At 45.6% G+C, this 143,698-nt stretch overlaps 1 protein-coding gene across 3 annotated transcripts; it reads left to right on the forward strand.

The window, feature by feature from the left end:
- The first annotated feature begins 44,658 nt into the window (after positions 1 to 44,658).
- On the forward strand, positions 44,659 to 119,179 carry NSF (N-ethylmaleimide sensitive factor, vesicle fusing ATPase). Of its 3 annotated transcripts, XR_010981452.2 has the most exons (22): positions 44,659 to 44,723; positions 47,998 to 48,080; positions 51,050 to 51,149; positions 51,247 to 51,286; positions 54,223 to 54,389; positions 57,963 to 58,073; positions 58,175 to 58,250; positions 61,803 to 61,958; positions 67,489 to 67,688; positions 67,776 to 67,941; positions 76,552 to 76,626; positions 76,733 to 76,920; positions 77,994 to 78,089; positions 78,211 to 78,367; positions 101,916 to 102,049; positions 105,107 to 105,173; positions 113,441 to 113,520; positions 115,195 to 115,329; positions 115,887 to 116,000; positions 116,821 to 116,930; positions 117,545 to 117,600; positions 117,724 to 119,179. XR_010981452.2 is itself a non-coding variant. In XM_068097474.2 (21 exons), the coding sequence occupies exons 1-21, from the start codon at positions 44,712 to 44,714 to the stop codon at positions 117,731 to 117,733; spliced, it is 2,223 nt and encodes a 740-aa protein (XP_067953575.1). In that variant the 5' UTR covers positions 44,659 to 44,711; the 3' UTR covers positions 117,734 to 119,179. The 3 variants fall into 3 exon arrangements, 1 of the variants encoding a protein (XP_067953575.1); XM_068097474.2 differs by lacking the exon at positions 116,821 to 116,930; XR_013624316.1 differs by lacking the exon at positions 116,821 to 116,930 and having other exon boundaries at positions 44,664 to 44,723; positions 113,441 to 113,578.
- Positions 119,180 to 143,698: the final 24,519 nt, after the last annotated feature.

The following is a 143,698-nucleotide window of genomic DNA, read 5'->3' on the forward strand; positions in this document are numbered from 1 at the left end:
AAGTAATTAAAAATGAAACACAGAAATATCTAATTTACATCAGCATTCAACCCCTGAGTCAATACTTAATGGAAGCGCCTTTCGCAGTGATTACAGCGTTGAGTCTTCTTGGATATTTTTTTTTTTTTTTTTTTTTTTTTTTGTATACAAGATCGAGGCTCGTGAAAGAGCGAACATTTATCACACAGAAAGACAAACCGACAAACCGACACATAACCGACAAACCGACACATACAACAGAATAACATCAGGAGCGGTAGACAAGATGGGGAGAGAGGGGGAAGGACACAAACACAACATTTTAGAGCAGGAACCGAGAGACATGGAGACATCGAGAGATCTGTGGGAGGGAGAAGGCTTTGGGGGGGAGGCATGGGAAAGGGGGTGGGAGAGGCATAAAACATATGGGCACTGCCAGGACTACCAGGAAAGAAGTTGGAATTACAAACAAGGTGGATCTGGGGTGAATTAGTGGGGGTAGAAAAGATCAAGGTTTTGGATGGGGGAAGATAAGAGATGGTGGTGAACAGCTGTTTTAAAGACCTGGAGGGAGGAGTGGGATTGAAGGGAGTGTGGGAGTTTGTTCCAGAGGCGGGAGAAAAGAGGAATGAAGGAGTGAAGGTGAGCAGAGAGCCGAGATTTCGGCAGTTTAACCATCAGAGGCTTGCTGGCAGATCTTGTGCGACCTGTAGGAATATTTGGGGGACAGAGCACAGAGAGAGCTGGGGGAGCAAGGCCGGAGAGGAGTCGGTAGAAGACGGAAAGACCACCAACCTGCCTGCGGTGAGTGAGTGAGAGGCCCTTGGAGTTAGCTTCATCACGGGAGATTCCAATGATTCTGAATGCTTTGCTTTCAACAGCGTGAAGACGAGCTAGGTGTGAGGCAGGAGCACCAGCCCAGAGGGGAGAGCAGTATTCCATTGAGCTGCGGATGAAAGCCTTGTATGTGGTGAGGAGCTCAGGTGTGCCAAGGAAGGACTTCGCACGACGGAGGATGCCCAGTCGGCGACTGGCTTTGCAGGCCAGCTTGGAAATGTGGTTTTCCCAAGAAAGATCATGGCAGATAGTGAGACCCAAAAGCTTCAGCGACAGAACTTCTTGGAGAGGATTGTTGAGAAAGTAGATGGGAGGGTTGTCCAGTCGATCTTTTCGGAGAGACATAGTAAGAGTGTGAGATTTGTCAGGATTGAAAGACATGTTCCACTTGTTTGCCCAGTCTGTGATTTTGTCCAGGTCTTCAGAGAGTGAGGAGGCTGCAGACTGCCGATCTGAGGGAAGAGGAATGGAGCGGCAGAGAGTGGAGTCATCAGCAAAGAGATAGAGAGGATTTTCCAGAGAGTCGGAGAGATCATTGATAAAGACCAGAAAAAGCACAGGGCCTAGCACACTGCCTTGGGGAACTCCAGCCTGAACAGGAAGGGGAGATGAGAGAAATCCATTCAGGGCCACACATTGACTACGACCAGAGAGGAAGTCCGCAAGCCATGCATGGAGATTTCCATGGATACCATAGGAGTAGAGTTTGGTGAGCAGAGCTGGGTGCCAGACCGTATCGAAGGCACGTGATATGTCGAGGGAGACAGCTCTGATTTCCTGTTTGGCATTGAGGACCTCCATCCATTGTTGAGACAGGAGAAGCAGCATGTCCAGAGTAGAGTGACCTGGTCTGAATCCAAATTGATGATCAGAGATCAAGCCATTGGAGAAGAGGAAAGATTTCATATCCGAAGCAATGATGGATTCCATGACTTTGCTGATAATTGGGAGCAGGCTGATTGGTCTGTAGTTAAAAGGATCTGTTTTTGCACCTTTTTTGTGTAAAGCGGTAATGTTTGCTGATTTCCAGGATGCTGGCAGATGACCTTGAGCAAAAGATAGGGTGAAAAGAACAGAGAGAGGGTGAGATAGAGCGGCAGAGCAGGATTTTAGGCCCCGTGGGCTGATGCCATCTGGTCCAGTTGCAGAATCAGAGTCGAGGTTAGACAAAAACTCCTCCACCTTGTCAGGAGAGAAGGACACAGAGTCCAGGAGCAGTTGGGTTCGACTGGGAAAGGTGGGAACAGAGAGAGATGGGTTTGGGACTAAGGATTTTGAGGCAAACACAGAGTTGAGGCATTCGGCTTTGTCACGTGCGATGTCAACTGTGTGGCCATTTGAGGTAAGGGAGGGGATGGAGGGGGAACAAACACCAGAAACGGATTTGACGAGACGCCACCATGATTTGGAGGAAGGAGACAGGTTTGAGAGTTCGTTCTTGAGTGAGGAGAGATAGTGCTTCCTGGCACTCCTGAGGGTAGACACACACTTGTTCCAAGCTTGGTGGAAGGAACTGAGATTGCCTTCAGTTGGATTAGCCTTCCAAGAGGCAAAGGCAAGTTGTTTCAGGGCAACTGCCTCACCACAAGATTCGGTGTACCATGGACGGGAGGAAGGGTAAGACAACTGAAGACGAGATGGGATAAATCTGTGCATGAGAGAGATCAGTTTGCTTTGGAAGAATTCCCAGGAAGAATTGATGTCAGAGGCAGTGGAGATGGGAGACCAATCCAGACGATTGATGGCTGCTTGAAGCCCGTCCCAGTCGGCCTGAGTGAAATGCCAGACTCTTCGACGCTGAGGAGGCTCTCTGAGAATGGCCAGAGAGATGTCCACTTTGACAAGCACATGATCAGAAGAACCGATTGGAGCAGAAGAAGAGCAGCAGACATTAGCAGGGAAGTTTGTCATAACCAAATCTAGAAGAGAAGAAGCTCCATTGGCTGAGATCCGGGTCGGAAAATTGACAGATTGTGTCAATCCCAGTGAGTCACAGAAGTCCTTTGCTGAGGTTCCATGACTGGTGAGAGAGGAACCCACACCCAACCAGGTGGCATGATGACAGTTGAAGTCACCACATATGAGGAAGAGAGAGTTGGGATGAGTGGATAGAAGTTGGTCCATGTTGTCAGAGAGTGAAATGTAAATTGAGTCATCACTGTTTGGGGGACGGTACAGAACACATATGAACAAAAGGTGGGAGCGGAGAGGAACCCGTAGCCAGAGGTACTCCTGGGGGTGAGGAGGAGAGAGGGCAGTGCAAGGAGAATGAGGAAGAGAGTTTTTGATAAAGATAGCCACCCCACCACCAGGACGAGGCTCAGGTCTATCATACCGGAAGAGGGAGTAACCAGGAAGAGATATTGAGGAATCAGAGACATCTTGAAGGAGGAAAGTCTCTGTTGAGCAGATCAAGTCTGGATTGTCAGAAGCAACCTGTATGGAGAGATCAGTCAGGTTTGAGCGAAGGCCCCGGATGTTTGAGGTCCATACCGTTAAAGAAGAGAGAGGGGGAGCATCGGGTACAGGACAGGGGAGGGGAGGAGTAGGGTAAGATGAAGGATGAGAGGGGGATGTAGAGAGAGCAGTTGATAGTGTGTCAGAGATTACAGAAGAGTTCCAAAAAAGGGAAGGATGAGGAGGATGAAAGGTTTGGTGGTGAAGGGATGAGGCAGAGTGAGGGGTTGTTTGAGGGGGGGCATGGGACAGTAGAAGGTTGGGGGGGGTGGAGGCATGAGATAGAAGGGAGACGAGGTGAGGAGGAGGCAACTTTGAGGAGGGGGGAGGAGGGAGAATTTGAGAGGAATGGTATGGGGGGAGATTTGAATCGGAGGAGTTGGGGGGGAGTTTTGAAGGGGAGGAGTGAGGCGGGAGTTTAGGAGGGGAGGGGCAAGGGGGGAGTTTAAGAGGGGAGGGGCAAGGGGGGAGTCTAGTAGTGGAGGGGCAAGGGGGGAGTTTAGGAGTGTAGGGGCAAGGGGGGGGATTTGGAGGGGAGGGGCAAGGGAGGAGTTTATGAGGGGAAGGGCAAGGGGGGAGTTCAGGAGTGGAGGGGCAAGGGGGGGGATTTGGAGGGGAGGGGCAAGGGGGGAGTTCAGGAGTGGAGGGGCAAGGGGGGAGTTTAAGAGTGGAGGGGAAAGGGGGTAGTTTAGGAGTGTAGGTGCAAGGGGGGGGATTTGGAGGGGAGGGGCAAGAGGGGAGTTTATAAAGTGGATGATTAATGAAAGACGAACATTGATAACAAATTGGGTTTGTTGTGATTTTCAAGTTAGCAATCCGATTCAGAACGATGGAGGAGGGATGGAATGAATGTGAATTTAGACCATGTAGTGAGGGAGACGTATAAGATATTGAATTTCTTTTTTTTGACGTGGAATGAGTTGGAGAGGAAATTGAGAAAAGCCTTTTAAATAGGAAGAAAAACAGCGTGTTGTAATATACCACTGAATAAACCACTGAAGGGGAAAGGGTAAACATATTTAAAATAATATTTAAACAGAACCGTGAACAATCTTATATGCACAAAATACCAACGGGGGGAGGGCCGAGAGGGACCACCACGAGTCACGTGAACAGGGCAAAAGGTGGATGGCAAGGATATAATGGGGGCGGGGCGAAAAGCACCGCGATACACCTGGACAGAAAGTACAGGATGAGACAACGGCACACGTGGAGAAAGGAAAAATAAATGTTTTTTTTTGTTGTTTTTTTTGGGGGGGGGTGGTGGGGTGGGGTGGGGTGGGGATTTAAAACGTTAGACAGAGAGTATTACGTTCGGTGTAGAAGGGAAAAACTGAGAGCCAAGCAAAACACGATGTAGGGGACTTAAGTTAACAAACACCGACAGGGGTACAAGGCCGCACACGAGGCGCAGAACAGGATTAATTAATTACGAGTTACAGGAAATTCAAACCAAAACTAACTATAAACAAACAATAAAGCATGGACGATAAAGTAACGAGTTGAAATTTGACAAACACACGAATGAAAAAATAACCACTTTGGATGCCCGGAGAGAAACCAAGCCTCCAGGTCGGAAGCTTCAACAACTAGGCCGCGTGGCCGCGCGCGGCACGAGATACTCGACTATTTTTTACAGGTATGAAAGATTAACCCCGATAAAATTTCCGAGGGACACTTAAAATGTACACACACGTAAGATAAACAGTTTAGACAAGAATACAAATGTGACAATGACTTAGCTTCGAGCGTGCGCGAAGATCATGGAACAGCTTCGAAAATCCGTGACCGCCCCGATCAAGATCTCGCGAGTTCTGATATGTCTGGATTTAGGGAATTTCTCCCATTCTTCTTTGCAGATTTGTCTAAGAAAGTGGATTTGAGGGGAGTGGGGGGCAGAGGAGCGGCGTCGCTGAACAGCAATCTTCAGGTCTTTCCACAGTTTCTCAATGGGATTCAAGTCTGGGATTTGGCTGGGCCAATCAGGGCTTTCACGTTCTTGTTCTGAAGCCATTCCAGCATCGCTTTGGCTGTATGCTTGTGGTCGTTGCCCTGTTGGAACGTACATCTTCAGCACAGTCTAATGTTTTTTGCACTCTGAAGCAGGTTCTCCTCAAGGATTTGCCTGAATTTGACTCCATTCATTGTTCCCTCTATCCTTACATGTCTCCCAGTCCCTACCGCTGATAAGCATCTCCATAGCATGTTGCTGCCACCACTATGCTTCACTGTAGGGATGGTAGTAGAGGATAAATTGTGGTTCTGATTCACATACAATTTAACATTGAAGTCAATGGGGAAAATTAAGGAAACTTCAAGCACTCTGGCTCACCAAAAATTTCATCATCTTTTGGGACAACCTATTTACAAATATTAAATCCTCAATAGACTTAACTACTACTCACTCACTATGGAGGAAAAGAGATTGATTGTTAGAGATATACTCATATAAAGACCCAAAGAATACTTGTTTTATTTTAGGAAAGTAACTTAATTTTCTTCAGGCACTCATCACCATCCAAAATATTAACAAATATTACATTAGGATTTGACTCTCGGTTTAGGTATCTTTCTTGAGCCAATGTGAAATGATAAACCTCTCTTAATGATCTCATCTGAGCTCCTCCTGAGCCACATATCATTTTAAGATTGTAGTAAATTATTTTACCATTGATTTCTTGGCAAACATCCAAAGTTTTCTGTCCATTCAAGGATACTAGCTCCTAGTCTCTAACTTACTAGTATTTAAATGTATCCGCTTATTTGGTATATCCACTCTCCTCCTGAGCCACGTATCATTTTAAGATTACACTAAATTATTTTACCATTGATTTCTTGGCAACCATCCAAAGTTTTATGTCCATTCAAGGATATTAACTCCTGGAGTCTCTAACTTACTCGTATTTAAATTTATCCGCATATTTGGTTTATCTACTCTTACCCCTGTTATTCCTTCAATAATACTTATTTGGTATTTTTCACATATGTTATTGTGCCCTACAAGATAATAACGATTATTATAAATTTTAGATATTTTATTGATAACTGAATGTATATTATTGGTATCTAACCACCCAGCACCCAGCGAGGCCTTCATCGGGGCCAAGCTAGCAAGGGCGTGTCGGGACCTGGTTCGCGCCATTGACCGAGTGGTTCGCACCAACCGGAGCTGTTTTCGGATGACGTGCTGATGTCCTTGGACTTCGCGTCAGGCTCTGGGCCGACCGGGCCGACGTGCATCGAAGTCCTTTCCAAGGGTGTGGTGCTGACCGGGCCGCCGTGGTGCTGACTGGGCAAACGTGGCGTGGTGCTGACGGGGCCCCCGCAGTCGTGATGCCTCCCCCCGCCCCCCCGAATTTCCATGTTTTAAACGTTTCCCAGTGTCTACCCTGGATTAGAATAGGTACACCGTATCCCTGCATGTCGTAAGAGACGACTAAGAGGGTTGGCGTCAGGAAGGGCATCCGGCCATAAAAACATTGCCTCAAAAAGAGAACCATGACAATTACAACTACATATGGGCAGGGTACAGCCCGAAGTGGAGATCGGTTTCTGAGGTTTGGGACATGGAATGTAGGGACAATGACAGGGAGATCAGGAAAAGTGGTGGAAGTATTGGTCAGAAGAAGAGTGGACATACGTTGTGTGCAAGAGACGAGATGGAAAGGGAAGTGGTGTGAGAATGGTGAAGGGTAGGCAGGGACAGAAATACAAGTTTGTGTGGCAAGGTTGCCTGGAGGGCGTGAATGGTGTTGGTGTCCTGTTTTCTGAGGAGTTTGTAGACAGTGTGGTGAGTGTGACGAGAGTGAGTGATAGGTTGATTGGAAAGCTCTTGGTGAACGTCATCTCGGGATATGTTCCGCAGGTTGGTTGGAGCGATGAAGAGAAGGACAAGTTCTGGTGTGCGATAGAGAAACTGATGGAAAACGTGAAAGATGAGGAAGTTGTTGTGGTAGGAGGAGACCTAAATGGACATGTGGGAAGAAGTATGGATGGTTTTGAGGGAGTTCATGGGGGTTACGGATATGGTGTGAGAAATGGATAAGGTGAAAGGATTTTGGAGTTTGCTGATGGAGCTGATTTGTTGATTTGTAATACTCAGTTCCAGAAAGAGGATAATAAGCTTGTTACATACACGTCAGGTGGGTCGACGACAACCGTTGACTACCTGATGGTGCGTAGGCGAGATAGGGGGCACCTCCGGGACACAAAGGTGATCCCAGGGGAGGAGGCTGTTTCACAGCACCACTTGGTTGTCTGCGACATAAGGGTGAAAGGTGCGAGGAGAGCTCGGCGGGTGAAGTACCAACCGAGAATGAAGGTGTGGAGGTTGAAAGAGGTGACAATAAGGGAGGCATTAAAAGAGAGGCTGAGTAGGGTAGAGGATGATGTGGTTGAGCTTGAAAGTGGTTGGATGTCAATGAAAGCTAGTCTGTTGGGAGCCGTTGGTGAGGTATGTGGATGGACTAAAGGACCACCGAGGCACTCGGACACATGGTGGTGGGATGATGAAGTTGGAAAGAGGATTGACGAGAAGAGGAAGAAGTTCAAGGAGTGGCAGAAGGCGAAGGGTACGGGAGCAGAAACAGCAGAGCATGAAAGTTATAAGGCAGCCAAGAAGGCTGCAAAGAAAGAGGTAGCAAAGGCGCAGGAGGCATGTAGGAAAATGTTCGGAGAACACTTGGATTCGGAAGAGGGTCATAGAGCAGTATTCAGGATTGCAAAGCAGATATCGAAAGAGAGGTGTGATGTGATGGGGGTGAGTTGCTTGAAGGATGAAGTGGGACAAATCGTTGTGGACCCAGATGGAATTAAAGGAAGATGGAAAAGATATATGGAAATGCTGTTGAATACAGAGAATGAATGGGATGGCAACATAGAGAGTAACCCAGTTTTAGGACCGGCAGAGAAGATAACTGAGAAGGAAGTTGAGGAAGCGATAAAAGCAATGAAGAGTAGAAAAGCGGGAGGGCCGACGGGAGTTGTGGGAGATATGTTGAAGGCAGCAGGAAGTTGGGGTGTGAAGTGAATGACCGAGATCTGTAATCTGGCGGTGAAAGAAGGCCGCATTCCAGTGGATTGGGAACTGAGTACCTTCGTCCCTCTATACAAGGGGAAAGGTGACCCTCTAGAGTGTGGCTCGAACCGAGCGATAAAGTTATTGGAGCATGGAATGAAGGGATTGGAAAGGGTGTTGGAGAGGAGGATGAGGAAGAAAGTGAAGATCGATGGAATGCAGTTTGGATTTATGCCAGGAAGAGGAACGACAGACGCGCTTTTTATTGTGAGGCAGTTGCAGGAGAAGTACATGGAGAAGAGGAAGAAGTTGTTTCTTGGGTTTGTTGATCTGGAGAAAGCATTCGATAGGGTTCCACGCAAAGTATTGACATGGGCAATGAGGAAGTTAGGAGTGGAGGAATGGTTGATCAGAGTAGTGATAGCAATGTACAAAAGAGCATGCACAGCTGTAAGGACGAAGGACGGGAACAGTGGTGAGTTTGAGGTGAAGGTGGGAGTGCATCAGGGGTCGGTACTAAGTCCACTACTATTTGTAGTTGTGATGGAGGTGCTGGCTCAGAACGTAAAGAAGGGTTTACCGTGGGAGTTGTTGTATGCAGATGATCTGGTGTTGATTGCGGAAAGTATGGATGGACTGAAGGAAAAGATGAACAAGTGGAAGGAATGTATGGAGACAAAAGGTCTGAAGGTGAATATCGGAAAGACGAAGGTGATGGCAAATGGTAAAGCATGTGGTGAGGTGGAAAGAACTGGGAAGTGGCCCTGTGCTGTGTTCAGGAAGGGTGTCGGAGTGAACTCCATTCAATGTACAATGTGCACTGAGTGGGTTCATCAAAAATGTAGTGGTCTGAGAGGGTCATTAACCAGTGTGGCAGCTGCATTCAAATGTAAGGTGTGCACAGAGGGAGCTGCAGATGGAGGAAATGTTGAGTTGGATCTTGGAGACGGCGTGAAGCTGGAAGGTGTGAAAACATTTTGCTACCTCGGAGACATGCTGAATCGAGAAGGTGGATCAGACTCGGCAACGGTTGCTGGAGTGAGATGTGCATGGAAGAAGTTTCGGGAACTGAGTGGCGTGCTGATGAGGAGGGGAGTGTCGTTGAAGCTGAAGGGAAAGGTGTATGCTGCTTATGTGAGAAGTGTTATGATTTATGGGAGCGAGACATGGGTAATGAACGTAGAGCAGCAACGAAGGCTGGAAAGGGTGGAAATGCGAATGGTTCGATGGATGTGCGGAGTATCGTTGAGAGAGAGGAAGACAAATGATGAATTGCGAAAAATGATGGGAATAGAGCCTATGATTGATGTTGTGAAGAGGAACAGGTTGAGATGGTTTGGTCATGTGTTGAGAAAGGATGAAAGTGAATGGTTGAGAAGAGTGATAGAAATGAATGTAGAAGGAAGTAGAGGACTGGGAAGACCGAGAAAGACTTGGCCAAAGATGGTGGAAGAAGAAATGCGGGCAAGGGGTTAACAAGGAGAGATGCAGAAAATAGGGCAAGGTGGAGAAGATTGTCATGGGGACCACAAGGCTAACCCCCGCTCTAGCAGGGAAAATGGCTTTAAAATGCATGTTGTTGTTGTTGTTGTTGTTGGTATCCAACCAATATTAACCCAATTTCAGATCTGTTATTGTGTTTATAAATCTTACTATAATTCACCAAATGTCCATCCGTTTGTCTGTCTGTCGGTCTGTCTGTTCGAAGGTACCGTAAAAACTGCTGAACCGATCGCAACGATATTTTGGGTGGATAATCCTGGGATCTCCAGGAGTAAAATAGGCTATTTAGTTTTCCCAATTTCAGCTTTAGTCTCCAGCATCCTCAGGTTTGGACTCCCGCATAACATTCGCGTTCGCATAACGTTCATTGTGACGATGTTTTCATTGTGACGATGTTGTTTTCCCGGGTGCCGCACAAACGGCTGCACCGATCGCTGCACAGCTGCACCGATCGGACTCGGTGACCTCGGACAAAGACCTTTTATAAGGACACGGGTTGAATCCCTGCTTGAGAGAATTCTAACCCATTTCAACTGAAGGAAACACGTATAGCGATTACGACATAGCGATTGTGAACACAATTATCGATCACGATTCATGATCACGATCATCACGATCATAGTGTATCGATCACTGTGAGACATTTGGTGAATTATAGTAAGATAGTTTAGATTTTGATGATTTGCGTGTGATATGATTTAACGGATGTATATATGAATCGTTTAAAATAAAAAAAGCCTTCAATTTCTGATATTTTGCCTTTTCATTTGGGTCTCCCAATTGAAGCCCCACCCGTAGGGCGGGTACTGTTGCTAGTATTTAATAATACTAGGGCATGCCCGTACTATATATATGCCCGTACTATATATCTATCTAAAATTATATCCCCCCCCTCTATTTACATGAAATGTTTTGGTCCATTCGCAACGCCAAAGCGAACGGCGAACGGCTTGCGAGTACAGTGACAATCCCCCCCCTCTATTTACATGAATGGTTTGGTCCATTCGCAACGACCACAGAACCCCCCCCCCCCTCTATTTACATGCAATGGTTTGGTCCATTCGCAACGCCAAAGCGAACGGCGAACGGCTAAATCGCCATAGCTCGGTAAGTACTTGTCCGATTAATTTCAAACCTTGAAAAGGCACATCCTCGGGTCCCCAGCAATATACCTGGCAAGTTTCAAGTATATCGGACCGGTAGTTGTCGAGAAATCGTTGTCGCATACATACACACACACATACACACAGAGATTGCTGGAATTATAGATAGATTAATTCAAGATAATAATGATACTTATAAATTTTAAATATTTTATTGATAACTGAGTGTATATAATTATTGGTATCTAACTAATATTAAGCCAATTTCAGATCTGTTATTGTGTTTAAAAATATTTAATTTTATTAATACAAGATAATAATGATACAAATAAATTTTAGCATGAAACTACAGTCATTTGTGAAGATTGTGATATTATTTACGGTAAGTTATACCTGGGTGGAGTAATTCATTGGAAGACAACATTAGGAAGTCACAAGATGTACAGGTGTGGCAGGAAAGAAAAAATGTAAAGAGGGATAGCAATCTGGATAAAAGACAGTACCGTATTCACTATTGCATCAATAGAAAGGGATGATATTAGACAAGGAAGTGAGGTGGACGATTCTGTGTGGATAAAGTTTAGGAACAGTAGGAATGGTAAGGTACCCCGATGGGATTCTGTTGCAGGGATCCTGGAGTGACGAAAGAGCAGGACAGCTCCGAGAGGAAATGAGAAAGCTCTATCTCATGCACCTGTTTATGCCATCCTGGCTATATCATATCATCATTCCTCTCGGCCTCGGTGCACTGAAAGTTATGGTGAGGCCAAAGAAATGAAGCATCTTGCGTCTGCTTGAATTTTTTTTGGGGATACAATGTTGAGGCTCATGAAGGAGCTCGGACATAGAACAGTTTCAAAAGAAAGATGAAGAAAACACAACAACATCAGGAATGAGGGACAAAATGGAAGGAGACTTCGAGAAATAATGCATGTGGGAAGGATGAAGGCGAGGGGAAGACACACGTGGTGAACAAGATAAGGGTGTTAATACAGTCAAAAACTGTCAGGAAGGAAAAGCTGTAAACATGGAAAGAGGTGCGTTTGTGGGGGTGTGGGGTTACTGTGGGTTGAAAATATCATAGTTTCGGATGTGGGATGATCTGATATGGTTGTGAACACCAATCATGAAGCTCTGGAGGGAAGAATGAGATTGAAATTGAAGGGACTAAGCAAGTTGGTTCAACACGTGGGAAAAGGAGGATCAAATGAGTGGAGGTGAGCTGTATTTTGGGAGTTTCACCAGAAGGGGGTTGCTGGCAAGCACCTTGCATAAACCTGAGGAAGATGTAGCAATGCATGCAAAGCAGAAAGGATGGACCAATGATGTTGATGGCTTTGGTTTCAATGGTGTCAAGCTGAGCAAGTTGTGAGGCAGGGGTGCCGGCTCAGAAGGGAGAGCAGTACTCCATCAAACTGCATATGAAGACCTTGTAGATGGATTGGAGTTACGATGTACCAAGGAAGGACTTTGCTTGATGGAGGATGCCCATTCAGCTGACAGAACTAGCTTTGGAAGCACATTTTAAAATGTAGATGGCCCAAAAAACATAATGGCTGATAACGAAACCCAAAAGGTTTTATTATGTATACATAGTCGAGCCTCATGGAAGAGCGAGTACTAGTACACTGAATGGGTCAGGACGCAACAGGACAAAAGGAACATCACAGCGAGCGGGAAACACCAACAACAGAGCCAAAGGCCAAGACAGAGTGAGGCAGACAAACAATGGCTGTGCAGAAAAATTGGGGCAGGAGAGGATGCATGGGGTGGGCAAGCTGGATTCAGAAGGGAACTCTCAGGATTGAAAACTGGAAAGTTGGAAATAGGACGGATTGAGATGGGATGGGGTGTGTTAACAAGTGTAGAGAATATCATGGTTTTAGATTGGAGACGATCTGAGATGGTGTGGAACAGCTGTCTTGAAGACTTGGCTGGAAAAAAGGGATTAAAGAGGACATGGAAGTGGGTTCCACAGGCAGGAAAAAAAAGAGGAACAAATGAGTGGAGGTGAGCAGTGATCCTGGATTTGGGTAGTTTCACCATAAGGGGATTGATTGGTTGACCATGTGAGCCCTGCAGAAACCTGGGGGAGGGGGGGGTGGGCATGGGGTTGGAGGGGACAAAGCACGGAAATAACAGAGGGGACAATACCAGAAAGGAGGCAGGTGGCTTTGCTTTGAAGGCTCCATTTTGTTTTCTGTAAACATAGAGATGATGTGCTTTACCAAAATGCTCTAATTTGGTCTCATCTGTCCACAGGACATTCTCCCAGGATTTTGGCTTGTTCAGGTGTGTTTTGGAAAACTCCAGTGGGGCTTTCTTATGTCTCCCTCTCAGCAATGGGATCCTCCTGGGTCTCCTACCACAGAACCCCCTTTCATTGAGTTGGTGACGGATGGTGCGAGTTCAAACTGTCGTACCTTGTGCCTGAAGGTCAGCTTGAATCTGTTTGGCAGTTGATCAAGGTGCTTTCTCCACCATTCAAACAATCCTTCGCTGCAATCTTCGATCAAGGTTTCTCCTGCGGCCACGCCCAGGTCGCTTGGCTACTGTGCCATGGGCCTTCCTGATAACATTGCGTATGGTGGATACAGGGACACCAAGATCTCTGGATATGGACTTGCAGCCTTGACATTGTCCATGCTTGGCTACAATCTTGTCTTTTTTTTTATTTTTTTATTTTTTTTTTGTATACAAGATCGAGGCTCATGAAAGAGCAAACATTAATCACACAAAAAGACAAACCGACACACAAAACACAAAAAACTAGGGGAGCGGCAGACAAGATGGGGAGAGAGGGGGAAGGACACAAAAGAGAGGGGGAAGAGGGGGAAGGACACAAACACAACATTTGAGAGCAGGGACATCGGGAGGACTTGGGGGGAGGTGGGAGAGGATTAAAACATATGAACACTGCAAGGACTCTGGGGTGAATTACCGGGGGTAGAAAAGATCAAGGTTTTCGATGGGGGAAGATAAGAGATGGTGGTGAACAGCTGTTTTAAAGACCTGGAGGGAGGAGTGGGATTGAAGGGAGTGGGGGTGTTTGTTCCAGAGGCGGGAGAAAAGGGGAATGAAAGAGTGAAGGTGAGCAGAGAGCCTAGACTTTGGCAGTTTAACCATAAGAGGGTTGCAGGCAGATCTTGTGCGACCTGAAGGAATATTGGGGGGACAGAGCACAGAGAGAGCTGGGGGAGCAAGGCCGGAGAGGAGTCGGTAGAAGACAGAAAGACCACCAACCTGCCTGCGGTGAGTGAGTGAAAGGCCCTCGGCGTTGACTACATCGCAGGAGATTCCAATGATTCTGAAAGCTTTGGCCTCAACAGCGTGAAGCCGAGCAAGGTGTGAGGCAGGAGCACCAGCCCAGAGGGGGGAACAGTATTCCATTGAGCTGCGGATGAAAGCCTTGTATGTGGTGAGGAGCTCAGGTGTGCCAAGGAAGGACTTCGCACGACGGAGGATGCCCAGTCGGCGACTGGCTTTGGAGGCCAGCTTGGAAATGTGGTTTTCCCAAGAAAGATCATGGCAGATAGTGAGACCCAAAAGCTTGAGCGACAGAACTTCTTGGAGAGGATTGTTGAGAAAGTAGATGGGAGGGTTGTCCAGTCGGTCCTTTCGGAGAGACATTGTAAGAGTGTGAGATTTGTCAGGATTGAAAGACATGTTCCACTTGTTTGACCAGTCTGTGATTTTGTCCAGGTCTGCAGAGATTGAGGAGGCTGCAGACTGCCGATCTGAGGGATGAGGAATGGAGCGACAGAGAGTACAGTCGTCAGCAAAGAGATAGAGAGGATTTTCAAGAGAGTCAGAGAGATCATTGATGAAGACCAGAAAAAGCACAGGGCCCAGAACACTACCTTGGGGAACTCCAGCCTGAACAGGAAGAGGAGATGAGAGAAACCCATTCAGGGCCACACGTTGACTACGACCAGAGAGGAAGTCCGCCAGCCATGCGTGGAGATTTCCATGGATACCAAAGGAGGAGAGTTTGGAGAGCAGAGCAGGGTGCCAGACCGTATCGAAGGCACGTGAAATGTCAATGTCTGACCTCCTCAGACAATTCTCTGGTTTTCTTTCTTTTCTCCATGCTCATTGCGGTACACACAGTGACACAAAACAGCAGAATGACTCCTTTTCTCTATTCAAACTGGCTGAATGAGTTCAATTCAATTAGGTGAGTTCAATTCCAAAGTAAGGGAGAATCACCTTTTGAAGATTTAGTGATTTAGTGATTTTTTCAGCTTTTTATCTTGCCAAAACGAAGTTTTTGCAAGATGTATCAGTCAGCTTGTATGTTTGTTTTTTTGTTTGTTTGTGGTTAATCATTTTTTTTCACGTTTAGATCACTCTGTAGACCACAGTTATTATTGGAAACTCCTGTAACTTCGCATATCAGAGTCCTATAGAGATACCCTTCAGCACACAAAATTTTGAAGGTCAAGGTCAAAGGTCAAGGTCACTTTGTGGTCAATCATGGAGGTCGACGAAACACTAATTTTTTGAGTAACTTTGATCGGATCGTCTCCAAACTTCATGGGAATCTAGTATATGGTCCGGCGCTCAGCTGATTAGTTTTTGGTGGCGATCGGCCTTGACCTTCATGGTTAGCGCTGGAGGTCGGAAATTATTGACCCCAAGGTCAAATTACGAAACCCTTATTTTTTGAGTAACTTTGATCTTATGATCTCCAAACTTGGTGGGTATATAGGGTGTGGTATGGCGCTCAGTTGATTAGTTTTTGGTGTCGATCGGCCTTGACCTTCAAGGTCATTTTGAAGGTCATTCAATTTTGACCAAAAGGTAAAATTTTCAAGTTTCAGTTACCATATCGAGTAGTACCTCAAATTGAAGCCCTTGTTGAGTGCTTTCCAAACATATAACTAGTTTGACAATGTGACGTCATTTGACGGCGTTATGACGAAAAAACTGCACTTTTCATGTATATTGTATTGCTTTAGTTCGCATTGTTTAGGTCACTCTGTAGAGCACAGTTCCCTTTGGAAACTCTTGTAAGTTCGCATATCAGAGTCTTTTAGAGATACCCTTTAGCACACAAAATTATGAAGGTCAAGGTCAAAGGTCAAGGTCACTTTGCGGCCAATCATGGAGGTGTTCACCTCAGTGTGACCTGAAGCAAGTCACTCATGTTCACATTTTGGCAAGATACGGTTCACCCTGTGGGTGACATATGTTCATTTTTGTTTTGTTCTACAGCAAAGAAATACGTATGTGGATACCAAAATATTTTTTAATTTCAACAATTTTCTGGAAGAAATGGTGCATTGTTTGAAAAAAGTGCAAGGGTGCCAATATTTTTGGCCACGACTGTATATATATATATGTGTATATTTATATATTTAAATATATAAAAGAAAGTTTTCGTTTGTTTGTTTGTCTGCTCGCGCTAATCTCCTGAACGGTGAAAGATAGGAGGAAGCCTCTGAAATAAAAAATGTCGGGACGGGCCACGGGAAGGTTATAGGCTAGGTGGTGAGGCTGGTCGAGGTCGCTTCGGCCGGGCTGGGCCCATTTCACAATTAAAAGCTGAGCTGAATTATAGTGATCAATCTTCTACGGCCACGAGTAAAAGCTGAATTATCGCAGTAAATTCATTCAAAAAGAACCCGGGCAACGCCGGGTGCTTTCCGCTCGTATATATATAAAAGAAAGTTTTTGTTTGTTTGTCTGCACAAAGGACAAATTCCTTTGCAGGAAGGATTTGTAGGAAGGAAGGATTCAGGATTCCTGAGCTAATCTCCTGAACGGTGAATGATAGGAGGGAACCTCTAAAACAAAAAATGCCGGGACGGGCCCCGGTAAGGTTATAGGCTAGGTGGCGAGGCCGGTCGAGGCCGCTTCGGCCAGACTGGGCCCATTACGCAATTAAAAGCTGAGCTGAATTAATTATAGTAGTCAATCTTCTACGGCCGTGAGTAAAAGCTGAATTATAGTAGTAAATTCATTCAAAAAGAACTAAAAATGTCGGGACGGGCCCCAGGAAGATTATAGGCTAGGTGGCTATGCCGGTTGAGGCCACTTCCGCTGGGCTGGGCCCATTTCACAATTAAAAACTGAGCTGAATTGTCGTAGTCAATCTTCTCCGGCCGCGAGTAAAAGCTAAATTTATAGTAGTAAATTCATTCAAAAAGAACTTTAAAATGTCGGGACGGGCCCCGGGAAGGTTACAGGCGAGGTGGCGAGGTGGCGAGGCCGGTCGTGGCCACTTCGACCAGGCTGGGCCCATTTCGCAATTAAAAGCTGAGCTGAATTATCGGAGTCAATCTTCTACTGCCACGAGTAAAAGCTGAATTATAGTAGTAAATTCATTCAAAAAGAACCCGGGCAACGCCAGGTGCTTTCGGCTAGTGTGTATATATATATATATATATATATATATATATATATATATATATATATATATATATTATTGAAGGAGCTATGTATGCTCCAACTCGAATCGAAAGAATGGACGCGACAAAAAGCTGGAATTCGTCCGAGTTTCTTTATTGCATCAAATCAACTCGGGTACTCTGAAAAGCCCGTTTATCGGGCAGCATTATATACAAGCACTCGAATATCTCATGCCGGAGCGTTTGCCCTTAAAAGGCGCGACTGGGCATGTCCGGGAGACCTGGGCGAGTCTAGACATGCCCGGGAACGGCGAGACTGGGTGTCGCCGGACGGGCCGGGCGTGCCTGGACATGCCCGGGAAGGGCGAGACTGGGTGTCGCCGGACGGGCCGGCGAGCCCGGGAAAGGCGAGTCCGGGCATGCCCGGGAAAGGCGAGACTGAGCGTCTCCGGGCGGTCTGGGCGAGCCCGGCACAGCGATCGCTCTGTGGTTGCGTCCTCGGCAGGTGTAAGGTGATTGTGTATGTTCAGCGGCAACCGCTACATTATTATATATATTATATATATATATATATATATATATATATATATATATATATATATGTATATATATATATATATATATATATATACATATATATATATATACATATATATATATATATATATATATATATACATATATATATATATACATATATATATATATATACATATATATATATATATATATATATATATATATATATATATATATATATATATATATATACATATATATATATATACATATATATATATATATATATATATATATATATATATATATATATATATATCCAGTATATATATATATATATACATATATATTATTATATAAAAGAAAGTTTTTGTTTGTTTGTCTGCACGTGCTAATCTCCTGAACGGTGAAAGATAGGAAACCTCTGAAACAAAAAATGTCGGGACGGGCCTCGGGAGGGTTATAGGCGAGGTGGCGAGGCCGGTTGAGGCCCCCTCGGCCGGGCTGGGTCCATTTCACAATAAATCTTCTTCTTCTTTCAAAATTCTCTTGAAGTACAACTTATGCACTTAATAGGAATATCTGACTGATTGCAACACATGCTTTCAAAATTCTCTCTCGTGGGGCCCGGCGGAAGAAAGAACAAGGAATCGTTGAGCACTGACTGATACTGGGCTCGCGTCAGACCTATGTACAGAAGATTAAATTCATTCAAAAAGAACCCGGGCAACGCCGGGTGCATTCAGCTAGTATATTATAAAAGGAGCTGTGTCTGTCTGTTTGTCGTGTTGTAACTTGACAATGGATTCACGGATTTCAATGAATCCAACTGCGGTGAATTCGGGTAACTCCCGGGAGTGTTTGTGATCCCCAAAAAAATAATGAATTTTTTTTTTACGGGTACAGGGACACGCGTGTCAAAACTGCAATTGCCAACACGTGAAGTTGGTTATCCCTGCAGGGAGAACAGGATCTCCCAGGAATCCTTCCCCCCCCCCCCCCCACAGATTGGCCATTGCAGCAAAGATTGGTATTTCCTTCAGCGAATCGACGGGTCTTATATTCTAGTATGTATGTATGTGTGTGTGTGTGTATGTATGTATATATATATATATATATATATATATATATATATATATATATATATATATATATATATATTGTTGCGGTTTTTAGAACCCTCCACTTTGTAAATATTTGTAATAATCCCTTATAAATAATCCCCTGTAAATATTCCCATTTTTGGTGTAAAGGTCAAAGGTTGCACCCTAGTTAGGTCATATTGCAACACGTAGGACACCATAGGCTCTTCTTTAGTTATTTCATTAGTATGTGTTTCAGGTAAGGATCTGTTTCCAATAGTTGAATCTGCGTTTTGTTAATTAAATAAGAGTAGGCCCCAAAGTTCCTTTCAACATCAGTGCGAGTGGTCTTTTATCCCGCAAGCCGCTATAAGCCACGTGGCAGAGTTGGAGAAGGGAGGAGCGCCAGGAATGAGGCGTGGCCCACCAACGCACCATCAAGGGACGGACCGGTGAGCCCTCACGACCAATCAGGGCCAAGGCAGCTCACCGATGGGCGTATCCAAAAAGGCAAGCGGCTTAATCCCAGTCATTCACAGTAGACAACTGCATCTCCTTCCTCTCTTTCTTCCAACGCAAAATTGACAACATCTACAACAGCTTGACCACCGCCGCACCCGCTCCCCCTCCAACCACCTGCCCCCCCCTTGTCCTGCCATCCCCTGTCTCGGTTCTCCCCAATCTCTCCTACTGACCTCTCTGAACTCCTCATAGGAATGAAAACTGCCACCTGCACTCTTGACCCCATCCCCTCCAGCTTTGTCAAAGCCTCCCTCCCTGCTCTCTCTCCACTTATCATTGCAACAATAAACTCCTCCCTGTCTACAGGCATCGTCCCACCTTCCCTCAAAATTGCTGCTGTTACCCCCATTCTAAAAAAACCTGGTCTAAACCCTGACACCCTAAACAACTTCAGACCCATCTCCAACCTACCCTTTCTGTCAAAAGTTTTGGAACGCGCTGTAGCCACTCAACTCAAACATCATCTCTCTGCCAATAACTTGTATGAAACATTCCAATCCGGATTCCGCTCCAACCACAGTACTGAAACTGCTCTCCTCAAAATCACCAACGACCTTCTCCTCTCCTCTGACGCTGGCAACCTCAACATTCTCGTCCTCCTCGACCTCAGCGCTGCCTTTGACACCATCGATCACACTATCCTCCTCACCCGACTTGAATCCACCTTTAACGTCACCGGCACTGCCCTCTCTTGGATTAAATCATACCTCTCTGACAGATGCCAGTTCATCTCCATCAATAACTGCAAATCCCCCACTGCTCCCCTCCCCCAAGGTGTCCCCCAAGGTTCAGTTCTTGGCCCCCTCCTCTTCATCCTTTACCTGTCCCCGCTCGGTCACTTAATCCGCCGTCATGGTCTCCAATTCCACTGCTTCGCCGATGACATCCAGCTTTTCATCTCCACCAAGTCCGTCTCCACCGACACCCACTCTATCCTGACAAACTGCATCACTGAAATAAAATCCTGGCTTCAAATCAACTTCCTCAAGCTTAACTGTGATAAATCTGAAATAATCATCATTGGCCCAAAAACGCTCACAAAATCCACCCATAACTTTGCCCTCAACATCGACGGTATCCCAGTATCCACCTCCCCTCACATCCGGAATCTTGGCGTCATCTTTGACCAAACCCTTTCCTTCGACAAATACACTAAACAGATCACAAAGTCAGCCTTCTTTCACCTGAAAAACATTGCCCGTCTCCGCTCATCCCTCTCCTCCACGGCTGCAGAAACCCTCATCCACGCCTTCACCTCCCGTCTGGACTACTGCAATAGCCTCCTCTATGGTTCACCCTCAAAAATCACCAATAAACTCCAATACATTCAGAACTCCGCTGCCCGTCTACTCACTCATTCCCGGACCCGTGACCACATCACCCCCGTCCTTTACAAGCTTCACTGGCTCCCCATCCCCCAGAGAATCCAGTACAAAATCCTCCTCTTGACATACAAAGCCCTCCATAACCTGGCCCCATCCTACCTGGCTGACCTCCTCTCCAGACACACTCCCACCCGCAACCTCCGCTCTGCTGGTACCAACCTCCTGACCCCCTCCATCCGGACCAAATTCAGATCCTGGGGGGACAGGGCCTTCTCCATCGCTGCTCCCACCCTCTGGAACTCACTACCTCACACCATCAGAGACTCCTCCTCACTCACCACATTCAAAACATCACTAAAGACCCACCTGTTCAACGCTGCATTCAACATTCAACCCACAGCATTTAACCCCTGACTATCTCTTCTCCTTCTCCCTCCTTTTGCTTTAAATATTTCCCTATTGATTCTTGTCTTGTCTTTTTGATTCTTGTCTTATATATATGCCGTATATCGCTGCTGTTTGTTTTCTTGATTCTTGTCTTTTTGCAATTGTTGTTTTCATGTATTGTTATGCATTATGTTTTCCACTCTGTCAAAGCGCCTTTGGGCTTCTGGAAAAGCGCTATACAAAATAAATGAATTATTATTATTATTATTAATACCCGATCGGCCAATATAAGCGGCCGCGTGGGACTACTTAGGGAGATGAGCCAGGGAGAGAGAAGGAGCCAAACATAGATGAGTGATACGGGAGAGGACGGCAGATGCGGAAGACCCGAGAGTGGTGAAGGAGTCCCTGCTTGCCGTTGTCGCGGACCATTGGAGGCGCACAACTGGCCGAAGGCTAAGGGTCAATTTATTACGTACGCCGCATCCCAGTCTTCCCCCCCCCCCCCCCCCCCCCCGCGATATAATTGTCCGCTCACGTTAAACGCCACGTGAAGCTGCCGGCCGCTCGTTGCCGCGGTACGAGTGAACACCCGGAGCGTGGACCGGAGCGCGAGGTCGGAGCCGGACCTCACCGCCTACCATCGACGCCTACCTACCACCTGCCCGGACCCTTCTCTTCCTTCCCACCAGCCCTGCCATTCCATCATTTCGTGTGTGATTGTTCTGTCTTGGGAGTGAAATATAAGAGTGTATAACTATAAGGTTGCCCTATGTCCTTTTATTTCCTTCTTTTGTATATTCTTGCCCTTTCGTTTCCTCTTTCATTATTGTATAATAAATTCTGTGTTCCTTCTTATTTTTTGGGTTTTCCTCTCATCTTCGCTTCGCTTTAGTCTTTTCCCAATTGAATACCGGTGGCACGATATAGGAACCGCTATAATCGGGTCTAGTCTTTGTTAACGGCCTGAGTCATGGCTCGCTTCGCTCGGCGTGTCCATTACAGCCGCGGCTCGGGCGGGGCTCATTTCCTCGCTTACCGGAAGGCGCTGGTAATTAGGTAATAGGAGCAATTGGCCTACCACCCTATTCAGCGCTGACCGGAAGTGACGTCATAGCTCCAGGACTCGGACGGCCCGCTTAATAGACGAGGGGATTGACCCCCCCTTCGGTAAAGGGAGTGCCGTAACTCGAGATCCGCAACAATATATTACCAAGATTGGGGTGATTGGGATTACATGTTTTTCAAAAGAAGGCGCATCCAATCAAAAGGTAGCTAGATCTAACTCTGCTAAAGTAATAAATACTCAAGAGCAGACCAAGTCTCAGGCAACGTTTCACCCGCTTCCCAGCAAGCTTTCCCAGGCCAATATACCCTGAGGCTCGGCACATGTCTGCTTTTATTTCTGAGGTGACCATTCATTGTTGGTCATGTGTGGGTGGGCAATGTCAACGGAGGAGTGTTTTTGTTTTGCCAAACCTTAAGCAATAAACGTTAAATTGCATCATTGATGGTCTGCTCTTTTTTATTACTTACCTATGATCCGGTATTGTATGCATGGCAATGAGTAGGTGTGTGTGCTAGTTGTTGTTTTTGTGTTTCTGGGGCACAAACATGGCTGGATCCATGTCCAGGTTGGATGTGATGATGTGTTGGTTGTGTGGTTGGTGGAGTTTCCATTGGGTGTTGTTTAGGTGTGGGTGTGGTGTTCCGTGTTTGGGATTGAGCTTTGTTTTTTTGCTCAACTTGTCAAATTGCTTGCACCATCCAGTTTTTGCCACTTTTATCAGAGGTGTGTATTCAGCCGAAAAGTCCAGCGTTTCTCCAGTTAGACCACCCTCTCGGCTCTTGATGTGCCATGCTTCCAGTATCAATCTGTAATGTTTGTTGGATGTCGTGTCTAAGACGCGGCTCCCATCCAAGTCAAATTTGTTGCCAGCTTGCAAACAATGACGTGTTATGGCTGATTGTGTCACCTTTCCAAGCCTAGTTACTCCATCATGTTCATCTGGCATGACGTGACATAGCTTGCTGGCTGAATGGGGGGGGGGGGGGGGGGGGGGAGTGTGATGTCGCTTAATGCAGCATTTCCTTGAGCAGTTTTGAGTCCAAGGCATCTGCTGCTTTCATGCTTTTAAAGTCTCTGGCCCCCACCTCATGTCGTAATGCAGCACTCCCCTCCCTTCTCACTCATCATTGGCCTGAAGGTCCATTTGATTGGTGGAGGACTGTCCATCTCATACTTGCCACCTTGGGGCAGCCCTCCCCTTCTCCAACTGCTGGAGCGTTGGTTTCCCACATAAACTATGGGCTGATGGCCTACCCAGACGCTAAAAAAAGAGAGACATTTCAGACAGATTCCAAAGGGTAGAACATAAAATAAAAGGTTCACAGGGTTGAGGAGTCTGGACGACGTTCAGACACATATACAAGGGGAGGTTGGACGTCGTTTGTTTAGACGATAAAAGCGACGCATACCTAATATCACGACAAAATTACCTTAGGCTTACGCTATTACATTACTACAGAGATAACTAAACGATACGAAGCAATGTTACCCCTTATCGGAGTCATTTACACAATATAATTCAATAAGGTGCAAAGCTCGAGGCAGAGACTGTGTTGGTCAAGCACAGAGGTTAGGAATAGTATTGAGGATAAGCAGAAGGCATTCAAGTGGTTCTTACAACCAACGCCATGCATTTTGATTAATCATTGTCCACTCTATGATGTTATACAACCTGAGACGTTTTTGATGTTGGTCGTGATAAGTACATGGTTGGCTCCATTGGTGCAGACATGTTTTCTGCCATTACTGTTCAGAATCCTAGATGTGAAATCAAAAGGTTTAGATAATAAGCCTTACAACAGACAATGTTGCAGAAATAAAACAACCATCGACTCGAGAATACATGGAAGAAAAACCAAAAGATGGAAAATTGAAGAGTGCTTGTTGTGGAAGGAAATTAATATGAACAATGAACATGAAATGAAATTTCTGCCTTATCATCATCATACTAAAATACACAATTTGCTGTCTGTCTGTCTAACCATGATACATACGGTCGTTACTTATCCAATCTCAACCAAACTTGTAAAGGAGGATTAAAGATCACATGATGGAGGTTGGAGCGAATTAATTTGCACCCTTCCCCAAAGGGGTTTTCCATCTTTGGTGAACTCCATGTAAAGGTATATATCCATGTTAAGATAGCTTATCGTGGCATTTTTCCACAAGGACATTTCTAATAACAAAAGTAACTAGAACGGCACTCAGTAGAGAGCATACCTCCGCCTGGTTGGCAATATCACTCAACAGTGAAGAATCACTTAAAAATTCTACTAGCTGGATCCGAATCCGGATTTTCACCAAAATTGAATCGATTAGTTCTTGTCACACACACAACCTGTCCAACATCTTTCGTCCAAATCTATCCATAACTTTTTGAGATATCCTGCTATATGTTGGTTTTGGCCCGATCTCCCAATGGTGAAGAATCGCTTAAAGAATTAAATAATCCTCATATCCGAATCCATATTCAGATCTTCACCAAAATCGAATCGATCCTTCCTTGTGACACACACACGACTTCCCACAACTAGGGAAGGTGTTCTTTTCTTTGAAGGCTTCATTTTGTTTTCTGTAAACATAGAGATTATGTGCTTTACCAAAGAGCTCTAATTTGGTCTCATCTGTCCACAGGACGTTCTCCAAGAAGGATTATGGCTTGTTCAGGTGTGTTTTGGAAAACTCCAGTCAGGCTTTGGTATGTCTCTCTCTCAGCAGCAGTGGGGTCCTCCCGGGTCTCCTTTCATTGAGGTGGTGATGGATGGTGCGAGTTGAAACTGTCGTACCTTGTGTCTGAAGGTCAGTTTTAATCTGTTTGGTAGTTGATCGACGTGCTTTCTCCACCATTCGAACATTCCTTCGCTGCAATCTTTGATCAAGTATTCTCTTGCAGCAACATTCAGGGAGGCTGGCTACAGTGCCATGGGCCTTAAACTTCCTGATAACATTGCGTACGGTGGACACAGGAACATCAAGGTCTCTGGATATGGACTTGTAGCTTTGAGATTGTCCATGATTGGCTACAATATTGTGTCTGACCTCCTCTGACAATTCTCTAGTTTTCTTTCTTTTCTCCATGCTCATTGCAGTACACCCAGACACAAAACAGCAGAATGACACCTTTTCTCTATTCAAACTGGTTGAATGAGTGATTTTTATATTCCAGGCACCTGCAACTCACCACAGGTGAGTTCAATTACAATGTAAAGGAGAATCACCTGCTTGAAATCCAATTATTTCTAACAACTTCGAAAAGGTACCAATAATATTGTCTGGGCTATTTTCGGATTTCTGTGTGGAATAAGCTAAGATTTTGTTATTTTTTCAGGTTTTTTTGTTTTGTTCCATTGCAAACTGGAACAAATGGAGTGCTTGCGTAAATGTTTAAACCACTTGGCGAGCGTTCTACAAGAAACTTGGTAAATGAACACGAGGTTATTGAGGCATGAGCCTAGATCTACAGTGCGTGTCAAAAAAAAGGTAATCCGAATTCAAGGGGTTAATATGCAAAGGTTATTAATTTTAACAATTTACATGTGGTTTACTAATTAAGAGGAGATCCTCAGCTTTCCATTGATACCTTCCATGCATCATTGCTGTCACACATGCCCAAGTACATGTTCATTGAAAATGACAAGTTCAAATCACATTTTTACAAGTTTGGCTAATCGATGCAAGTCAGGATAATTGGTGCAAAATGAACGTCAGATGTGAACTTTTCTCAGGAATGATTGGCCTTTATGCACACACACCTTCAACATGTCCACCTCCCCTTTCAACACAAAGCTCACAGCGGCGGAGCATGCCCTGAACTGCTCGTTTCACCATAGCCGGGTCATTGCGCAAAGCATCCACTTCATGTCGAATACGGCCCTGCAATTCGTCAAGATCACGGGGAGGAGTTACGAGCACCTTGTTCTTTAAATGTCCCCAAAGGAAATAATCACATGGTGTGAGGTCAGGTGATCTTGGCGGCCATTCCACTGCATGGTTGAGGGCGATGACTCTGTCTCCAAAGAGTTCCCTAAGTCGATATCGTACAGCGATAAGACGATGTGCTGGGGCGCCGTCTTGGGCCCACCAGAGATATCTGAAGACATCACGAACCTGTCGCTCAAGGTTCTTCTCCAGCGGTGGTAAAACTTCATCATTGATCATCTGCTGATACCTCTTACCATTGACGTTCCTTTGAAAGGAAAATGGTCCGATCACCTGACCACTTCCACAAACTCCCAACCAAACAGTCCACTTTTGTCGATTCATGTTGGTGTCAAAATTTAATTCCGGGGGTTGTCCTGTCGGTGCATATTCAAGAACATTATGGGTATTGACCTTGCCGTCCATGGCGAAAGCAGCTTCGTCACCGATAACGAGATACCGCAGGAAATTGACATCTGCTTCGCAACGTGCTATCAACCATCTGGCAAGCACCAGCTTCCTGGCAAAATCCCCTGGCGTAAGTTGATGCCGGATGTGAATCCGATATGGATGTTGGTGGAGGTCCAGTCTTGTGATTCAGTTGAATGTTGCCGAAGGCAATCCCGTCCCATTTCGTCTTGTGCTGGTATCCCTAGGATGCTCCAAAACTTGCTGCCTTACTGCTGCAATGTTCATTTCCGATCGCCCAGTGCGCCTCCTACCAGAATTCTCCTTGTTGCGGTTGAGGCTAGTGCCATGCTCTTGGTATTTTCTAACATTCGCCCAGATGGTTTTGGCTGCTGGAGGTTCCCGTTCTGGGAAACGTTCCCTGAACGCATCACGAGTTCGCTGCAAACTTCCAGTTTGGTGAAAGGTTGTAACCACGAAGGTCCGCTGTTCAGTCGTAAGTTGAACCATCTTTTCAATGACTCAGACTGTCTCTAAACCCATACACTGTAGGCCCATCTTAAATACCCATCTTAAACAAAGGATGACGCAACTGACGATTACCAGACCAGCTTAACAATTTTACATAATCAACTTGGCAGTCGACAAGTAATGCGTCCATTTCAAACTGTCTTGCACCGATTAGCCAAACTTGTAAAAATGTGATTTGAACTTGTCATTTTCAATGAACATGTACTCGGTCATGTGTGACAGCATCAATCATGCATGAAAGGCATCAATGAAAAGCTGAGGATCTCCTCTTAATTAGTAAACCACATGTAAATTGTCAAACTAAATAACCTTTGCATATTAACCCCTTGAATTCGGATTACCTTTTTTTTGATACGCACTGTACTGTAATCTATATACCCCAAAGAGGATAGCAACATAATCCTTCTTGCCGCTCCGGTACGGTGGATGTACTAGTAAATAAAATCTACCAAATGGCAAATGTGTGCCAGGTTCATTTGTTTCATGTTAAATGTAACTTGGCCGTTTATTTATATTTTAGGAGTCGCGGAAGGCGAGAGAACGAGGCCATTCGTAGGGTTCGAAGATGGTTTATTGTAACAGCAAGATCCAGCACACTAAACTCGAACGGAAGTCGGCATGCTTATATAAAGCCAAAAGCCCTCTTCGGAGGGCGTGGCTCCGGCAACCGCGCGTGCGTCACGTCCGCACAACCACAAGTCCAACAGGCCCGTGCACGTGTATTATGCCCAAATAAGGTAATCACATAAGGTAACCGCCACATGCGGTTACCTGCACATAAGGTAACCGCCACATACGTCCCCCCAGAATGCACTCCACGGGCCTATGCGTAGGCCGAGGCGACCGAGGGGCTGGGCAAGTCCTCGGGGGAGGCTGCCGAGGTTCCTCGCGGGCCTCCCGAGGATGCAGGGTCGGAGAAGTAGTTGCGGTTGTAGTTGTAGTTGCGCGAGGGTGACGAAGCGGCCGTGCCGCTAACGTCAGCGCGCGCGAAGGTGACTAAACAGCCGTTCCGCCAACGTCAGTGCGCGCGAAGGTGACGAAGCAGCCGCGCCTTCGGAGGGTCTTGGAATAGGTTCGCCCCTCCGGCCGTAGAGGAGCCGAGTGCGATGCGCGAACCTCATAGTCATGGCCGTTGTCGTTACCGAAACTCCGGCATTTCAAAACCGCGTTCGAAACTGCGCCCGAAGCCGTGCGGGAGAAGCCGGGGTCACCAGCTTTGGTGGCTTCCCTGGCTAGGGCGCGCTTGCCGTGTTCGTTCGCAGCCCCCGAATCCGTTCGGGGGCAGTCGGAGGTCACCAGTTTAGGAGTCGCGGAAGGCGAGAGAACGAGGCCATTCGTAGGGTTCGAAGATGGTTTATTGTAACAGCATCCAGCACACTAAACTCGAACGGAAGTCGGCATGCTTATATAAAGCCAAAAGCCCTCTTCGGAGCGTGCGTCACGTCCGCACAACCACAAGTCCAACAGGCCCGTGCACGTGTATTATGCCCAAATAAGGTAATCACATAAGGTAACCGCCACATGCGGTTACCTGCACATAAGGTAACCGCCACAATATATCTTTAGAAAATTACACTATTTTCCAAATACCAATAGTAACTGCAAATATTACCTGGTTGTTTCATTCACATAAATCTTTCACATATTTCCTCATTACTCTGTATATAAATTGAGGGCGAATGCTGACATCGACAAACATTTAATATTAAAAACACGTAATAAAATTTCTAACCCTGAAAAGATTGCATTGTATAATAAAATTCCACATTCCCGATTATAGACGTGAAAGCAAAAATGTCCAGCGCTTAATGCGCCTGGCTTTGTTGTGAAAACCGCACAAAATCATGTCGTAATAAACACGCACGAATGACGCACAGTTATCGTTTGGTTCTCACACGAACATGGAAACAATCGAAGAACGTCGAATGAACTAAAAAAAATTGCCTGCTTCCAATATACATTGAAGGAAGGCCGAAATGAATGACGATTGAACCTGTCTGTGGAAACGGCGATCCTGACGTAATGACGTACAGAATGACGTGCTTGTTGTTGTTTTACGGTTTTTCGATTTCAGTGGATGACTTCAACCGACACCTAATTATGCGTAATTACAAGCCACGTCCAGAATCAAACAAAAAGACAGGAAATAATGTTGCACACACATCTGTGCAGAACTGTTGTGATTAAAAGTGTGATAATGTTGTCCAAAGTTGATGATGCTTCTGTCAGGCCTCAAGTATCATCCTCCTGCAACTGGATATCCCTGAGGGCCGTGGGCCCATATATCTATTACGTTGTGGGAGCTGTGCTCGCACGATAAAATCGGACAAAATGGACGACGCCAGGAATTAGGTTTCTCTGAGCTATTTATTCCCAGCTCACTCAAACGAACTCCAAAGCACTGAATCAGCCCATCGAACGGGCGGCAATATATATCAGAAACTCAACACACAAAAGCCACGTCTCTCAGGCGGGGCGTGGTATGCAAATAGATAAGCCACGCCTCTCAACGGGGCGTGGTATGCAAGGCAAGCGTTCGCCCGGTAAAGGCAAGTCTCAACACGCCCGGGCGAGTCCGGACACGTGACCGCTCGCCGGTTGCGTCGTCGGCCGGTGCAGGGAAATTGTGTCATGCTACCGGTAACCGCTACATGCCCCCCCCCCCCCCCCCCAGCATTAACATGCACCGGGAGAGTCAGTTTGAGGGGGGTCTTGATGACCCGGCCGAAACGACCCCTGACGATTCGTGTGGGGGTGGTAGGTGTCGGGCCGGTGGATGGTCGGTCGGGGGGCCTGGTTGACGGGGGACGGCCCCGACGTGGAGGAAGGGCCAACCGTGGAGGTTGGTCGAGGTCCAAATGGGCTGGCTTGAGGCGGTCCATGGAGATGCGGTCTGCCTTGCCGCCGATGTCGATGGTGAACGACTTGTCGTCCCTCTTCAGGACCCGGAAAGGTCCATCGTACGGTGGCCGGAGCGGTCCCCGGTGTGCGTCGTGCCGGATAAAAATGTACTCCGCAGTGCAAAGTGCTGGGGGGACGTGGGGTTGGGGGCAGCCGTGGTGGGACGTGGGCACGGGGGAAAATCTCCTGGCGGCCTCCTGGAGGACCGAGCGTTGGTGAGCCGCGGACCAGGGGCCGGTGGCGTCAGGGATGAATTCGCCCAGCACGCGCAGTGGCTGGCCGTAGACCAGCTCGGCGGTGGAAGCCTGGAGGTCCTCTTTAGGGGCCGTTCGGAGGCCCAATAGAACCCACGGGAGCCTGTCGGCCCAACCGTCGTCCTGGAGGCTGGCCCTGAGAGCGGCCTTCATCGAGCGGTAGAACCGCTCGCACAAGCCGTTGGCTTGGGGGTGGTAGGCCGTGGTGCGGTGAAGCTTGACCCCCAAGGCCTGGGCGACTGCGCCCCAAAGCTCCGAGGTGAATTGCGGGCCTCTATCGGAGGAGATGTCCGAGGGGGCGCCGAAACGGGCAATCCAGGTGCCAATGAAGGCCTGCGCCACATCGGCAGATGTTATTGATGCCAGCGGGACGGCCTCCGGCCACCTGGTGATCTTGTCCACCATTGTGAGGAGGTGGGTGAAGCCCCGTGAGGAGGGAAGGGGTCCCACCATGTCCACATTGACGTGGTCAAAGCGCCGCGCGGGCACGTCGAATGGTGCCAACGGGGCCTGGGTGTGCCGGTGGACCTTCACGCGCTGGCAGGCGACACAGGCATTGGCCCAGTCGCGGACGTCTTTACGGAGCCCGTGCCAGAGGAATTTCGCTGCCACGAGCTTCTGTGATGCTTTCCAGCCCGGGTGGGAAAGGCCGTGGAGGGCGTCAAAAATGTGCCGCCGCCATCCGGTGGGCACGATGGGGCGAGGTTGGCCCAGGGAGACATCGCAAAGGAGAACTGTGCCTGGGTCCTCAAAGGGGACGTCGGCCAACCGCAGGCCTGTGTCCGCTGTCCGGAGGGCTTGCACCGTGGGGTCGGCGGTCTGGTCGGCCGCCATGCGGGCGAAGTCCACACCCAGGTGGACGGCGTTCGCGCCGGACCGGGAGAGGCAATCGGCCACAGCTTTGTCCTTGCCCGCGACGTGCCGGATGTCCGTCGTAAATTCGGACACGGCGGAGAGGTGGCGCTGCTGGCGGGCCGACCACGGCTCCGTGATCTTGGCCATGGCGAAGACCAGGGGTTTGTGGTCCACAAACGCCGTGAACGGGCGGCCCTCCAAAAGATGGCGAAAGTGGCGAACAGCCAGGTAAAGGCCGAGGAGCTCGCGCTCGAAGGCGCTCTACTTGCGCTCGTTGGGGTGAAGCTGCCGGCTGTAGAAGGCCAGCGGTTGCCAAGCTCCGTTCACCCACTGTTCATGCACGGCGCCCACCGCGTAGTCGGAAGCGTCCGTGGTGAGGGCGATGGGTGCGTCGAGCGCCGGGTGCGCCAGCATGGTCGCGTTGGCGAGGGCCAGCTTAGCGCCCGTGAATGCCGTGTCCATCTCTGTGGTCCAGGCGACGACGTGCTTGGCCGGCTTGCCCCGGAGGGCTTCGTACAGGGGGCGCATGAGTTGGGCGGCGCGAGGCACGAACCGGTGGTAGAAATTTACCATCCCCAAAAATTCCTGTAGGGCCTTGATGGAGCGAGGGCGCAGGAAACTTGTGACTGCCTCCACCTTGGTAGGCAGTGGGACGGCCCCGTGCTTCGTGATGCGGTGCCCCAGGAAGTCGACGGCCGTTACGCCAAACTGGCATTTCACCGGGTTGATGATGAGGCCGTGCTGGCCGAGGCGCTCAAAAAGCGTGCGCAGGTGGACGAGGTGCTCCGCCCGGGAAGTGCTGGCGATGAGAATGTCATCCAGGTAGACGAACAGAAAGGTGAGATCACGCAGCACACTGTCCATCAGCCGCTGGAAGGCCTGGACCGCGTTCTTAAGGCCGAACGGCATTCGGAGGAACTCGAAGAGGCCAAAAGGTGTAATTACAGCCGTCTTCGGAACGTCGGCCGGCCGGACAGGTACCTGGTGGTAGCCCCGAATGAAGTCGACCTTGGAGAAGATCACCCACCCCGCCAAATGGGCGGAAACGTCCTGTATGTGTGGTATCGGGTACCAGTCAGGGGTGGTGGCGTCGTTGAGGCGGCGGTAATCGCCGCATGGTCGCCAACCGCCACCCGGTTTGGGCACGGTGTGCAGGGGCGAGGCCCACGCGCTATTCGAGCACCGCACAATTCCCAATCGCTCCAGCGCATCGAATTCCGCCTTCGCTATGGCGAGTTTGGCCGGGTTGACGCGGCGAGCCCTGGCGTAGACCGGTGGACCTGTGGTCGGGATGTGGTGTTCGACGCCGTGCTTGACGGCGACGGCCGAAAACGTCGGCTGCGTGAGGGCAGGAAACTCCGCGAGTAGGCGGGTGAAATCGTCCACGGCCGGGAGCGCGCAGGCTAGCTTGGTCGGAGCGGAGCCGCTCAATGAGCAAGCGAGCGAGCTGAAGGTCTCCGCGTTGATGAGCCGACGCCGTTTGACGTCGACCAAAAGGCCATGCGCGCAAAGAAAATCTGCACCCAGCAAGGCCATGGGCACGTTCGCCGTGATGAAGTCCCACCTGAAGCGCTGGCCGCCGAAGCAGAATGCAACGCTGCGCGAACCGAAAGTGCGGATGGAGGAACCGTTTGCGGCGAACAAAGCGGGGCCGCAAAGTGTGGCCTGTTTGTCCTCCACCGAGGCGGGTATCACGCTCAGCTGAGCGCCGGTGTCACACAAAAAACGCCGCCTGGACTCCGTGTCCGTGATAAACAGAAGGCTGCCTGAATGGCCGACGCTCATGGCAGGCAGCGAGCGCTGGCCTTGTCGTTTCCCGACCCGCCGAAAGTGCACGGTGGGCGGCACGTTCTGGCCTTCTGCCCGAACCTGGCGTGGTAATAGCACATGGTCCGCTCTGGTGGAGGCTCCGGCGGTCGCGTCGGGTTCGGTCGACGGGGCGTCACGGCGGCCGCTGCCGCCAGTGGCGCTGACTCGGCCGGGGGAGGCGCCGGTCATGGCGCTGGCATTGCCTCGGTCAGCCCAGGGTCCCAGGTGGCCGCTCCGACGTGTCGCCTGGCCGAGCAAAATTTATCGGCCTCCTTGGCCAGGGCGCGAGGGTCCGTGATGGGCGAATTAGCCAAAGCTAACCGTACCTGCCCGGGTAGCCGCTGGAGGAACAGCTCGCGGAAGAGGAAGTCCAGGCTGTGGTCACCGAGAAGAGCAAGCATGTGGTCCATGCTTTCGGAAGGACGGGCCTCGCCCAGCTCCGGGAGGTGTAGTAGTTGTCGTGCGCGTTCGGTCTCCGTGAGTCCAAACGCACCGAGGAGTAGGCCTTTGAGCGCGCCGTATTTGTCGGCGTCCAGCGGGTGCTGTAGGAAGCTCAGAACCCGGGAAGCGGAGGAGGCGTTGAGCGCGGAGACCATGTGGTGGTAGCGCGTCGTGTCCTCCGTAATGTCCCGCAGGGCGAATTGAGAAGCCGCTTGAGCAAACCAAACGGCCGCGTGAGATTCCCAAAAGCCCGGGAGCTTCAAAGCTACAGCTGACTCCATCGCCGTGTTCGTAGAAAGGGGTCACCAATTGTGGGAGCTGTGCTCGCACGATAAAATCGGACAAAATGGACGACGCCAGGAATTAGGTTTCTCTGAGCTATTTATTCCCAGCTCACTCAAACGAACTCCAAAGCACTGAATCAGCCCATCGAACGGGCGGCAATATATATCAGAAACTCAACACACAAAAGCCACGTCTCTCAGGCGGGGCGTGGTATGCAAATAGATAAGCCACGCCTCTCAACGGGGCGTGGTATGCAAGGCAAGCATTCGCCCGGTAAAGGCAAGTCTCAACACGCCCGGGCGAGTCCGGACACGTGACCGCTCGCCGGTTGCGTCGTCGGCCGGTGCAGGGAAATTGTGTCATGCTACCGGTAACCGCTACAACGTATGGTCAGAAATGAGAGGGAACGTTTCAGCGCCTGAGGAGTGTCGAGTGAAGGTTTGTGGGGGTTGTTGATTAATTCGAGCTATTTTTTGCAGGGCATAAAACGCTTCTCTATGCCCAATAAGGAATGGGGTGAGGGATCATTTAATATACCTTTCACATACCCTACATGCCCAAAAGTATGCGGACACCCCCTTCTAATTCATGGATTCGGCTGTTTCAGTCACACCCATTGCTGGCAGGTATATATAATCAAGCACAGCCAGGCAGCAGAACGGGCCGTACTGAAGAGCTCAGTGATGTTCAACGTGGCACCGTCATAGGATGCCACCTTTCCAACAAGTCAGTTCATCAAATTTCTGCCCTGCTAGAGCTGCCCCAGTCATCTGTAAGTGTGGTTATTGTGAAGTGGAAACGTCTAGGAGCAAAAACAGCTCAGCCACGAAGTTGTAGGCCACACAAACTCACAAAACGGGACCGCCGAGTGCTGAAACACGTAGCGTGTAAAAATCGTCTGTCCTCGGTTGCAACACTCACGACCGAGTTCCAAACTGCCTCTGGAAGCAGCGTCAGCTCAATAACTGTTCGTCTGGAGCTTCATGAAATAGGTTTCCATGGCCGAGCAGCCGCACACAAGCCTAAGATCACCATGCGCAATGCCAAGCATCGGCTGGAGTGGTGTAAAGCTCGCCGCCATTGGACTCTGGAGCAGTGGAAACGCGTTCTCTGGAGTGATGAATCACGCCTCACCATCTGGCAGTCCGACGGACAAATCTAGGTTTGGCGGATGCCAGGAGAACGCTACGTGCCCAAATGCATAGTGCCAACTTTAAAGTTTAGTGGAGGAGGAATAATGGTCTGGGGCTGTTTTTCATGGTTTGGGCTGGGCCCCTTAGTTCCAGTGAAGGGAAATCTTAATGCTGCAGCATACAATGCCATTCTAGACGATTGTGTGCTTCTAACTTTGTGGCAACAGTTTGGGGAAGGCCCTTTTCAGTTTCAGTATGACAATGCCCCCGTGCACAAAGCGAGGTCCATAGATAAATGGTTTGTCGAGATCGGTGTGGAAGAACTTGACTGACATGCACAGAGCCCTGACCTCAACCCCATCGAACACCTTTGGGATGAACTGCGACGCCGACTGCAAGCCAGGCCTAATCGCCCACCATCAGTGCCCGACCTCACCAATGCTTCTTGTAGCTGAATGAAGCAAATCCCCGCAGAAATGTCCCAACATCTAGTGGAAAGCCTTCCCAGGGAGTGGAGGCTGTTATAGCAGCAAAGGGGCGGGGGGGGGGACCAACTCCATACTAATGCCCATAATTTTGGAATGAGATGTGTAATGTTTGGGTGTTCACATGCTTTTGGTCATGTAGTGTATATGCAAAGCCTCAGGCACGATATAGTCAGGTTCACTATGTTTTTTTGTTCAAAATCATGGTAGATTAGCAAACCTATACATTTTTGGAAACGTTATTACATGGAAAATCTGAAAATCAATGTTTACATTTGCCAATTCCGACCAATTCGATTCGACCAATTCGACCAATTCGACCAATTCGACCAATCGACCAATTCCATTCGACCAATTCGACCATTCGACCATTCGACCAATCGCTTCGATCGACCATTCGACCATTCGACCAATTCGATCGATTCGATTCGATTCGATTCATCGAATTCGATTCGATCGACCATTCGACCAATTCGATTTGCCAATCAATTTGACCGACCTTTGCTTGTGTGGAACGGACTGTGAAAACGATGCGGACTATATTGTCGGATACGACACACAGGACAGTGATGACGAACTCTAAATGGCATATTCTGTAATCGTGTATGTTTGATGCCATTGACTGCCTGTGTATATTTTGTCATTGACTGCCTGTGTAGATGTGAAGTTATACTGACTGCATGTGTATATATGATTTTGCTGACTGTCTGTGTATGTTTGGTGATATGAATTATTGTGACACATTTTGATGTTATTAACTGCCTGTACAAAATGATAACATGTATTTGATTATGCAACTTATCGCGAATATAAAGACAGTATTTTGCAATTCAAAACCTTTGATTCGTGTCTTACCATTCCCCATAGCACTAATTTGATACTTTCATTGGATTCCTTGTCCCTGAAAATATAGGTTTAGTATATATTTTAAAGTTTTTAGGGTAATTAGAGGCAGAAATAGAACAAAATATGTATTTTACAGTGGCCATTTTGAAAATCCAAAATGGCCGCCATACAGGTATCTCTCCAAATGTAAACATAGATTTTTAGTTTCCTTATGCTATAACCTTTCCAAAAATGTATAGGTTTGCTAATCTACCATGATTTTGAACGAAATATAATTTATTGACATAGTGAACCTGACTAATAGAGTGATTTTTAAAATCCCCCAAAAAATCAAACTTTTATTTTTCAAAATTTTCAAATTTTTTCCTTAAAACCCTCCCCAGAACTCACTGATGAGTGATGAACCTCTGAAAGTTTGATGAAGATATGTATGGTATGAAGATACGTTCAGCCATCTCTGAGGAAAAATGGTGACACCGACACACACAAACAAATGGTTCTCTCATGGTAACTACTAGGGGCCCCGTTGGTCCATTAGACCAAATTTTCATTGGTTTTCATCACCTTGTTGCATACCTGCCTACCGGACTCGGCTCGAGGTGTCTTTTGGATCCTCTGAAGCTCTTGGGTCCTCAGTAACTTTTGGGTCCTTGGGGACTTTTGAGTCATCGGGGACTTTTGGGTCCTCGGGGACTTTTGGGTCTTTTGTGTCCTGGGGAACTTTTGGGTCTTCAGGGTCTAATGGGTCCTCGGAGACTTTTGGATCTTTTGGGTCTCTAGGGGTCTTAAGGATCTTAGGGGTCTTTAAAGGGTCTTCAAAGACTGAAGGGGTCTTAGCAGTCTAAAGAGTTAAAAGGTACGTTTTCAATAGTACGTAATAAATTAATATACGTACATAATTAATAACTAGAAAGAGCAATCTGAGATTGCAGACCCTCATCAGGATGTGTTTTCAGTGGTTTTTAAGGCTTTTTTGTTAAAATTAATAAGGCGGCCGAACTACGTGACCGATGACGTCACCATTTTGTTTTCTCCACCAATTTATCTCGAGATGATGCTCAATAAATTTCGTCTTGATCCATGAAGATTTGTACTTGTCAATTTATGACGTCATAATGGAGAGTTTATGGAGAGTGGAGAGTTAATAAACCTATGACATCATCATTAAAATATGTTATTCCACATGGAGAGTTCTTTACAATGAGCCATGTCTCAATTTTTTTCTATTCAGTGCTTTCGGAGATATAGAGGTGCAAAGTTTTTCGGTTTTTCCAAGATGGCGCCATATCACGTGACCCATGACGTCATAATTATCATTAAAAAAAAATCTACAGGTGGAGGTGCACCTATGGTGAAAATTTCCTTTCAATTGGACAGAGAAAATCAGAGAGGTTCAAGGGTTGCAGAGAAAATCATATTTATTCTGTGTGGACAAACAAACAGACAGACAACAACAACACACAACAACATGCATTTTAAGGCCATTTTCCCTGCGAGAGCAGGGGTTAGCCTTGCGGTCCCCATGACAATCTTCTCCATTTTGCCCTATTTTCTGCATCATTCCTTGTTAACCCCCTTGCCCGCATTTTTTCTTCCACCATCTTTAGCCAGGTCTTTCTCGGTCTTCCCCGTCCGTCCTCCACTTCCATCTGCATTCATTTCCATCACTCTTCTCAACCAGTCACTTTCATCCTTCCTCAACACATGACCAAACCATCTCAACCTGTTCCTCTTCACAGCATCAATCACAGGCTCTATTCCCATCATCTTTCACAATTCCTCATTTGTTTTCCTCTCTCTCAACGATACTCCACACATCCACAGAACCATTCGCATTTCCACCCTTTCCAGCCTTCGTTGCTGCTCTACGTTCATTACCCATGTCTCGCTCCCATAAATCATAACACTTCTCACACATGCAGCATCCACCTTTCCCTTCAGCTTCAACGACACTCGCCTCCTCATCAGCACGCCACTCAGTTCCCGAAACTTCTTCCATGCACATTTCACTCCAGCAACCGTTGCCGAGTCTGATCCACCTTCTCCATTCAGCATGTCTCCGAGGTAGCAAAATGTTTTCACACCTTCCAGCTTCACGCCGTCTCCAAGATCCAACTCAACATTTCCTCCATCTGCAGCTCCCTCTGTGCACACCTTACATTTGAATGTAGCTGCCACACTGGTTAATGACCCTCTCAGACCACTGCATTTTTGATGAACCCACTCAACGCACATTGTACATTGAATGGAGTTCACTCCGACACCCTTCCTGCACACAGCACATGGCCACTTCCCAGTTCTTTCCACCTCACCACATGCTTTACCACTTGCCATCACCTTCGTCTTTCCGATATACACCTTCAGACCTTTTGTGTCCATACATTCCTTCCACTTGTTCATCTTTTCCTTCAGTCCATCCATACTTTCCGCAATGAACACCAGATCATCTGCATACAACAACTCCCACGGTAAACCCTCCTTTACGTTCTGAGCCAGCACCTCCATCACAGCTACAAATAGTAGTGGACTTAGTACCGACCCCTGATGCACTCCCACCTTCACTTCCAACTCACCACTGTTCCCGTCCTTCGTCCTTACAGCTGTACGTGCACTTTTGTACATTGCCAGCAATACTCAGATCAACCATTCCTCCACTCCTAACTTCCTCAATGCCTATGTCAATACTTCACGTGGAACCCTATCGAATGCTTTCTCCAGATCAACAAACCCAAGAAACAACTTCTTCCTCTTCTCCATGTACTTCTCCTGCAACTGCCTCATAATAAAGAGCACGTCTGTCGTTCCTCTTCCTGGCATAAATCCAAACTGCATTTCGTTGATCTTCACCTTCTCCCTTATCCTCCTCTCCAACACCCTTTCCAATACCTTCATTCCATGCTCCAATAACATTATGGCTCGGTACGAGCCACACTCCAAAGGGTCACCTTTCCCGTTGTATAGAGGGACGAGGGTACTCAGTTCCCAAGCCACTGGAATGCGGCCTTCTTTCACCACCAGATTACAGATCTCTGTCATTCTCTTCACACCCCAACTTCCTGCTGCCTTCAACATATCTCCCACAACTCCCGTCGGCCCTCCCACTTTTCTACTCTTCATTGCTTTTATCGCTTCCTCAACTTCCTTCTCAGTTATCTTCTCTGCCGGTCCTAAAACTGGGTTACTCTCTATGTTGCCATCCCATTCATTCTCTGTATTCAACAGCATTTCCATATATCTTTTCCATCTTCCTTTAATTCCATCTGGGTCCACAACGATTTGTCCCACTTCATCCTTCAAGCAACTCACCCCCATCACATCACACCTCTCTTTTGCTATCTGCTTCGCAATCCTGAATACTGCTTTCTGACCCTCTTCCGAATCCAAGCGTTCTCCGAACATTTTCCTCATGCCTCCTGCGCCTTTGCTACCTCTTTCTTTGCAGCCTTCTTGGCTGCCTTATAACTTTCATGCTCTGCTTTTCTGTTCCCGTACCCTTTGCCTTCTGCCACTCCTTGAACTTCTTTCTCTTCTCGTCAATCCTCTTTCCAACTTCATCATCCCACCACCATGTTTCCGAGTGCCTCGGTGAAACTTTTGTCCATCCAGATACCTCACCAACGGCTCCCAACAGACTATCTTTCATTGACATCCAACCACTTTCAAGCTCACCCACATCATCCTCTACCCGACTCAGCCTCTCTTTTAATGCCTCCCTTACTGTCACCTCTTTCAACCTCCACACCTTCATTCTCGGTTGGTACTTCACCCGCCGAGCTCTCCTCGCACCTTTCACCCTTATGTCGCAGACAACCAAGTGGTGCTGTGAAACAGCCTCCTCCCCTGGGATCACCTTTGTGTCCCGGAGGTGCCCCCTATCTCGCCTACGCACCATCAGGTAGTCAACGGTTGTCGTCGACCCACCTGACGTGTATGTAACAAGCTTATTATCCTCTTTCTGGAACTGAGTATTACAAATCAACAAATCAGCTCCATCAGCAAACTCCAAAATCCTTTCACCTTCTCCATTTCTCACACCATGTCCGTAACCCCCATGAACTCTCTCAAAACCGTCCATACTCCTTCCCACATGTCCATTTAGGTCTCCTCCTACCACAACAACGTCCTCATCTTTCACGTTTTCCATCAGCTTCTCTATCGCACACCAGAACTTGTCCTTCTCTTCATCGGTCCGACCAACCTGCGGAGCATAACCCGAGATGACGTTCACCAAGAGCTTTCCAATCATAATTTTCACCATCATCAACCTATCACTCACTCTAGTCACACTCACCACACTGTCTACAAACTCCTCAGAAAACAGGACACCAATACAATTCACGCCCTCCGGGCACCCTTGCCACAGAAACTTGTATTTCTGTCCCTGCCTACCCTTCACCATTCTCACACCACTTCCCTTCCATCTCGTCTCTTGCACACAACATATGTCCACTCTTCTTCTGATCAATATTTCCACCACTTCTCCTGATCTCCCTGTCATTGTCCCTACATTCCATGTCCCAAACCTCAGAAACCGATCTCCACTTCGGGCTGTACACTGCCCATATGTAGTTGTAATCATTGTCATGGTTCTCTTTTTGAGGCAATGTTTTATGGCCGGATGCCCTTCCTGACGCCAACCCTCTTAGTCGCCTCTTACGACCCGCAGGGATACGGTGTACCTATTCTAAACCAGGGTACACACCGGGAAAACAAACAGACAGACAGACAAATGAAAAATCACTCATCGAGCAACACTTGGCAAAAGAGAACAAAGTAGACTGGCACTCAGTAGAGCATCCATTTCACTCCAAAGATAATTGGTGGTTGAATTCAGTGACCTGATATGCAAATCGTCTTCAAATTTTATGTTAATCGGATGAAAATTAACAATTTTAGAAATTTGGCCTATGCTGACCTTTTGACCTATCCTGATCTCCAAAATAGTTGGTGGTTGAATTCAGTTAGCTGATATGTAAATCATATTCAAATTTGAAGTCAATCGGATTAAAATTTAGGATTTTAGAAATTCAAAAAAAAGTGGTTGACCTTTGGCCTATGTTGACCTTTTGACCTTTTCACCTCAAAGATATATAGTATTTTGTCGGACTACGAACTCTACCATTTGGTGAAGTTTCGTGACGATCGGTTTAAAATTGTGACCTGTAGGCAAGTATAAGTGAGCGGACAGACAAACACACAAACACACACACACAAACAAACACACACACAAACCTGTGATCAACATACTGTATTTGCAAAAAAAAATTGTTTTTTTTTGCCAAGTAACAAACACACACACAACCCGGAGTGATCAACATACTTGCAAAATATATATATATTTTGCCAAGTAAAACACACAAACCGTGTAAACTCTGGTGTCGAAGCAAATAGATCAATATAGTTGCAAAAAATATATTTTTTCCTCGCCAAGTAATGAAAAATCACTCATCGAGCGACACTTTTCAAAAGAGAACAAAGTAGAAAGATGCTCAGTGGAGCATCCTTTTGAACTCACAAATAATTGGTGGTTGAATTATGTGACCTGATACGCAAATCGTCTTCAAATTATCTTAATCGGATGAAAATTTTAGAAATTTGGCCTCTGTTGACCTTTTGGCCTATGGACACTCCCAGAATCCACAGCCCCTCATCCACTCATTCCAACACCAAAAAAAAAACACATTCTTACAAAACCACACCCACTCCTGCATTACACACACACACACACACACACACACACACACACACACACACACACACACACACACACACACACACACACACACACACACACACACACACCTCCATTATATACACAAGCGTGACTCGGCACGCACCTCGCGCCTCACCACACTTCGTTTCAGAGGGATATATATATATATATTTTTGTATACAGAATCGAGGCTCGTGAAAGAGCTAACATTTATCACACAAACAAATCAAACAGACAAACAAAATATATAAAAAGAGGGAGCGGTAGACAAGATGGGGAGAGAAGGCGAAGCACACAAACACAACATTTGAGAGCAGGGACATCGGGAGACGTGTGGGAGGGAGAGGGCTTGGAGGGGGGAGGCGTGGGAAGGGGGGGGGGGGGGGTGGGAGAAGTATAAAACACAAGGACACCAGGGACTTCCAGGAAAGAAGTTGATATTTCAAAAAAGTGGATTTGGGGTGAAATTAGCGGGGGTAGAAAAGATCAAGGTTTTGGATGGGGGAAGATAAGAGATGGTGGTGAACAGCTGTTTTAAAGACCTGGAGGGAGGAGTGGGATTGAAGAGAGTGAGGGAGTTTGTTCCAGAGGCAGGAGAAAAGAGGAATGAAGGAGTGAAGGTGAGCAGAGAGTCTTGATTTTGGCAGTTTAACCATAAGAGTCTGAGGACCCTGAGAGCATGCTCTTAACCATAAGAGCATGCAGATCTTGTGCGACCTGTAGGAATATTTGGGGGACAGAGCCCAGAGAGAGCTGGGGGAGCAAGGCCGGAGAGGAGTCGTTAGAAGACGGAAAGACCACCAACCAGCCTGCGGTGAGTGAGTGAAAGGCCCTTGGAGTTAGCTTCATCGCGGGAGATGCCAATCTGTTTAAGCATCTTTGATGGGCATCTTTGACCATTTCGGTGTCTTTTGGGTCTTTTGTGTCTTCATGGTATTTTGGGCCTTCAGAACCATTTGGGTCTTCAGTGTATTTTGAATTCTCTGGGCATTTAAGGGTATTTTGGGTCGTTGGGGTGTTTTGGGTCTTCAGGGTCTTTTGGGTCTTCAGTGTCTTCAGGGGCTTTTGAGTCTTCAGGGTCTTTTGTTTCCTCTGGGTCTTTCAGAGTCTTTGGGGGTATTTTGGTTCTTTGGGATATTTAAGGGTATTTTGGGTCGAAAGGGTCTTTAAGAGTCTTTGGTGGCTTCAGGGTGTTTTGGGTCTTCGGGGTCTTTTGGGTCTGCGGGGTCTTTTGGGCCTTTGGGGTATTTTGGGTCTTCGGGTTCTTTTGGGTCTTCCGGGTCTTTTGGGTCTTTGGGGTGTTTTGGGTCTTTGTAGTCTTTTTGGGTCTTTGGAGTGTTTTGAGTCTTCAAGGTGCTTTGGGTCTTTGGGCTATTTTGGGCCTTCGAGTCTTTGGGGGTCTTCGTGTCTTTTTGGTCTTCAGGGTCTTTGGGGTTTTTGGGGTTTTTGGGGTCTTTTGGGTCTTTGGTGTCTTCATGGGATTTTGGGTCTTAAGGGTCTTTTGGTTCCTCTTGGTCTTTAAGGGTATTTGGGTCTTTTTGGATATTCGGGGTCTTTTGGGTCTTCTGGGTCTTTGGCGCCATTTGGGTCTTCATGGTCTTTTGGATCCTCTGGGCCTTTCAGTGTATTTTGGGTCATTGTGGTGTTTTGGGCTTTTTGGGGGTCTTCGGGGTATTTTTGGTCTTCAGGGTGTTTTGGGTCTTCAGGGTGTTTTGGGTCTTTGGTTTGTTTTGGGTTTTCAGGGTCTTTTGGGTCTTCGGGGTGTTTTGGGTCTTCTGGGTGTATTGGGTCTTTGGGGTGTTTTGGGTCTTCGGGGTGTTTTGGGTATTCGGGGTGGTTTGGGTCTTCTGGGTATTTTGGGGCTTTTTGGTCTTTGGTGTCTTTTGAGTCTTTGGGGTGTTTTGGGTCTTCGGGGCCATTTGGGTCCTCAGGGTATTCTGAGCCTCAGTGCCTTCAAGGGTATTTTGGGTCTTCAGTGTCTTTTTGAGCCTCTGGGCCTTAAAGGGTATTTTGGGACTTTGGGGTGTTTTGGGTCTTTGGGATATTTGGGGTCTTCAGGGTATTTTGGGTTGAAAGGGTCTTTAAGGGTCTTTGGTGGCTCCAGGGTGTTTTGGGTCTTCAGGGTGTTTTGGGGTCTCTTGGGTCTTCAGGGTATTTTGGGTCTTCTGGGTCTTTTGGGTCTCTGGGTTGTTTTGGGTCTTGGTGGTCTTAAGGGTCTTGGGGAAATTAAAGGGTCATCAAAGGTCTGAGGGTCTCAGCAGTCTAAACATAATTAAGACGTTAATTAAGAGGTCAATGCATATATATATATATATATATATATATATATATATATATATATATATATATATATATATATATATATATATATATATATATATATATATATATATATATATATATACAGTATGTACATATATACAGTATATATACAGTATATATATATATATATTGGTGGTCTTAAGGGTTTTGGTGGTCTTAATATATATATATATATATATATATATATATATATATATATATATATATATATATATATATATATATATATATACTGTATATATATATATATATATATATATATATATCCCTGGCATTACGCTTGACACGACGACTGTCGCCATGTTTATTTGCGTAGGACGAAGTGAACATCAAGCAAAGATGCACACATTTCCTCTATTCGGGCTTGGTAAGATGGCGAGTTGCAGCGTCATTGTTTTCTTCCAATGAGCGCTGCATTGCACAGAGTTCGGTGGTTGAGACAGATGTCGATTGCGAATCCAACTCGACTTGAATAGTTTTAAAATGAAGATATAATTTTAATACAATATAGCGGTACGGCGTTTGCAGTCTTGTGGCTGAGAGAAACCGTATATTAATATAAGGAAGTACAGGATATTATTGCAGTGGAATCTCGGTCACGTGATCGCTGTGACGTTGACATCACACTGGATTGCGGCTGCAGTGCGGCACAGGAAAATGGCGGCGCGGGTAAGGAAGCATCATTGATATTTTGATTGCGGGTGTCGAAGCGAATCGTCATTGTCCCAGTTAAACCCTCCGCATACCAAATATATACTTATAGTCACGACACTTGTGATGTATTTCTGGTTTTAATTCGTTGCGCAATGAGAAGCCTTAATATTATTTCAATTTCCGATGTTCAGTTCATCGTGAGTTGATTGGTAAACCGTACTCGTTGAAGTAACACCTGTTGGAGGTGAAAGGTGGATTTGGTGCTCGAAGGCTGGAAGAGTTCGTTTAGCCTTGGCCGTTCATTTAGTATGGTTGAGCGGGTGATGCCTTGTGACTATTCGCCGTAATTGGTGACTGGTGGGGTTCGATTCCCGCTGTCATCTTCGCCATCGTCTCAGCAAATGGAATACACTTCCGGTGTAGAGGGGTTTCAGTACCCATGATGCAGTGTGCGGACGGCAAGGTAAACAGGTGAGAAAAGGTAATGCAGAAGGGTACTCGGTGGAGAGCATACCTCCGTCAGGCTGAACATTTTACGGTTTGTATCCCACTGATGGACCTGATCTGGATCCGGGCTTGCACCAACGTCTAATAGCTTGTTCTTGTCACTCACCCAACTCATCCACCAAGTTTTGGTCCACAACGTTTTTGAAATATCATGCTATTGCTATATAATATATCTTATTTGGTTTGGCCCCGTCTCTCAATGGCGAAGAATAATTTGAAAATTTAAAAAATTCTTGGATCCGGATTCGGATCTCCGAAATCGAATCGATTCGTCCTTGTCACAAACCCAACCTGTCCGCCAAGTTTTGGCCGAATCCGTCCACGACTTTTTGAGATATCGTACTATATATAGTTTTTTTTAGCCCTCTCTCTCAATAGTAAAGATTCACTTAAAAAATTGTCAGATCAGGATCATCACCAAAATCTAATCATTTCGCCCTTGCCACATCCCCAACTTCTCCACCAAATTTCGTTCGGATCCTGATATCCCGTTCATAAACAGATGGACAGACAGTGGTGAAAACATAACCTCCATCCACCTGAAATTAATATTAATACAATATTTTATCTTATTGATTGATATTATTGAAATTAATACAATATTTTATCCGACGATTGTGAGCTTTGTTTGGCAATGCAATTTTTCCATTTTTTTATGGACAAATAATAAACTTCAATTTCATTTGTCATTTCAAAAGTCACCATTTACCCAGAATGCTTTGGCTGCAGCATCAATGTCTTCGTTACTCCTTTAGGTTAGCAATTCCACTGAATTATTTGATGTTGAATGAAGCACAATGTAACTAATACAGTGCGTATCAAAAAAAAGGTGATCCGAATTCAAGGGGTTAATTTGCAAAGGTTATTTAGTTTGACAATTTACATGTGGTTTACCAATTATGAGGAAATCCTCAGCTTTCCATTGATGCCTTTCATGCATCATTGCTGTCACACATGACCGAGTACATGTTCATTGAAAATGACAAGTTCAAATCACATTTTTACAAGTTTGGCTAATCGGTGCAAGACAGTTTGAAATGGACGCATTACTTGTCGACTGCCAAGTTGATCATGTAAAATTGTTAAGCTGGTCTGGTAATCGTCGTTTGCATCATCCTTTGTTTAAGATGGGCCTACAGTGTATGGGTTTAGAGACAGTCTGAATCATTGAAAAGATGGTTCAACTTACGACTGAACAGCGGACCTTCATGGTTACAACCTTTCACCAAACTGGAAGTTTGCAGCGAACTCGTGATGCGTTCAGGGAACGTTTCCCAGAACGGGAGCCTCCAGCAGCCAAAACCATCTGGGCGAATGTTAGAAAATACCAAGAGTATGGCGCAAGCCTCAACCGCAACAAGGAGAATTCTGGTAGGAGGTGCACTGGTCGATCAGAAATGAACATTGTAGCAGTAAGGCAGCAAGTTTTGCAGCATGCTTGGGATACCAGCGCAAGACGAAATGGGATGGGATTGCCTTCGGCAACATTCAACCGAATCACAAGACTGGACTGGACAAGACTGGAATAATAAAATAATCCACCAACATCCATATCGGATTCACATCCGGCATCAACTTACGCCAGGGGATTTTGCCAGAAGGCTGGTGCTTGCCAGATGGTTGATAGCACGTTGCGAAGCAGATGTCAATTTCCTGCGGTATCTCGTTATCGGCGACGAAGCTGCTTTCGCCATGGACGGCAAGGTCAATACCCATAATGGTCTTGAATATGCACCGACAGGACAACCCCCGGAATTTAATTTGGACACCAACATGAATCGATAAAAGTGGACTGTTTGGTTGGGACTTTGTGGAAGTGGTCAGGTGATCGGACCATTTTTCTTTCAAAGGAATGTCAATGGTAACAGGTATCTGCAGATGATCAATGATTAAGTTTTACCGCAGCTGGAGGAGAACTTTGAGCGACAGGTTCATGATGTCTTCAGATATCTCTGTTGGGCCCAAGACGGTGCCCCAGCACATCATCTTATCGCTGTCCGAGATTGACTGAGGGAACTCTTTAGAGACAGAGTCATCGCCCTCAACTATGCAGTGGAATGGCCGCCAAGATCACTTGACCTCACACCATGTGATTATTTACTTTGGGGACATTTAAAGAACAAGGTTTTCGTAACTCCTCCCCGTGATCTTGACGAATTGCAGGGCCGTATTCGACATGAAGTGGATGCTTTGCGCAATGACCCGGCTATGGTGAGACGAGCAGTTCAGGGCATGCTCCGCCGCTGTGAGCTTTGTGTTGAAAGGGGAGGTGGACATGTTGAAGGTGTGGGTGCATAAAGGCCAATCATTCCTGAGAAAAGTTCACATCTGACGTTAATTTTGCACCAATTATCCTGACTTGCATCGATTAACCAAACTTGTAAAAATGCGATTTGAACTTGTCATTTTCAATGAACATGTACTCGGTCATGTGTGACAGCAATGATGCATGGAAGGCATCAATGGAAAGCTGAGGATCTCCTCTTAATTAGTAAACCACATGTAAATTGTCAAAATAAATAACCTTTGCATATTAACCCCTTGAATTCGGATTACCTTTTTTTTGATACGCACTGTATATCTCAATAGGTGGATGCAGTGGGATGTGGCAAGTAGGAGGAACAGTGGGATGATGATTTTCCACATTTTCAAATTTTTCTCTATATGAGGAATTAATTTTTATTTTTCACCGACACCTGGGTTTTTATTTCTCCAAATCAGTTTTTTCAGCTTATCAGCATTTTGCTAATTTTCATTTCATGTCTTTTGTCGTTTTGCACAGGACATGAAGGTGTCGAGGTGTCCTACAGATGAGTTGTCACTCACAAACTGTGCTGTGGTGCACGAGTCTGAAAGGACCACCGAGTGGGTGTTTGCTGCTGCTATTGCCTGCTGTGTTGCTGTTACTGTTTATTTTGTATAACACATTTCAGTTTTTTCAATCTTGCCAATTTTGTAATGTAATTTGCCTGGTGTGGTAATTTCTGTCAGATTTAGCTAAGGCTTTTGCAGGCACAGCAGCAGTATGCCACATGGAAATATGTGCATCTTTGGGCCCTATGATCATGGAGCGATAATGTAAGAAGAAAAACAAGTGACAGACATTTTCAAAATTATGCCTGGTGTTGGCTTAACGTTTAGGGTGCCGGCTTGGGATCCTAGGATCCTGGGTTTGAATCCCGGTCGATCACTGAATTAACGCCAGGGGGGTTGACTCAGCCTGTCATCCTTCCGAGGTCGGCAAATTGAGTACCAGCTTTCTGGGATGAATGATCCCGGTGTGTACCCTGGTTTAGAATAGGTACACCGTATCCCTGCGCATCGTAAGAGGCGACTAAGGGTTGGCGTCAGGAAGGGCATCCGGCCATAAAAACATTGCCTCAAACAGGGAACCATGATTGTCATGGGGCCCACAAGGCTAACCCCCGCTCTAGCGGGGAAAATGGCCTTAAAACGATCATTCATTTTTTCATTCAGACATTTTCAAAATGCCACATTTTCATTTAAAACTTTTCAGTTTCAAAGTCTGAAGGGTTTCATCACTTTTTGTGGTCATTCAATTATTGATTAGTAGCAGGGGCTTCCTGTCACTGCCGACTGGGTGAGCTTTTCCCGGCCGTGGTTTCGGAATGTGTTGGACATTGGAAAGCTACGGCCTCATGGTGGGTACCCTTAGTCTGCGGGCCGGCGGAAGCACTGCTTGGTCCCACATCCCAATATACACTTTGTAGCGTCAATGCCAATGTGTGGTAGTTTAAAACCTTGTCCAAATTCTTGATATACTGCACCCAAAATTCGGGGCCAAAATAGTGCTACGGTTCGGCCGTGAAAGATTATCATACAAATACACCAATACTTTTTTTTTTTGTAAACACACAAACATTTGAAAAAACCATATGTACAGTCACGTGAAAAAGTAAGTACACCCCATGTAAAGTTTTGACTTTTTCAACATATTTCAACATACAGCTATTTGATCTTCATTTCAACAATATTGATAGATAAAGGTGATATAATATAACAAATATCATGGAACATTTACATTTTGTAGTCCATTGTATAATTTAAATAAACATAAATGCAAATTTCGCATGTGGAAAAAGTAAGTACACCCCTACATTTATCACTACTTCAAATACCTAAAATTAGAATCAGGTGCACCAGCTCAGGTACAAATGATTAGAACATCGTTGGAGATGATCTTGGGGGAATTTGTCTTATTTAAACCTCGGACATTTAGTTTGGTTTGCTCTTTGTTGTTGAAGTGTGCGGCGTCACCATGCCTAGATCAAAAGATCTCCTTGAGGCCTTCAGAAAGAAGGTTATAGATGCCTACGAGTCTGGGAAGGGATTTAAAAAGATCTCCAAACAATTTGAAATCAATCATTCGACTGTCCGGAAGATCATCGACAAGTGGAGAAGATTCCAAACAACTGCCAACTTGTTCAGGCCAGGCCGCCCCAGCAAGTTCAGCCCGAGAGCAGACCGCAAGATGCTGAAAGAAGTCTCTAAGAACTCCAGAATGTCATCACGGGACCTACAGGTAGCTCTTGCCACTGTTGATGTCACAGTGCATGAGTCTACCATTAGAAAGAAGCTGCACAAATTTGATCTACATGGGAGGTGTGCCAGGAGGAAACCTTTGCTGTCCAAAAAGAACATCAGGGCAAGACTAAAGTTTGCCAATGAACACCCAGGCAAAGACTAGCACTTCTGGAACAATGTGCTCTGGACAGGTGAGTCAAAGGTAGAGCTATTTGACCACAGTACCAGAAGACATGTTTGGTGAAAACCAAAGACAGCATTTGACCACAAGAACCTGATACCAACTGTAAAGCATGGTGGTGGAAATATGGTTTGGGGCAGCTTTGCTGCATCAGGGCCTGGGCAGCTCACCATCATAGAATCCACTATGAATTCGTCATTGTACCAGAGGGTGCTTGAGGATAATGTGAGGCCATCTGTCAGAAAGTTGAAGCTCAACCGAAGGTGGACCTTGCAACATGACAATGACCCTAAACATACCAGTAAATCCACCAAGGAATGGCTGAAAAGAAAGAAATGGAGGGTTCTGGAATGGCCAAGTCAAAGCCCGGATCTAAATCCCATCGAGATGGTGTGGGGGGATTTGAAACGAGCTGTGCATGCAAGAAACCCCTCAAACATCGCACAGCTGAAAGAATTCTGCATGGAGGAGTGGGCAAAAAATTATCCCAGTCGATGTCAGAGACTGGTAGACAGTTATAAGAAACGCCTACTTGAGGTTGTTTCTGCCAAAGGGGGAAATACCACCTATTAGAGCCAAGGGTTTACTTGCTTTTTCCACATGCGAAATTTGCATTTATGTTTATTTAAATTATACAATGGACTACAAAATGTAAATGTTTCATGATATTTGTTATATTATATCACCTTTATCTATCAATATTGTTGAAATGAAGATCAAATAGCTGTATGTTGAAATATGTTGAAAAAGTCAAAACTTTACATGGGGTGTACTTACTTTTTCACGTGACTGTACATATAGATTATTATTTATTAATTGTTATTATCTTTATTACTTTTTCAGTTTTTACTTAATTCTCCAATGCTAATGGAGGAGTGGACATTTATAACAGGCATGGCAAGAGCATTAGCAGACATTTTTATTCTCTAACATGAATTGCAAGGACAGAAGACCACAGCAGATCACCATATCAGATGTCACAAATCCCACATCTCAAATCACCATATAGCAGACGAGGTTTGAACTATGGGTTGCAGCACCACTAATGTTTTGCTCAGATTGTAATGTGAGCCTCCCCTTCCATAACTGGTGTTGCTTTTTATTGCAGACATGTAATTGTTCACACTAGTCCTACCCATGGTTTTGTTTTCACATTGAAGAGCCATCAGTCTGTGGTGCCCAAGACGATTGCTTTCAGTCTTCCCCAGGTACCTGAAAACTTTATCAGTCTCATCCCTTTATGAATATGTTCACTTTTCATAGTGGACACTTTGTACATTTCCAAATATTTCTCTTTTCCTGCAGAGAAAATGGGCTGGATTGTCACTTACTCAAGAAGTACAAGGTACCTTTCTTTTTGTGTTTTTTTCTTCATTTCAGTGTGTTTTTGTTTGCATTGCAACAAACCCTCCATGTCCAAGTTTGCTAGTTCTCGAAAGGCTTCGGTTTAGAAATTCAAAATGTGTGATGTGGTATCAATTTGACAATTAACCCCTTGTCTCTGCAAGCATCTAGCCACTAACTGTGGGCTTTGTTCTTCTTCTTTCTCCTCTTCTTCTTTTTAATGACTGATTTTTTTACAACTTATCTATATGCACATACTTTGGCATAGCTTTATGGTACCTAACTTGTCTCAATTCTCTCATCTGATTTTTTCTTCTCAAGAAAATACTGTCTTGCGGAAACAAAATCTCGTTCATGTGATCTGCAGGCAAAGTGCTCGATCATGCAGCATGTTGTCTTTTCTAGAGTCTATTTGACCAGCTACCTTATGATCGGTTTGCACCTGTACATATTAATTCCAACGGTAGTTTTTGAAAAAAAGAAGTAGGCCATTGTATGCTGGCCAATTTCAAAGTATATATAGGCCAATTTCAAACTTCTGCTCTTTGATTTTTCTCATGCAAAGACTTGCAAATTACCGACAGTCAGTTTCATTATCACCTATCCTCCACTTGGCCTTGGGTGCTCTGTTTGTCATTCCTGTTGCAATGTAATGTTTGTCAATGTAATGATCTGCTTATTAAATTGTGAATTTTCTGTTTTGCATCATGTGCAGGCGTTTGCAGACGTCAAACATTTAGAATCAGAATCGACTTTATTTCCAAGTACATTAAATGTACAAGGAATTTGACCTGGTGAATGTGCTGTCCACTTAGTCGTACCTAAATTCCACAAAATACACAAAATTCACAAATTTACAAAATGGCAAATTATAGCATGTTCACAAAATACACAAATTTACAAAATTACAAAATCTATATTATAAAAGGAGCTGTGTCTGTTTGTTTGTCTGTTTGTCGTGTTATAACTTAAGAACGGATTAGCGGATTTCAATAAATCCAACTACGGTGGATTCGGGTAACTCCCGGGAATGTTTGTGATCCCCCCTCCCCCCAAAAAAAATTGAATTTTTTTTTTATGGGTACATAGACACACGTGTCAAAACTGCAATTGCCAACACGTGAAGTTGGTTATCCCTGCAGGGAGAACAGGATCGCCCAGGAATCCTTCCCCCCCCCCCCCCCCCCCCATATATTAGCCATCACAGCAAAGATTGGTATTTCCGTCAGCGAAGCGACGGGTCTTATATTGGAGTATACCATGAAGTACAGGGTAGTGTAAAAGGTTAAAAAAAAGTTTTGAAAAAAAAAAAAGTGTCAAGTGTAGAGTCTGATGTGGAGGGTGGGGGAGGTTGCAAGTTAACAAAGTTTACAAAATTCCCTAAAGTGAGGCATCTGGTAGGGATGGAGGAGGGTAGGAGGGTAGGCTACTGCAGGTCAAATGAACGGTTTGTGAGGGCCAAGGCATGGGGGAAGAAACCTCAGATGGTGGGTGGTATTGGTTCTGATGGCTCTGAACCGGCTACCAGAGGGAAGTTTTTGGAAGAGGTGATGACTGGAGTGGGAGGGGTCAGCGATGATCTTTCCTTTATGCTTCCTTGCCCTGACGTCATGCAGGTCCTCGATGGGGGGCATGTAGCAGCCATGACTCTCTGCAGACTGGACGATGCGCTGAAGTTTGCTCTTGGAGCGGGCAGAAGCAGTCCCAAACCAGACGCTGATGGAGGAAATGAGGATGGACTCTACAATGGCCGTGTAGAATGTGACCAGGATTGTTTTGGAGAGGTTCAGCTTCTTCAGCTGGTGCAGAAAGTACATCCGCTGATGTGCCTTTTTGTGATAATGGTGATGTTGTCATCCCACTTAAGATTGTGCGAGATAGTCGTCCCCAGGAATTTAAATGTTTCAGCCATGCTGACGGTTGAACCATTTATATCCAGGGGGAGGGAGTGGTGATGGAGGGTTTTTCCTGAAGTCGATTACCATTTTTACAGTTTTGAGTGTGTTTAGTTCCAGGCAGTTTTGACTACACCCTGGCACCAGTCGGTCCACCTTCTTCCGGAACATGGATTCGTCCCCGTCAGAGATGAGTCCGACCAATGTGGTGTCATCTGCAAACTTGATTATTTTGACAGATGGTTCTGAGGAGGAACAATCATTGGTTATAGAGTGAGTAGAGCAGAGGTGAGAGAGCACACATCCCTGTGGAGCTTCCGTACTGATGGATAGGGGGTCCGAGAGGTGTTTGCCCAGCCGCACATATTGGTTCCTATTGGTCAGGAAGTCAGTAATCCACTGACAGATGGAGTCAGAAATGTTAAGGTGGGCCAGTTTGTTCTGCAGCAGTTCTGGGATGATGGTATTGAATGCAGAGCTCTGTTTATCTTGAACTTGATATCTTGATGTCCACAACCAATTCAATAGCTCAATCCGAGTGAAAGTCACACGAATAGTGTCGCAGATCATGAGGTTAAACAAAAGCAGCAGCAGAGACCGTGGCAGCCGCTCGGGGAGCCATCTTCATGATGCGTGATTTAAGTGCAATTGAAAAGTAATTGTTCTTACAGGATAGTGAAACTCATTTTCTTGAGTAAAACTTAATTTTGTTTGTCGAGCACCATATTTGATTAGTCCACTCACTCCTCCCCCCCACCCACAATACATCTGTCTGTCTGTCCACAGGTAGATCTACTTTAATATTGTGCACTGGGCTTTTTTTAGAGAAATATTTTAGAGAAAAGAGAAATATATATATATTTTTTTTAAAGGAAAGGGAAAATTTTTCCCAGAAAAATACCCGCAAAGCTCTGTCTTGTTTATTAACACCAGACTCTGATGCCTTTTAATGTGGATTTACTGAAATACCTGATGGGATGTGTATTCTGGAAGATGTCTGATCATCTTTTTAATGTAATACTTAAATTGTGACCTCTTCTAGTGCGACCATTCCAGTTTGACAAAACTAAGCAATGCATTGGAACAATGACTATTGAAGTGGATTTCCTGCAGAAGAAACATGCTGACTCAAATCCGTATGACTCCGATCAAATGGCGACCGAGTTTCTTCAGCAGTTTGTTAACCAAGCCTTCACTGTGAAGCAACAGGTGAGATTAACTGGCACTCGTTATCCAACATTTTGGATATCAAGAAAGCTACTTGTGTTTATATGATTTATTAAACGGTGATCTCTAATTTATAGTTGTACCAAGTTAGGTACTGCTACTAAATGTCTCTCTTGTGCTGTATATATTAACTTTTTTGTGTTACAAGAATGAAATCCCTACTGCCCCTTGTTCAGTTTTTTTATTTTATTTTTATAAAGCCTTTAAAATTATCTCTAGTCCATAAGCATGTGTAAAAGAAAGTTCCTGATATGTGAAACGCCCGACAACCCATCCTGACAGAAAACTGAGTTTTTGGGGAATGCCAGTCGCATTTTCCATATAATCATCATGTAACTTAGTTAAAAGAATGCTTCAGGCCACCTTCGGGGGTGGAGGCATAAAAAGTATCCATGGATAGGCGCTACTATGTTGAAAGTTGTGTCAATCGTTCATGCAGGTTTTTTTTCTTTTTCTTTTTTGTAACCAGTTCACCAGAAATAGTTGCTGAGAAAACAAATTTAAAAGTGAATAAAGATGAAAAAGTGAAGGTGGAAGAAAAGAAAAAAGAGTGAGGGTCTCGGCCGACGTTCCACAACATAGTCAAGGATTGTTGTGGATGCCTGTTACCAGTGTTATAAAACTTGAATAGACAAGATACATTTAATGATATTACTGTATTTGAACTCTGTAGAACACAAATCGCCTGCTTATTGCGTCTAAAAACCTCCAGTTTTACAGTACTTGGACATGTTGTATAAAGTGGTGTATTAGACTGCATCAATGACGCTGAACTTCTGGAAATTTTGTTATACGACCTTTAAAATCATGATTTTATTTGGATTGAATTATACACTTTAACAATACATGGGATAAGGTGTTCTCTGAACTCTCTAGTTTAAAATGTAAAAAGGTCAATAGCCCACACATACCTGTTAAACTTCAACAATGACAGAATGTGCTTGTCTCTGTATTGAGGAATCCAATCCATTAGAATGTCACAACGGAAAACAATTTTTGAATTTTGAATATTCTGGTGAACCTCTGATTCTGGTGAACTACAGTCTACTTCAGCTTCAAAAAAGGAGAAAAAAACCAAATACCCTTGGACCCTGCTATTCGCAGGGGATACGTTCCTGGAAAATGCCGCAAATTGCGAAACCGTGAATGGCGGGGCATTGTTTCAATGGAAAAAGGTGGGATAGGTTCCCGAGTCGCGAAAATCCGCGAATAGAGAGGAACAAACTGCGAATGGCGAGGCAAAAACTGTGAATCGTGAGGCAAATCCAGAGAATGTCGACGATAATCCGTGAAGGTCGATGAAAGTCACGGAAATGGAAAGGCAAATCCCACCAATGTCAATGAAAATCCCGCAAATGGCGAGGCAAATCCGACGAATGTCAATGAAAATCCGTGAATGCATGCCATGCCAGTTTCAATGGGGGAAAAGGGAGACAGCTAATTGCACTAATAGATACTGTGGTGTGTTTTCATTCTGTACAGTAACTTGCGGGGATGACATGTTATGCAGCAAGTGGAACATCCCCTGAAGCTCTCGATTATAGTGTGGCTAAAATTCGCGGCTGCAAAAGCTATGAAAATACAAAGCACACAACAGTGAATGTAGAAGCAGGTCTTTCTCACGGCTCCTAGAATATGTTTTTTTGCATATGTCCAGCTGTTTTATGCATGGCTGGTGAAAGATGGGTTTTATAAATGTGTGAAGCTAACGGTTCATGAATTGTTTTTTTTGCGCGCCTGAAAAACAGTGAATTTGCAGAACACAGCCACAATTAGGGGGGGGGGGGGGGGGGGGGGAACACGATTTTGCGGAACACTGCCGCGAATAGAAAAAACCCCGCAAATTTGTGGGACACTTTTCCACGAATAGAGAAACAGGTCGCATTTTATCAACCATGAATACGTGGAACCCACGAATAGCAGAACCGCAGATAGCAGGGTCCGGCTGTATATCAAACACATAAACCCAGATTGATGTCTATCTGTGACGATCCATATTGGCTTTGGGGTGTGCCATGTCCAAGTTGTTAGGTATGATGAATATGGGACATAATAATTGTCCTTGTACAACGTGACAAAGTTCTAAAGTCGTCATTGACGCCATCACATTTTCAACAATTATTTTTCTGCCCTGAAGGGAACAGCATCTAAACTCTATAATCAAAGGCAAACACACCATCATCTTACTATAATTCACCAAATGTCCGTCCGTCTGTTCGAAGGTACCGCAAAAACGGCTCAACCGATCGCAACGATATTTTGGGTGGGTATTCCTGGGACCCCTTATCCCTGGTGTTGGGCTAGCGGCTAGGGTGCCAGCTTAGGATCCTAGGATCCTGGGTTCGAATCCCGGTCGATCGCTGAATTAACACCAGGGGGGTTGACTCAGCCTGTCATCCTTCCGAGGTCGGCTAATTGAGTACCAGTTCACTGGTAATTCCCTGCTTGTCGTTAAAGGCGGCAAAAAGGGTTGGCGTCAGGAAGGGCATCCGGCCGTAAAACATTGCTTCAAAAAGGGGACCAAAAAACAACAACAACCACGGTTCCCGAAAAAGGCCAACCCCCGCTTTGCGGGGAAAAATGGCCTCTAAAAGTGGTTTTTTATTCCTGGGACCCCTGGGAGTAAAATAGGCTATATTATTTTTCCAGTTTTTCCAAACACGATGGAATAATATTTACCGATATGAACAGTGATGTAGCTTTTGTTGAAATTCTACGTACCAGGAGAGAGTAGATCGACTCCTGACGAACTCTTCCTGTATAAACGTGCGGCTCCAAAGTAACACGGCAGCGTGTGCAAAGCAACTGAGAAACGGGTGTCGCGGCCGCTCCCATTTTGCAGAATTCAATCTTTTTTTCAAAATGGGCGCCATGTACTGTTTAGATTTTGATGATTTGCGTGTGATATGATTTAACGGATGTTTATATAAATTGTTTAAAATAAAAAAAAGCCTTCAATTTCTGATATTTTGCCTTTTCATTTGGGCCTCCCAATTGAAACCCTGCCCGCAGGGCAGGTACCATTGCTAGTAGTCACTATTTTGGAGGCACTGCTTGTGTTAACAAAAAAGGGAAATTTTAGTCAGCGATTCAATATTACAGTGGATTACATAACAGGAAACAGGCCATTTTATTTTATTTTTTGCTTTAATGAAAGGTGGAATGGGGGAAGACTGGTAGTTATGGTGGTTACGTAACTGTCACTCCTGATCAGTTTTGGACGTTTCCATGAAAAATTGCTGCTAGCTGTGTTTAAATCGTGTTTACAAAGTACAGTACTGTGACACATAAAAAAACATTGCATACTCTGACATTTATAACTATAGGAAGTGTATTGTGACAGTCAAAACATTTATTTTTATTTTTTCTTGCTTGAAGATAATTTAATATCGGTTCCTTGGGCATTCTCTTTCAACTCCAATATATCCTATGAAAGGAGCTACTAATGGTTAACTTATTTTGGCCCATAGTCACACTGCAATCAAACATTTTAAACGATTTTTTTCTTTCAACCCCCCCCCCCCCCCTCCTCCCCCCCCCCCTCTTGCTTTGCAGTTGGTTTTTAATTTTATAAACAAGCTCTTCACCTTGACTGTTAAGGAAATTGATGCAGTAGATACAACCAGCATCCTAAAACAGGAAAATGTTTCTGCAAAGCTTGCAAAGGTATGCAAACAAATACAGTATTTTACTTGTAGAGATGATGATTCCATTTGTAAGTGGTACAGCTGATCGTAATAATTCGCTTACTATGTTATATGCGACAGATAAACACCGGACTAAGCCTTCCCAACACACATGTGATTTTTGAAAAAAGTGAAAATTCTACTTTAAATTTAACAGGTAAGCACAGCCCCACTTTCACATACACAGTTAACCATTCAGCCATGCCCTTTTTGGGCAGGAGTAGAATGGAAGCATAATTTGTGGTATTAAGTGATCTACAACGTCTTCAGAAAGTTTCCTTCAGTTTTTTTTAAACATTTTGTTGTTGCAGCCTGAATTTTAAATGGGTTAAATTTTGATTTTTTTTTTTGTCACTGATCTACACATAATATTGCATAATGTCAGTGGAATTTTATCCACAATCCTTTTACGGATTGCCATCACGACATCTTTACCTCCCCCACCCCATGTCTGTCTGTTTATCTGCCGTTTGTGAACAAGATATCTCAAAAGGTTGTTGACAGATTCAGACGAAATTTGGCATAGAGGTAGCATGTGTGACGAGGACGAAATTATTAGATTTTGGTGAAGATCCGGATTCGGATCCGGCTACTAGAATTTTTAAAGTGATTCTTCACCATTGGGAGATAGGGCCAAAAACGATACATAGCAGGATATCTCAAAAAGTTGTGGACAGATTTGGATGAAACCTGGTGGACCGGTTGGGTGTTTGACAAGGACAAATAGATTCGATTTTGGTGAAGATCTGAATATGGATTCGGATATGAGAATTTTTTTTTTTTTAAAGTGATTCTTCACCATTGGGAGATAGGGCTAAAACTAACATATAGCAGGATATCTCAAAAAGTTATGGATGGATTTGGATGAAACTTTTTAGACAGGTTGTGTGTGACGAGCAATAAATCGATTCAATTTTGGTGAAGATCTGGATCCGAATCCAGCTAGTATAAATTTTTAAGTGATTCTTCACCGCTGAGTGATATGGCCAAAAATGATATGTAGCAGGATATCTCAAAAAATTGTGGACAGATTTGGACGAAACTTGGTGGAGAGGTTGTGTGTGTGTGAAAAGGACTAATCGTTTCGATTTTGGTGAAGATCTGAATGTGGATTCGCCTCCAAGAATTAGTTAAATTTTAAGTGATTCTTCACCATTGAGAGCTCGGGTGAAAAGAGATATATAACTTTATATTTTAAAAAAAGTTATGGAAGAGTTATGAATAAACTTGGTGGACGAGTTGGTTAGGTGACAAGAACAAGCCGATTAGATTTTGGTTCAGGTCCGAATCCAGATCCGGCCTATTAGTCCATGGGCCAGGATCCCAAATTTCCAGTATCGGTACCACCCGGAGTGACTAATTCTCTTTGGTGTTTTTAACTTGCTATATGTCTCTAGTTTGCATTTTGATATGATAGCCCTTGCAGACTCACAGCTTTTAGAGTTTATCACTTCTTGTAATGGACATGCCCCATGGGTGAAAGGCGTGAACACACACTTTACCACTATCCTTTATTCTCGCACCACAATCTTTCTGTTAAGAATCAGTTCAGTCACAGACGAGCATAAAATACCACATAGGGATCCTTTCTTACCAGTATCACGAATGTAGGCAGTCATTCTCGTACATAAAGGCAGATTTTGTAGATGAAGTGGGTTGTTTTCAAAAAAATTCGAACTTAACTCGACTTGACTGACGTCTTGCTTCTTGATCTGATTCCTCAGCTGCATTGCTGCTTTGGTTAAGACATCTCCAGAGCTGGCAGTCCTTGCTTCTTGCAGATCCTTCTTCATGTTGTGGGCTTGTTTGGCAAGATCATCCATGGAAAGGCTGTCTGGATAGAGGAGAATCTTTCCTTTCTCATCCGAGACAAAGTGGAGTGATCCTCCCAGCTCACTTTCCAGCTTACGACGAACATGTTTCTTCGTTGAGGGTTTCATTTGGGTGATGCCATGTGCGTTCATGGATCTCTCTAGCCTACCTGTGAGGTCTGTCATAGGCAGTATTTCAGGATTGGGAAAGAATTCATTCCTGATATACAAGAAGAGTTCCTCGTAGGCTTGTCTCACTGCTTCCTCATACTCTGCATCCTCTCTTTGTTCATTATCCTCACCTGCACCAGAGCTGGCAGTAGACTCGTCTTTTGTGTACAGTTTGTAGCATGACTTGTGGTAATGTCCCCCTGCAGCAACAAGGTCTCTGCTCAGTAAGGCAAGGATTCTTGGATCCAGTTTTTTGGTTGCTGCGTTGCGAACCCTGGCATCTGCACGTAACTCAACACACTGGATGAGGGGTTCCCTTGTATTGTGTCCTTTTAGGTATCTGCTCGACTTGTTGCAGAAAATGCAGATTTTATCATACACTCTTGATGTACCTGGCGCATCCCTAGCTGATCTTCTTGAACTGACCTCTCCAGGTTCATCTTTGGGGTCTTTGGAAAGGAGAGAGTCAAGAGACTTCTTCATGGTGAAAATGCTATGGCATTTGCGATGATACTGCAATTGTGGTATTTGTCCTTCTTCAATGCCTTTGGCTATATCCAGAAGTGGAGCATGCAGTCTGATCTCTGCAGCCCTGAGCAAAGTGTTCCATGAGTCCAGATCTTGTGGTGACACCAGGGAGTCAGAGTCTTCATTAGAGCAATGAATGATACAGTCAGTGCGTGCTCGCTTCCTTGGCAGGGTGGCACCTTCATCTCTACTTGGTGGATCCATCATGTACACCTCAGGACGTCAGCACACTACAGTAGACACCTGCAATGTACAAGCAGCAATCCGTGTTCCAGCAATCCAATGCATTCTTTGTTCTGACAGTACCATTGAAAGCAAAACAAAATCTTATCTAAGATCTGCTACATCTTGACCTCACTGGTAAGTTAATCCTAGAAAAGCAAAGGATATTACCATAGTTAACTGATCTTAACTAATCAAACTTAATTAACCTTGATTAGAACTGCAAAAGATAACTTACATAGCCAGATATCTCACCAGTTCCATCAAAGGAGCTGAAAAAAAAGCTTGCATCTATCCGCAATTAACTCTTCCTAGAAAAAAAAGCTGAACGTGAGTACACAATTATCCAATAAGAAAGTACAGACAAATAGGAAATGCATTTAATTTGCTCTGATGTTTAATAATTACAATATAGTAGCATTTATCACATGGTTTTAGTTCTGTATTGACTGAAATTAGATGTGATCTTTGCGTACCGCAAGATTTCAATGAATTACGCAATGCCGCTATTGGGTGAATTTGAAGTTTTTACAAAAAACTGACAAAGCTGCCAGTGTGGAAAGGCTATCACATCTTAATGTACCTATATTGACCCAATAAACATTTTAGTACCACTTAGGTTCGGTCACCCCAGGTGGTACCGATATCTGGCCTGGCCCATGGACTATAAAACTCAAGGCCAAATTCAGCAGTGGGATACAAAAGTAAACTGGTCACCAGGCGGAGGTATGCTCTCTACTGAGTGTCGTTCTAGTTTGACATGTTTCCGTCTCAATCTCACAACAAATAAAATACATCTTTAAAGCAACCCACACTACAAACCTACAATTACCTCTAATGTAGACATCTTCATACAATTGTTACTATTTCCACCTACAACAAAAATGTCAAAACGTATCAAAATATATATTGTTGTGCACACAGTTCGTACTTTGCATTCCGACTACTACCAAAAACTTTTTGATCCTGTTTTTCAGGCAAATCGAAAACGCAGCAAGGGCGGCAGTCAATCATCAATCCCGACTGGAACTTTGAGAAGATGGGAATTGGAGGTCTGGACAGAGAGTTTTCGGACATATTTCGACGAGCTTTTGCCTCCCGTGTCTTTCCACCTGACATTGTGGAGCAGATGGGTGAGTTTTTAATTTGTACAGCATTGTTGCAGTTTGCGTACCAATTGTTAAATTTGCGTACCTCGGTGCATATCTTGCACAGCTGGGTTGCCATCTATCTTGGCCTCCGGTCTTTAATGCAAGGCCTTAAACACATTTTTCTATGATCACCTTGGTGCAGTTTTCCACCAAATATTATAGATCGTCTCAGCTCTTGCCGTCTTCGGGCTGAAATGTTTTTATTCCAATGTCCTGCTTGCTTGAGCACACCCACATGGTGCTGACACTTTCTGACACATGGGGTTTTGAGGCTGGGCCTTGGAAAATCAACTTCAACAGCCTCTGCCAGTCTAGCTTACATTAATTTGTTGGCCTTCCCTTTCCCACAACATCACCTCCACCCCTCGGGCAACCTTATGTGCAAGACTCATTCAGTTTTTATGCTGTATTGCTCAGTAACCTGAGCTTGCTTCGGGGGGCTTGCTTCAATCTCTCCACGGCATCAAAGTTTGAGTGTTTTCCCGTTCGTTTCTTTGTCAAATTTCCGCTGCGTATTTTGTTGTGTATGTGTTATTGTGTGTTTCTATTTGGTTTTGGTTTTGTAGTTGTTGCAAATTTGTGTGTAATTAGTCGTTTCTTTGTTCGCGCCTCGTGCGGCCTGGTGTCTCGTGCGGCCTCCTCGTCTCGACTTGTGCCCCGACCCCTATATCTCGTTTGTTCTTTCACCTCTGCTCCTGCTTTCTCAAATCCACGTTCTCAGAGACTTTTCCCAGATTGTTTTCATGGTTTTGTTTAAATATTTATTTAAATATGTTTAAACCGCAGCCGTGATCTCCCCCCCCCCCCAGGATTTCCATGTTTTAAACGTTTCCCAGTGTTTACCCTGGATAAGAATAGGTACACCGTATCCCTGCGTGTCGTAAGAGGCGACTAAGAGGGTTGGCGTCAGGAAGGGCATCCGGCCATAAAAAAAATAAAAATAAAATAAAAACATTGCCTCAAAAAGAGAACCATGACAATTACAACTACATATGGGCAGGGTACAGCCTGAAGTGGAGATCGGTTTCTGAGGTTTGGGACATGGAATGTAGGGACAATGACAGGGAGATCAGGAGAAGTGGTGGAAGTATTGGTCAGAAGAAGAGTGGACATATGTTGTGTGCAAGAGACGAGATGGAAGGGAAGTGGTGTGAGAATGGTGAAGGGTAGGCAGGGACAGAAATACAAGTTTGTGTGGCAAGGGTGCCCGGAGGGCGTGAATGGTGTTGGTGTCCTGTTTTCTGAGGAGTTTGTAGACAGTGTGGTGAGTGTGACTAGAGTGAGTGAAAGGTTGATGATGGTGAAAATGATGATTGGAAAGCTCTTGGTGAACGTCATCTCGGGATATGCTCCACAGGTTGGTCGGAGCGATGAAGAGAAGGACAAGTTCTGGTGTGCGATAGAGAAGCTAATGGAAAACGTGAAAGATGAGGAAGTTGTTGTGGTAGGAGGAGACCTAAATGGACATGTGGGAAGGAGTATGGATGGTTTTGACGGAGTTCATGGGGGTTACGGATATGGTGTGAGAAATGGAGAAGGTGAAAGGATTTTGGAGTTTGCTGATGGAGCTGATTTGTTGATTTGTAATACTCAGTTCCAGAAAGAGGATAATAAGCTTGTTACATACACGTCAGGTGGGTCGACGACAACCGTTGACTACCTGATGGTGCGTAGGTGAGATAGGGGGCACCTCCGAGACACAAAGGTGATCCCGGGGGAGGAGGCTGTTTCACAGCACCACTTGGTTGTCTGCGACGTAAGGGTGAAAGGTGCGAGGAGAGCTCGGCGGGTGAAGTACCAACCGAGAATGAAGGTGTGGAGGTTGAATGAGGTGACAGTAAGGGAGGCATTAAAAGAGAGGCTGAGTAGGGTAGAGGATGATGTGGTTGAGCTTGAAAGTGGTTGGATGTCAATGAAAGCTAGTCTGTTGGGAGCCGTTGGTGAGGTATGTGGATGGACAAAAGGACCACCGAGGCACTCGGAAACATGGTGGTGGGATGGTGAAGTTGGAAAGAGGATTGACGAGAAGAGGAAGAAGTTCAAGGAGTGGCAGAAGGCGAAGGGTACGGGAGCAGGAACAGCAGAGCATCAAAGTTATAAGGCAGCCAGGAAGGCTGCAAAGAAAGAGGTAGCAAAGGCGCAGGAGGCATGTAGGAAAATGTTCGGAGAACGCTTGGATTCGGAAGAGGGTCAGAAAGCAGTATTCAGGATTGCAAAGCAGATAGCGAAACAGAGGTGTGATGTGATGGGGGTGAGTTGCTTGAAGGATGAAGTGGGACAAATCGTTGTGGACCCAGATGGAATTAAAGGGAGATGGAAAAGATATATGGAAATGCTGCTGAATACAGAGAATGAATGGGATGGCAACATAGAGAGTAACCCAGTTTTAGGACCGGCAGAGAAGATAACTGAGAAGGAAGTTGAGGAAGCGATAAAAGCAATGAAGGCTAGAAAAGCGGGAGGGCTGACGGGAGTTGTGGGAGATATGTTGAAGGCAGCAGGAAGTTGGGGTGTGAAGAGAATGACAGAGATCTGTAATCTGGTGGTGAAAGAAGGCCGCATTCCAGTGGATTGGGAACTGAGTACCCTCGTCCCTCTATACAAGGGGAAAGGTGACCCTCTGGAGTGTGGCTCGTACCGAGCGATAAAGTTATTGGAGCATGGAATGAAGGTATTGGAAAGGGTGTTGGAGAGGAGGATAAGGAAGAAAGTGAAGATCGACGAAATGCAGTTTGGATTTATGCCAGGAAGAGGAACGACAGACGCGCTTTTCATTGTGAGGCAGTTGCAGGAGAAGTACATGGAGAAGAGGAAGAAGTTGTTTCTTGGGTTTGTTGATCTGGAGAAAGCATTCGATCGGGTTCCACGCAAAGTATTGACATGGGCATTGAGGAAGTTAGGAGTGGAGGAATGGTTGATCAGAGTAGTGATGGCAATGTACAAAAGAGCGCGCACAGCTGTAAGGACGAAGGACGGGAACAGTGGTGAGTTTGAGGTGAAGGTGGGAGTGCATCAGGGGTCGATACTAAGTCCACTACTATTTGTAGCTGTGATGGAGGTGCTGGCTCAGAACGTAAAGGAGGGTTTACCATGGGAGTTGTTGTATGCAGATGATCTGGTGTTGATTGCGGAAAGTATGGATGGACTGAAGGAAAAGATGAACACGTGGAAGGAATGTATGGAGACAAAAGGTCTGAAGGTGAATATCGGAAAGACGAAGGTGATGGCAAGTGGTAAAGCATGTGGTGAGGTGGAAAGAACTGGGAAGTGGCCCTGTGCTGTGTGTAGGAAGGGTGTCGGAGTGAACTCCATTCAGTGTACAATGTGCGCTGAGTGGGTTCATCAAAAATGTAGTGGTCTGAGAGGGTCATTAACCAGTGTGGCAGCTACATTCAAAAGTAAGGTGTGCACAGAGGGAGCTGCAGATGGAGGAAATGTTGAGTTGGATCTTGGAGACGGCATGAAGCTGGAAGGTGTGAAAACATTTTGCTACCTCGGAGACATGCTGAATGGAGAAGGTGGATCAGACTCGGCAACGGTTGCTCGAGTGAGATGTGCATGGAAGAAGTTTCGGGAATTTAGTGGCATGCTGATGATGAGGGGAGTGTCGTTGAAGCTGAAGGGAAAGGTGTATGCTGCATGTGTGAGAAGTGTTATGATTTATGGGAGCGAGACATGGGTAATGAACGTAGAGCAGCAACGAAGGTTGGAAAGGGTGGAAATGCGAATGGTTCGACGGATGTGCGGAGTATCGTTGAGAGAGAGGAAGACAAATGATGAATTGCGAAAGATGATGGGAATAGAGCCTGTGATTGATGCTGTGAAGAGGAACAGGTTGAGATGGTTTGGTCATGTGTTGAGGAAGGATGAAAGTGACTGGTTGAGAAGAGTGATGGAAATGAATGTAGAAGGAAGTAGAAGACAGGGAAGACCGAGAAAGACTTGGCTAAAGATGGTGGAAGAAGAAATGTGGGCAAGGGGGTTAACAAGGAGAGATGCAGAAAATAGGGCAAAATGGAGAAGATTGTCATGGGGACCGCAAGGCTAACCCCCGCTCTAGCAGGGAAAATGGCCTTTAAAATGCATGTTGTTGTTGTATGTTGTTGCTCAGTAACCTAACATAGCACTTGGTAAGACAAACACAGTCCTGTCTTGTAGGCCCAATACTATAACACTGTTTGCATATAACCACATAAATTTGTAACTTATTACAATTTTAGTCTTTTGGTGTTCTTTGTCTGCACTGATTTGTTAAACATGACAATAAAATATTTTGCTCACTAGCTTTCCAGCAAGAAAAAAAAATTACCCTCCAACCAAAGAGTAACACTCCAACCAAAGGTTGTACTGAAGTGCAGTTTGTGCATCACAAGTTAACAAATACGACAAATTTGAAATGGGACTTCTTCCACAACCCTTCCGCACGCTGAAAAATGTATGCATGTATGTGTATATGTATGATAAAAATTTACGATTAAAACATACACGAGCCTGCTTGTTGATTCAAGACATAGCTGATGAAGCTACACGAGACTTCTTAGCAGCCATAGACACTTTTATCTTTGTGGTTGTGGTTCATTTATTTGTTTCATCACCTTTTGGATTGCTAATACCCCACCCTCCTACTTCCCTTTCTTCTTTTCCTCCCCTTTGATTTCTGTCTTCCTTTTCCTTTCCTTTCCTCTGCTCCATTGAAATAACACACTTTTGGTTATAGTTTTTTTTTTGTGTGTTTCCATTTCAATATGTATGAAGCATAAATTTTCCAGATTGGTCATAATTGGCCTTCAGGGTGCACCCTCTGTGAAAGAAGTGGTATTGGCTTTGGTTTATGGGAGGTGGAATTTCGGTGGACAATGGGGTGAGCTCTGGTTACAAAACAACACTACTTAGTTGCATTTGTTGTTGACCGTTGCATTGCTCATTTCATTATCATTCCCAAAGGCTTGCAGCAATCTGAGTTACCAGGTCAAGCAAAATGTCTGGTTCACCTCTTGCTGCCCCCAAGAAAGCCTGAAACTGCATCGTGGCTTATGATGCAATAACCCATTAATGTAAACCTATTTTATTCAATTATCAATTTGTTATCCAGGCACTTCTTTGTTTCCAGTTTGTCACATGATTTTGTAGTTCTTCATCTATAATAATTTTGTAGTACACATTATGCATTTGTAGCTTTGGCACAGACAACATTACTCTCAGCAGTGATGCAACTGGCTGATTAACTGCACTCTCAGATGACAGCAATACGAGTTCCACTGCTTTTGATAACAGCAATGATATTTTCACTTTTTTTTGATGATATATGAGATTTTCACGTTGGATTTTCACTGCTCTAAATATCAATATATAAATAGCTGGTGGTGAAGCATTTCTGCTTCTTTACAATGTGAAAATGATATAACAGAGCAGACTGACTGATGCCTCGTGGGAGAAACTTGTGACAGAATGTTGCCACAATAACTCCCCAGTGTTAACCCAGCCTTAAGGTACTGTTGGTGTGCATCATTAGGATGTAAGCACGTGAAGGGCATCCTGTTGTTTGGGCCTCCTGGCTGTGGAAAAACGCTGATGGCGAGGCAGATTGGCACAATGCTCAATGCTCGAGAGCCGAAGATTGTGAATGGGCCAGAGATCTTGAACAAATACGTCGGTGAGTCGGAGGCCAATATTAGGAAGCTCTTTGCTGATGCTGAAGAAGAACAAAAACGGGTAAGAAGGAAACCTTTATGGTAATTTGCTTTAACTTAATAATTCGATTTTGAACTTTGACTTGAGTTTGGAAACCTTTCATCCAAGTGTGGTGTGAACAGTGGGCTCCATATCATCATCTTCGATGAAATTGATGCCATTTGCAAGCAACGAGGCAGTATGGCTGGTAGCACAGGTGTACATGATACCGTGGTCAACCAGCTCCTGTCCAAGATTGATGGTGTTGACCAGCTCAATAACATCCTGGTGATTGGTAGGTACATCTTGTATAATTTAATGTTTACTTCCATCACTTCCTCCAATTAGTGTTTTGTTTTATAAAATGTTTGTCTCATGGTTTCGTGATATTGTTACATATTTATGGGAATGTATGTGAATTACTATTCAGGTCTTTGCTTATCAATGTGTAGTCGATTAAGGGTTGTTGTGGTTGGAGGGTCAGGAGCCCTTCTGGAAAAAGAGACCGGAAACGGAAGAGAAAAGACACGAGGTCGAGAGAAGCGACGAGGATTCTTCTTCTTCCTCGCCCCGCTCCGACGAGAGGGGGGATCGATATTGAGCCGTGTGGAAAAGCGGCGTTCCCAAGCCGTCTGGCGAGAGGAGTTACCGGGACGGGTACCTACCCGGTGGACACGTCAAGCTGCCGTGGGGCCGCGCACCGACCCAGCGTCTGGCACCGTTCGCGGCACCGTCTACAAAGACGCGTACGGGTCGCACGTTGGGGCCTAACACGCGTTGCAAGCGGCGTGTGGCCTTTGCCTGCTGTACAGTACCCGCTTCGCGTGGCCAAGAGGGGGGCTGCAGCCTTGGTTCCCGGTACGATACATGCCCGGTGGAAAAACGTCCACCCGGGGTTCGTTCAACCGCTCGAGTGCGGCGAAGCCGACCATCATCTTGGTCAGGAGGGGCCCAGAGACATTGTGAGGGACAGAGACCAAAGGGGGTCGTGAGTACAAAAGGGGACACACGTATGTAAGATGGCCATCTTAATCATCTAGGGGATTGCTTGTTGAGTGTGAATTGTGGATGGTGGATTGCTCGGGGAATATATCCTTGATTGTATCATTGAAATTGTATGGTATCATTACCCTTGAAATATATCATTGAAAATCAGTTTTCTCTTGGGTGGAATTCATAGGGATTGCGTTGCGAAAGCGCATCTATCTATAATTCCAGTAATCTCTGTTTGTACGTTTGTACGTTTGTCTGTGACCGCTGTTTCTCGACAACCACGGGTCCGATATACTTTAAACTTGCCAGGTATATTGCTGGGGACCCGAGGATGTGCCTTTTCAAGGTTTCATATTAATCGGACAATTACTTACCGAGCTATGTCCAAAAAACGATTCAACCAATCAGAGCAGCGAACTATCGCGTGTGCCGAACGTGGCGGACACACTCTGCCTCGGATGGCACATTTGAGAGCGTATTCATTTATTTCCCGTCGGCAAACTATGTTGGCGCTATGTTGGCGTTAAACGATGTTTTAAAACTAATTAAAACCCCGGGGGGATTGTCACTGTACTCGCAAGCCGTTCGCCGTTCGCTTTGGCGTTGCGAATGGACCAAAACATTTCATGCACCAAACCATTTCATGTAAAGCGTTCGCCGTTCGCTTTGGCGTTGCGAATGGACCAAAACATTTCATGAACCAAACCATTTCATGTAAATAGAGGGGGGGATATAATTTTAGATATAGATATAGTACGGGCATGCCCTAGTATATATAATACCACTTTCTGGCGAAGTTCCTCTCCCGGTCCGGGGGTCACCGAGACCAGGTAGTCACCGAGGGGACCACGTAACAGAATTGGGGGCTCGTCCAAATTACGATTTGCGGATTCGCAATTGGGTCTACGTCCGGGATCTAAAATTGTATAAAATAATAAAATAATATTTTTATTAATTAAAATTTATTAATTAAGTATTAATTGGTAAATTTTTGGGGAAATTGGGGGTAAAGTATTGGGTGAAGGTTAACAGGGGTTAACGATAGGCACCATGGCGTTTGTGGCACAGAACTTTGCGGTAACCCCGAGTGAGGCACAGTTCCGAGCGTTACTAAAGTCGGACCTCTTGAAATTGGCCAAACATTTTAACTTGGAGGTCCGAACTAATTTGAGGAAGGCAGATTTGCAGGCCACGGTGATACAATCTATGGTGGGATTAGGAACATGGGACGAGTTAGCCTGGGAGTGGCTACCCGAAGAACCAGAAGACGTTGAGCTCCGGAAACTGGAGTTGCAATTACGGAGCCAGGAACGGATCAAAGAAGAAGAAAGGAAAGCAGAAAAGGAAAGAGCAGAAGAAGAAAGGAAAGCAGAAAAGGAAAGAGCAGAAGAAGAAAGGAAAGCAGAAAAGGAAAGAGCAGAAGAAGAAAGGAAAGCAGAAAAGGAAAGAGCAGAAGAAGAAAGGAAAGCAGAGGAGAGGAGAGAAGAGAAACAAGCAGAGGAGAGGAGAGCTGCAAGGGAACTCGAAGCAGAGGAGAGAAAAGCAGAAAGGGAATTAAAGGAACGTGACATGGAGCTTCGGCAGGAAATTAAATTCAAGGAGCTGGAGTTAATGAGAGAACGGGGAGAGGCACCACCCTTGCTGACGGGGTCGACACCTAACCAGAAAACCTGGGATGTGGGCAGACATGTGAGGCTGGTTCCACCGTTCAGTGAAAAGGAAGTCGCGAAATTTTTTCCACACTTTGAGAAAGTGGCTCGACAATTAAACTGGCCGGAGGAGGCCTGGACCATACTAGTGCAAAGTGTGCTGGTGGGAAAAGCTCAAGACATTTATTCGGCGCTACCAATGGACCAATGTGCAGATTATGAGGTACTGAAGAAGCACATCCTCAAAGCCTATGAGTTGGTTCCGGAAGCTTACAGGCAAAAATTCAGGAATGCCAGGAAGAGGGAGAGTGAGACCCATGTGGAGTTTGCCAGAGTGAAAGAAAACATGTTTGATCGGTGGTGTGAGTCAAAAGGAGTCGGGAAAGACTTCGAAACATTGCGTGACTTGATCCTGGTGGAGGAATTTCAGCAGTGTGTCCACGAGGACATCAAAGTGTACCTGCAGGAAAAGAAAGTACCAAAGTTGTGGGACGCAGCCACCATGGCAGATGAGTATGCCTTAACCCACCGAATAGGGGTCCACAAACCTAACTCCTCGCCTAGACTTCAGCAGGGGAGTTATGGAACACCCGGTGCGGAGAACGACCTTACATGGCGGCGGCCTCGAGATGATTATGGGGACAACTATGATACCCCAACTGTTAGAAATCAGAGGGCTACGGGCCCAAGACAAACTTCTTTTCCGGGGGGCCCGAGGCAGACCACGAGTTTTTCCTCCGGGCCTACTTGCGCTTTTTGCAAGAAACCTGGACATGTGATGTCCCAATGTTATGCCCTGAAAAAAGAAAATCAGGAGCGGAGTTCGACTAGTACGACTCCAAATGCAATGGCCATTGTGAGAAATCGCCATCAAAAGGGTTACCAACCATTTATTTCAGAGGGGTTTGTGTCACTGGATGGAGCCTCGACTAACCACCGGAGACCGGTTAGGATATTGAGGGACACAGGAGCACATCAATATTTAATGCTTGAAGGCATTTTGCCATGGTCCGAGGAGACGGCAACGGGGGATAGTGTTCGTTTACAGGGGATCGGGGGCGGTGTTAGTGCTCCACTTCATGTCATCCATTTGGAGTCCGATTTGGTGTCAGGACCGGTCACCTTCGGTTTACAAGCCACACTTCCTGTAGAGGGTGTATCTGTGGTTATCGGGAATGATTTGGCCGGGGGTCAAGTTTATGGTAACCTGAGGGTTGGTAAAGAGCCCAGCAGGGAAAATAACACCACACCAGCTCGGGATGGCGACAAAAGTACCAAGTTATTTGTAGGGGGACTGAACTTCAAAACAGAGGAAGAAGTTCTGACCTCTGTCTTCAACAGATATGGGCCGCTGGTGGAAGTGCGGTTGGTAAGAGACAGGGAAACGCAACAGTCAAGAGGGTTCGGCTTTGTCACGTTTGCAAGCACAAAAGACGCCAGAGAGGCAGAGAAGAATTGGAATGGCAAGGATTTGGAGGGTCGGACCATAACAGTAGGGAAGGCATTTCGTAGGCGTCGAGAGGTCTACAGGAGAGTACAACTGGGCGGTAGTTTTGGTGGTGGCCGCAATCAATATTATTATGGAGGCTCCCTGAGTTACGGCAGCTCCCGAAGGAAGGATTGTCAAAGTAGTGGCCGAGAAGGAGACCGCTATTCATGGGACTACAGTGACAAGCGGTCCCACCATAATTATTAGGGAAGTTCTGAAAAGCTGAAGCACTGAATGCGGCGGAGCCGCCGAGCCAAGATTCCTACACGGATTAACCGTGAACGCCACGTTCCTAAAGGCGTCCATGTAGTGAACTTTCATGCACGGACTAACCGTGAACTCCACGTTCCTCAAGGCGTCCATGTAGAGAACTTTCCTGCACGGACTAACCGTGAACTCCACGTTCCTAAAGGCATCCATGTAGTGAATACTCGGCTTGGCCTCCCGGAAAAAGTGCTATCGAGTTGCTTAACTTTGGATCTTTGATCAACCCCTTAACCTTCATTCACAAGAAACTGACAGTCAAAGTCAGAGGGTCATGAGATGGAGTTTGGCTTGGCAGGAGTCCAACGGGAAATTGAACATGTAAAGGGCAGGGACAATGTCGTTGCTGGTGCTTTGTCCAGAGTGAATTACCTTTGAAAATCTCTGGGGGTTTTGTGAAATTTTGTTGCTTTATTTTTGAGTTGTGATAATTGTTGCCCAGGGGAACTGATGATTTGGGGGTTGAGTTATTTGGTTTGTTTATCCAAGTTGGCCGGCAAAGAAAGTTTTCGCTGGGTTCAAACTTTCTTTCTTGAAGGGGGGGAGTGTTACATATTTATGGGAATGTATGTGAATTACTATTCAGGTCTTTGCTTATCAATGTGTAGTCGATTAAGGGTTGTTGTGGTTGGAGGGTCAGGAGCCCTTCTGGAAAAAGAGACCGGAAACGGAAGAGAAAAGACACGAGGTCGAGAGAAGCGACGAGGATTCTTCTTCTTCCTCGCCCCGCTCCGACGAGAGGGGGAATCGATATTGAGCCGTGTGGAAAAGCGGCGTTCTCAAGCCGTCTGGCGAGAGGAGTTACCGGGATGGGTACCTACCCGGTGGACACGTCAAGCTGCCGTGGGGCCGCGCACCGACCCAGCGTCTGGCACCGTTCGCGGCACCGTCTACAAAGACGCGTACGGGTCGCACGTTGGGGCCTAACACGCGTTGCAAGCGGCGTGTGGCCTTTGCCTGCTGTACAGTACCCGCTTCGCGTGGCCAAGAGGGGGGCTGCAGCCTTGGTTCCCGGTACGATACATGCCCGGTGGAAAAACGTCCACCCGGGGTTCGTTCAACCGCCCGAGTGCGGCGAAGCCGACCATCATCTTGGTCAGGAGGGGCCCAGAGACATTGTGAGGGACAGAGACCAAAGGGGGTCGTGAGTACAAAAGGGGACACACGTATGTAAGATGGCCATCTTAATCATCTAGGGGATTGCTTGTTGAGTGTGAATTGTGGATGGTGGATTGCTCGGGGAATATATCCTTGATTGTATCATTGAAATTGTATGGTATCATTACCCTTGAAATATATCGTTGAAAATCAGTTTTCTCTTGGGTGGAATTCATAGGGATTGCGTTGCGAAAGCGCATATATATAATACCACTTTCTGGCGAAGTTCCTCTCCCGGTCCGGGGGTCACCGAGACCAGGTAGTCACCGAGGGGACCACGTAACAATATTGAGAAAAGTCTTGCTGGGAGGTGTGGGGGTGGGGAGGGGAGGCGGGGTGTGGGGGAGTGGGGGGTGGTGGGGTGGGGGTGGTGGGGGGGGGGGGGGGGGAGAGGCGGTGGGGGGGCAGGGTGTTTATTGTATGACCATGCATTCGTGTCCTTGGGCTAGGATGTATGTTTATTGTATGACGATGCACTTTGGCCTCATGTTTATCTACTATATGTAGTGGATTAATTTATCAACTGATGTACGCATAGCATTAGCAAACAGTAACATATTTAAAAGTCTTTGATAATGCTGATTTACTGCCTGGAAAGAAAGCAGTACATATGTGATACTAGCAAAGGTACCACAATGCTGGGTCCCTCCTTGCACCCCTTCCCCCTCCCTTGTCTTACCCCTCCCCTTCCTCCTCCAACCCACCCCACCCCCTCCCTTTTCCCACCTCCTCCTCCCCCCCCCATTCCACCTCCTTCCACCCACATCCCCCCTCTGGTCTCCCATGCTTTACCCTCCCTCCTTTCACCTCCTCTCACCTCACACCTGTCCCTCCAGCCTCCCACTCCACCCTTTCCCTTACCTCTTATCACCCCACACCCTCCATTCTCCCACCTCCTTTCACCCAATCCTCCCCCTCCGGTCTCCCACCCCACCTCTTCCTGCCCCATCCCCCTCCCTCTGGACTCTCAACCATTGCCCGCCATCATCTCACCCTTTCCCCTGTCACATCCCATTCCTCCTCCCTCCAGACTTTCACCCCCTCCCCTGCCTCCCACCCCACCCCCCTCCATTTTCCTACCCCATCCTCTCCCTGCTTCCATCCCCCATCCCCTCCCCTCGACAGATGGTAGCTTGTCGATATATTTTTACGTTTATGGGGGTAGGCAATGGAATACCTTCGTCCAGGTAGATTGTGTAGGGTAGTGTGCCACGTATCCCATGTGGAAACCTTCCTGTAACTAAGTAGGGCCGGATGTCGCACAAGTGTATATTTGTCGCCATGCGAGGGGTTAGTCAGGTTCACTATGTTTTTTCGATCAAATTTTTTGGAGATTAGCAAAACTATACATTTTTCGAATATTCAGAGCATGAGGAATCCAAAAATTAATATTGGCATTTGCGTAGACACCTTTGCAAAAATGGCACTCAGGACAGTGATGAAGATCTGCAAAAGCATATTCCTGAACGGTATAGACCTAGTAGATCCTGTGCAGAGGACTTATAGTTCAATCTGATACTAACAAGGCTGCTTTCTTGCTTTATAAACCCATACCTATAACTTCAAAGGACTTGCAATATGATGTATTATGTAATACAGTTACTGTATATCACAAATATAAAGACAATGGTTTTCAATTACCTTTGTTTGTTGCTTTTCTATAATCCTGAGCACTATTTTGAGGCCTTTATTGGATTCCTTGACCCAGAAAACATTACCATATTTAATTAAGTTTCAAGGTTGACTAGAAGCCGAGATAGCGCAAAATATGTATTTTATGGCGGCCATTTTGAAAATCCAAAATGGCGGCCATGCAGGTGTGCCCCTCCCTTTATATATGATTATATGGGATCATTTCTCTTTTGGCAACTTTAACATAGGGACTAAAAACTCGTTTATTGGCTTCGACTGGACAAAATTAGCTGCAAATTTCAGAAGTAAATGCTTTGTACATCAAGGTAATATGTTCCAATTTCAGCAACGTCTGTTTCCGCATTCTTGAGTTTTATTAAGAAAACCCTCAAATTCACGTTTGTGTCTCAGTTCGTCCTTCCATCCGTCCGCCCAAAATGTGTTGGCGCTCATATCTCAACGGCTATACATTGAAACTAGCTGAAACTTGGAAAATACCTTGGCCAATACATCCAATTATTTTACATCCAATACTCTTTTGATTTTTTTTTTTTTTTTTTTTACTGGCATCTAACTTAATAATGAGCAATGTCTTCCTCTTCTTTTGTTTTTTCTTCCTTTTTTTCTCTATAATGTTCACACTTTAACCAGTCAGCCAAAAAATATTGAAGTTTAACTATGATCTTGGATATACCTGTAACACAATTGGTAATCCGAAGGTTATTGTCTCATTTTTACCAGCCTTGGTGGTGTAATGGTTGGAGAGTCCACTCTGAGTATGTGAGGTTGGGGGTTCAAACCCCATCAGAGTTATACCAAGGACTTTACAAAAGTACATGCTGCTTCATTGCTTTATGCTCAGCATCTATCTATAATTCCAGTAATCTCTGTCTGTACGTTTGTTTGTCTGTGACCGCTGTTTCTCGACAACCACGGGTCCGATATACTTTTAACTTGCCAGGTATATTGCTGGGGACCCGAGGATGTGCCTTTTCAAGGTTTCATATTAATCGGACAATTACTTACCGAGCTATGTCCAAAAAACGATTCAACCAATCGGAGAGCAGCGAACTATCGCGTGTGCCGAACGTGGCGGGCACACTCTGCCTCGGATGGCACATTTGAGAGCGTATTCATTTATTTCACGTTTGCAAACTATGTTGGCGTTAAACTATGTTTTAACACTAATAAAAACGAATTTGCGATTCATTCGCTTTCCTGCGCGTTTGTGCACGCGATGGCGATTTCTTTACCAAACTCCGGAAGCCGTTCGCTTTGGACCAAACCATTGCATGTAAATAGAGGGGGGGGATTGTCACCACTCGCAAGCCGTTCGCTTTGGACCAAACCATTTCATGTAAATAGAGGGGGGGGGATATAATTTTAGATATAGATATAGTACGGGCATGCCCTGCCCTAGTTTAAACAATAGAGCACGGACAAACAATGCTAAGAAGGCAATTGCAAACCACCCGGTGCAATTGTTGCCTAGAAACTGCTTCGGCAGCACCAACGCTCTGTGAAGAGTGTGGTACATCAAATCAAATTACACTTTTAGGTTGATGATCATGTGCTTAAGAAAACATCCCAAATGTGCTCTCATACTATGACTGCTGTTCTGATTTCACAATTGAGTGATTGTGAATTGATGCATTTTGTTATGGTGTTTTCTTCAGCATTTTATTTTAACTTTTCTTTTAACTTTTCTTTGTAATGATAGGTATGACTAATCGACCAGATTTGATTGATGAAGCTCTTCTTCGGCCTGGGCGCATGGAAGTCAAAATGGAAATTGGTAAGTTCATCAAAGAATACATTGCTGTGGTTGTATTGCTTCTTGAAACCATTGATGGAATGCTTGACGTGCATTTTTTTTTATTTTTCGTTTTTTTTTTTTTCAGGTTTGCCGGATGAAAAAGGACGAATCCAAATTCTCAACATTCACACATGCCGCATGCGTGACAACGGTCTCCTTAGCAGTGATGTAAATGTTAACGAGCTTGCTACAGATACAAAAAACTTCAGTGGAGCAGAACTTGAGGGTCTTGTCAGGGCAGCACAATCTACAGCCATGAACCGGCATATAAAGGTGTGATTGTGTGGAGTAAGTAAAATACTAGATTGCATGTGCCATTTTATAATATTGGTTCACGAGTTACCAAGTGACCACTATATATGTCATGTGTGCGTCTGTCTGTGTGTGTGTCTGTGTGTCTGTCTGTCCGCAGCATAACTACCCGATATCATCCGATCTTGATGAAACTTGGGTGGGAGGTTGATATCATGATCTAGTTGTGTCCTGCCTAGAGTGGGCGTATTGCGCCCATTGTGGGCGGAGCCACGCCCGAAAAAGATGTCTTTTTAGGGGGTAATCGAGTTTAAGCTACATCTTCTCCGAGGGGTTTGGTGGAATCTGACAGGGGTTTCGATATTTGGTTAGGCCAATGTCATATGTCTAGCCCCACTGAACTCGACTTTTCATTTTTTCTTTTTCTTTTTTCATTTTTTTCATTTTTATTTTATTTTATTTTTTACATTTATTTTTTTTCATTTCATTTTTCACCGAATTTTCGGTATTGTGGAGCTAACTAACCTCATGACTGATTATACATTATTTTCTATCATTTCAAGGTCAGTAACCTTTGTTTTGATATTTCCGGGCCTGGCCTGTCTGGGCCTGTTTCGGTTATAGTCCGTCCTTTGTCATTCAATACCGCTCACTCGTGAACCATCGTCGTCTCCTGACTTGTTTTTCTCAGCTATGATGCTCAATTATTATTAATTTAAATTGGTGATACCGAAGAGAGAGGTACATGCAGCAACATGTGGCAACCACAGAGTGCGGTTGACAGATGATCAATGTACAATCCTTGATTGCCTTGTGTACTTACGAGTGTCAAAAATTGGAATGTTGGAGCAAGAAAATAGAGATTGTAATTTAACTTGAGTTTGAAGCTATTATGAGTCTGCTAAGTTTTGTTATCAACTGTAAATTTGAGCAACAATCAAATTGAGTTATTTATTTATTTATTTTGGATGTGTGATACCTATTTCATTCTGTTTAAAATATTGCTGGTCTACCTATCCTTTGTACAACATTGAGTGTTATTCATTGGGGATTATTATTAATTATTATCAAAAAGGTTTGACCTCTTCCTGCAGGCCACTTCCAAAGTGGAAGTCGACATAGAGCGAGCAGAGAAACTGCAGGTCACAAAGGATGACTTCTTTGCTGCCCTTGAAAATGACATCAAACCTGTAGGTGGCCATATTCATCCTACAGCAATTTTTTAAATCTGTCCTTTTAGATAATTGTGAGCCAAAGTCATTATATGCATCCTTCAAGAACCTTTCTCCTCCTTCCACCTAATTGCAACAGGCATTTGGCACTAATACTGAGGACTACCAAAGCTACATTATGAACGGGATCGTTAATTGGGGGGATCCAGTACACCACGTGCTAGAGCGGGGTGAGCTACTCGTACAGCAAACACGAAGGAGTGAGAAGACGCCTCTCGTTGGAGTGCTCCTTGAAGGTGTGCTCTTGCGACATTTTTAGTAATGAATGGTAGTTAGGGAAAACTGCGCATTTCAAACGATGCACAATATATAATGAAGATGATGTGGGAATCGTGCGGTCCAATATCATAGGTTGGAATTGGAGGTTAAATTGAAATTGTGAGCATGGGTATGCCAGTTCACACTGGTAATGCTCCTCTCCCATTGCCAGGAACCTGTGGACCTCTACTTATTTTCTGACTATTCTGGTCTTCCTATTGGTACTTTCAACCATTTGCCCCATCCAGTCCCTGCTTAAATGTGGTCATTGTCCAACCCACTCCAAACGTCATGAAAAATGGAATGGAGGTTGACAAAAAAAAAAAAAAAAAACCACCTTTAGAGGCCATTTTGTCCCCGCAAGCGGGGGTTGGCCTTTTTCGGGAACTGTGGTTGTTGTTCGGTCCCCTTTTTGAAGCAATGTTTTACGGCCGGATGCCCTTCCTGACGCCAACCCTTTTTGCCGCCTTTAACGACAAGCAGGGAATTACCAGTGAACTGGTACTCAATTTGCCGACCTCGGAAGGATGACAGGCTGAGTCAACCCCCCTGGCGTTAATTCAGCGATTGACCGGGATTCGAACCCAGGATCCTAGGATCCTAAGCCGGCACCCTAGCCGCTAGCCCAACACCAGGGTTGGTTGACAGCCCACATCTATTCCTTTATCCCATTTTTCTCACATCTTCCAGTTTCTAGATAGTTCTGCACCTCTTAAGGCGAGGTTTTGGGATGTATTGGACATTGAAAGTAAAAAGTCAAGCATTGGCCTCATGGTGTATACATTTTGCCTGTGGGCCGGTGGGTGCATTGCCTGACCGCACATCCCAATATACACTTTATAGCAGCCTCTGATAGCCTCAAAATAGACGTCAAGGACAATGTCTGTTTGCTTTAAACTTTGTCCACATTCTGAAGTACCTAGAGCCAAAATTTGGGGCCTTTAGGTGCTAGGGTTCAGCCATGAAACAGTAACAAACAAATGTACAACCACTTGAAAGTATTTTTATATTTCAACGTTTTCAATGTACAACATGTGTTGGAACCACTACGTAGTGGTTTTCCTGTGCAGCTTTGGGTACCCCAACCCAAGCAGAGTTACCTGATCAATGTGGGGTTATTTAGACTTCATTAAACCATCAAGAAGATTGTTCATAGCTGCAAACAAAAATTAACACAAGAGGAGAGTGCACCACAGAAATAATGGGCCAAATGGCCTCATTCCCTTGATTAATTTGGTGTGGACTGGTCCAGCCATACAGGTGGAAATCAGAAGTGGGGTTTCCACTCTTGTTTAGTGTGGGGTGGGTGGGAGGATATACATATATATTGTTATGGATTTGAGAATTGTGTTTTTTTTGTGTTGTTGTAAAATATCACCCTCCTTCCTCCATTTGTTGTGTATAAAGGTCAAAGGTCGTTCCCGTTAGTTATTCCATATACCACACGTAGCCAATCATAGATTTCCTCCTTGTTCCGTAGTTATTTCCTTATTATGTGTATTAGATTAAGGCTGTGTCTTCCATTAACTGATACTCCATTGCACCGAAGTCAAATAAGCGAGGTCCCCTTTCGTTTTCATCCCAGCGGTGCGAGTGGTTTTCCATCTCTGCAAGACTCCATTACGCACGCGGTCAAGTTGGGAAAGAAAGGCGTGTGTCCACCTCGTCATCGGAGGGTGGGGCCAGGAGAGCCCCTACAACCAACCAAGCACGAGGGGTTTGGCTTGAGAGGGCGGAGGAAGAGCGATCGGGGAGGTTCGAAAAGGTTAGAGGGTGTGGCCGATATAACCCGCAACGTGACGCCCCCCACCTCAGATGAGTCCTGGGAAAGCACGCGACGTCCCCACGGCGGCACGAAGGGACGATTGAGGAAAGAGAGAGAGACGTGAGGGGGTGCCTGTATTGCGGCAATAGGCCGAGACCCTCTAGGCCCTATTGCCGGTCGGTGAGACGCGAAGCGGAGCTGTGTTTGCCGGGTTTTCGCCTCGACCCCAAAGCGTGGATCGGAGCGCGCGTTTGGAGCTGGACCTCGACGCCTCCATCTACCTGGACCCTCCTCTGCCATCCCAAACCATTCCTGCCCTTCCATCCTTTTGTGTATGTGAGTTTGTTTTGTGTGTTCTGTCCTGGGTTATAAGTAAGTCTGTATATGCTAGAGTTTCACTGTGTCCTTCTGGTCCGTCCCTCTTTCTGCATTATTTTATTATCCTTCCTTCTTCCTTGGTTTATTTTGGTTGTAAATAGTAGTAATAAATCATATTCGTATTTCCTACCTTTTGTCTTCTTCTTCTTCTTCTTCTTCTTCTTCTTCACATCCGTCGTCTTTGTCTTTTCCCCATTGAATACCTGTGGCACGATTTGGCCAACGTTCAGGAATCGGGTCTAGTCCTTGGTAATAGTGCGTGCCGCGGTTGCTAAAACCGCTCGGCAATTAACATCTGTCCGCGGTACGAACGGGGCTGTGCCACCTACCTTTCCGGAGGTCGCTGTACAGCGTCAGGGACCACGTCGGTCAGTCATAAACGAGGGGATTAATCCCCCCTCGATAAGGGGAACAGAGGCCGACGTTGGGTTCCGCAACAATATATATATATATATATACATACATACACACATACATACATACATACATACATACAGACATACATACATACATACACACACACACACACACACACACACACATACATATTGTTACGGATCGCGGATTTGATGTTATTTACCGAGCGGTGGTATTGCCGCGACCTAACAATTCCCCCGATTCTTCCCCAACTCACCCGATTCCACCCGACATTGACCTGGTCGCGCTATGCTAAATCAATGATGGAAAAGACACAACGACTGGGATAAATGAAACGACACAAGGGGTACAGTTCTCAAGACCTCCGGAGGAGGACATAATTGATGGTGGAGAAAAGGGGTAGATTACAAGGTATGAGGTAAAGCACAGAAAAGATGGGCACTTAGTTACAGTCTTATCTTAACCCTGACAGACCACAGACAAACGGAACAAGACTGACTTACACAGGGATTGATGGCAAGGAAGGACAGGTCGGTTGATAGCACAAGGTGCACCTTGGCTCAGGGACAGGATACAGCTCAGTCTTTGGGAGGACTCTCGGCGCTCGGAGGGTGCGTCCTTTCTCCTTCAGCTCTGCGCGCATCTGACGTCACCTCCCTCTTCCTGCGCATGCTCAGCGGGGAGTGACACGCCCTCGGCTCGTTGGCTCCGCCCATTAGATGGGATCGGTCTGCCGCTTCTATTGGGTGCGGGGGGTTACCGGGCTCCGCCCTTGACGAGGAGCTGACAGCGAGCCCCTACGTGGTAACCCCGTCGAGCACATGCTCGATGGCGGCTCGTTGGAAAGGCATGGTGCACTCCCAACACCCCCCACCAACCAAGCCGGAGTGAGGACGCACACTCCCCGCGCCGCCGCCGCTGTTGTTGTTGTTGTTGTTGTTGTTGTACCATGAGGAAGAGCTGCGGGGAGGTATTGGGAGGTCCTAAACTTCCTAACGGTGCCATACAATCGCATTCTGGTGCAACGAAGAGTCAGAATTAATGGAAACGAGTCCTTAACTGACATAGACTAAGAATAACTAGCAAGATGTCCTATAGTTGTCTACGTGAGATGCGGTGGACCTGGATGCGACATTTAATGGGGGAAATAGGGGGAGGTCGGGTCTACAGAGTGTTGTTTACAGGAAATGGGACTAGGGAATGGGGGATTGGGGATAGTTGGGAAGTATGGAGGAAATAGGGGAATATTTACAAGCGGATATGGATGGAGGCCAATCTCATATCCGCAACATTGCACCCTTCTCTACCTCGGGGCGTTCCGACCCGATAAATTTTTACTTACTTTAGTGTGGCACTCAGATGTAGTTCCCTCTACTATTAACTCAACCCTGAGTGCGACAGTTTTACAGATATTCACAAATGAGTAAATATGTCCCCCTGCGACGTTGCACCCTTCTCCTAACAGAAACACACCCACAGGATAACCGAATCGCGGAAAGAATCCTCAAACTAAACATACAGCTGGTAGGGAGCATTATTTACACAAGACTGATATTTACACTACGATCCAGGACCTGTTCTTTGAGGAACACATGCAGATGTTATGCATAGAGAGAGAGCACGCATGCCAGCATCGATACACCAACCCACGAGTGCCCTGTGGCCCTACGGCCTTTAATAATGTGCAGAGCACCCCATCCAAGCACCAAAAGCACCACCCCGTCATGTACAGTCAGCACCATCCGGTGCACCAATAAAGTGTTCAGTAAAAGAAAAGGCACAATCAAGTGTCCATGGTCACCGGTGGTGTCGCAGCCGGCCGATGTTCTGCCGCTGGTCTTGCCTTGGAGCCCACTTGGCCTTCTTGCTTCTTTAAAAATAAAGAAAGGCGCCAACCGCGTCCATTTCTTAATTGTGGCCGTCAGGGGGCCAACTATAAGTGGTTCACCTGTATGGCATAGGTGCCACGTTGACCCAGAGGTCCATCAACGGGTGGTGCTTGGCCGCAAAAGAACTGCGGTCCATTGTGGGCGGCCACCAAAAATTGCGGTCCATATGGTGTATCGATCCAGGCAGCAAGCAGCGAAAGTACAGGCCCACAACTGCGGAGCCAGCACCTCTCTCTCCTCTCTCTCTGCCCCAAAGCCAGATCCTCGGAGGTGGGAGACAAAAGAAACAAGTGAGTAAGGTGGTAAGGGCGCAAAAGTGCACGCAATATTAGGTAATGCACACTAGGGGCACATGGGAACCAGGTGAGACAGGTACGTTCCTACCGTACGCCCCCCCCCCCCACCAGGTAACCTACATTGCCCCTCCCTTACCCCTTACTGTATCCACAAAACACAACACTACCCATAAACATCTACTTTACACATCAACAAACGTCCCTACTGTCTTCCCCGTTCCTCCCATAAACCAAATTCGTCTTCTCTCCCTCCTAACCAATCAAATTTGCCATTTCCAACTCTCATCAAAATTTGCCATCTCCAACTCAACATCAAATTTGCCATCACCAACTCATCATCAGTCCCTCCTAAGGAGGGAGAGATGGAATCACCCCAATGTCTAATCCACGTCGTGATGCGTCTCACAAATCCAAACAGCAATTCTCCCTTCCTGCAACACAAAACAAAGAAACACAGGTGTGGAGTCATCATCACCACAGGTAAGTGGCTGCGTATGGTGCGACAGGTTCATCAATCCTAACTATTTCCTAAATGACTTTAACAACTTTACATTACCCGGGGTCTTTCCCTGCCAATCCATTGGCCAACTTACACTATGGGTTCTAAAAAACCAATTCCCATTGACCAAACTGTGGTGCTTCTCAATTTGGGGGCTCACTCCCCCGATTCATCTCCCGGTGCCCTCGCACAATTTCTGGGCTGTGACGTGTAGCTCTCCCAGCAGGTCTACCCACCTGCACACCTCCACCACTGTAGTTGCCACCCGAGCTTACCTGCTCCTCACCCTAACCTAACTAACTGGGGAAGGCCCTCTCGCACTCTCACCCCCTCAGTGCCCTCTCTGGCACGGGCTGCCCGATCCACACCCGGGATCCTCAGGCACCCACTGGCACTAACGGCTCCCAGAGCCCACCTGCGGCCTCACCTGGCCGACATCCTCACAGTGGTGGAGTGCCCAAACCAACTACACACACTAACAGGCTACACGCCCAGCCATTTCCACAACACTAATGCACCCATCCACAATACCATTCTGCAACCGCACCACAAATGCCAATATCCAACCACAATTTACCTATACCCTCTACCTAACACTTACACTACCCGCCCCGGGTACTCGTGAAAGGGGTCCACTCTTCCCCCATCCACACCTTCGCACCATGCACACCACTCCGTACCACTTACTCCAACTCTCTCCACACCACTCATTCTCTGCTCCATATATTCCACACACCTGTACTTGCACACCTGTGCTCTCACACCTGGTGCCACCTGCACCCTTCTCTCCCCAAAGCGCATTCGCGCTGATCCACAACACTCACTACTCATACACTGCTCCACACACCTGTCCAGTTCTCACACAGCATCATCTCATCTAACTACTCCCCTCTGAAACCTGCGCTTCTCCGTCTTCCCTTACACTCAGCGCTCCCACGTCATTATCAACCACACTAATCTACCTGCGTCCCCACTACAGGTATCAGTCACTAACTAATCTTAACGTTGCCTAATGTCATCTTCTAGGGCCCTACACACAATATCCTAACCCACCCGGGCTAGTTTTCACTGCCATACACCCCCTAATCTATAGCGCATTTGCCCCACCATGGGAAGGGTGGCAGGGATGCCACCCTTACCCACCGTCATACGGCGCGAGTGGGACCTTGTGGGACCACCTCGTATGTGAGTCGTTGCCCGCCTGCCGGACCCCGTGCGTCGCCCCTTGCGGGGTCAGCGCGGGGCCGAACCGGCCGGGCCCCCACAGTACATTACCCCCAAGGGGCTCTCGTGCCTCCCCTGTCCCTCTAAAAACTACCCCTGTTGGTGTCGATGCATGGGTCACACTTCTGCAACCCGCTACCCATTCCATACCACCACAACCTTGCTCACTCACACCTCGCACCTCTCCCATCACCGGACCCTCTCGCTCGCACCCTCGTTCCATACCCTCCGGACCAGCCATACACCTCACTCTTGGCCTCTCACGAACATCCGGGTCTATCTCGACCCCCAAGCTTATTAAATCACCTGGCGCATCATACGCACGACCATATTGGTCACCACTTACACCGGGTCCTCTTTCTCTTCGCTTCGCCTCCATCACCTGCGAATCCCTCATCCGGTTAATGAGCACATCATCACGATCCGAACACAGACTTTGGACCAATTCTTTTACTTCCTCCTTTATCTCTTTCTTATCCTCTCTCCGTCGCTTCTTAATTTCGCTCACCCCTTCTTCCACTTCTTCTAATTTCTGCTTCACCTCCTTCATCTCCTCGTGCGCCCCCTTAAGTTCTTCCTCTAACTCCACCTTATTTTTTTCTATGTGCTCCCGCACCTCCCGCTCTTTAACCTCCATTACCTCTACCACCTTGTTCATTTTCCTCGTCAGGTCCTCATGTACCGTCTGACACTCTTTTTTAATTACCCCTACGTCCTTTTTCATCTCCTTCTGTGTCGATTTAAAACCCTCTATTACCGCTGTGTTCTTCTTTACCTGGTCCCCCAACTCCTTTTGTCCCACTGTCAGTTGTTCTACTCCCAGCGTCAACTCCTCTATACCCCCTTGCAATTTTACAGTCCCCTTTCTCACCTCCTTCTCCATGCGCTCCTTACAGTGCCTCACCTCCTCGCGCACTCCTCTGACCTCCTCACTCACACCTCTTCTGATCTCCTCTCCCATCACTTGCATCTCCTGCCCAGATGCCACCCTCATCTGCTCCATTTCCTCCCTGTGAGCATCCAATTTAGTTTCTACCCCCATTCTGAACCCCTCTATCTGCTGCCCCATTTTTTTAACTTCCCTTTCCGCTTGGTCCCTCATGTCCCTCAATTTGCCTTCCATACTGTTTTCTAACCCCTCTAACCCCATTTGCATCCCTTCCATTTGATTCTCTTGAGCGGCCATTCTGTTTTCTACCCCCATTAACCCCTTCTGTATTTCCCCTAATCTATTGTCTAATCCCTCTATTCTACTCCCTAACCCTCCGATCTGGGCCCCCATCCTTTGTTCTAACCCCTCACCGGTACCCCTCGCTTCGTCCCTCATTACCCCCATTTGGCCCTCCAATCGCTCACCCAATCGCTCACTATCAGCCCTCATTTGCTCACTATCAGCCCTCATTTGCTCACTCTGAGCATCCATCCGATTCCCCAATTGCTGACTATTAGCCCTCATATCGTCCTTCTGCAGGTTGAGGGACGCCTGCATTTGTACCATAAATTGCTCCATGAGGGCCTGCATTTGGGCCATCCCTCCCACTTGTGCAGCGGGTGCGGCCGCCGTAGCAATGTGCGAGGCGCCATTTTGCGCGCCCGCAACCTCGTGCGCGAGGCCGCCATTTTGCGAACCTGCCGCCCTCACTGCTTCGCCCTCCTCATGTCCATCAATTTGGTCCTGGATCGACCCTGCCTCACTCTCCTCTACCGGAACCCAGCCGTCTTGATCTGCCATAGCGCGACTTTCAAAATTCGGGTTTTTATTTTACAACAAAACAAATTTCGGTTACTTGTAATTTTGAGCGCGTTAAGCGCGCTTCGGGTCCGATCTCACTCCTCGACACCAGTTGTTACGGATCGCGGATTTGATGTTATTTACCGAGCGGTGGTATTGCCGCGACCTAACAATTCCCCCGATTCTTCCCCAACTCACCCGATTCCACCCGACGTTGACCTGGTCGCGCTATGCTAAATCAATGATGGAAAAGACACAACGACTGGGATAAATGAAACGACACAAGGGGTACAGTTCTCAAGACCTCCGGAGGAGGATATAATTGGTGGTGGAGAAAAGGGGTAGATTACAAGGTATGAGGTAAAGCACAGAAAAGATGGGCACTTAGTTACAGTCTTATCTTAACCCTGACAGACCACAGACAAACGGAACAAGACTGACTTACACAGGGATTGATGGCAAGGAAGGACAGGTCGGTTGATAGCACAAGGTGCACCTTGGCTCAGGGACAGGATACAGCTCAGTCTTTGGGAGGTCTCTCGGCGCTCGGAGGGTGCGTCCTTTCTCCTTCAGCTCTGCGCGCATCTGACGTCACCTCCCTCTTCCTGCGCATGCTCAGCGGGGAGTGACACGCCCTCGGCTCGTTGGCTCCGCCCATTAGATGGGATCGGTCCGCCGCTTCTATTGGGTGCGGGGGGTTACCGGGCTCCGCCCTTGACGAGGAGCTGACAGCGAGCCCCTACGTGGTAACCCCGTCGAGCACATGCTCGATGGCGGCTCGTTGGAAAGGCATGGTGCACTCCCAACACCCCCCACCAACCAAGCCAGAGTGAGGACGCACACTCCCCGCGCCGCCGCCGCTGTTGTTGTTGTTGTTGTTGTACCATGAGGAAGAGCTGCGGGGAGGTATTGGGAGGTCCTAAACTTCCTAACGGTGCCATACAATCACATTCTGGTGCAACGAAGAGTCAGAATTAATGGAAACGAGTCCTTAACTGACATAAACTAAGAATAACTAGCAAGATGTCCTATAGTTGTCTACGTGAGATGCGGTGGACCTGGATGCGACATTTAATGGGGGAAATAGGGGGAGGTCGGGTCTACAGAGTGTTGTTTACAGGAAATGGGACTAGGGAATGGGGGATTGGGGATAGTTGGGAAGTATGGAGGAAATAGGGGAATATTTACAAGCGGATATGGATGGAGGCCAATCTCATATCCGCAACATTGCAACAATATATATATATATATATATATATATATATATATATATATATATATATATATATATATATATATATATATATATATATATATATATATATTGTTACGGGTCGCGGACAAGATGTTATTTTGACCGAGTGGTGGTGTATTACCGCGACCTAACAGTTCCCCCGATTCTTCCCCAACTCACCCGATTCACCCCAAACTTTGGCCGTATCGCACCGCAGCTGCCCAATCTGGAAAACTCTAAAACGACCGAATGCAAAGAGGAAAAGGAATAAGACGAGAAGACGGACAGAAGAGTAATTGGATTTATTATACACACAAGCAAAAAGAAAGCAGTCACGTTTATTTACAGACGAGATTAGATACACAGTGCAACGCTAGCTTACCTACAGTCTTGATTAACCCAGGGACAGAACAAACAAAAGACAGACTCACGTACGCAAATGGATGGAAATTGCAGGCAGGAATGACAGGAGGTGGGTGGCTGGAGGAAGGCCCGGAGCTGGCTGGAGTTTGATCCCGCACGGGACGTCGGGCTGGACCTCGACGGCCGCCGATGCCACCGATCCTGTCGTGTGCGCGGGGTAGCGGGTCGGAGCTGCTTGGTGGAGCCAAGCCAACGCTGCTGGTGGGGGGGGGGGGGGGGGGGGTCTGGCGTGACGGGTTCTCTCGCGTGACGGGTTCTCTCTCTTACTAACTCCAGGACTCTTTGTAAGTCCAACTCTTCCTCACCACCGACAACTCAACGCAACCCCTCCACTCTACGCAAACACTGACCACCACTGACGACCAACCCAGCTCTGACCAAAAAAACCACACACTCCGCTCTTGTCGTAGCTCATCCCGTCAAAGCTCATCTCTGGTGGACACGCCCTGCCTTGGGTTATATAGGCCCCGCCCCTCAACCTTTGCGAACCTCCCCGATCGCTCTTCCTCCGCCCTCTCTAGCCAAACCCCTGGCTCATGGTTGGTCGAGTGGGGCTGGCTCACTCCTCCCCTCTATGACGAGGTGGAGACACGCCTTTCTTCTCCGACCCTGCCTCGTGGTCAATGGCGGTAATTGGAGCGGAGGTAGTTTCTAATCGACGAAAAGGGGGAATGGAGGTTTTGGGAATGGGAATGAAGGGAATCTATCTCTTTCACTTGTTGCAATGGAGTACTTCTATTAATGGGAGACACAGCCTTACCCTAAAACACAGAATAAGATATAACTATTGAACAGGGGTATTCTATGATTGGCTGTGGTGTGGATGCTTTATGGACTAATTATGGGATGCCCTTTGACCTTTACACAGCTCCGGAGGCAGGAGGCGCAGAATAATTCCAGTAATCTCTGTCTGTACGTTTGTCTGTGACCGCTGTTTCTCGACAACCACGGGTCCGATATACTTTTAACTTGCCAGGTATATTGCTGGGGACCCGAGGATGTGCCTTTTCAAGGTTTCATATTAATCGGACAATTACTTACCGAGCTATGTCCAAAAAACGATTCAACCAATCAGAGAGCAGCGAACTATCGCGTGTGCCGAACGTGGCGGGCACACTCTGCCTCGGATGGCACATTTGAGAGCGTATTCATTTATTTCACGTTTGCAAACTATGTTGGCGTTAAACTATGTTTTACAACTAATAAAAACGAATTTGCGATTCATTCGCTTTCCTGCGCGTTTGTGCACGCGATGGCGATTTCTTTACCAAACTCCGGAAGCCGTTCGCTTTGGACCAAACCATTTCATGTAAATAGAGGGGGGGGATATAATTTTAGATATAGATATAGTACGGGCATGCCCTAGTAATAATAATTCACACAATCAAAAAAATATACAGTCCTCATATCCGCAACACTGCACCCTCCTCCTCTTAGGCATGACCCGGGCCTACAACTTTTTATTTAGTGTGACACGTAGGTGTAGTTCCCTCTACTTTTAACCTGACCCTGAGTGCGACAGTTTTTAAAACATAAATAAATGTGTCCCGCTGCTCCATTGCACCCTGCCTAACAGACTTTCACCCACAGTTAACCGAATTGCGGAATTGTCTTCAAACTATACACTGACGGTGGGGAGCATTATTTACAATGACGCTATTTTTATTTACAAAACTAACCCAGGACCTGTGATTGTTCTTTCTGGGGGGGAGGCAGTCTGCTCTGCATCAATGCACCATTAAAGCACCCAAAAACGCAACAATACACACCCAAGCACCAATCGGTGCAGTCACCATTGTTCAAGAAAATAAAACCAACAACCCCTAACCCTGCAGGTGATCTCTTGCTCTTCGGCTCCCTCTGCTGGTTATTATTATTGTCTTCCAGTTGTTGTCTTTCTTTCATTTTCTTACTGGCGGCCTATTTGCAATAAAGTGTGCCCAACGTGTCCATTTTATTTTCTTTATTTATGGCCCACAGGGCTGACTACGTGTGGTTCACCTGTGGGGCATCGGTGCCCTGTGGCCAAGGTCCGCCAGCAAGATTTCGGGCCCTCATGGCCGGTTCCAGCAGAGGGGCCATGCCCCAACCCATGGGGTCCATAAGTGGTGCTCGGCCACAGACATGTGGTCCATAATGTGGTGCATCGATGCAGACAGCTGGTTCTGAGAGTTCCGGGCGCACAATGGCCGACTCACGCACGCTCCCCTCGGCGCCCCATGGCGCACAGGTCATGTGGGAGACAAAAGGGGGACAAGAGAAATGAGCGAGGGGTAAGGTCACAAGGGTACACGTCAATAAGGCAATGCAAGGCGAAATGCGCACGGAGAGCGAAATGAGAAAGCTCATCCCTACCGTACGTCACCCCCCTGTCACCTACACTATCCTTGCCCTTACCCCATATGTACAAAAATCTACACATTACCAATCCGTCGCTACCGTCACGTCTTCCCCTTATTTCCCTTATACCAAATTCGTCTTCACTCCCCCACTATCCAAAATTTGCCATCACCCAATTCGTCATCAATCCTCATAAGGAGGGAGAGATGGAATTTCGCACAATGTCACACCCACGTCATGATGCGTCTCACAATCCAAACATTTGCATCATAAAAAAATAATCAAAACATGGCATGGTGTAGAGTACCTGTCACCTCAGGTGAGTGGATGCAGATGGTGCGAGGAGATCCTTCATCCTAACTATCCTCTAAATGATTTTAACACACTTTACACTACCCGGGGTCTTTCCCTGCCAATCCATTGGCCAACTTACACTATGGGTTCTAAAAACCAATTCCCATTGACCAAACTGTGGTGCTTCTCAATTTGGGGTCTCACTCCCCCGATTCATCTCCCGGTGCCCTCGCACAATTTCTGGGCTGCGACGTGTAGCTCTCCCAGCAGGTCTACCCACCTGCACACCTCCACCACTGCAGTTGCCACCCGAGCTTACCTAGCTCCTCACCCTAACCTATCTAGCTGGGGAAGGCCCCTCCTGGCTCTGTCACCCCACTCGGTGCCCTCTGGCACTGGGCTACCCGGGTCCGTCCTCCGGATCCTCGGGCCCCATCCACAACAACTACTACCGGCTCCCAGAGCCCACCTGCGGCCTCACCTGGCCGACATCCTTACAGTGGCGGAGTGCCCAAACCAACTACACACACTAACAGGCTACACGCCCAGCCATTTCCACAACAGTAATGCACCCATCCAAACATCATTCTTCCACTCGCACCACAGATGCCAATATCCAACCACAATTTACCTATACCCTCTACCTAACACTTACACTACCCGCCCCGGGTATCCGTGATGGGGGTCCACTCTTCCCCCAGTCACACCTTCGCACCATCCACTCCACGCCACAATTTCCACCATACTCACTCCACGACCATCCATTCCAATACTCCATTTATTCCACACTACCATTCTCCATACCTGTTGTTGCACACCTGTGCCCTCACACCTGGTGCCACCTGCACCCTCCTTTCTTCCTGGACCATTTGGTCATCACAATACACATCACCATCACTCACTCATACACTGCTCCATCCACCTGTTCAGTTGCACACCTGTGCAATCACACCTGTTCAATCCTCAAACACACGGCATCATCTCATCTAACTACTCCCCTCTGAAACTTGCGCTTCCCAGTCGCCCCTTTAAACTATTGCGCTCCCACGTCATTATCATCCACGCTAATCTACCTGCGTCCCCACTACAGGTATCATTGTCACTAACTAATCTTAACGTCACCTAATGTCATCTTCTAGGTCCCTACACACGATATCCTAACCCACCCAGGCAAGTTTTCACTGCCATACACCCCATAATCTATAGCGCATTTGCCCCCATTTTGTGAGGGATGACAGAGTTGCCATCCCACCACATCGGGCATCTCCCACTACCAATTTTGCACATCAAATTTCAACAAATCAAAAATTTGCCAATCATCTGCCAATCACCGTACCAATCATCAAATTTTGCTTTTTTTCTAATTTCGGGGCCAAAACACTATCCTCATCACCCGTCTACTTATTAGATCCTCTCGGTGCGCCAATTCACTTCCACAGCCCGGCTTCGTACAGCCGAACAATGAACGCGGGTTCTTTGGTGCCGGCGGCTGGATGCGTCCGGCACTCGGTGCAGGGACGGGGGCTTACCCGTGCCGAGATCCCACGCACCACCTCGGCGCGGAGCCATCCAATTGCCCGATCTCGACCTGCCGGAACGTCTCAATAAAAAGTGGTCGCCATGATGACCCTTCCTATTGAGCTGCCCGCTCCGCCCAGTGGAGCACGGACGCGGCCGTTCCAAGCGAGGCCCAGCGTGGATCGCGTACGGCGGTCCTTTCGAACCCGCCGTGGCTCGGATCCCCGCTGGTTCTCGCGGCACGCGAAGCCCGGCACGCACCGAGGGCCCGATTCGGCTAAAAGTCGCTCTAACCGCTAACCCGGTTACCGTCGATGCCTCACCTGCATGCTTACACGCATACGCTACCCCTTTCTTGCTCATACCTCCAGCTGTTCCCATGCTCCTCGTACCTTTCCTTACACACCTCGGTACACTCATTCCGCTCACAGACTTGGTCACACACCTGACCACCGAACACCTTGGCACACATTCGTCGCTCGCACACCTCACCAACACACCTCTTCGCGCCCCCTCCCCGGTCACCTCCTCTGTGACAATCACAGGTGTGCTCTCACTCGCACACCCAACCACGTGCCTCACGGCCAACTCAAGTGTGCATTCCCACACACGCTCTACCATTCCAGGTGTGCATCCTTCCATTCCAGGTGTACATCCTCGCTCACCTGTCACAACCAACTCGCGCTCCGTGTCACTCTCACTACTTTCACCTCCATTCTTGACAGCGCACCCACCCTTACTCTCGACAGCACACTCTTTCCTCATGCACCCGTCCGTTACACACCTTTCTCGCGCACATTCTTGCGCACACTCTCCCGTTACATTCTCTGTAACACTCACCACAGGCGTACACTTTCTCGTTACATCCTCTGTAACACTCACCACAGGCGTGCATTCCCCCTTACTTTTGACAGCGCACTCTTTCCCCATGCACCTGTCCGTTACACACCTTTCTCGCGCATCCTCTTGCGCACACTCTTTCGTTACTTCCTCCGTAACACTTACCACACCGCGCTTCCATGTACCTCCTCGCACACGCGCTACGACCGACTCACTCTCGACAGCACACTCACTGGTCGGCACGCACTTTTTCCTCACACACCCCATGGTCGGACATTCTCGCACACCTCTTTTTTCGCACACCATACCTGTCGCACACTTCACCAACGGCCTCTCACGAACACCCGGGTCTAAATCAACCCCCAAGCCGACTGAAGCTTTCCTCACATCATGTACATTTCCGATTATATCACCACTCACGTTGGCACCTCGTCTCCGCACCTCCTTTGCCACCTGCAAACTCTTTATTTGGTTAGTGAGCAGCACATCACGATTCGACCACAGACCTTGTACCAATTCCATTACTTCCTCCTTTATCTCCCTCTTAGTTTCTGTCCGTCCCTTCTTAATTTCACTCACCTCTTCTTCCACTTCCTCTAATTTTTGCTTCACCTCTTTTATTTCCCGGTGCGTCTCCTCAAGTTCGTCCTCTAAGGCTACCGTGACCGTCTCTATGTGCATCCTCACCTGCCGGTCCTTTGTCTCCATTACTTCTGTCACCTCATCCAACCTCATTGTCAGTCCCTCACGTACCATCTGACATTGCCTCTGTGTCGCTATTAAGTCATTTTTAATTTCTTTTTGTGTCGCCTTTAACCCTCCTAGTACCGCAGTGTTCTTTTGAACCTGCTCCACTAACTCCGTCTGTCCCTCTGTCAGCTGTTCCACCTCCTCCGTCAGATCTTCTATTCCCCCTTGTAACTTTGCCGTCCCATTTCTCACCTCTTTCTCCATACGCTTCTCACCTCGCTTTACCTCCTCGCGTCGCCCCGAAACCTCCTCACTTACACCTCGTCGTATCCCCTCTTTCATCTCCTCCATCTCTTTTGTAGATGCCACCCTCATCTGTCCCAATTCATCCCTCTGAGCATCCAGTTTACTTTCTAACCCGATTTGCACCTCCTCTATCTGGTTCCCCATTCGTTTGATTTCCCTGGCAGATTGTTCCCCTATTTCCCGCAATTTGTCTTCCATCCTATTTTCTAACCCCATTAACCTCCGCTCATCCCTCTCCTCCACGGCTGCAGAAACCCTCATCCACGCCTTCATCACCTCCCGTCTGGACTACTGCAATAGCCTCCTCTATGGTTCACCCTCAAAAATCACCAATAAACTCCAATACATTCAGAACTCCGCTGCCCGTCTACTCACCCATTCCCGGACCCGTGACCACATCACCCCCGTCCTTTACAAGCTTCACTGGCTCCCCATCCCCCAGAGAATCCAGTACAAAATCCTCCTCTTGACATACAAAGCCCTCCATAACCTGGCCCCATCCTACCTGGCTGACCTCCTCTCCAGACACACTCCCACCCGCAACCTCCGCTCTGCTGGTACAAACCTCCTGACCCCCTCCATCCGGACCAAATTCAGATCCTGGGGGGACAGGGCCTTCTCCATCGCTGCGCCCACCCTCTGGAACTCACTACCTCACACCATCAGAGACTCCTCCTCACTCACCACATTCAAAACATCACTAAAGACCCACCTGTTCAACACTGCATTCAACATTCAACCCACAGCATTTAACCCCTGACTATCTCTTCTCCTTCTCCCTCCTTTTGCTTTAAATATTTCCCTATTGATTCTTGTCTTTTTTGAAATTGTTGTTTTCATGTATTGTTATGCATTATGTTTGCCACTCTGTCAAAGCGCCTTTGGGCTTCTGGAAAAGCGCTATACAAAATAAATGAATTATTATTATTATTAACCCATTTTTCACCCCCTCTAACCCATTGTCTAATCCTTCAAATTTCTTGTCTAATCCCTCAAATTTAGCTTCTAGCCGTTCCCCCATTTCTCCCATTTTGCCCCCCATTTCCCCCATTTTGCCCCCCATTTGCTCACTCTGTCGCTCACTATTAGCCCTCAATCCCACAATTTGGTTTCCCAACCGCTCATCCATTTCTCTTCGCTCTCGGGTGGACTTATCATTTTGGGCATCCATTTTTGCCTTCATTTGAATCATAAAGACTCGCATGTACTCCGGCATTTCTGGCTCGGCTGCCGCGACCACGTGCGCAGCGCAACTTGGTGCTGCTACGGTCACAGGCGCGGCAAAATTTGGTGCCGCTACAACCACGTGCGCGATAGCGCCATTTTGTGCGTCTGATACCCCCCTCAACCACCTCCTCCATATACATTACCCCGAGGTCCTGCGTTACTCCTAACCCCTCCTCTAGCTCACCCACCGGCATCCGATCGCCTTGACCAGCCATGGCGCGATTTCAAAATTCGGGTTTTTGTAAAACAACACAAATTTCCAGCAGCTTGTAATTTTGAGCGCGTTAAGCGCGCTTCGGGTCCGTATCTCACTCCCAGACACCAATTGTTACGGTAATAACACAATTGGTGTTCCAAAATTTGGGCCTAACAAATTTAGTCCCAGGTCCGAATCCGACACTCCTGACACCAATTGTTACGGGTCGCGGACAAGATGTTATTTTGACCGAGCGGTGGTGTATTACCGCGACCTAACAGTTCCCCCGATTCTTCCCCAACTCACCCGATTCACCCCAAACTTTGGCCGTATCGCACCGCAGCTGCCCAATCTGGAAAACTCTAAAACGACCGAATGCAAAGAGGAAAAGGAATAAGACGAGAAGACGGACAGAAGAGTAATTGGATTTATTATACACACAAGCAAAAAGAAAGCAGTTACGTTTATTTACAGACGAGATTAGATACACAGTGCAACGCTAGCTTACCTACAGTCTTAATTAACCCAGGGACAGAACAAACAAAAGACAGACTCACGTAGGCAAATGGATGGAAATTGCAGGCAGGAATGACAGGAGGTGGGTGGCTGGAGGAAGGCCCGGAGCTGGCTGGAGTTTGATCCCGCACGGGATGTCGGGCTGGACCTCGACGGCCGCCGATGCCACCGATCCTGTCGTGTGCGCGGGGTAGCGGGTCGGAGCTGCTTGGTGGAGCCAAGCCAACGCTGCTGGTGGGGGGTCTGGCGTGACGGGTTCTCTCGCGTGACGGGTTCTCTCTCTTACTAACTCCAGGACTCTTTGTAAGTCCAACTCTTCCTCACCACCGACAACTCAACGCAACCCCTCCACTCTACGCAAACACTGACCACCACTGACGACCAACCCAGCTCTGACCAAAAAAAACCACACACTCCGCTCTTGTCGTAGCTCATCCCGTCAAAGCTCATCTCTGGTGGACACGCCCTGCCTTGGGTTATATAGGCCCCGCCCCTCAACCTTTGCGAACCTCCCCGATCGCTCTTCCTCCGCCCTCTCTAGCCAAACCCCTGGCTCATGGTTGGTCGAGTGGGGCTGGCTCACTCCTCCCCTCTATGACGAGGTGGAGACACGCCTTTCTTCTCCGACCCTGCCTCATGGTCAATGGCGGTAATTGGAGCGGAGGTAGTTTCTAATCGACGAAAAGGGGGAATGGAGGTTTTGGGAATGGGAATGAAGGGAATCTATCTTTCACTTGGTGCAATGGCGTACTTCTATTAATGGGAGACACAGCCTTACCCTAAAACACAGAATAAGATATAACTATTGAACAGGGGTATTCTATGTTTGTCTGTGGTGTGGATGCTTTATGGACTAATTATGGGATGCCCTTTGACCTTTACACAGCTCCGGAGGCAGGAGGCGCAGAATAAACAATAATAATAATTCACACAATCAAAAAAATATACAGTCCTCATATCCACAACAATATATATATATATATATATATATATATATATATATATACACACACACACATACACACACACACACACTGTCGGACCCCGCTATTCGCGGAATCCGCGTATTTGCGGGCGATAAAATGCGACATGTTTCTCGATTCGTAGAAAAATGTCCCGCGAAATCGCGTTTTTTTTTGTTTTTTTTCTATTTGCGGCTGTGTTTCACAAGATCGCTGTCCCCCCCCCCCCCACCCCCCCCCCTCTATTCGCGGCCATGTTCTGCGAATTCGCGGTTTTTCAGGGGCACATAAAACAATGAGCTGCTAGCTTGACACATTTATAAAACCCATCTTTCACCAGCCATGCATAAAGCAGCTGGATGTATGCAAAAAAACATCTTATACAAGCCGCAAGCATGACCTGTTTATACATTCACTGCTGTGTGCTTTGCGTTTTCATGGCTTTCACAGCCGCGAATTTTACCCGCACTATAAGCAAGCTTCACGGGATATCCCACTGTATGTGTAAACAAGTCCACCCCGCGAATATTTTACGCAAATCTGGACAAATGTAGAAATTAAATTCCTCCAAGAATGCCTCGTCGATGCATCCTTGGTGGTTGTAGTAATACAAACCGAGATGGTTTCATGCTACACCAATGGCCAAGAGTGCCTCCCACCACTACCCACAATGTTTGCAATCCTACATATACAGACTGTGTCCTCGATCTCAATCATTGTTCTCGTCCTGTTGCTTTGACCTTCGTTCTTGGCTCTCGCTCTGCTCATCATTCAATCATGGCTCCCAAGCGCAAGACCAGTGCCAGAGTGGCGTTGACTACCAAGAGGCAGAAGAAAGTGATGAACCTCAGCAACAAAATTGGAGCTGCTCGACCCGCTTTTGTGAGGAGAGAGTGCGGTCTCTGTGGGCAGGCACTATGGCGTCAACGAATCCACCATTCACTACATACGGAAGAAGGAGAAGGCACTTCATGACTACTTATTCGAGCGCTGTGTCGAGTACGAAGGTGGTCCTCCATGTCCGGGATGTCCACATAGAAAGGACAGAGAAGGTTCTCGGCATATGGATCGAGGACAACACGAAAAAGAGTATGCCTGAGTGGACCTCTCATTTGCGCAAAGGCCAAACAAATTTACGATCATCTGTCTGGTGCGGGTGGTGCCAGCATGAGTGATGCGCTGAGCGATGATTGTACAAGCAGCACGACTTCATTCACTGCAAGCGGGGGATGGTTCCATCATTTCAAGGAGCGGTATGGTCTCAAAAATGTGAAGTTTACAGGGAACGTACCTCCGCGGACCACGAGGCGGCAAAAGTGTTCCCTGCTCAACTGGCGAGGCTGATCCAAGAGAAGGGATACCTCCGAGAGCAGGAGTTTAACGCTGACGAGACTGGACTCTTCTGGAAAAAGATGCCCACAAGAACTTTCATCTCGAAGGAGACAGCATCGGGATTAAAGGCTTCCAAGGACCGGGCATTTCCTCTCCTCTGTGCAAGCACAAAACAAAAGGGGACTTCATGCTGAAACCCATGATGTTGTACCGTTTCCTAAACCTGCGTGCTCTCAATGGCAAGAACAAGCAAAGTCTGCCCGTGTTTTGGAGGGCCAACAGGAAATTCTGGATGACGGCAGCAACCTTCTTGGACTGGTTCCATAATTGTTTCGTCCCTCAGGTGGAGAGGTACAATGGTACATGGTGGACAAAAACCTTGCATTCAAGGTTTTCTTGCTCCTGGACAACGCTCCTGTCCACCGCGCGGACCTGGACATGGCTCACCTGAATGTTGAGGTGATCTTCCTGTCGCCCAATGCAACCTCCCTCATCAAGCCACTTAACCAAGGTGTGATTTCAACGTTTAAAATGTACTACACCCGTCACACCAGGCCTCACCATCGGGCAGTGTTGGAAGGATTTTAACATTGCCCACTGCATCGGCGCCATCAAGGAGTCGCTGGATGAGGTGAGAGCCTCCACCATCAACGCGTGCTAGCACAACCGGTGGCCACAGGCAGTCAGAAACATTACTGGCTTTCCTGATAAAATGGAGGAGAGGCATGTGATTGTTGGGTTGGTGCAGCAGTTGGGAGGGGAAGGATTTGATGACATGCAGCCTGAGGAGTTGGAGGATCTCATTGCCTCACATGGCGACAACCTCACCGAAGAGGAGTTGGAGGCCATTATAATGGTTTCCGATGAGGAGGAGGAGATGGGCAGTGATGAGGAAGAGGTGCCGAAGTCTAACCTCAGTCCAGTTCCTGGGCGAGTTGCTGCATGGCATGTGGGCACTTGTCGACAAGTTGGAAGATGCTGACCCAGTCATGGAGAGGTACCTTAAGTCCAAGAGGGGCTTGGATGATTTGCTTCTCCCCTGCAAAGAGCTGCATCGAAACCTGCGGCAATCTGCCAGGCAACTCTCCATAACACATTTCTTCAGCCATGCTCCCTCCACTTCAACACCACCAGCACCCTCTCCTGCCATCCTCTCAGTGTCCTCACCAGGGCCCTCACCAACACCTTCAACTGCTGCCTCTCCCTCAGTGCATGACGTTGCAGGACTATCATTTGGGTCATCCTCAGAGTTCGAGCAATTCATGGGATTTTAATTTATCACCATCATCATCATCATTTGAAAGTTGCGTGTGTTTGTTAAATAAAATTTTGAAATGGTACATGATGGTGTTGTGTTCTTAGCTCACCTGGAACGAAGTTCAGGGGAGCTTATGCGATGGCGCGTCGTCTGTCCGTCCGTCAGTCTGTCCATAAACACTTGCATCTTCTTCTCCTACATTCACGGGATTTTCGTCGACCTTCGCGGATTATCGCCAACATTCACGGGTTTTGTCTCGCCATTTCCGGGACTTTCATCAACCTTTGCGGATTATCGTCGACATTCTCTGGATTTGCCTCGCCATTCATGGATTTTGCCTCTCCATTCGCGGTTTGTCCTCTCTATTCGTGGATTTTCACGACTCTGGAACCTATCCCCCTTTTTTCCATTGAAATAATGCCCCGCTATGTGTGGGTTTCTCTATTCAAGGATTTTCCAGGAACGTATCCCCCGCGAATAGTGGGGTCCCACGGTATATATATTTGTTTGTGTGCGCATGACCTGGTCCTGGGTAACCCAATCGTGTGCAAAATCTGGTGGAGATTGGCCTGGGCATTTTTTTTGTTCTATGATTTTCAGACCTACACAAACACAGACAGAGAATTTTGTTATTGGGATGAAGGGGTAGCTAAAAACCTTGCTTAGATTCTGAAGTACCTACACCCAAAATTTGGGTGCAACGATCTTGGTGCAAAAAACGGACAAACGCACAAACAAGCACTTGAAAATATTTACAAGATAACTTGTAATGCTAGCTCCCACTAGGTGGCGCTATACAATGCATATTGACATTGAGAATTGGTGGTCTCACCTCAAAACCCTTTTCTTTCTTTGTTTTGTCCCCCGTTGCACCGCGGAGCGAAAGGGGGACTATGGTTTTCCCCTCCAGGCGTGCGTGTGTGCGTGCGTGCGTAAGCGAAGGACTGCATTCGAATTTGGTGTGTGGGTGCAACCCACGTCAAAATCCAAGATGGCCGCCGCCATGTATGTCTGAACCTTGTGAGCGGAATATCTTGGAAAAATAAGCGAAGTACCAACTTCTAATCTGGTGTGTGGGTGTATCGAGGCATAAGGAAGAACGCTATTGAAAATTGGGTTGCCACGTCAAAATCCAAGATGGCCGCCGCCATGTATGTCTGAACCTTGTGAGATGAATATCTTGAAAAATAAGCGAAGTACCAACTTCTAATCTGGTGTGTGGGTGTATCGAGGCATAAGGAAGAACGCTATTGAAAATTGGGTCGCCACGTCAAAATCCAAGATGGCCGCCTCCATGTATGTCTGAACCTTGTGAGCGAAATATCATAGCATGTTTTCTGCGTCTTCCACTTTGTCAACTCACATCACTTCCCCGACGGGGGACTGAGGCGTAACGCTTGTGTTTATATTAAAATGTGTTTGGCCACTCATTTCCAGACCCTGGGCTATTTTTTTTTTTTTAATACCACCTGGAACCTTACCAGGCATGCCTCGATTACAACCACCAGTTTTAAACTAATTCCGTCCAGTGGTTCAGGAGTGCATAAATATCAGGGAAACAAACACACAAACAAACACTTCTTGGATTATCTATGTGGTATGATGTTTGCTTTATAATGGGAAACGTATGGCTGCTTTGCCTGATCCAAACAAACAGCACTTTTTTTTTTTTACAGGATCTAAGGCTCATAGTGGAAATGCACACACATCTCACACATATTGACATAGAGAGGAATACAAGAGACATAACATAGAACTGTTTGATGAGACAAATCTAGGCAATGAGCTTGTGGGAAGTACCGTCACTTCCTGGGGCACTGTGGGTACCAGTGACACCACAACAATGGCACCGCCTTTTTCACTGCACTCAACTGGGCATTACCTGAGGAGGAATTTCTTCCTCCCCATGGATGCCAACATATGGGGATTGTCCGTGCGTTGTATCCTTTTAAATGCTGAACATCAAGCAAGGAAGCAGCATGTATCATTTTAAAGTCTTTGGTATGACTCGGCTGGGATGTGAACTGCCAAACTCAGACTCTGAGCGGACGCTCTATCTAACATTCTAACCCTTACACTATTGAGTCTGGTCGATTTGTCTACTTTATAAATTTCTTCTCTACTTCAGAATGTGTGTCAGATGAAAAGCATTTGTTTGCATTTGTATTAATGCCAAGTTTATTCGCAAGTCTTCTTGGATGGCATTAATGCACTTACTTCTTCTTGCAGGGCCTCCTAACAGTGGGAAATCTGCGCTTGCAGCCAAGATTGCGGAGACCTCAGACTTTCCATTCATAAAGATTTGCTCCCCTGAGAAGATGATTGGCTTTACTGAACATGCAAAATGTCAGGCTATAAAGAAGGTAAGATTTGTCGATTTCGTTATATATTTTCCAAAATGTTTTTGGTACAGCATCTTTTATTATTATCATTGAGTTTATGTAACCCAACTTTTACAGATTGTCCGTGAGTTTTGCAGAAGTCGCACCAAAATTACGGAGGTACAGACAAGCCCACAAAGTTATGGAAATTGGATGTTAAAACAGGAATTCATAAAAGTTTGATTTACCCACTCCTGATTGCTGGTAAAATTGAGAATGCTCTTCCAGGGGTTATAAAAATAAAAATGCATTGGTTTTGAAATAAAAATGCTCACAAGGAGCTTGAAAATCCAGTTATTATAATGGTGCAGTAGTAAGTGGAACTGCACTTGTGTAGAGTTGAATTCTGAAAGTTGGCGAATATTTTGTATTGTGTTTGTGGGAGAGGGTTGGGGGTGGGGGGGAACTTTAATCACACTAAAATACGCAATTTTGTGTCCGTCTGTCTCACCGTGATACATTCCGTTGTCACTTATCCCATCTCAACCAAACATTCCAGTGAAAACATGGGCCTAAAACAAAGGTTGTTGTGCCATCATTTTGCCCCCTCCCCCAGGGGTTTTTTTCAACCTTGGACAAATGCCGTGTTAAGGTGCATATATAAGTTATTGTGTAGTTTTGTGGTGCACACCTACCGGAAGGAAAAATTATTATAACCACAAAATATTCGGTCAATTCAATCAAACATATGATTGCCTTTCTAAATAGTCGCTTGTGTTGTTTAACATTAAACTGAGAAAGTTCGAGGAAACTGGATTTTCTTGAGGCATTATATGCTTGGAAATATAATTCCACAGAGACTAACAGACTTGAGCAGCCTTGACTAGCTAGGCCTCAAGGTAGGCCACAACCTACGCATCAATGGTCGTTAACTAATAAAGGTGCTTAAATGAGACTTCATCCATGAATGATGTATCCAATTGCCTGTTCAATATATCTTGCCATCAGAGTATATGTGGACTGCATATGGATTGTGTATAACTGGAATATTGCAGCTTCATCTATGATTTCTCCTGGGCATGGCTTCATGTGACATGTGGTATTGCCCTGGACACCCTTACAGCCCAATTGTAACCTTTATTTGATGCATACACTCCATTCCTAATGGTCACTAGCATTGTTTAATACTTGCCTGAGGGAAATTTGTTGAACAATGGACTATACATGCACACATACACACCGGCAGTGTATAGATATAGACTAAGAGTCGCTAGTCCCTCACTCCTACCGGAAGTTAACATATTATAACCACAACTTATTCGGTCAATTCAGGCCAATGATAATGGAATAATAATAATAATAACAATAACAATAATAACAATAACTAGAACGGCACTCGGTAGAGCACGTACCTCCGCCAGACTGAACAGTTTATGTTTTGTAACCCACTGATAGGCCGGATCTGGATTCGGACCTGAACCAAAATCTAATTGGCTTGTTGTTGTCACCTAACCAACTCGTCCACCAAGTTTTGTCATAAGTCGCCCATAACTTTTTGAAATATTATGTTATATATTGTTTTTGGCTGTATCGCTCAATGATGAAGAATCACCTAAAAAATTATAAATTCTCGTATCTGGATCTGGATCATCTTCAGCAAAATTGAATCGATTCATGCTTGATTCATTCAATCCCAACCTCTCCACCAAGTTTCATCCGAATCCGTCCATAACAATTAATAATAATAATAATAATATTGACATGCCATACGTCATGCGAAGAAGCAGGACATTAAATATTTCACCTTTGGAGGACATTTTTCTGTTCAAACTGGTACATCACTGGTACATCTGCAATAATGGTAATAGCATAATTAACAAGAGGGAGAAATGTTTTGCAATACATGTCCCCTACTGGTCCCAATATTTAGCATAGTAAAGCTTATCACATTTTTAAAATGGATGAAACACCCTGAAACTTGAACCTGCTCTGTAACTTATAATCATAATGACTCGGTGTAATATTGGTGAAACGCAAGAAAACAGCCTTGTTCTGTAACTTTATCACAATAAAGTCCTGTACCAAGTTTCAGTTGAATATGTTGAAGGGTATGGGGAAAAAGCCTGGAAAACCACAAGTGGGATGGATGGACAGACAGACAGACAGAGAGCTAACCGATAGTTTCATCCGGTGAAACCAGTAGGGGACTAATAATATTGAAGTTATTAAAAAATAAAATTAGTAATGATAATAACATGGCTAATTCCAAAGCATCATAGGCTAAGCATGTGTGAAAATGTATGAATGAATGAATGATCGTTTTAAGGCCAGGTTGGCCTTGCGGGCCCCATGACAATCATGGTTCCCTGTTTGAGGCAATGTTTTTATGGCCAGATGCCCTTCCTGACGCCAACCCTTGGTCGCCTCTTACGATGCGCAGGGATACGGTGTACCTATTCTAAACCGGGGTACACACCGTGATCATTCATCCCAGCAAGCTGGTACTCGATTTGCCGACCTCGGAAGGATGACAGGCTGAGTCAACCCCCCTGGTGTTAATTCAGCGATCGATCGGGATTCGAACCCAGGATCCGAGGATCCCAAGCCGGCACCCTAACCGCTAAGCCAAATGTATAATGAAGGCAAAAGGGAATTTGAATACAAATGGAACTCAACTATGTAGAATGGTGTGGACATGCATAAACACATAACGCCCATCCACCCCCTCCCCTTGACCGCTTCCTTGGGGAGCGGATGTTTCTAGTTAAGAGAAGTATTAAATCAAAAAAATATCCGGTAGTAAATTTATTCTATCATTATTTACTGATTAGTTGGTTAAAATATGAGTTGTCATAGCGGTGCAGGAAATAAAGCAAAACTGCCTGTGTGGAGGTCAGTTCCACAAGTTGGTAAGTGAAACCATGATGAGCCAGCACCCACCAATACTGTATATCATGTTGTGATGATATTGGCAAATTGCAGAAAATCATACTTCTTATAGGTCGGCATTACTGATTGTATTTATACAGGTGGAGTAGGCAGTTCTTTTTTAGAATGAATTTTACGAGCAAATACCAAAGATTCTTTCTTTTCCAACAGATATTTGATGATGCCTACAAATCCCAGCTCAGCTGCGTCGTAGCTGATGATATTGAGAGACTTCTCGGTAGGTCTCGCCTCCAAAACTGAGTTTTGCATCGAGAGTTGTGTTAATTGAATACTTAAAATGTTTTTTCTGTTGTTTTGAAAGGAGCGAGTGTTTTGCTTCCCACCATCTCAGCAATATCAACCCCAAATAATGCTTTATTATTGTTTTGTATTTATTTATTTATTTTATTTGGCTCAATATGTGTCCAAAAGTGTCCAAAAGGACACTTGCTCGAGTAGGTTGGAAGCGTACTACCCTCAACAAAGCATTGCAGCTACTATGGTGGAATTGAGCTCAGAAATGGTATACTTTTTCATATGTAGAAACTGTAGGGGGACATGATGCACCAAGTCCAAATGATCTGAAATATTCTCACTTAAAATTAGTCATTATTAGCAAAATCCTTGGCTGTGCAAAAAAGAAAAAGAAAAACGATCTCAAACACAAGGTGGTGAGACTTTGACCGACCATTCTTGTATTGAACCTGTTTGCCAAACTTCAAGAGAAGATTTGTTTGGCCTTGCTGTGTCCATACAGCCTACCCCTCTAAAAAATAATTTGGCTACATGAATTTAGGCAGACTAACTTGTTTAACGTTACCTCATCCTGATATTCCAAAGTATGAGGTGCTGCCCATGCCCATGCAGTATCTAGACGACTTTGTAGTTGCATCGTATATGATTGGGTGTATAATCCCATTGATTAAACAGGTTTGATATTTAGCTTTCTTTACTTCCCTTCTTTTTTAAATACAAAGTTAGCATCATGGAAGAGCAAAGTTGATGATGTTATCATTGTTAATAAGAGTATGTTTATCGCTTTGGGAAATGAGCAGCTGACATTTTGAGCAACAGACCTTTGTCAGAGCAAAATAAAAGGACTAAAATTCCAAATCGCTCCTCCTTTCGCACCAGTAAACATACTTTAAAATTGGAGAACTTTGTCGAACCATGCCCAAGGCCACTTGGACACACAAGTCAAGCCATTAGGCCTTGCAGCATACCTCAAACCACCGCTGGTGTTGGTAAACACACTCAAGAACTCTTTGATTGATGTCCTTAGCAAGCTTCCTTCCTTCCGTGCAAGTGCTGCTTCATCAGGATGAAGTTCACCGCACTGCAATTAAGAAAATCATTGTGAACCGCAAGTCTGCAAAGCTTAAATAGACGAATTTCCCTCGTACTAATACACACACACCAGTGGAACCTAAACTGACTCCGGTGCTATCCTTCTGTTACTGTCTTTCTTCCGAACATAGTCGTGGCCAAAAATATTGGCACCCTTGCACTTTTTTTCAAATAATGCACCATTTCTTCCAGAAAATTATTGAAATTAAAAAATATTTTGGTATCCGCATATCTATTTGTTTGGTTTGCAGTGGAACAAAAAAAAGAAGCTGAAAAAATGACAATCTTGGCTTATTCCACACAGAAATCCTAAAATGCCACGGACAATATTATTGGCACCTTTTAGAAGTTGTTAGAAATGATTAGATTTCAAGCAGATGATTCTCCTTTACTTTGGAATTGAACTCACCTGTGGTGAGTTGCAGGTACCTTCAAGATAAAATCACTCATTCAACTAGTTTGAATGGAGAAAATGAGTCATTCTGCTGTTTTGTGTAACTGTGTGTACCGCAATAGGCATGAAGAAAAGAAAGAAAACCAGAGAATTGTCTGGGGAGGTCATAAGATTGTAGCCAAGCATGGACAATCTCAAGGCTACAAGTCCATCTCTAGACACCTTGATGTTCCTCTGTCCACAGTACGCCATGTTATCAAAGTTTAAGGCCCATGGCACTGTAGCCAACCTCCCTGGATGTGGCCGCAAGAGAAAACTTGATCAAAGATTGCAGCGAATGATTGTTCGAATGGTGGAGAAAGCACCTCAATCAACTGCCAAACAGATTCAAGCTGACCTTCAGACACAAGGTACGACAGTTTCAACTCGCACCATCCGTCGCCAACTCGATGAAAGGGGGTTCTATGGTAGGAGCCCGAGGAGGACCCCACTGCTGAGAGAGAGACGTAAGGATGCCTGACTGAAATTTGCCAAAACATGCCTGAACAAGCCAAAATCCTTCTGGGAGAATGTCCTGTGGACAGATGAGACCTAATTAGAGCTTTTTTGTAATGCACATCATCTCGATGTTTACAGAAAACAAAATGAAGCCTTCAAAGAAAAGAACACCTTCCCTACAGTCAAACATGGAGGAGGTTCAGTGATGTTTTGGGGTTGCTGTGCTGCCTCTGGCACTGGGAGCCTTGAATGTGTGCATGGCATCTTGAAATCATGAGATTACCAAGGCATTTTTGAGCGCAATGTTGAACCCAGTATCAGAAAGCTGGGTCTCCATCGAAGGTCATGGATCTTGCAGCAGGACGATGACCCCAAACACACTTCAAAAAGCACCCAGGAATGTTTCAAGACAAAACGCTGGACTGTTTTGAAGTGGCCAGCAATGAGTCCAGATCTAAGTCCCATTGAACACCTGTGGGGAGATCTGAAAACAGCATTTGGGAGAAGTCACCCTTCAAATCTGGGAGAATTGGAGCATTTTGCATAAGAAGAGTAGGCCCAACTGCCAGTAGAGAGTGGAGGAAGCTCATTCATGGCTATAGGAAGCGCTTGACTGCAGTTATTTTGTCCAAAGGCTGTGCTACCAAATATCAAGTCTAGTGTGTCAGTAATTTTGTCAATGCCATTTCTTTATATTATCGGAATTAAAAGGACATATTAAGTTCTGAATCAAAAACAAAGTTTCTGTAAAATGTACCGTGAAATAAATAATTGTGGAGACCAAATACTTTGGTCAATTTCAACTTATTTTTTGAGAAAATTGTGAGTTATTTGAAAAAAGTGCAAGGGTTCTTCATCCTAAAGACTTCCGTTTCCGGTTCCCCGGGTGAGGTTGTGTGTTGTCCGTGCTCGTCCACGTCGGTCAAAGTTGTTTTTTTCCTCAAAGTTAAGTGTTTTGTTTTGCTGTGTTTGTGTCTACTGTGTTTCTGGTTTGATCGTGTTTTGCATTTCGTGCACAATTGTGTATTAGTCGGTCTGTTTGGTCGTTCGTGATTTTGGGGCCTGGTTAGCCTCGAGGCCTGCCCAGTCGCGTCGTATGGTCTTTTGTTATTCACGTTCGATCTCTCTCTGAATTTTTTTTTTCACCCCCTACTTTTTCCCTAATCTCTTACCCATTGTTTGATGTCTTAAATACAAAAAAAAATAATAAAATAAATAAATAAATAATTACCTTCTCTCCTCGTGATCTTCCCGTCCGTGTCCACGTGTTCTTCCCTCCCCCGCTCGTGTCCATGTGTTCTTCCCTCCCCCACCCATGTCCATGTGTTCAACCGGTGGTTTTGCTTTAAAAATGTTTAAACTCCCCCCCTGCCATGTTGTATTTCTTTGTATATGACAACTCGATTTTTTTCCTTCCTGTTCAAAAATCTGATGTGCATGGAAGAAGTTTCGGGAACTGAGTGGCGTGCTGATGAGGAGGAGAGTGTCGCTGAAGCTGAAGGGAAAGGTGTATGCTGCATGTGTGAGAAGTGTTATGAATTATGATTTATGGGAGCGAGACATGGGTAATGAACGTAGAGCAGCAACGAAGGCTGGAAAGGGTGGAAATGCGAATGGTTCGATGGATGTGTGGAGTATCGTTGAGAGAGAGGAAGACAAATGATGAATTGCGAAAGATGATGGGAATATTGCCTGTGATTGATGCTGTGAAGAGGAACAGGCTGAGATGGTTTGGTCATGTGTTGAGGAAGGATGAAAGTGACTGGTTGAGAAGAGTGATGGAAATTGATGTAGAAGGAAGTAGAGGACGGGGAAGACCGAGAAAGACTTGGCTAAAGATGGTGGAAGAAGAAATGTGGGCAAGGGGGTTAACAAGGAGAGATGCAGAAAATAGGGCAAAATGGAGAAGATTGTCATGGGCACCGCAAGGCTAACCCCCGCTCTAGCAGGGAAAATGGCCTTAAAATGCATGTTGTTGTTGTTGTTGTTGTTGTTGTTGTTCAAAAATCTGCAATCAATTTGCTCATTAAATCCTTCCATTACAAAAAAAATTCAATCCCGTACAATTCTTTCTTTCTTCATTCTCTAAACTCGCACTCATTCCACCCCTCCTCAAACGTTCTCAAACAGATCTGGGATTTGAATATCTCAAGAAACCCAGTCTGGAACAAATGTTCAATTTTCTTCAATCATTCAAAACTTTCAAATTCCTGCCCCCCACCCCTCCTCCTCAAATTTCCCCCCTCACCCCTCTCCCTCAAATCTCCCTGCTCACCACTCCCCCTCAATGTCCTCCCCTCACCCTCCTCAAATTTTCCTCCTCACCCCACCCCTTCAAAACTCCTGCCTCACCATTTTTCTTCCATTCTCCCCTCTCACCCCTCCTCCTCAAAGTTGCCTCTTAACTCCTCCACAAAGCTGCCTCCTCCCCGCTTACTCTCCCTTCCAACTCGTACCTCCACATCCTCCAACCTTCGACTTTACTCTGCCGCCCCTCAAACAACATCCACTATGCCTCGTCCCATCACCATCAAACCTTTTGTCCTCCTCATCCTTTCCCTTCTCCTAACTTTCCTGCAATCTCCAACACACTGTCAACAGCTCTCCTTAACTCCCCCTCTCCTCCCTCATCCTTCCATACCCCCTCCCCTCCCCTGTATCCGATGCTACCCCTCCCTCTTCCTTAACTGTGTGGACCTCAAACATCCGGGGCCTTTGCTCAAACCTGATTGATCTCTCCATACAGGTTGCTTCAGACAAACCAGACTTGATCTGCTTAACAGAAAATTTCCTCCTTCAAGATGTCTCTGATTCCTTAATTTCTCTTCCTGGCTACTCTCTCCTCCGGTGTGATAGACCTGAGCCTCACCCTGGTGGCGGGGTTGTTATTTTTTTTTAATCAAAAACTCTCTTCCTCACTCTCCCTGCACTGCCGCCCTCTCTCCACCACACCCCCAGAAGTACCTCTGGCTTCGGCTTCCCCGCCGCTCCCACCTTTTGCTCATATGTGTTCTGTACCGTCCACCAAACAGTGATGACTCCATTTACATCTCGCTGTCTGACAACATGGACCAACTTCTATCCACTCATCCCAACTCTCTCTTCCTCATATGTGGTGACTTCAACTGTCATCATGCCAACGGGCTGGGTGTGGGTACCTCTCTCACCAGTAAAGGCACCTCAGCAAAGGACTTCTGCGACTCATTGGGACTGACACAATCTGTCAATTTCCCTACCCGGATCTCAGTCAACGGAGCATCATCTCTTCTAGACTTGGTTATGACTAACTTCCCTGCGAATGTCTGCTGTTCTTCTGCTCCAATCGGTTCATCTGATCATGTGCTTGTTAAAGTGGACATCTCTCTGGCCATTCTCAGAGAGCCTCCTCAGCGTCGACGAGTCTGGCATTTCACTCAGACCGACTGGCACGGTCTTCAGGCAGCCATCAATCACCTGGACTGGTCTCCCATCTCCACTGCTTCTGACATCAACTCATCCTGGGAATTCTTCCAAAGAAAATTGCTCTCTCATGCACAGATTTATCCCATCTCATCTTCAGTTGTCATACCCTTCCTCCCATCCATGGTACACAGAATTTTGTGGTGAGGCAGTTGCCCTGAAACAACTTGCCTTTGCTTCTTGGAAGGCTAATCCAACTGAAGGCAATCTCAGTTCCTTTCACAAAGCCAGAAACAAGTGTGTGTCTACCCTCAGGAAAGCCAGGAAACAATATCTCTCTACTCTCAAAACTGAACTCTCAAACCTGTCTCCCTCTTACAAATCCTGGTGGTGTCTGGTCAAATCTGTTTCTGGGGTTTGTTCCCCTTCCATCCCCTTCCATCCCCTCCCTTACCTCAAACGGCTACACAGCTGACGTTGCACATGAAAAAGCTGAATGCCTCAACTCTGTGTTTGCCTCAAAATCTTGTATCCCAAACCCATCTCTCTCTGTACCCACCTTACCCAATCAAACCCAGCTGTTCCTGGACTCTCCTTTCCTTCTCTCCTGACAAGATGGAGAAGTTTCTGTCAAACCTCGATTCTGATTCTGCAACTGGACCAGACGGCATCAGCCCACGGGTCCTAAAATCCTGCTCTGTAGCTCTTTCACACTCTCTCTCTCTCTGTTCTCTTCACCCTCTTTTGCTTAAGGTCATCTACCATCTGCTTGGAAATCAGCCAACATTACTGCTTTACACAAAAAGGTGCAAAAACAGATCCTTGCAACTGCAGACCAATCAGCCTGCTCCCAATCATCAGCAAGGTCATGGAATCCATCATTGTTTCTGATATTAAATCCTTCCTCTTCTCCAATGGCTTGATCTCGGATCATCAATTTGGATTCAGACCAGGTCACTCTACTCTGGACATGCTGCTTCTGCTGTCTCAACAATGGATTGAGGTCCTCAATGCCAAACAGGAAATCAGAACCGTCTCCCTTGACATATCTCATGCCTTCGATACGATCTGGCACCCCGCTCTGCTCACCAAACTCTCATCCTATGATATTAGTGGAAATCTCCACGCATGGCTTGCGGACTTCCTTTCCGGTCGCAGTAAACGTGTGGCCCTGAATGCATTTCTCTCATGTCTCCTTCCTGTTCAGGCTGGAGTTCCTCAAGGCAGTGTTCTGGGCCCTGTGCTTTTTTTGGTATTCATCAATGATCTTTCCAACTCTCTGGAAAATCCTCTCTATCTCTTTGCTGATGACTCAACTCTCTGCCGCTCCATATCTCAACCCTCAGATCGGCAGGCAGCAGCCTCTTCACTCTCCTCAGACCTGGAAGAAATCACAAACTGGGCAAACAAGTGGAACATGTGTTTCAATTCTGACAAATCTCACACTCTCACTTTGTCTCTCTGTAAAGACCGACTGGAAAATCCTCCCAACTACTTTCTCAATTATCCTCTTGAAGAAGTTCTGTCATATCTTTTATGTCATATCATAGCACAGTGTCATATCACTCTAGCTTTTGAGTCTCACTATCTGCCATGATCTTTCCTGGGAAAACCACATTTCAAATCTGGCCTCCAAAGCCAGTCGCCAACTGGGCATCCTCCGTCGTGCGAAGTCCTTCCTTGGCACACCTGAACTCCTCACCACATACAAGGCTTTCATCTGTAGCTCAATGGAATACTGCTCTCCACTCTGGGCTGGTGCTCCTGCCTCACACCTAGCTCTGCTTCACGCTGTAGAAACCAAAGCTTCCAGGGTCATTGGTATCTCCCGCGATGAAGCTGAGTCTGAGGGCCTTTCACTCTCTCACCGCAGGCAGGTTGGTGGTCTTTCTGTCTTCTCCCGACTCCTCTCTGGCCGAGCTCCCCCAGCTCTGTCAGTGCTGTGTCCCCTAAATATTCCTGCAGGACACACAAGAACTGCCAGCAACCCTCTTCTGGTGAAACTGCCAAAATCAAGACTCTCTGCTCACCTTCACTCTTTCATTCCTCTTTTTTCCTGCCTCTGGAGCAAACTCCCACACTCTCTTCCATCCCACTCCTCCCTCCAGGTCTTTAAAACAGCTGTTCACCACCATCTCTTGTCTTCCCCCATCCAAAACCTTGATCTTTTCTACCCCCGTTAATATAACCCAAATCCACATCTTTCAATTCCTGAAATTCCTTGTAGTGTCAGTTTGTTTTGTGCCGTGTACCCCTTCCCCTCCCCACCCCCCCAGCCCTCTCCCTTTGAACAGATCTCCCGATGTCCCTGTTCTCTACTGTTGTGCTTGTTTGCTTCCTTCTCTCTCCCCATCTTGTCTCCCCCTCCCCTTATTGTTTTACGTGTCCGTTTATGTTTTTTGTGTTTTATGTGCTGGCTCTTAAACCAGCCTCAATACTGTATACAAAAAAAGAAAAAGAAAAATGGGTGCCAATATTTTTGGCCACAACTGCATGCCATTTACTGCATCTGTTTCTTGTTCTTGAGCCAGTTTTCTATCCCAGCCCGCACTTGGTAACTTTGGATGTCACTGGACATTATAAACACACTGAATATTTCACACAGTGGAGAGAATGATGTTGGATATTTTCTTTGTTTTTGAAACTTTAGTGTATGAATTGGATTGCACCTGTTGTGGATGCAAACTATTTTGTTTGATCATTTTTACTCAACCCTCAGGATTTACATTATTCGAACTTGTTCATTGTTGGAGCTTTGTGCATCCTGTTTTGATGTTTCCTACACAGTGTTTTTTTTAATTTGATGTGTTGTGTTATGGAAAATGCCTGGGTACTATGTATGATTAAAATACCATTATGCTCCTCAGATTACGTGCCAATTGGACCTCGGTTCTCTAACTTGGTGTTGCAAGCACTCCTCGTATTGCTGAAGAAGACGCCTCCTCACGTGTGTGCGCTAATCTCACATACCAACACAAAACGAACACCTTCGTGAGCTTAGACATGTGAATACAAAAACAATACCCCTGCCTGTTCCCTGCATTTTTTTCATTTGAATTGCTGTAGTTTTTGTTTGCTTTCAAAATTGGCCAGGAGTCTATCAGGTGCATTATTGTACCTCGCGAGCAGAGCTACTGCAGAGCATGGGCCTGTCGTACGTGGATTTGTAAGGCAAGTCAATGGGCTTGCAAGGAAAGAACACAGTGCATATTTAGACATATGAAACAGCTCAAAGGCCAAATCAAAACTACAAATTAGATAGTTCATAGAACATGATACCTGCATAGTCTTCAAGTGTATATATAGGGGGAGGGGGGGGGGGCTTGCTGTTTGTGAGCGTTACGTTATTGAAAATCACTGTGAACCGCAAATCTGAAAACTTAGGGAGTATGAATGAATGAATGATCGTTTTAAGGCCATTTTCCCAACTAGATCGGGGGTTAACCTTGCGGGCCCCATGACAATCATGGTTCCCTGTTTGAGGCAATGTTTTTATGGCCGGATGCTCTTCCTGACGCCAACCCTTGGTCGCCTCTTACGATGCGCAGGGATACGGTGTACCTATTCTAAATCGGGGTACACACCGTTAGGGAGTAAAAAACCACCTTTAGAGGCCATTTTTCCCCGCAAGCGGGGGTTGGCCTTTTTCGGGAACTGTGGTTGTTGTTGTTTTTCGGTCCCCTTTTTGAAGCAATGTTTTACGGCCGGATGCCCTTCCTGACGCCAACCCTTTTTGCCGCCTTTAACGACAAGCAGGGAATTACCAGTGAACTGGTACTCAATTAGCCGATCTCGGAAGGATGACAGGCTGAGTCAACCCCCCTGGCGTTAATTCAGCGATTAGACCGGGATTCGAACCCAGGATCCTAGGATCCTAAGCCGGCACCCTAGCCGCTAGCCCAACACCAGGGAACAGAGGGTTCGTTAGGGAGTAATGGAAAAAATAGCGTTAGGGACTTCAACTTCAAAATTTGTCCAAACTGTACCCTTAACATGTTTGTTCATTGTTTTTGTGCTATTTATTTTCATGAATAAAAGAGTAATTCAGAGCATAAAATAAAGTGTTATTTTCCTGTATGAAGAATATAAAACAAAGTTTATATTCTTGAGTTAAGATTATGAAACTTACATGATGATAAACTTGATGATGATAAACTTGATCCAATAATGTGATGGCGATGTTGATGATTGCGACGATAAAGACAAGTTGACAGAGATGAAGGTGCACCGTGCATAGTCATTATGGTGGCCTCTTTACCCCAAAAAACCACCATGCTCTCTCATGCTACATATCGATGCCCTCTTGATCAATGTTCCAATTCGTGTTCAAAATATAACATTATTTTTAAATAAATTGTTCTATATCACAAACTGACAATCATAAACTGATGACAGACGGACGGACATTAACCAATTGCTTAACCTCACATTTTGCTTCTCGTGCATGGGGTAACTACAACAGCACTCGGTAGCGCACATACCTCCGCCAGGCTGAACCTTTTACGTTTTGTAGCCCACTGCTAGGCCATATCTGCATCTACTCTTTATTCTGTATTACTTATTATTATTTCTTTATCTACTATCTATTCTGGCTAACTACTATTTCGTGTAATCCTAATAGAACCATAAGCTGCTGATCATTGGAACGACGAGCGCACGGAGTGTCCTGCAGGAGATGGGCATGCTGGATGTCTTCAGCACCACTATTCACGTGTCCAACATCTCCGACGCAGCTCAACTTATGGATGCACTCGAGGTTGGTCCTATGGAAGTGGCTCAAGGATGTCGCATGGACAAAATTAGCTTTTGAAAGTAAAAGGATTTGAACTTTTAAGCATTTCTGTAAGTGTGGACTTTGACAGATTTATTTTAAATTATGCCTTTGATCTTCTGCTTGAAATTTAGAAAATAGTACTTAATTTGTATAAGTTAAACCAAGTTTAATGTAAGCAGGAATCAAAACAAGTGTCTTGTAAGTTTTGTGTTCTGGTTGCATCAATGCATTTGCCTCCTGATGTAGTGTTCCCAGTTCATCTTTATTTGATAAAGTTATTTGTACCCATACCTTACCTCTTTTTTTACTTGCAGTTCTCTGTTTCTTTCCATCTTTTCTCTCCTCCTCCTGTTCGTCAAATCCCTTGGTTATTGTGTCCAAGCATTCATTATCCCACTGTCAATGTGTTGCTTTCTCTTCTATATCACCTTGCTCTTCCTACATTTTGTTTGTATAAAAAAGGCTTTGTCCTACAAAGTTTTGCAAATCTTTGGGTTTCTTTTTTTGCCATCGGTGTTCACAACATGCTGTCATTACAGCAACTTGGTAGTTTTGAGGGAAAGGAGCGAGACGAAGTTGCAAGACGTATAAAAGGCAGGACTATCTGGATCGGTATAAAGAAACTGCTTATTCTCATCGAGATGGCGATGCAGGTAAGGTGGAAAACACAGATCCCTCTTTCGCTTGATTTGTATTTTGCAATCTGCCACCTACAACCAGTGTTGTGTTGTGTTTAGACTGGGAGCAGGATGGCCGACTTGATGGTATGGTCTGAAGCAGGATGTTGTGGTTTGCTTTTAAATTGTCTGATAAAACTGGCCAGGATTACCTAACTTGTTGAACAAACCTACTCTTCCATGAGCCTTGACACTATAAAAAAAACCCTGTGTACCAGGGGTGCTTTTTGATATAACAGACAGGGTGCTGATTACTTCTCAAAATACACTGAAATGTGGGTACTGAGTAGCGAGAATCACTGCCATATCGCTGGTTGTTTTTCGCCTCTGAGACCATTCTTTGATTTGTTGTAAATATGGCGTATCTTGTTTTATTATTATTTTCATCAAATACATTTAATTCGATTGATGTTTTTTAACCTCCCGGTATGTTTCACTCTGTTGCGTTTCACGAGAGCTTGACACTAGTGCGACCAGTAAACTGCATCAGGAAATATGGCCGAATAACAGAGGCTTTGCCAAATCACATTGTCATCATCACTTGATGTTCAAATGCCAGACCAAACCTACTAATCAACCATGGTGGTACTGTTTAACAAGACCCATCATCATTGGCTGATTAAAATCCAAAGTTCTTATTGGCTGAAAACTATAACCTGCTGCAGACCTGCCAATGTATTTATCATTGCAGCACAGTCAACAATGCGGCAGGATTATTGCACTTTCATTTGAGCTATCTAGTTTACATTCAATTCGCAGACCGACTATAAAACTGCCAGATATGTGTGCTTTGCAGACTAGGCAAAGACGAGTGTGCCGTCCCTCATATAGTTGGTATGCTGGATGTCCCATCTGCTACCACTAGCTGCTTAACAAAACTCCCATGGTGTCATTCTCAAATAATAGGTGAGGGATCCGCCAGCGCCCTGTCCAAATTCCGAATTCCTGCCTCAACTGCAGATAGCAAATAGTCTGGTATTCTCAGATATCCGCTTGACACCAGGATACACTGCTTGCCAGCACAGATTGTGATTGTTGTGCAGTTAGCAGTTCCTACACTGTAAGCAAAAATGCACACCAAAGTGCTTGCATGGGCCATATCCAGCTACAAAAGGCAACAATTACATAACATTGTCATCAAGAACAGCGATATGCAGCAGCAATGGGATTCCATTGCGACGCTGGTATAATATTGTAAGGACGCTTCCATACGATGCAATAATGACATGAAGTTGGAAATCCTGCTCCTAATTTATACCCACCTTTAATCTTGACTTGAGGTTTTGGTTCCTAGAAGGGAGAGCACATTGCCTGAAGGAGAGCCTTTGCTTGATGAGAGATATTTTTGACTAGCAGTTTTGCCGTTAACGCAGGCATAACGTGATCACTTGTTAATTTTAGAAATAGTTTTTAATTCAAGTATTCTAAGTGATGCCTTGTATAGGACAAGTGAAGCCATTGTGATATCTGTAGAGTGTAGACTCATCTTGCCTGCATGTTTTCTGTTGAACTTTCTTTAGACCGATAAAGATAATCACGTGAACAAGTTTTTGGATCTGTTGGAGGAAGAAGGAGCGTGAGTTTGTGGCTTTCAGCCATAATGCTATTCTTTTTTTGTTGTTTATTTAATTATGATCACTGTATTGTTGGTTTATATTAAAATGATTACTATTGGCTTTTTTGTTTTTGTCTGTTATAGGTTACAGTGAAACAGATGCCTGATCATATTTATACTTTCAACTCTTGTGCATTGGCAACATTTGTTTGGTGGTGGCTAAGCAATCCTTAATATTTGAGTACAAGCAAAGGTCATTCCAAAATGCTTATTTGTTTTGATTTAAGTGTTTTGTCTCATGTAAAAATGCATGTTGTTTCTACAAGTGCTGTGTAGCTGTTTACATTGCCATCCCATGTCACAGCTGTGCCATCTCCAACCAACAATCCAATGAATGTCTTGCATGAGATCTTTTTCAGCTTAAGCTGTCATGTTGTTGGAAAAGCAGTGTCCACCCTTTGTTGGACTTTAAAAATGCTTCGATTGCCATAACGTTGCCAATTTCTTTGCATTGTCTGGATCGAAAACGTCATCTTACTTTATCTCTCCATTATATTGTACTTATCTGGGTGGTTCGTGAAGAGACAGGAAGGAGACGTTTATGAAGGATTCAAAACGCAGCAATGAATCTAACTATCCAATATTTTGAGGCATGGAAATTTGTGGATTAAATATGTGATATCAATGAAAATACATAGCAAATCATGTGTTCCTGTTTAATTTGTGAAGAAAAAGAATCACAGTTTTTAGGATTGGAATCGAGCTGTTATAATTTTACTTACGTAGGGCTTTTATGTTAAAATTCTCTACTTCAGCACAAGGTTTTTTTTTGTTTGTTTTTTTGATGTTGAAGGCCATTAATTTATTATGCTTGCACTGGAAGGGGGAATGGGCTAAATTAGGCAAAGTGGCTGGTTTTGAATCTGAACCCAGATATAAACTCACTGTTAAGAGATGGAGAGAGTTGTGTTGTCTGCAGCCAGACAGAGAGAGCGTCGTCTCATCTGGAGGATTAGAGGAGAGAGGAAGAGAAGGTGTGAGGGGGTTGTGAGAGAAGAGGAAGAGGGTTGGGAGGAGGATTCACATGGGAGGGTTCATAAATGCCATCATATTTGCGTACATAATAAATTATCTTGTCTTCAACAATTCAAGAGTAGCAACCCTCCAAATAGACGGCACATGTACGTTCGTACATTAGCTGCTTACAACACTCGCTTGTCAAGTACAGTGCAATACAAGATAAGAAAAGAAAAAGGTTGATCAAGAGGATGGAAGGATGATGCTGTTTAAAAAGGGAGAAACATTTTGTGAGCAAAATGGTGATGTTTTTGTTTTTTGATCATCTTCAAGTCTGACATAGTTTACTGTAAGTTTTGTTTAGAATATCCAGTTGGTGTAGCAACAATTTTGTATTTGGGCTAATATTGACAGACTTTTCAATTTTGGCATGTGCAATAATAGCAACTTGTGTTGCATGTGCTACTTTGGTAACTCTTCCTGGAATGTATCAGACATTGTTGACCATGTGCTGTAACAATATTTGGTGAAACGTGGTTTTCTTGTGTTGCATGATTAAAGTAGGAAAGAAAAGAAAAACCCAGATGTGGTAAGTTTTGTTTTCTTTGTACAATTCAATAATATGTAATCTCTTTTGGCTCTTGGAGTTCAGCAATTGTTGAGGTCCCATGACATGATAGTACGACAGAGAACACAGCATGATCAATAGTTCTGTGGCCAAGGCTTATGGAAGTCCAATAAAGGAAATCTGGAAGACAACAGAGTAAAGAGGTACAGGTTTGTTTTCTTCTCAGAGCTACGTTGTTTAGTAAAGTAAAGAGGTAAAGAGCTACGTTGTTTGTGTGGGCTTGGCACACACAAACAACGTCGACAGGAAAGCAGCCGAGTCACAGTGGAAGAGGTGGTCGACTCGCGAGACAGCATAAAATGAATGGTCAAGAGATTTGCATGCCAAGCTTGATGCAAAATTGTAAAATCTACATTTTTAGAATACTATTTAGACAATTTGGGGATGTCAGTATAACCTAGTCCTAGAGGTATGCACACTTTCCTTTGAGCTGTCTCGTCTGGTTTGGAATCTGGACCCAGCTATAACCTCACTCTGCTAAAAGATGGAGAGAGTTGTGTTGTCTTCAGCCAGACCGAGAGAGCGTCGTCTCATCTGGAGGTGGATAGATGGAGAGACAGATACAGAGCCGCCCTATCATTGCGTTCATGTCAATGGTTCATCAGACAGAAGTATCTGGACCCATTGGACTACTCACTTTTGCCCACTCCTATTCGTGCCATGTTCACCATTCCCGATTAATGCGTTTATAAAAAATAATCACTGAGCCATGGTTTGCTCGACATTACAAGAACCAAATAGCAATAAATGTATTTAAACCTGCGCAGAGTCAAATGGACAATAATAAAACTTTACAATCTCCATGAATGGGTTAGATCCTTCCTCAAGTTGGTGTATGCTAGATTGTCACACCTGTCTCGACTCAGGGCAGTAATTTAAATTTTGGTTTACGATACCTGTGCGGGATAAGATACGGCCACGGCCAGATAGCTACTGAAAGCAATTTCCAACCGAGTGCTTGCACTTTGCGATTACAGATCGGTGCTGAACACTCTTCGGAGTTTGCAGAGGTAGTAGCTAATTATGTTGGGTGTGGGTGGAAGATTGCTGTGCTCATGGAGATTCAATTCCATACTAGATGTGTGAACAAAATGTGGCTGATGCATGAACAGCAGCTCTGAGGTGCTGAACATTTATATACATGCCAACATTCTGGATTCTATCCAGATAATCTCGTTTTGAGAAATTCGCTCTGTTGTAAATTAACTATGGAATTTTATGGGTTTAGATGACTGATTTATTTATTTATTTATTTATTTATATTTGTGTTATCATTTTTTGACCAGAGTTTGAATGCTGGCTTTTGTTTTAAAATGCCCGCTAGTGTTTGTAATCATTCAGTAAAGATAGGTTAACTTGTTACAACATTGCTTATCGGAAGAAAACAACCATTCATGATTGTTTGTACTTGAAGTTGAACATCATTTTTTTTGATCCAGGTGTGGTTCCAATTGTCTGTTGAACAAACAAAACAATCTGCAGCGAAAAAGCCAATATTTTTGTACTTCTTCATCTGATTGGACAAAACTGTACTCATTTATCAATAAATCAACACTGGGAGAGCAGTATGCATATTGCTGTATACGTAACAGTGACATTTTGGTGAAATGGGATGGAATTAAAGTGGTGAAAGAACACTGGTCACTACATACATCTTGAAGAGAGGACAAAGTCGTGAAGAAAAACTTGTCGATCGGTAGCTGGATACAAATCATGCCATTGCTCCTGGGGCTACACCTAAGGTACGAGATACAGCAAAGAGCAATTACCTCCGCATTACCACAGACGCCAGTAGTGATGACAATGATAAATACCTTCCTATTCCAATTAGGTATGAGAACTGAAATGGGTTGATTGTGAGTTATTGTTTGGATATGTTAACAATTCAAAAGTAAGATGCTGAGACAGTGTTTGAAGTCATCATTGAGTCGCTAACTGAAAAATTGCCTCACTTTTGACAACTGCAGGACCTCTACATCAGAAAATGCAGAGAACATGGTTGGGAAGTAAGGGTGTGACATTGTACGTGTACACGGAAAAAAATATATATAAACGTTTACAAGCCACTTGGTGTACCCAGTGGGTTGCCCATGTCACTTAGCACATCTCGTGACACAGAAGGGTTCTAAGGCCTTCTCAAACATTGAAGATTTCCTTGTGGACAATACTATCACTGATACATCGCTCAAGAGAAAAAGCCAGTTGAGGGAGTACATGGCCTTTAGCGACAGTCATGTGAGAAAAAGAAACATAGGGGCAATACCTCTGGCGCTCAACTGGTAGAATAAACAGTATACTGAAACTAACTAAGGGTATTGACTAAGGGTTGACTAAGGGTCACTTGACCCTTGGCCCTTGACCCTTGGTCACTTGACATTGACTAAGGGTATTTTAAACGAATTTCAATGGTTGCTAGAACACAGGGCAGCATGTAGAATCATACTAACATAATCATAAGACTTTAAACAAACAAAGAAAAAAAACCAACCTATTTTGGGGGGCAACACTGACTCCCCCAACACCATATACCTCCTAAGACCCCAATTTTTCTAATGTCTTGAACAGACAAGCGTACATCATGGGTGATTAAGGTTGTGGTGAAGTTTCATCGAGATTGCGTGTGTAGTTTCTGAGAAGAAAGTAAATACCTATTTTGGGGGGCAACTCCCCCTTCCATCCCCCGTAGACCACTAAAGGGGCAGATTTTTAAATGCCGTGAACATACTTTGGTACATCACAGGTGGTGAAGGTTGTGGTCAAGTTTCATCGAAATTGTGTGCATAGTTTCTGAGAAGAAAGCAAATACCTATTTTGGGGGGGTAACCCCCTCCCCCCCAAAGGGGCACTTTTTTTTTAATGCTGTGAACAATCTTTGGTACAGCATGGGTGGTGAAGGTTGTGGTCAAGTTTTATCAAAACTTGTTTGTGTAGTTTCAGAAAATAAAGCAAATACCTATTTTGGGGGGTCAAACCTGGACCCACTTTGATCCCCCGTGGAACCCCTTATAGGCTAATGCTGAAATCTCAAGGGGCCTTAAAATGGGTCTAACCCCTCCCCATCTTAGAACAAAAAACAACCTATTTTTTCTTCAAGGGGGATGTTTGGGGAGTTAGAAAATCATGGTTGTGAATATGAAAGCATTGTACATCACTCCGAGAATCACATTTACATATATATATAATAGGTGCTGATGTCGATGCCGAGAGCCGATTTGACATGACAGATTTTTTGCCTCTATAGGCATCAATATTGATGCTATATGCACAAATGTGGTATTAAAATGTGCAGGAAGATAAGACACAATCAATAAAATAGGAATAAGGCTTAAAAAATAACTTTTCTTGGGTAGAAATGACAAAATGTTGAAATTAAATGCTACAAATTCAGTTCGGTTTCATCGATAAAATGGGGACAAATACATTGTAATTTCAGAAATATTAGCTTCATAGTCATAAAATTTATGTTCAAATTTCCCCTGTTCATTCGTGTATTTAACATTATTAACCAAAATGTTAATATCAATAATACTGATAATTATACTGTCAAAATCAAATGTCACCCCCCTAATATTTTATTGAAATTCACAAATCGCAATACCGCCAAAACATCAAGTAGTGAGGCAGATAAGGTCATATATCGAAGGTATTGTGCATTGTATGTGCATGGCAGTTTCAGCATATAATCTACATACCCCAAGGTTTTATTTCAGACATGGAGGCAATTTGTTTCTGACCTGTGGTGACCTTGAGAGGTCATTCACCCCAGCATTGCATGCTCCATTGACAGTTTGACCTTGATCCCTTGTTCCAAGGTCAAATCTGATGGTGACAAATGATTCCCCATATATGATTTCCTATTAGTGCCTAATACATACCTAAACTGTCTGACCATTATTTAAAGAGTTACAGGTACTTGAAAGTAAAAGCTATAAATAACTTCGGGACATCCCCGAAGTGACTGATGACAGTCAGTGACAGAAGTGACAGAAGTGACTGATGACAGATGACATTATGTCATGTGACTGATGACACAATCCTCTCAGCTTTCAACTGTCTCCATGTGGACAAACAAAACTCTGAGGTCAAGGAAAAAGGTAAGATTTTGAAAGATATAAACTTTTTCTAAATGAAATAATGTAGCAATATTATGCATAAGTGTACCAAGAACATGTATAACTAAAAAAATGGCATGTTTTAAGGGGGAAATAAGAAAACTAAGGCAAAATACTGAAAATCTGTTGACTTAAACCTTCATTGGGGTATGTAGATTATATGCTGAAACTGTCATGCTTTAGTCATAAAATGCACAATTGGTTTGCTATATTTCTTTCCAGATGGACTTTTCTGACAATGGTCATCACCCTTCTACCATGGATTTGGAAGCACCAGCTGTGAAACGTCGAAAAATCGATATGGACCATTGTATCATATATGCTCCAAAACTCTTGACCCGAAAAAGGACCATGTGGTTAAGAACCCAACTGCTGGTGGCTTGAATGCAATTCTAAAAGCAAGTAAGCTGAGACAAGATGATGTTTATGAAGCGCTCTAACCTTTGCAACAAGAGATTTTAAGCCTGAATCTGAAAGTGGCTTTCCATAAATCATGTCGTGCCAATTACACCAGCAAGTCAAATTTGCCTAAATGCCAATCTACCGATACTGAACAACAACCGTGTACGTCGGAGTCCATCTCTACGGAACCTTCAAGGCTCATGAGAAGTGAAACAAGCGGGTTTGACATCAGGAATGATTGTTTCATTTGTGGCAAACAGAACACTTCAAATAGAAAAAAGCTTACACAAATTTCCACAGGCATCGGACAGACCACCAGAGAAAAGGTTCTTGCAGCGGCCCACAAAAGAAAAGACGACACCATTCATATGCGAATGCTCTTGTATTCAGATTTGTTTGCCTATGATGCCAAATACCACCGATTATGCTATGGACATTATATAACAGACCTCAACATAGCTGCTGTGCAAAACAAGTCAGGAGAGTCAGCAGCAGTTACATTACACGATGTAGCCTTTGATGAACTTAAAATTCATTTGGACCAAACTGTCTTCTCCAAAAAAAAGACTGTGACAACCCTTGCCAGTTTGAAAGCACAGTTAATCAACTATTTAGTTGAATTGGGTGCCTGTAATGCGCAGCAGTACACCGCCTGGAAATTGAAGGAACGATTAACCAAACATTACAGTGATCAGTTGGTCTGTGTTACATTATGTTGTACTGACATCGTGTGCTCCTCTGCTGTGACCTTGGGTGATGCACTAAAAAAGGCCACTGCTCTGCAAGATGCAAACGATGATGATGACTATGAAGAACTGGTTTCTACAGCACAAGCAGAACCAGTGAATGAAAAGCCTATCTTGCACACTGCTGCTGGCATACTGAGGAAGCACATGGCTGACATCAAGCATGCAACTGGTGTCTATGCACCAGCTGAAGACACAAACATTGAGCAGTATGCCAAATTCATTCCAGATGCTATGTATGACTTCATTCAGTGGTGCTTCAGTGAGAAGTCATACACGAATATAACTAGCTACGAGGGTGTTTCAAAAAGCAACCTGAAAACGATCGCCATATGTCATGACATAATATCACAGAACCAAAATGTGTACACAGCAAAAACCCTGGACCTAGCCTTAAAAGTACATCACGAATTTGGAAGTAAGAACATCATTGACTTACTTCATTCACTGGGTCACTGTGTATCATACGATGAAGTACGGCATTTCCTCACATCTGCTGTCATTGATCAGACAAGTAGATCAGAGGATGTTTACATACCCAAAAGACTCCAAAACCTGAGGGTCATTGATGATTATCCTATCATCGACGGCACCATTGATAACTTTGACCAAAATGAAGCAACTTTGGATGGAAAGTCAACTACTCATGCCATGGCAGCCGTACTGTTCCACAGAGGAGCATCATCAGAATGACATGTATATACTACTGCGATTTCTGGATGTTGGTAAAATATTAGGGGGGTGACGTTAGACTTAGACAATATTGTAACGAATTTGAGAAGTGTAACGAATTTGAGAAAATGTAAAGAATGTGAGAATTATAGGTTTTGTTGTGTGTAAATGGCACCCTCCGTAATGTAAAGAAAGGTCGAAGCTCGTCCTCTTAGTTAATTCCATAAACCTACACACAGGACACCATATATCCTTTTAAATAGTTAGTCCCTTATTTTATGTAGGTTAAGGATGTGTTTCCCAATAGTTTGACTTCATTGCACCGAATTAAATAAGAGTAGGTCCCTCCGACGCCCCATGGCATCTTCCAAGTGCCAGGTTTGCCAGGTTTTTTTTTTTTTTTTTTTTTTTTTTTTTTTTGTGTACAAGATCGAGGCTCGTGAAAGAGCGAACATTAATCACACAGAAAGACAAACCGACACATAAAACATATAACATAGGGAGCGGTAGACAAGATGGGGAGAGAGGGGGAAGGACGCAAACACAACATTTGAGAGCAGGGACCGAGAGACATGGAGACATCGAGAGATCTGAGAGAGGGCGAGGGCTTTGGGGGGGGGGGGGGGCGTGGGAAGGGGGCGGTGGGAGAGGTATAAAACATATGGACACTGCCAGGACTTCCAGGAAAGAAGTTGGAATTTCAAACAAGGTGGATCTGGGGTGAATTAGCGGGGGTAGAAAAGATCAAGGTTTTGGATGGGGGAAGATAAGAGATGGTGGTGAACAGCTGTTTTAAAGACCTGGAGGGAGGAGTGGGATTGAAGGGAGTGAGGGAGTTTGTTCCAGAGGCGGGAGAAAAGAGGAATGAAAGAGTGAAGGTGAGCAGAGAGCCGAGATTTCGGCAGTTTAACCATCAGAGGGTTGCTGGCAGATCTTGTGCGACCTGTAGGAATATTTGGGGGACAGAGCACAGAGAGAGCTGGGGGTGCAAGGCCGGAGAGGAGTCGGTAGAAGACAGAAAGACCACCTACCTGCCTGCGGTGAGTGAGTGAAAGGCCCTCAGAGATAGCTTCATCGCGGGAGATTCCAATAATTCTGAAAGCTTTGGTTTCAACAGCGTGAAGCCGAGCTAGGTGTGAGGCAGGAGCACCGGCCCATAGGGGAGAACAGTATTCCATTGAGCTGCGGATGAAAGCCTTGTATGTGGTGAGGAGCTCAGGTGTGCCGAGGAAGGACTTCGCACGACGGAGGATGCCCAGTCGGCGACTGGCTTTGGAGGCCAGCTTGGAAATGTGGTTTTCCCAAGAAAGATCATGGCAGATAGTGAGACCCAAAATCTTGAGCGACAGAACTTCTTGGAGAGGATTGTTGAGAAAGTAGATGGGAGGGTTGTCCAGTCGATCTTTTCGGAGAGACATAGTAAGAGTGTGAGATTTGTCAGGATTGAAAGACATGTTCCACTTGTTTGACCAGTCTGTGATTTTGTCCAGGTCTTCAGAGAGTGAGGAGGCAGCAGACTGCCGATCTGAGGGAAGAGGAATGGAGCGGCAGAGAGTGGAGTCATCAGCAAAGAGATAGAGAGGATTTTCGAGAGAGTCAGAGAGATCATTGATGAAGACCAGAAAAAGCACGGGGCCCAGAACACTGCCTTGGGGAACTCCAGCCTGAACAGGAAGAGGAGATGAGAGAAACCCATTCAGGGCCACACGTTGACGACGACTAGAGAGGAAGTCCGCCAGCCATGCGTGGAGATTTCCAGGGATACCAAAGGAGGAGAGTTTGGTGAGCAGAGCGGGGTGCCAGACCGTGTCGAAGGCACGTGATATGTCGAGGGAGACAGCTCTAATTTCCTGTTTGGCATTGAGGACCTCCATCCATTGTTGAGACAGCAGAAGCAGCATGTCCAGAGTAGAGTGACCTGGTCTGAAACCAAATTGATGATCAGAGATCAAGCCATTGGAGAAGAGGAAAGATTTCATATCCGAAGCAATGATGGATTCCATGACTTTGCTGATAATTGGGAGAAGGCTGATTGGTCTGTAGTTGCTAGGATCTGTTTTTGCACCTTTTTTGTGCAAAGCGGTGATGTTGGCTGATTTCCAAGCAGATGGCAGTTGACCTTGAGCAAAAGAGAGGGTGAAGAGAACAGAGAGAGGGTGAGATAGAGCAGCAGAGCAGGATTTTAGGACCCGTGGGCTGATGCCGTCGGGTCCAGTTGCAGAATCAGAGTCGAGGGTTGACAGAAACTTTTCCACCTTGTCAGGAGGAAAGGACACGGAGTCCAGGAGTAGCAGGGTACGACTGGGTATGGTGGGTACAGAGAGGGATGGGTTTGGGACACAAGATTTAGAGGCAAACACAGAGTTGAGGCATTCAGCTTTTTCACGTGCGGAGTCAGCTGTGTAGCCGTTTGAGGTAAGGGAGGGGATGGAGGGGGAACAAACACCAGAAACGGATTTGACCAGACGCCACCAGGATTTGGAAGAGGGAGACAGATAAGAGAGTTCGGTCTTGAGAACAGAGAGATATTGTTTCCTGGCTCTCCTGAGGGTGGACACACACTTGTTTCGGGCTTTGTGAAAGGAAATGAGATTTCCTTCCGTTGGATTTGCTTTCCAGGAGACGAAGGCAAGTTGTTTCTGGGCAACAGCCTCACCACAAGATTCCGTGTACCATGGACGGGAGGAAGGGTATGACAACTGAAGACGAGATGGGATAAATCTGTGCATGAGAGAGAGCAATTTACTTTGGAAGAATTCCCAGGATGAGTTGATGTCAGAGGTGGTAGAGATGGGAGACCAGTCCAGATGATTAATGGCTGCTTGAAGACCGTGCCAGTTGGCCTGAGTGAAATGCCAGACTCGTCGACGCTGAGCAGGCTCCCTGAGGATGGTCAGAGAGATGTCCACTTTAACAAGGACATGATCAGATGATCCGATCGGAGCAGAAGAAGAGCAGCAGACATTTTCAGGGAAGTTAGTCATAACCAAGTCCAGAAGAGAAGATGTTCCGTTGACTGAGATCCGGGTCGGGAAATTGACAGATTGTGTCAGTCCCAGTGAGTCGCAGAAGTCCTTTGCTGAGGAGCCATGGCTGGTGAGAGAGGTACCCACACCCAGCCAACTGGCATGATGACAGTTGAAATCACCACATATGAGGAAGAGAGAGTTGGGATGAGTAGATAGAAGTTGGTCCATATCATCAGACAGCGAGATGTAGATGGAGTCATCACTGTTTGGTGGACGGTACAACACACATATGAACAAGAGGTGGGAGCGAAGGGGAAGCCGTAGCCAGAGGTATTCCTGGGGGTGAGGTGGAGAGAGTGCAGTGCAGGGCGAGTGAGGAAGAGAGTTTTTGATAAAGATAGCAACCCCGCCTCCAGGACGAGGCTCAGGTCTATCATACCGGAGGAGGGAGTAGCCCGGGAGAGATACTATGGAATCAGAGACATCATAAAGGAGGAAAGTTTCTGTTAAGCAGATCACGTCTGGTTTGACAGAAGCAACCTGTATGGAGAGATCAGTTAAGTTTGAACGAAGGCCCCGGATGTTTGAGGTCCATACCGTTAATGAAGAGGAAGGGGGAGCATCAGATACAGAACAGGGGGGAGGAGGGGTAGGGTAAGATGTGGAAGAGGTGGAAGAGGTAGGGAGAGCTGTTGAAGGTGTGTCAGATTTCAGAATAGCTCGGAGAAAGGGAAGGATGGGGCAGACAAAAGGTTTGATGGTGATTGGGTGAGCCACAATGAGGTGTTATTTGAGGAGGGGGAAGAGCGAGGCAGAAGGTTGGGGGAGATGGAGGTGAGAGTTTGAAGGGGGAAGAAGCGGGGAGGACGCTTTGAGGAGGGGGAGTGAGAGGGGGGAAATTGAGAAGCAATGAGGGTGGGGAGATTTGAAGGGGAGGGGTGAGGGGGGAGTTTGGGAGGGAAGGGACAAGGGGAGGGATTTGAAAGGGATGGGATATGGGGGAGATTTGGAGGGGAGGGGTGAGGCAGGAGTCTAGGAGGGGAGGGGCGAGGGGGCGTCTTGGCAGGGAGGGGTGAGGGGGTAGTTGAGGAGGGAGGGGGCAAGGGGGGAGATTTGAAAGGGATGGGTGATGGGGAAGATTTGGAGGGGAGGGGTGATGGGGAAGATTTGGAGGGGAGGGGTTATGGGGAAGATTTGGAGGGGAGGGGTGAGATTGGATTTTTGAAAGTGTACGATTTATGGGAAACGAACATTTATTGCAAAATGAGTTTCTTGTGACCTTCGAGTTAAAAATACGTTTAAGGACGCTGGATGGAGGATGGAGTGCAGGAGAGTTTAGGGAATGTAGAAAAAAGGCACTATAGGAGATGGATATTTTTTTTGGGATGAATTGATTTGGTGAGGAAATCGAAAGCAGCCTTTTAAAGAAGAAGAAGAAAAAGGTGTTGTAAAATATGACGGAATACATAACTTGAGGGGAAAGTGTAAACATTGAAGGTTAATGAGTGAAAACTATCTGGGGAAATGGGGGAGAAACACGTGGTCGAAGAACGAACGAACGAATAAGAATGAATAAACGAATGAGAACAGAGAAGGAAATGATTTTTTTTTTTTTTTTTTTTTTTTTGAGTTGAGATTTACACAAGGAAGTAGGCTATGGGTGAAAAGACTGGGAATACAGAGAACGAAAGTTATTGGATCACAAAACGACGGACCGCTGAGAAAAACAAAGCCTCAAGGTTGTACAGTGCACACTGTACAAGGCCTCAAGACACGACACGAATTAACACAATTTTCAATACAGGTATGAAAGATTTGCACCGAAAAATCTTCGTCGGGACACAATATACGTACAACACCATAAATAAATACAGTTTTAACGAAAATACAAATGGGAACAATCACTTAACTTCGATTTCAAATCGTTCGCGACGCGGCAAAGGCCTTGCTCGCGACACGGCAAACAGACGATCAATTTATGAAAGATAAACACCGAGAAACAACCAAGGTTGCACACAATAACTTCACACACCGAAAGATAAATACAGTTTCGACAAAATACAATTGTGAACAGACTTAACTTCGAAAAACGTGGAGACCGTGTGGAGCTTCGAAAATCCCTGCCGCCGTCTCCAAGATCTCGCGAGATCCTCTCGCGAGAGGGTTTGCTGCAATTGACTTCTTTAGCCACTTTGCTGCATTTTCATCTTCCGTCCACTTTGCTGCATTTGACTCCATTACGCATGAGGTAACCACGAAGAAGAGAGGTGGGTCTCCACCTCGTCATAGAGGGGAGGAGTAAGTCGGCCCCGCTCATCCAACCCAGAACGAGGGGTTTGGCTTGAGAGGGCGGAGAGAGAAGACTTGGTGGAGGTTCGCAAGGTTGAAGGGCGGGGCCTATATAACCCGCAGCGGGACGCTCCCCACGCAGATGAGCTGAGAGGAGAGATGAGTTCTGAATCCAAGAGATGCGCTGGAGATGAGCAGGTGTGACCAAGCGCCGTGATACGTGCCGCGCTGCAGGAGAAACGGACCGAGGCAACGCAAGGAGCGCGCGAGGCAGCAGTGCGGAGAAAGGAACTTTGCCCGCGCAGTTTGGGACCGCGGGAGTTCGCACGGCCGCGGCTCGGCTTCTTGACGGCGGCGCCTTCTGGCCCGACCGTGCCCAGGCCCCGCTGAACCTTCCTTGCCTCTCAAAGCCATCCATCTCCAAGCCATTCATTCCTGCCTGCATTTCCCGTGTAAGTGTGAATGTTCGTCCGTCTTCCACGTTGTCCTGGGGTTTATTAATTAAGCTTGTATAGGTAAGCTAATGATTTCACTGTGTCTCCTGCTCCCTTCCATTTTCTGTATATAACCTTGACTGCTGTCTTTGCTTTGGCTTGTGTAAATAATTAATAAAAATCCTGTTATTCCTCCATACTTCTTCTTCTTCTTCATTCTTGTTCGGTCGCTTTAGTGGTTTCAACATTGAGTGTACGTGGCGTGATTCGGCCAACGTTCAGGATCGGGTTAGTCTTGGTAACAGTTCGTGCTGCGGTTGCTAAACACCGCTCGGCAATCAAGTAACATCTTACCCGCGGTACGAACGGGGCTGTGCACCGGCCTTTCCGGAGGCCGCGGTGCAGCTTCAGGGACCACGTCGGTCAGCAATAATCGAGGGGACTAATCCCCCCTCAAGGGGGAACCATAGGCCGACGTTGGGTTCCGTAACAATATAATTATCAGTATTATTGATATTAACATTTTGCTTAATAATGTGATATACACAAATGAACAGGGGAAATTTGAACATAAACTTTATGACTATGAAGCTAATATTTCTGAAATTACAATGTATTTGTCCCACTTTATCGATGAAACCGAAGTGAATTTGCAGCATTTAATTTCAACATTTTGTCATTTCTATCCAATAAAAGGTATTTGTTAAGCCTCAATCCTATTTTATTGAGTGTGTCTTATCTTCCTGCACATTTTAATACCACATTTGTGCATATAGCATCAATATTGATGCCTATAGAGGCAAAAAATCTGTCATGTCAAATCGGCTCTCGGCATCGACATCAGCACATATTATATATATATGTAAATGTGATTCTCGGAGTGATGTGCAATGCTTTCATATTCACAACCATGATTTTCTAACTCCCCAGACATCCCCCTTGAAGAAAAAAAATAGGTTGTGTTTTGTTCTAAGATGGGGAGGGGTACTCGACCCAAAAGCACCCTACACCGCTCGCCTATTAGACTTTGATTTTTTTAGTGCCGTGAACAAACTTCGGTACATCACGGGTGATGAAGGTTGTGGTCAAGTTTCATCGAAATAGTGTGTGTTGTTTCAGAGGAAAAAGAAAATTCCTATTTTGGGGGTCACACCTGGATCCACTTTGACCCTGGTAAACCCCTTTAGACCCCAATTTTTTTAATACCGTGAACAAACATTAGTCACAACACAACAAATATCATTTGTGCCAAATTTGGTCGCAATCTCATCGGCGGTTTCGGAGAAGAAGTTTCAAGTGTTTACGGATAGACGACGCGCCATCGCATAAGCTCCCCTGAACTTCGTTCCAGGTGAGCTAATAAAGCATGTTCACCAGGATGGACAACGCACCATCGCATAAGCTCCCCTGAACTTCGTTCCAGGTGAGCTAATAAAGCATGCCTCCACCAGGTGGTTGATTTTGGAGAAAGTGACAAAAGGAAGGTGTTACAAAGTAAGGTGACCTTTTTGGGGAAGGAGACTTATGCCGCTTTAATGCCTTAAGATACGACTTCAACTCGACCTATAATGTGGTAATGGCACAAGCAGTTTAAAGTCGCATAGGTTATTTCTGTTTAAGCCAGTATAACTTTTTTTTAGTGTTGACATTGTATGCAGTAACATATTATTGTTGTCGTGAAGGATGGTACCAAGGTAATGGAAACATGGGAAAGGAGACTGGTGAGGGCTTTGAACGATTCTTTAGCTCTGCTCAACCTCAATTTTGTCCATGTCATACATGCTTTTGACAGCTTTAATCCACACAGTTCCTTCAGAAAGTATTCACATCCCTTGACTTTTTTCACGTTTTGCTGTGTTACAGCTTGAATTTAAAATGGATTAAATTGAGATTTTTTTTGTCATTGATCTACACATAATACCCCATAATATCAAAGTGGACTTGTTTCAAAGTGGAATTTATAAATTGTTTACAAATTCGATGTATTATTAGAGATGTCTCTACAACTTGTTTAGAGTCCACGTATGGCCAATTAAATAGATTGGACAAGATTTAGAAATAAACACACCTTTCTGTACAAGGTCCCATAGTGAACAGTGCATGTCAGAGCAGAAACTCTACCATGAAATCCAAAGAACTGTCCGTAGAACTCCGATATAGAATTGTGAGGAGGCATAGATCTGGGGAAGGGTGTAAAGCAATTTCTAGTGTTGAAAGTTCCGTAGAGCACAGTGAGCTCCATCATTAGGACATGGAAAGAATATGGAACTACCCAGACTCTTACTCGAGCTGGCCGTTCAACCAAACTGAGCAACTGGGCAAGAAGGACTTTGGTCAGGGAGACCAAGAACCCAATGACCACTGACAGAACTACAGAGTTCCTTGGCTGAGATGGGAGAACCTGCTGGACGGACAACAGTCTTTGCAGCACTTTACAATTCTAGGCTTTATGGTAGAGTGGCCAGACTGAGAAAAAGGCACATGACAGCACACCTGGAGTTTGCAAAAAGGCACGTGAAAGACCCAGAGTATGAGGCAAAACATTTTGTGGTCTGAAGCAAAAATTAAACTTTAACCGAAGTACTATGTCTGGTAGAAAGCGAGCACAACTTATCATCAGCCATCCAACACCTTCCCTACAGTGAAGCATGGTGGTGGCATCATCATGCTATGGGGATGCTCTTCAGCGGCAGGGCCTGGGAGACTTGTAAGGATAGAGGGAACAAGGAATGGAGCCAAATACAGACAAATCCTTGAAGAGAACCTGCTTGATAGTGCAAAAGACTTTAGACTGTGGTGAAGATTTACATTCCAACAAGACAATGACCCCAAACATACAGGCAACAACACTGGAATGGCTTCTAAACAAGAATGTGTAAGTCTTTGACTGGCCCAGCTAAGGCCCAGATTTGAATCCCATTGTGGATCTGTGGAAACATTTGAGGATTGATGTTCACTGATGCTCCCCATTCAACTTGACAGAGCTTGAACAAATCTGTAAGGAAGAATGTGAGAAACTTCCAAAATCCAGAGCGCAAAGCTGATACAGACATACCCAAGAAGACTCAAAGCTGTAATCGCAGCCAAATGCACTTCAACGGAATATTGATTTGAGGGTGGGGAAGAATGGGAGAGGGGGCTGTTGAATACTTATGTAAATTAGATGTCTGCATTTTGTTTTTAATAATTTTGAAATAATTTCTAAAAATATATATATAAAAATCGACTGACATTATGGGGTATTATGTGTAGGTCAGCGTCAAAATATCTCGATTTGATCCATTTTAAATTCAGGCAACAAAATGTGAAAAAGTCAAGGGGTGTGAATACTTTCTGAAGGCACTGCAGACTTGATGTCTACATGCTGAAACTATGAGGTTATTCTTGCTAGATAATAATTTTACTTTTAATACTTGTCAAACATACTTAATGCTGCATGAAAAAGAAGCAGGAAATAATATACATTATTTAAGGTTATAACTTTTATCCTGGTGTTGGCTTAGCGGTTAGGGTGCCGGCTTGGGATCCTAGGATCATGAGTTCGAATCCCGGTCGATCGCTGAATTAACACCAGGGGGTTGACTCAGCCTGTCATCCTTCCGAGGTCGGGAAATTGAGTACCAGCTTGCTGTGATGAATGATCCCGGTGTGTACCCGGGTTTAGAATAGGTACACCGTATCCCTGCTCATCGTAAGAGGTGACTAAGGGTTGGCGTCAGGAAGGGCATCCGGCCATAAAAACTGCCTCAAAAAGGGAACCATGAGGTCATGGGGCGGGGAAAAATGGCCTCAAAACGATCATTCATTCATTCATTCAAGGTTATAACTTTTAGGCTTCAATATTTCGATTTCAAATTATGAGTGCTCCCGGAGGGAGGGGGGGGGGGGGGGGGAGGAGTAGAGGGAATGTGAGGAAAGTTACCCCCAAACTTATAATCGCTACCTGTCGCTTATTAGCCTCTGTTGGACTGAAACGGGGGGGGGGGGGGGGGGTGGGGGGAGGCTTTTTGATTGGATCTCATCTGTGCATCCGCGACCATATCTCAGAGATGGATTGACCGATTGTGTCCACCGTAAGCACAAAGATAATACATGATGGTATACATATGCGCATCATTTTTTTTTCTCGATGCGATCAAAGATGGCCGACTGGCGGTAAAAACCCCGATGGGAGACTGGGAGAAATTTTTGGGAAACATCGACTGGGAGAAATTTTTGCCCACTCCTCCATGCAGATTTCTTTCAGCTGTGCGATGTTTGAGGGGTTTCTTGCATGCACAGCTCGTTTAAAATCGCCCCCACAACATCTCAATGGGATTTAGATCTGGGCTTTGACTTGACCATTCCAGAACCCTCTATTTCTTTCTTTTCAGCCACTCCTTGGTGGAAAGTTTAGGGTCATTGTCATGTTGCAAGGTCCACCTTCGGTTGAGCTTCAACTTTCCAACAGATGGCCTCACATTATCCTCAAGCACTCTCTAGTACAATGAAGAATTCATAGTGGATTCTATGATGGTGAGCTGCCCAGGCCCTGGTGCAGCAAAGCTGCCCCAAACCATAATATTTCTGCCACCATGCTTTACAGTTGGTATCAGGTTCTTGTGGTCAAATGCTGTCTTTGGTTTTCGCCAAACATGTCTTCTGGTACTGTGGCCAAATAGCTCTACCTTTGACTCATCTGTCCAGAGCACATTGTTCCAGAAGTGCTGGTTTTTGCCGAGGTGTTCATTGGCAAACTTTAGTCTTGCCCTGATGTTCTTTCTGGACAGTGAAGGTTTCCTCCTGGCACACCTCCCATGTAGATCAAATTTGTGCAGCCTCTTTCTAATGGTAGACTCGTGCACTTTGACATCAACAGTGGCAAGAGCTACCTGTAGGTCCCGTGATGACATTCTGGGGTTCTTAGAGACTTCTTTCAGCATCTTGTGGTCTGCTCTCGGGCTGAACTTGCTGGGGCAGCCTGGCCTGAACAAGTTGGCAGTTGTTTGGAATCTTCTCCACTTGTAGATGATCTTCCGGACAGTCGAATGATTGATTTCAAATTGTTTGGAGATCTTTATAAATCCCTTCCAAGACTCGTAGGCATCTATAACCTTCTTTCTGAAGGCCTTAGAGAGCTCTTTTGATCTAGGCATGGTGATGCCGCACACTTCAACAACAAAGAGCAAACCAAACGAAATGTCTGAGGTTTAAATATGACAGGTTCCTCCAAGATCCTCTCTAACGATGTTCCAATCATTTGCATCTTTGCTGGTGCACCTGATTCTAATTTTAGGTATTTGAAGTAGTGATAAATGTAGGGGTGTACTTACTTTTTCCACATGCGAAATTTGCATTTATGTTTATTTAAATTATACAATGGACTACAAAATGTAAATGTTTCATGATATTTGTTATATTATATCACCTTTATCTATCAATATTGTTGAAATGAAGATCAAATATCTGTATGTTGAAATATGTTGAAAAAGTCAAAACTTTACATGGGGTGTCCTTACTTTTTCACGTGACTGTATATATAGATATATAGATATATAGATATATATTGTTACGGACCGCGGATAAGATGTTGTTTGGCCGAGCGGATGGCACCGCGGCCCTAACAGTTACCCCGACTAACCCGATTCCTGAACGTTGGCCGAATCGCGCCACAGATATTCAATGGGGAAAAGACTAAAGCGAAGGATGTGAAGAAGAAGAAGGAGAAATAGGGAATACGAATATAATTTATTTGCTATTTACAGGCCCAAAATAACCAAGGAGAAGGAAGGATAATAAAACAATTTACAGAAGATATTAGAGACACAGTGCAATGCTAGCTTACCTACAGTCTTAATTAAACCCAGGACAGAACAAACAAAAGACAGACTCACGTGGGGAATGATGATAGGAATGGCAGGAGGTGGATGGCTGGAGGGGGAGGAAGGTTCAGCTGGACCCGCAGCACGGTCGGGTCGGGGATTAGCAGCCGCCGCCCTTTCTCGATCGGCGCGTTTAGCAGCCGCCGTTCCTTCGCGGCCCCGTTCGAAACTGCCGTCAAGGCCCCGAAGCTGCTGGGGCTGAAGCTGCTGTGGCTGAAGCTGCTCTTTCAGGGATCCCTTACTCAACTCTGGTCTCAACTCAACTCTCTTCAACTCAACTCTCTTCAACTCAACTCTCTTCAACTCAACTCTCTTGCTTAGTCCAACCACACACTCGGCTCTTGCGCGCGTGCTTTTATAGCGCCTCAGGCGATCAAGCCGCTAGTGTCCAGGACATGCCCATCGGTCAGCTCGCCTCGGCCCTGATTGGTCGGCACGGCCCTCTGGCTCCGCCCTTGATGACGATGGGCGGGCACGCCCTTCTTCCCCGAGCTGAGCACATGCTTAATGGCGGCAATTGTAGTTGGCAGTAGAAGTTTTGGGAGTGGGAATGGGGAATGAAAGGGGATCTATCTATTTGAATTCGGTGCAATGGAGTATTAAGTTAATGGAAGACAAGGCCTTACCCTAATACACATAATAAGGATATAACTGTCAACAAGGGGGGAAATCTATGATTGGCTAACGTGTGGTGTTTATGAACTAAATACGGGACGCACTTTGACCTTTATACATAACTGGAGCAAGGAGGGCGATATTTTACAACAATTTACTATACAATAAAAAAAACACAATCCTCATATCCACAACAATATGGAGTCCCAATCAGCGAAGCCAGGATCATGTGGCAAGTGAGTTCTTTAACTTCCTTGTCTTCCACTGCTGCTCTGTCTCATCAGCTCCAGCCTCTCGGCCATCGAAATATCACACCATGCTGCATGTATGTTTGATGTAGTTGTTGTTAACGGCCATGTAGCATACCTACCTGCACTACTGCGATAGCATTTGTTTACCTTTCACCAAGCCCAGGTCTGCTTGGACCAGGGCGGGGTTTATACGTTCGTTTTATTATTGCCAAATGGAACGAATATTATTATTGTTGTTAATATTATTAGTGTTAATAAATGCTTTGTTACAATGTTATCATTGGTTTTGTTATTTATTTTGTAATAGGAATACCATGCCATGGAAGGACCTATTAAACTGCTCTATACACCTTAACATGGCACGTGTTTAGAAACACAGGAATTCTTCAGGTTTTCTTTGCAGTTAATACGCCTAATCATCTCAGAAGATCATATCTAAATCTATTCTCATTTTGAACAGAGTCCAGGTCTCTGCTGCTGAGCCCACTGGGGAAGCTGAAGCTCTTTCATATGGTACCTCCATAGGAATTTCTGACTGTCAGTGCCTGCAAGGGGCGCTATTTTTGACAATGGCCGAGCGCCACAAACCATCACCACGCCACTGTACATGGGCACACGTGTCGAAACTGCAAACGCCAACTTGCGAGGTTAGTTATCCCAGCATGGAGGACAGGATCTCGCAGGAATCCATTTTTGTTCTTGCCCCATAGGTTAGCCATCGCAGCTGTGCCGGGGAAATAAAAAGCCCAAATTGGAAGGAGTACTCGAGATGCGAGGAACCAGAAAGCACGCAGAGACGAGGAGGCCTCAGAGTTTGTTTCCTGGCATTGCCCATGTCTAATACGTCAATTTGATGGTTTGTGGTACCCCCGTCAAATGTGGTACCCCCGTCAATTTGATGGTACCCCCGTCAATTTGATGATCGATCAGTTTGATCAAAAGAAAGAAGAGATGGGGTGGGTGAGAATTGCTTTTAATGATTTTCATCTTCGTGTATTGTATATTATTCACAATTCAGCATCTAAAAAGGCTATGATTAATATCCCATTAACACTCTCACCCTCCTCGCTCCTTGAGTGTATAGCTAGGCCTAATTATAATTATATATATATATATACAAGCGTGACTCGGCGCGCTCTGCGCGCCTCACCACACATCGTTTCGGAGGGGTAGGCATTTTTGACCATTTCGTTGTCTTTTGGGTCTTCATGGAGTTTTGGGTCATCAGGGCCATTTGGGTCTTCAGGGTCTTTTGGATCCTCTGGGCCTTTATGGGTATTTTGGGTCTTTGGTGTCTTCAGAGGCTTTTGGGTCTTAAAGGTCTTCGTTGTCTTTTGGGTCTGCGGGGTCTTCAGGGGCTTTTTGGGTCTTCGGGATCTTTTGGGTCTTTGGGGTGCTTTGGGTCTTCGAGGTGTTTTGGGTCTTCGGGGTGTTTTGGGTCTTCGGGATCTTTTGGGTCTTCGGGGTGTTTTGGGTCTTTGGGGTGCTTTGGGTCTTCGAGGTGTTTTGGGTCTTCGGGGTCTTTGGTGGCCTTCAGGGTATGTTGGGTCTTTGGGGGTCTTCAGGGTATTGGGGGTCTTCAGGGTATTTTGGGTCTTTGGGGGTCTTCAGGGTATTTTGGATCTTCAGGAGTCTTGGTGGTCTGAAGGGTCTTGTGGGAATTAAAGGGTCGTCAACGGTCTGAAGGGTCTCAGCAGTCTTAACGCAATTAAGAGGGTTAATTAAGAGGGTGGTAATTTTATTTGAAGAAGAAGAAGACGTTTCCGTCGCAAATAAACATGCATACAAAGCGAACCACATACGTTTGCTCTATTATAATGATATACATACTGAAACGCAAAAGAAACTTACCACCTTTGAAACCTTTAAATATCAACAATAACACTGCGTGTAGTAAATGTGTGAACTTATTTGTGGACAATAGTGTCCTTACTGTCAGACAAAACGGTCACGGATGGTCACTTGAACCTTCAATGGTCACTTCATAGCACAGCTGTTGAACAGCCGTTTTGACTGTCAGTGATTAGCCAAGGGGTACGGGATGATTTTAATGAGCTGCACGTGATGTCTTGATATTGGCTTTAAAAAGGCCAGTGCAAAATGGGCATTTCAATCAACATGCCACGATTGTCAAGGGATCAACGGCAGCGTGCCCTGGGCATGCTGCAAGGCGGACTGAGCTACCGTGAGGTGGCACGTCGCCTTGGCTGTTCACACCAGACGATATCGGCCCTGGTGGACAGAGACACCCTCCACAACTCTGCAGATGACAGACCTCGATCAGGGAGGCCAAGAGTCACCACTGCAAGGCAGGACAGGCAGATGGTCCGAAGTCACCTGCGGGATCGATTCCGTCCAGCATCCCACACTGCGGCAGAAACTCCGACGATCTATACGCCAACGATGCACTGCCTGTATCCAAAACAATGGTGGCCACACACGCTATTGAAAGGGGACTGACATTGCACCCTGTGCTGTTCTGTACTGTCGAACAAACTGATGAGATGGTGTATCTTGGTCAACAACTTGACATGTCATCAATAAAATGCCAATGTTTCAATTAGCAATTGTTGGTTTGTTTTATTTTGAACTGTTACAATTTTATTACATTTCAAACAAGTGGTAAGTTTCTGCCGCAGTGCGGGATGCTGGACGGAATCGATCCCGCAGGTGACTTCGGACCATCTGCCTGTCCTGCCTTGCAGTGGTGACTCTTGGCCTCCCTGATCTAGGTCTGTCATCTGCAGAGTTGTGGAGGGTGTCTCTGTCCACCAGGGCCGATATCGTCTGGTGTGAACAGCCAAGGCGACGTGCCACCTCACGTTAGCTCAGTCCGCCTTGCAGTATGCCCAGGGTATGCTGCCGTTGATCCCTTGACAATCGTGGCATGTTGATTGAAATGCCCATTTTGCACTGGCCTTTTTAAAGCCAATATCAAGACATCACGTGCAGCTCATTAAAATCATCCCATACCCCTTGGCTAATCACTGACAGTCAAAACGGCTGTTCAACAGCTGTGCTATGAAGTGACCATTGAAGGTTCAAGTGACCATCCGTGACCGTTTTGTCTGACAGTGAGTTCCACAAATTGTCCACAAATAAGTTCATACATTTACTACATGCAGTGTTATTGTTGATATTTAAAGGTTTCAAAGGTGGTAAGTTTCTTTTGCGTTTCAGTATATATATATTGTAACGATTTTGAGAAGTGTAACAATTTTGGAGGAAGTGTAATGAATGTGAAAACGTTACAATGGAAACGTTACAATGTGAACGTTACAAACGTACGGTACCACCCTGTAATGTAAATAATGGTCGCAGTCAGCGTCCTCGTTAATTGCATGAAATATACACGCAGGTCACGATATATCTTTTAAATAGTGTATTTCCTTATTCCATGTAGGCTAAGTATGTGTTTTCCCACTAGATTGACTTTGCATTGTATCAAACAAAATAAGCATAGGCCCTTCCAGTTTCCCCAAAACCTCCCTTCCAATTGCCTTCTGCATTTTGGCTGGTTTTCTTCAAACCACCATTGGCCACGAGGTAAGGTTGGGGAAGAAAGGCGTGTCTCCACCTCGTCGTAAGAGGGAAGGAGTGAACCAGCCCTAACAGCCAATCAACACCGCGGTGAGTGACCCGGTAGGCGGGCCCTCGGAGTCGGCGGCTTGATTTCGCTGGAGGTGATAAAAGCGACTGCAGGGGACTGCTTTACCAGTTGACTGGAGAGGAGATGAGATGAGAGATGACTGGAGAAGAGCTGGAGCTGACCCTGGGAGAGGAGCAACGAGGCTGCACCAAAGGGAGGCGGTGAGATGTGAAACGCTCCATGTGAAACGCTCCAAGCCAAAGAGGAGAGGTACTCGGCAAGGAGACCAGCTTTGGAGAGACGCGCTGAAAGGAGGGAGACGGCCCCGCCCCAAGAAGGGGAGCAGGTGTGCCGAACCAGCGCGGGACGTCTACCGCGGTGGATACCCGACGGAGGGGTTCCCGCCACAACCGCGAGGGATTGCGAACTGCGCGCTCCCGACCAAACGATCGATCTCAAGCTTACCTGCCTGCAATTATCCCCTGAGTAAGTGTGAACGTCCTGTCCTGTTCGTTTGTGTTGGGGCTAAGTAAAAATGAATAGTGTAAGTTAAGGATTCGCTGTGTTACTGCTTCTTCCATCCATTGCTTGTGCGTGTATAATAAAACCTGTTCTTCCTCCGTATTCTTCTTCTTCTTCTTTTTCCTTCTCTTTCGGTCGCTTTAGAGATTTCCCGATTGAAGGTCTGTGGGGCGATCTGGTCAACGTTCGAGTATAATCGGGTAACTTGTGCAGACGTGGTCATACCAAACCGCTCGGTAAATAACATCTTTAACCGTGTCTGTAACAATATATATATATATATATATATATATATATATATATATATATATATATATATATATATATATATATATATATTGTTACGGACCGCGGATAAGATGTTGTTTTGCCGAGCGGATGACACCGCGGCCGAACAGTTACCCCGACTAACCCGATTCCTGGACGTTGGCCGAAATCGCGCCACAGGTATTCAATTTGGAAACCTCTAAAGCGACCGAATGTAAAGAGGAAGAAGAAGAAGACGTACAGAAGAGTAACAGGATTTATTATTTACACGCTCAAAGTAACCAAGGAGAAGGAAGGATAATAAAATAACATACAGAAGAATCAGAGACACAGTGCAATTATTAGCTTACCTACAGTCTTAATTAACCCCAGGACAGAACAAACAAAAGACAGACTCACGCGGGGAATGATGATAGGAATGGCAGGAGGTGGATGGCTGGAGGGGGAGGCAAGTTCAGCTGGACCCGCAGCACGGTCGGGTCAGGGATTAGCAGCCGCCGTTCCTTCGCGGCCCTGCTCAAAACTGCCGTCAAGGCCCCCAAGCTGCTGTGGCTGAAGCTGCTGTGGCTGCTGCTGCTGTGGCTGCTGCTGCTGTGGCTGAACTTGTGGTGGCTGGAGCTGCTCTTTTAGGGATCCCTTACTCAACTCTTCTCATACTCAGTCCAACCACACTTTCTCTCTTGGTCCAACCACACTTTCTCTCTTGGTCCAACCACACTTTGCACGTCTCTCGCTTGGTCCAACAACTCACTTCTCTCTTGCTTGGTCCAACCACACACTTTGCACATCTCTCGCTTGGTCCAACCACGTGTCTTTCTTGCGCGCGCGCTTTTATAGCGCCTCAGGCGATCAAGCCGCCGGCCTTCAGGACACGCCCCTCGGTGAGCTCGCTTCGGCCCTGATTGGTGGGCACAGGCCCTCTGACTCCACCCTTGATGACGATGGGCGGGCACGCCCTTCTTCCCCGAGCTGAGCACATGCTTAATGGCGGCTATTGTAGTTGGCAATTGAGGCTTGGCAATGACGCAGTTGGAAATGGAGGTTTTGGGAATAGGAATGAAAGGGGATCTATCTTGTTTCACTTGGTGCAATGGAGTGTCATCTTAATGGAAGACAAGGCCTTACCCTAATACACATAATAAGGAAATAAACTACTGAACAGGGATATTATGGTGTCCTTCATGTATGCTTTATGGAACTAACTACGGGAAAGCCCTTTGACCTTTATACAACACTGGAGCAAGGAGGGCGATATTCTAACAACAATTTACTATACAATAAAAACACAATAAAAAAAACACAATCCTCATATCCACAACAATATATATACAGTCATCCCTCGCTATATCGCGGTTCACTTTTCGCGGAATCGGTACATCGCGGTTTTTTCTCGCTAGTATATGTAAAATTATATCGCGGATTTTTCGCTATATCGCGGGATTTTGCGGTATAAATGTATTTTTATATACTATTATTTTAAATATTTTTGTGGTAAAATAAGCATTTTCTAGCCTAAAAAATTAAAAAACGTAAAGAAATAAGAAAAATACAGTATTTAAAACATATTACAAGAAATAAAATACTGTACATAGTGTACAGTAGAAGGGTAGACAAAGAGTCGTGCGTATGGAAAACGCCAGTACATTCATCATCGTCATCACCTTCATCGTCATCAGTACTGCACAGCTAATTCATCATCATCTTCATCACGCAAGTTGTAGTATTGAAGAGCCGGGGCTCTTGCT

Source organism: Myxine glutinosa, chromosome 1, assembly GCF_964187855.1.
Source record: "Myxine glutinosa chromosome 1, kmMyxGlut1.1, whole genome shotgun sequence".
Classification (NCBI taxonomy): Eukaryota; Metazoa; Chordata; class Myxini; order Myxiniformes; family Myxinidae; genus Myxine; species Myxine glutinosa.

What these genes read in the sequence shown, in the direction of transcription:
- NSF (XM_068097474.2), top strand. An exon ending in TTCTACTTTAAATTTAACAG is followed by an intron (nt 58,251 to 61,802) that starts GTAAGCACAGCC and finishes CCTGTTTTTCAG; the next exon opens with GCAAATCGAAAACGCAGCAA. An exon ending in AACTTATGGATGCACTCGAG is followed by an intron (nt 115,330 to 115,886) that starts GTTGGTCCTATG and finishes CTGTCATTACAG; the next exon opens with CAACTTGGTAGTTTTGAGGG.